Here is a 144,179-nt window from a genome sequence, read left to right as displayed (position 1 = left end):
CAATTTGGGCAATTAAATTTATTTCAAAATTTTATATGCATGGATTTAAAAAAAGAGAAAACGGGGCTAGGGTTGAGATTCATAGCCAAACCCATTAGATTAATTATTGAAAATTTTGGAGATCAAAGATCTATGGAGAAATTCTGAAAAATTGAAATTGTAATCATAAATTGTCAATTTTCTTATATGTGTGTGTGTGTGTGTGTGTGTGTGTGTGTGTGTTCATATATTGTGATATTTTTAATTTTTTATATATTTATATTTGTTAAAAAGAAACTGATTACATATCGTGGGCGAAAACGTTTAAGAAACGTTAAAACCAAATTGCAAAGTCTGTATGGAAATCACGTAAGCGATTGTTAAAAATATATATATATATATAAAATGTTGGGCGGGCGGGTACTTTGTACCCCACCCACCGTAGGCCTGCGTGATCATAGGGTACCTACGACCGCAGTGTACCTGCGGTGCGACACTTTAATAGCCGCGAGATTTTAAATCGCATTGTGTTATATGTGTCGGTTTTAAATTATATTTGCAACGATTATTTCATATACAATTTGGATATGAATTTCGATTTCATTTTTTTTATAAGTTGTAATGTTATTAATTATTAAATGTTATTATATATATATATATATATTTATGTATGTGCATATATATATATATGTGTGTGTATATAAGTATATATGTATATATTATTAATTATAAATGATTATTATAAAGTTCTCAATTAATGGATCACTCTTTTAACGATTAAAATATTGCTATTAAGCTTGTCAATTATGAAGAGATATTAACAATTAATTTAATTAAACTTAATTTTTAATTAAGATTAATTATTAGAATATATAATCAAAGTTTTTCATTGAGAATGTCAATTTTCAAACAATGTCATATAAATCAATTAGAAAATTGAGTCTGATGGAGAAACTTTTATCTATCAAACGAATACATGGGTTAGATAAAACATGAAATTTCTCCACTTGATGTTAATTTGGGAATACGTAAACTGAGACTTTTGAATTCAAATTTGAAAACTTAGCAAAACCAAAACATGTGTTTACATTGTGTATTCTTTATGCTATTATTTTGGATTTTGGGTTGACTAGTGTTGACCAGTATAAGACGTCTACCAGAGGCTTGGGGGTTATGTGATTGTGATGCCATGATGATGTTTTAATCTTGATCTTTATAACCCAACCATGGTGATGTGATGGAATGCTCTGTGTATTGGATGTGAATACTAATTTTTATAGTTGAGATTCTTATTTATGAGACACTTGACTTAACCATTATTTTTGGTCATCGATCAGTTATCCTTGGTTATTTTCTAGTCGCCATGATGGGACTAAAATGTGGATTTATTCTTGATGATGTCATGTTGTAACATGTTTGACTCAACCATTTTTGGAGTCTTCAATCAGTGTGTTTGAGATATATTTTGGTTATTGAGAACTATTGGATACTTTTGATTATCAGTGATGCTTCAGTTGCCAATAGAGAGCTGTTGTGGTCATGATTTTCTATGGATGTTTGCTCATGGAGATTTGATGCTTTTATGCATATTTGATGATTTTATCATGGATTATTTTTGTGATTTTGAGATTTATGATTCCATGAGCATTAGGATAGGATATCTGCATGTAGTGACGGGAAGTGGCTTGCAATGGGGGCCGAGGCCCTAAGAGGCTGCCCGGGTAACTCATTGTAAGTTGGATTAATAAGTGATAACATTCACACCTTATACTAACTAAATGAACCTAAAAAGATAAGAGTTTGGTTCTCGCCCATGCCTTGAGTGCTTGTATAGGCTAGGATGGGAGTAGTGAGAACGCATGGTTATGACCTTGCATTCCATAGTATGCCTTGTCAATATGAGAGGATACTAGTGGTCGCATGAGATCAGTATGGACTCGTGGATTTTAGCTAACTGCCAAGGTAACTTGTATGTGATAAATGCAATCACACTTTCCCGCTTGCATAGTAGGTTCCTACATGTCATTGTGTGCCTCTGGGAAGTAGATGTCAGTTTCGTGATAGGAACCTTTGAGTTAGTATACTTTTAAGATTCCTGGACTATAGATATTTATGCTATGTGTTATGGATAGCCTATTTGAGACTTGAGATTATCTCCTCAGCACGGTGGGAGTGGACCACTTAGGTACCACGCGGTCGGGTGGTAGTGTATTTTCCACTCTTATCATTTGAGATTCATTAAGACATCATGGCTGATACGTCCTCTGTGATGGTGGTTATGTATCCTTTCATTGATGATTAGCATATGTTAGATGATGTTATTTTATGCTTATATTTGCATGTTAGATTACTTTCTACATATGATGTTGTATATGTTAGGAGTGACATTCCTACTATGTTAATACTGATGATCTCTTCGATGATTTGGGATGTTACACACGGAGGGATGGCTAGGGCCCACGATGGTCTAATGATGCTATTAACGGTTGGGAGGAACCGTGCACTTAGTTTATTTTGTTTGATCTTTATGATGGATGTATATGTCTTCTATGATGATGTATCATGTGATTATCTCTACTTTGATGTATCATGGATTGGGATAGGATGATGTACCTTATTCTACATATGTATATTCTTTGAGATTGTCATACCCTGTGACATGTACAAAGGATGATTGAGCATTTGGAAATGTAATGTTTAAACATTGGACTTATCATTATTATTTCATGTGGATGTTGTACTAGATGGATTCATGTATGTAATTCAATGTTAAGGGATCTTAAAGAATGTAATCTGTTATGTATGTTATGTTTACTTTTCAGATGGACATTGTTATTGCTTCCGTTATTGTGAATAAGTTATGTATGGTATTTACTTTCATGTTAAAAAAAAAAATGTTACCAAACTCAGTGAAACTCTAGGTTAATTCTTTGGATCTCTTGGTGGAGCGTTACAAAGAGTTGATCAAATTTGACCACAGTTGACTTGAGTTGACTAGTTTTGAAAAGAATTTTAAAATAATTAAACAAAATTATTTAATTAAATGGAGTACTTACCTCTAATTAATTAAACAAAGTTATTTAATTAAATGAGAATCCATTCCTAATTAATTAAATGAAGTTATTTAATTAAATAATAAAAGTGTCTCTAATTAATTAAAGATTACTTAATTAAATAGAAAAAGTAATTATGAGAGCATATCTCATTTTATTAAATTAAATATCTCAACAAAATCTCTCTTCAGTTTAAAAAGGGAAATGTCCAGTTCACTATTGATCAAAAATGAGTTAAATCAGTTAACTCCTTTTTCTACTCAAATTGAATCAGTTAACTCCTTATTTTACTCAAATTAAATCTGTTAACTCCCTTTAATTTGGAAATCTCCCTTTATGACTGAACTTCACCTTTTAATACTAACCATTGATTGAAATCGATCTCAACCGTTGATGAATTCCAGGAAAGTCTATTTAAGAGACTCTCATCTCTTCATTTTGAAAGGTTGAATGAGAATTTGCAAATTGAATCAGTTAACTCCTTATTTTACTCAAATTAAATCTGTTAACTCCATTAATTTGGAAATCCCCCTTTATGACTGAACTTCACCTTTAATCTTGACCGTTGATTGAAATCGATCTCAACCGTTGATGAATTTTAGGAAAGTCTATTTAAGAGACGCTCATTTCTTCATTTTGAAAGGTTGAATGAGAATTTGCATCAAATTGTTGCTGGAATTCATACTCACAATTGCTCATATTCACATACACAAAGATCAAGTTTGACCAAAAGTTGACCAGATTTAACCATGGTTGACTTGAGTTGACTAGTTTCGAAAAGAATTTTGAAATAATTAATGAAATTATTTAATTAAATGGAGTACTTACTTCTAATTAATTAAACAAAGTTATTTAATTAAATGAAAAGCCATTCCTAATTAATTAAATGAAGTTATTTAATTAAATAAGAAAAGTGTCTCTAATTAATTAAAAATTATTTAATTAAATAGAAAAAGTAATTATGAGAGCATATCTCATTTTATTAAATTAAATATCTCAACAAAATCTCTCTTCAGTTTAAAAAGGGAAATTTCTAGTTCACTATTTATCAAAAATGAGTTAAATCAGTTAGCTCCTTTTTCTACTCAAATTGAATAAGTTAACTCCTTATTTTACTCAAATTAAATTTGTTAACTCCCTTTAATTTGAAAATCTCCCTTTATGATTGAACTTCACCTTTAATCCTGACCATTGATTGAAATCGATCTCAACCGTTGATGAATTCCAAGAAAGTCTATTTAAGAGACCCTCATCTCTTCATTTTGAAAGGTTGAATGAGAACTTGCATCAAATTTTTGCTGGAATTCATACTCACATTTGCTCATATTCACATATGCAAAGATCAAATTTGACCAAAAGTTGACTAGATTTAACAACGGTTGACTTGAGTAGACTAGTTTCAAAAAAAATTTGAAATAATTAAACAAAATTATTTAATTAAATGGAGTACTTACTTCTAATTAATTAAAAAAAGTTATTTAATTAAATGAGAAGCCATTGCTAATTTTTTTTATTTTTTTTTTTTTTTGAAAAGGAGGGGTAAAAATTTATTCAATCACAATCAAGATACAAGGCAAAGGCCAACCGGCCCATCACAGTACTATAAACATCTGTCGTCTAGGAGCAACTGATCAATAATCTCATGATACTCAGTGGGTAGCGCTTCCCTACTATTAATATCCCATTTACCCTCATTCTTAGACGCCCATTTAGCCAAACAATCCGCCACCCTATTCCATTCTCGAGGGATATGACGGAAGGCAACAGAGTTCAGCGACTGACAAAGATCCAAAATTTGTCTGGCTACAAAGGCAAGTTGCCAACTAACATCTTCCACTCTCTGGGTGTGCAACATATCCTCAACAATCTATGAGTCAGACTCACAGATGATCTTCTGCCACCCTAACGAGATGCCACACTCAATACCAATGTTAATAGCCAGGGCCTCCATCAAATTATTATAATGTTGACACTTGTAAGTAGAGAAAAGAAACACTGCACCACCATCATCGCCTCTACCAATAGCCCCAATATCGGCATGCCCAGGATTCCCCCTAGAAGACCCATCTGTATTGATCTTCAAGAAACCTATCGAGGGAGGGGACCATCTCCCATCTCTACACACTCGCTGCTTACCATGGATCGGATGCTTGCTCAGACTGCCTCCCCACCAGTAATCATTCAGATGCAAATTCCTCACAATACCTTGATCCCCAGAATCAATATTAACTACCATATCACACTTTGCATATATCGTCTCTTGGATCCTATTAAGAATCAACTTCCACAATTGGGAGTTGCCAGTTTTGACATCACAGGAAACTCTATGATTCCTTTCCAGCCAAAGATTCTATAGAATAAAGACTGGGCCAACCAACCAAGCCACCCGTAGGAAAGAAGTCTTCGCTGGAGGTCGGCCCAAGATCTCCCAAAAATTGATAAGAGAATTAGCATGAATACAACCATGACCCCAAGCCTCCCACCATCTATGTCATATCTCTCTCGAGAAGGGGCATAGAAAAAACAAGTGTGAGATACACTCCTCATCCTACAAACAAAGAACACAAATCGAGGGCCCCTGAAAACCTCGCTTGCACAAATTCTCCCAAATAAGGAATTTCCTATGAGCTAACAACCATAAGAAAAAGTTACATTTGGGCCACAAATAGCTGCTCCAAACTTTCTTCCACCAAAACACTTCAGCCAAACCATGAAGGTTCCTATCCAAAATAGCATAACTTTGAGCCACAGTAAATTTACCCCTTGGACTTGGACTCCAAGCTAGGTTGTCCCTCCCCTTGAGTCAGCTACACAACCTATCCTCCAAAACATGAGAAAGGAGAGCCCGATCCTCAACAGATCCACCCATCGGCCACTCTTGAGGATCCTTCCAACAAGTTAACTCAACATTACCCAAGCGTTTAACAGTCTTAAAATCCTCCACCTTAAGCCAACCAACATCAACAAAGGATTGGGAAAGAGGAAGAAGTTGGGGAAAGCTAGAAAGAATAGGAGGATGGCCATCCCATGAATCCTGCCAAAACAAAGAATCTGAACCACTATTACAAATCTAGAAGAGACCCTCCTTAACAAGTTGAGCTCCCCTCTTAAGAGTATTCCAAATGCAAGAGCCTTTCCCCATCAAAGGAAGTCATGGTACCTCAGAGAAGTTTGCACCAGGAAGGTAGTTATGGAACAAAATCTTGGCCCACTCTTGATCTTGGCTATTACACCAATGCCAATATAGTTTGGCAGCCAACGCAGTGACAACAAGAGTCATCAATCGAAGCCTGAGGCCACCTGCATGCTTTGGCCTACATACTGATTCCCACTTAACCAGACTCCACTTGGAGGAAAGAAGATTACCAGACTAGAGGAATTATCGAGAAAAAGCATCAAAATCTCTCACAAAACTAGACAGAGGAAACTGGACACAACACCTGTAAATGGGAAGGGACTGCACCACAGTCTTAAGCAGAATCAATCTCCCTATAGAAGATAACCATCTATATGTCCAATGGCTAACCTTACTTCTAAATTTATCCAAAATCCCCTACCAATAATCCTTTCGCTGAGCACCCAAGGCCAAAGGGATTCCAAGATACATCAAGGGGAGTGAGCTGATCTGGAATCTAAGAATTCTAGCAATCCTATTCTGAATAATCTGAGGAGTGTTAAAGAAATAAATAGAAGACTTATCCTCATTAATTTTCTGACCTAAGGCTTTCAGATAGATATCCAAAGCTTTCCTGAAATTAACTGCCTCACTAGTTGTAGCCATGCCCATAAGACCAATATCGTTAACAAACTGAAGATGAGAGCAAGAAGGAAGGTTATTACTCCAACTCCATCCATGGATAGTACCCTGCTGAACCTGAGCTTTTAAAAATCTGCCAAGCCCTTCTACCATAATAATGAATAAGTAGGGAGATAAAGGGTCACCTTGTCGAAGTCCCCGAGAGGCCCCAAACAACTTAGAAGGTTCTCCATTAATGAGTACAGAAAAAGAGGCCGAGGTCACAGAGCTAAGAACCCATTCCACCCATTCCACTGCAAACCCAAAAGTCAAAAGAATTTTTTGTAAAAATTCCCAACTCACCTGATCATAGGCCTTGGCCATGTCAATTTTTATAAACATAGCTTTCCTCCTAGAATTATCCATAGAGTGGAACGAATGTTGCTATCACAACTCCATCCAAAATTTGTCTTCCATCTACAAAGCCACCTTGTTCTGCAGAAATCAAAGAGCCAAGGAATGGCTTGAGCCTTTTTGCAATTAGCTTGGTGATGATCTTATATACCACATTACATAATGCTATGGATCTGAAGTGATCCAACCTATCAGCTCCTTCCTTCTTAGGTATGAGATCCAAGAAGGTGGAGCTCAGAGACTTCAACATCTATTTATTCCAGTATGATTCCTGGACCACATCTAGAAGATCATACTTTATTATCTCCCAAAATTCTTGGAAAAATTCAATCGGAAACCCATCTGGACTAGGGGCCTTACCTTTCTTCATATTAAACACAATTTTCTCCAATTCAAGAAGCAAGATAGGATTTAGAAGGGTTTCGTTCATATCCGCAGAAACAAGATGAGGGCTACACTCCAAGATGTCCTACTCCTCAGGCCTAGCTCTAGGCTCCTCCCTAGAAAAGAGAGGAGAGAAGTACTTGACTGCCTCCCTAGAGAAATCATCACGAGAAAAGATCTGGGATCCATCTGATAAGACAAGAGAGGATAGAGAATTCCCATGCTGTCGTGCCTTAACGGAGTTGTGGAAAAAAGCAGTATTCCTGTCCCCCTCCTGAAGCCAATCAATACAAGATTTTTGCTTCCAAAAAATCTCCTCTCGAAGTTCCCATTCATCCAGCTCCTTGAGGGCAAGACCCTCAGCTTCACTCCTCTCAAAACTCAACCCAAGGTCTCAGATCTGACGGGTGATGTTATCTAGCTTGGTTTGAGCAGCCTTCTTCTGAACATGTAGATAACCAAAAAATTGTTTGTTCCATCCCTTAAGCCTATATTTCACATGTTGAAGTCTCTTGCTGAAAGTATACATAGCCGCACCATGATTCGACATCCCCTCATGCCACCAATCGACCATTAGATCGGGTAACGACACGTCTCTTAGCCACATCAACTGAAATTTGAAAGAGGGATTCTTGGTGACCCGATATGAAGTGATGGAAAGCTTAATAGGCCAGTGATCTGATCCCCTCCAGTCAAGAATTTCAGAGCTAGTAATCCACCTGTTGTCCATCTAGTGGCAGGAAACTAGAAATCTATCAAGCCTTTCCGAGATAGCCTCACCACCACATCTCTGATTATTCCATGTAAAGATTCCATTATTTGGTTTCACATCAATGAGAAATAAAGAGCCAATCATTTCTCTGAGTAGATTAGACGATTGATCCAGCCTAGCCAACCCGCCTCTTTTTTCCTCAAGGCTAATGACCGCATTGAAATCTCCTACCATAATCCATGGAAGAAAAGGTTCCAGGGACCGAATGAATCTAATATGGGTCCATAATAGAACTGTACCCGCAAGGTCCATTGGAACATAAATGTTGGATAAGAAACACCTTTCTCCATTCTCACAGCTAGTGGCAATCAAAGAAATGGAAGACCGACTGGATAACCACCATAATGGGGAGACTTTCCTTGGGTCCCAGAAGCAAGCCACCCCTCCAGAACTATTCAGAGCACCCACCCCCTGCCAAGTGCCATGAGGCCAGATATACGCTGCACACTTGGCCAAACTATCCAAAGAAAGTTTAGTTTCTTGAATAAAAACCATATCAGGAGACTGAGATTCAATTAATCTATGAATAGCCTTTTGCCTGGGGATGTTGTTCAACCCCCTTACATTCCATGATATCACAATCATTTATGGAGGTGAGAGAAATGTGAATCAATGGGATGCACTGACCCAGACTCCACCAAATTTTCACCCATTATCTTCACTTTCTCTTGATCAGTCTTTCTACCACTTTTTATCGGCTTATCTAGAGGCCCCTTTTTGAGGGGCTTCTGATGGATGCCTAAAGCAAGAGGAGCCTTATTGCCTTTACTAGAGCCAGATGCCCCCTTAGGCTAATGAGAGTCCTTGGACACCCCTGCTGGTTCCTCTAATCCCTGTGCTCCACAAAGATCCCCAATAATCTAAGCAGAATGAGGCACCACCATATCTAACTTCTCGGCCTATAGGTCACCTATATTAAGATGTTGATCCTCTCTTTGCATTACATCTTCATGAATCTCCTGCTAAATATTGGCCTCAGAAGAGGGCTCAACTGGGATACCTTCCTCTTGGGCCATGCTACCGAGAGCATCAAACCTGTTAAAGGTGTCATCCATCCGCCTGTCCATCCAGCTCTCTTCTTACCTTTGCCCTTGTTTCGATATTTAACCTGTGTAAAACCCTCACTATTAACAGGTCCATTGGAAGCCCTAGCCTTTCCCTTGTCCTCCTTAGGGGGGGCTGGGGTATTCAAGGAAGGATTCTTCTAGCTGGGACAATGGCGTAGTAGATGACCATAGTCATGGCAGATTTTGCACCTAAATGGGACAGTCTTGTAATCCAACTGCTGAATCCAAGAAACTGAGCCCATACAAATCTCCATAGAATCTAGCAATGGGTTATTCAAATCAACTTCAACACAAATATGAGCAAAAGAAATTACCTTACGATCTTGCATCTGAGTAGCCGATCCCACAGGTTTTCCAAGAAGCAACGAAATTGAATGAAGAATATCCTCCCTCCAAAATTCCACAGGAAGTCTCGATAGGCAAACCCAGACAGGAACACGAGAGGGGATTTCCTTAGCAGAATTAAAGCTCGTGTGCCAGGGCTTGATAAATAACCCCACCTGGTTAAAGAAGTAAGGGCCACCCTCAAACACCCTATTTTTATCCGCCATGCAAGAGAATATAACCACAAAATAATTATTGGCTACAATCAGAATCTCCATATCTCCTTCTGGATTCCACACCCTACGGGCCCAGGAGTCCAAAACCAATAATGAGAGACGAAGGCCCAAAAATTTGCATATAAGAGCATGATTGCTCCAATACTCGACATTCTCCAAAATTTGTTCAGGTTGAACAACAAGAATAGGGCAAATCTCAGCTTTCTATAAACATCCATTAATTTTTTGAAGCCAAAAATTTCCATTCGAAGAGGGATCTCCTTCCATTGATTGGGAATTGCCCTTCAAACCCTTACCATTGACATGCACCCCTGAACCTAACTCACCCATTACCAAATCCTCACAAGAAGGCCGGGAAAAGGTGACCCCGAGATCCCCCATAAACCTTGAGCCCAAGCTTGGAAAAACAACAAAGGAAAGAAGGGAAAAAGGCCCCTCAATCCCGCATAGCCGTGGGCAACCACTCACATAGGCATAGCAAACCCTGACGCCCCGCAGCAGACCCAATCTCATGGTCAATAACCGCACAAACCCCCTGCACACCAATCTTGTCCCCTCAACTGCTGCACCAAAGCAGAACACACACCCAGCGCCAAAGACAGGCAGCGAGAGCCAGGTTGGGCTAGGGCACGTAGGCCCTAGCAGACCAAACTAGAGCATCCCTCGCAACCATCCGCCGTTTTCACCTACATGTCCCTGCTTCCTAAATTAATTTGTCTTGTGAATTCTTGTTTAGAAGCCATTCCTAATTAATTAAATGAAGTTATTTAATTAAATAAGAAAAGTGTCTCTAATTAATTAAAGATTATTTAATTAAATAGAAAAAGTAATTATGAGAGCATATCTCATTTTATTAAATTAATTATCTCAACAAAATCTCTCTTTAGTTCAAAAAGGGAAATTTCTAGTTCACTAATGATAAAAAATGAGTTAAATCTCCATTTTCTACTCAAATTGAATTAGTTAACTCCTTATTTTACTCAAATTAAATCTGTTAACTCGATTTAATTTGGAAATCCCCCTTTATGACTGAACTTCACCTTTAATCCTGACCGTTGATTGAAATCAATCTCAACCGTTGATGAATTTTAGAAAAGTCTATTTAAGAGACCCTCATCTCTTCATTTTGAAAGGTTGAATGAGAATTTGCACAAAATTGTTGCTGGAATTCATACTCACATTTGCTCATATTCACATACGCAAAGATCAAGTTTGACAAAAAGTTGATCAGTTTAAACCACGGTTGACTTGAGTTGACTAGTTTCGAAAAGAATTTTGAAATAATTAAACGAAATTATTTAATTAAATGGAGTACTTACTTCTAATTAATTAAATAAAGTTATTTAATTAAATGAGAAGCCATTCCTAATTAATTAAGAAACGTGTCTCTAATTAATTAAAGATTATTTAATTAAATAGAAAGAGTAATTATGAGAGCATATCTCATTTTATTAAATTAAATATCTCAACAAAATCTCTCTTTAGTTCAAAAAGGGAAATTTCTAGTTCACTATTGATAAAAAATGAGTTAAATCAGTTAACTCCTTTTTCTACTCAAATTGAATCAGTTAACAACTTATTTTACTCAAATTAAATCTGTTAACTCCCTTTAATTTGAAAATTTCCCTTTATGACTGAACTTCACCTTTAATCTTGACCATTGATTGAAATCGATCTCAACCGTTGATGAATTCTAGAAAAGTCTATTTAAGAGACCCTCATCTCTTCATTTTGAAAGGTTGAATGAGAATTTTCATCAAATTGTTGCTGGAATTTATACTCACATTTGCTCATATTCACATACGCAAAGATCAAGTTTGACCAAAAGTTGACCAGATTTAACCACGGTTGACTTGAGTTGACTAGTTTCAAAAAGAATTTTGAAATAATTAAACAAAATTATTTAATTAAATGGAGTACTTACTTCTAATTAATTAAACAAAGTTATTTAATTAAATGAGAAGCCATCCCTAATTAATTAAATGAAAATATTTAATTAAATAAGAAAAGTGTCTCTAATTAATTAAATATTATTTAATTAAATGGAAAAAGTAATTATGAGAGCATATCTCATTTTATTAAATTAAATATCTCAACAAAATCTCTTTTCAGTTCAAAAAGGTAAATTTCTGGTTCACTATTGATAAAAAATGAGTTAAATCAGTTAACTCCTTTTTCTACTCAAATTGAATCAGTTAACTCCTTATTTTACTCAAATTAAATCTATTAACTCCATTTAATTTGGAAATCTCCCTTTATAACTGAACTTCACCTTTAATCATGACCGTTGATTGAAATCGATCTCAACCGTTGATGAATTCCAGGAAAGTCTATTTAAGACACCCTCCTCTCTTCATTTTGAAAGGTTGAATGAGAATTTGCATCGAATTTTTGCTGGAATTCATACTCACATTTTCTCATATTCACATATGCAAAGATCAAGTTTGACCAAAAGTTGACTAGATTTAACCACGGTTGACTTGAGTTGACTAGTTTCAAAAAGAATTTTGAAATAATTAAATGAAATTATTCAATTAAATGGAGTACTTACTTCTAATTAATTAAACAAAGTTATTTAATTAAATGAGAAGCCATTCTTAATTAATTAAATGAAGTTATTTAATTAAATAAGAAAATTGTCTATAATTAATTAAAGATTATTTAATTAAATAGAAAAAGTAATTATGAGAGCATATCTTATTTTATTAAATTAAATATCTAAACAAAATCTCTTTTTAGTTCAAAAAGGAAAATTTCCAGTTCACTATTAATCAAAAATGAGTTAAATCAGTTAACTCCTCTTTCTACTCAAATTGAAACAGTTAACTCCTTATTTTACTAAAATTAAATCTGTTAACTCCCTTTAATTTGAAAATCTCCCTTTATGACTGAACTTCACCTTTAATCCTGACCATTGATTGAAATCGATCTCAACCGTTGATGAATTCAAGGAAAGTCTATTTAAGAGACCCTCGTCTCTTCATTTTGAAAGGTTGAATGAGAATTTGCATCGAATTGTTGCTGGAATTCTCAATCACATTTGCTCATATTCACATACGCAAAGATCAAGTTTGACCAAAAGTTGACCAAATTTGACCACCATTGTCTTGAGTTGACTATTTTTGAAAAAAAATTTGAACTAATTAAACGAAATTATTTAATTAAATGGAGTACTTACTTCTAATTAATTAAACAAAGTTATTTAATTAAATGAGAAGCAATTCATAATTAATTAAATGAAGTTATTTAATTAAATAAGAAAAGTGTCTCTAATTAATTAAAGATTATTTCGTTAAATAGAAAAAGTAATTATGAGAGCATATCTCATTTTATTAAATTAAATATCTCAACAAAATCTCTCTTTAGTTCAAAAAGGGAAATTTCCAATTCACTATTGATAAAAAATGAGCTAAATCAGTTAACTCCTTTTTCTACTCAAATTGAATCAGTTAACTCCTTATTTTACTTAAATTAAATCTGTTAACTCCCTTTAATTTGGAAATCTCCCTTTATGACTGAACTTCACATTTAATCCTAACCGTTGATTGAAATCGATCTCAACCGTTGATGAATTCTAGGAAAGTCTATTTAAGAGACCCTCGTCTCCTCATTTTGAAAGGTTGAATGAGAATTTGCATCAAATTGTTGCTGGAATTCACACTCACATTTGCTCATATTCACATACGCAAAGATCAAGTTTGACCAAAAGTTGACCAAATTTAACCACCATTGTCTTGAGTTGACTATTTTCGAAAAGAAATTTTAACAATTAAACAAAATTATTTAATTAAATGGAGTACTTACTTCTAATTAATTAAACAAAGTTATTTAATTAAATGAGAAGCAATTCATAATTAATTAAATGTAGTTATTTAATTAAATAAGAAAAGTGTCTCTAATTAATTAAAGATTATTTTATTAAATAGAAAAAGTAATTATGAGAGCATATCTAATTTTATTAAATTAAATATCTCAACAAAATCTCTCTTCAGTTCAAAAAGGGAAATTTCCAGTTCACTATTGATAAAAAATGAGCTAAATCAGTTAACTCCTTTTTCTACTTAAATTGAATCAGTTAACCCCTTATTTTACTCAAATTAAATCTGTTAACTCCCTTTAATTTGGAAATCTCCCTTTATGACTGAACTTCACCTTTAATCCTGACCGTTGATTGAGATCGATCTCAACCGTTGATGAATTCTAGGAAAGTCTATTTAAGAGACCCTGGTCTCTTCAGTTTAAAAGGTTGAATGAGAATTTGCATCGAATTGTTGCTGGAATTCACACTCACGTTTGCTCATATTCACATACGCAAAGATCAAGTTTGACCAAAAGTTGACCAAATTTAACCACCATTGTCTTGAGTTGACTATATTCAAAAAAAAAATTGAACTAATTAAACGAAATCATTTAATTAAATGAAGTACTTACTTCTAATTAATTAAACAAAGTTATTTAATTAAATGAGAAACCATTCCTAATGAAATAAATGAAGTTATTTAATTAAATAAGAAAATTGTCTCTAATTAATTAAAGATTATTTAATTAAATAAAAAAAGTAACTATAAGAGCATATCTTATTTTATTAAATTAAATATCTCAACAAAATCTCTCTTCAGTTCAAAAAGGGAAATTTCCAGTTCACTATTGATAAAAAATGAGTTAAATGAGTTAACTCCTTTTTCTACTCAAATTGAATCAGTTAACTCCTTATTTTACTCAAATTAAATCTCTTAACTCCCTTTAATTTGAAAATCTCCTTTTGTGATTTAACTTCACCTTTAATCCTGACCGTTGATTGAAATCGATCTCAACCGTTGAGGAATTCAAGGAAAGCCTATTTAAGAGACCCTCATCTCTTCATTTGTAAAGGTTGAATGAGAATTTGCATCGAATTGTTCCTGGAATCCGTACTCATATTTGCTCATATTCACATACGCAAAGATCAAGTTTGACGAAAAGTTGAACAGATTTAACCATGGCTAACTTGAGTTGACTAGTTTCGAAAAGAATTTTGAAATAAGTATCAAAATTATTTAATTAAATGGAGTACTTACTTCTAATTAATTAAACAAAGTTATTTAATTAAATGAGAAGCCATTCCTAATTAATTAAATGAATTTATTTAATTAAATAATAAAAGCGTCTCCAATTAATTAAAGATTATTTAATTAAAAAGAAAAAGTAATTATAAGAGTATATCTCATTTTATTAAATTAAATATCTCTTGACAAAATCTCTCTTTAGTTCAAAAAGGGTAATTTCCAGTTCACTATCGACCAAAAATGAGTTAAATCAGTTAACTCCTTTTTCTACTCAAATTGAATCAGTTAACTCCATAGTTTACTTAAATTAAATCTATTAACTCCCTTTAATTTGGAAATCTCCCTTTATGACTGAACTTCACCTTTAATCTTGACCATTGATGGAAATCGATCTCAACCGTTGATGAATTCCAAGAAAGTCTATTTAAGAGACACTCATCTCTTCATTTTGAAAGATTTAATGAGAATTTGCATAGAATTGTTGCTGGAATTCATACTCACATTTGCTCATATTCACAGATGCAAAGATCAAGTTTCACGAAAAGCTGACCAGATTTAACTATGGTTGACTAGAGTTCACTTGTTTGGAAAAGAATTTTGAAATAATTAAACTAAATTATTTAGTTAAATGGAGTACTTACTTCTAATTAATTAAACAAATTTATTTAATTAAATGAGAAGCCATTCCTAATTAATTAAATGAAGGTATTTATTTAAATAAGAAAAGTGTCTCGAATTAATTAAAGATTATTTAATTAAATGGAAAAAGTAATTATGAGAGCATATCTCATTTTATTAAATTAAATATCTCAAAAAAATGTCTTTTTAGTTCAAAAGGGGAAATTTTCAGTTCTCTATTGATCAAAAATGAATTAAATCAGTTAACTCATTTTTCTACTCAAATTGAATCAGTTAACTACTTATTTTACTAAAATTAAATCCGTTAACTCTCTTTAATTTGGAAATCTCCTTTTATGACTGAACTTCACATTTAATCCTGACCGTTGATTGAAATCAATCTCAACAGTTCATGAATTCCAGGAAAGCCTATTTAAGAGACCCTCATCTCTTAATTTTGAAAGGTTGAATGAGAATTTGCATCAAATTGTTGCTGGAATTCATACTCACATTAGCTCATATTCACATACGCAAAGATCAAGTTTGACCAAAAGTTGACCATATTTAACCATGGTTGACTTGAGTTGACTAGTTTGGAAAAGAATTTTGAAATTATGAAACGAAATTATTTAATTAAATGGAGTACTTACCTCTAATTAATTAAACAAAGTTATTTAATTAAATGAGAAGCCATTCATAATTAATTAAATGAAGTTATTTAATTAAATAAGAAAAGTGTCTCTAATTAATTAAAGATTATTTAATTAAATAGAAAAAGTAATTATGAGACCATATCTCATTTTATTAAATTAAATATCTTAACAAACTCTCTCTTCAGTTCAAAAAGGGAAATTTCCAGTTCACTATTGATAAAAAATGAGCTAAATGAGTTAACTCCTTCTTCTACTCAAATTGAATCAGTTAACTCCTTATTTTACTCAAATTGAATCTGTTAACTCCTTTTAATTTGGAAATCTCCCTTTATGACTGAACTTCACCTTTAATCCTGACCGTTGATTGAAATCGATCTCAATCGTTGATGAATTCCAGAAAAGTCTATTTAAGAGACCCTCATCTCTTTATTTTGATAGGTTGAATGAGAATTTGCATCGAATTGTTGCTGGAATTCATACTCACATTTGCTCATATTCACATACGTAAAGATCAAGTTTGATCAAAAGTTGACCAGATTTAACCATGGTTTACTTGAGTTGACTAGTTTCGAAAAGAATTTTGAAATAATTAAATGAAATTACTTAATTAAATGGAATACTTCTTATTAATTAAACAAAGTTATTTAATTAAATGAGAAACCATTTCTAATTAATTAAATGAAGTTATTTAATTAAAAAGAAAAGTGTCTCTAATTAATTAAAGATTATTTAATTAAATAGAAAAAATAATTATGAGAGCATATCTCATTTTATTAAATTAAATATCTCAACAAAATCTCTCTTCAATTCAAAAAGGGAAATTCCCACTTCACTAATGATAAAAAATGAGTTAAATGAGTTAACTCCTTTTTCTACTCAAATTGAATCAGTTAACTCCTTATTTTACACAAATTAAATCTGTTAACTCCTTCTAATTTGGAAATCTCCCTTTATGACCGAACTTCACCTTTAATCCTTACCGTTAATTGAAATTGATCTCAACCGTGTATGAATTCCAAGAAAGTCTATTTAAGAGACCCTCATCTCGTCATTGTGAAAGGTTAAAAGAGAATTTGCCTCAAATTTTTGCTGGAATTCATACTCACATTTGCTCATATTCACATACGCAAAGATCAAGTTTGACCAAAAGTTGACCAGATTTAACCACGGTTGACTTGAGTTGACTAGTTTTGAAAATTTTTTTGAAACAAATTTATTTAATTAAATGGAGTACTTACTTCTAATTAATTAAACAAAGTTATTTAATTAAATGGGAAGCCTTTCCTAAGTAATTAAATGAAGTTATTTAATTAAATAAGAAAAGTGCTTCTAATTCATTAAAGATTATTTAATTAAATAAAAAAAGTAATTAAGAGAGCATATCTAACTTTATTAAATCAAATATCTCAATAAAATCTCTCTTCGGTTTAAAAAGGGAAATTTCTAGTTCACTATTGATCAAAAATGAGTTAAATCAATTAACTCCTTTTTGTACTCAAATTGAATCAGTTAACTCCTTATTTTACTCAAATTAAATTTGTTAACTCCCTTTATGACTGAACTTCACCTTTAATCCTGACTGTTGAGTGAAATTGATCTCAATTGTTGATGAATTCAAGGAAAGTCTATTTAAGAGACCCTCATCTCTTCATTTTGAAAGGTTGAAAGAGAATTTGCATCGAATTGTTGCTGGAATTCATACTCACATTTGCTCATATTCACATACGCAAAGATTAAGTTTGACCAAAAGTTGACTAGATTTAACCACGGTTGACTTGAGTTGACTAGTTTCGAAGAGAATTTTGAAATAATTAAATAAAATTATTTAATTAAAGGGAGTACTTACTTCTAATTAATTAAACAAAGTTATTTAATTAAATGAGAAGCCATTCCTAATTAATTAAATGAAGTTATTTAATTAAATAAAAAAAGTGTCTCTAATTAATTAAAGATTGTTTAATTAAATAGGAAAAGTAATTATGAGAGCATATCTCATTTTATTAAATTAAATATCTCAACAAAATCTCTCTTCAGTTCAAAAAGGGAAATTTTCAGTTCACTATTGATCAAAAATGAGTTAAATCAGTTAAATCCTTTTTCTACTCAAATTGAATCAGTTAACTCCTTATTTTACTCAAATTAAATCTGTTAACTCCCTTTAATTTGGAAATCTCCCTTTATGACTGAACTTCACCTTTAATCCTGACTGTTGATTGAAATCGATCTCAACCGTTGATGAATTCCAAGAAAGTCTATTTAAGAGACCCTCATCTCTTCATTTTGAAAGGTTGAATGAGAATTTGCATCGAATTGTTGCTGGAATTCATACTCACATTTGCTCATATTCACATACGCAAAGATCAAGTTTGACCAAAAGTTGACCATATTTAACCACGGTTGACTTCAGTTAACTAGTTTCGAAAAGAATTTTGAAATAATTAAAGGAAATTATTTAATTAAATGGAGTACCTACTTCTAACTAATTAAACAAAGTTGTTTAATTAAATGAGAAGCCATTCCTAGTTAATTAAATGAAGTGATTTAAATAAATAAGAAAAGTGTCTCTAATTAATTAAAAATTATTTAATTAAATAGAAAAAGTAATTATGAGAGCATATCTCATTTGATTAAATTAAATATCTCAACAAAATCTCTCTTCAATTCAAAAAGGGAAATTTCTAGTTCACTATTGATAAAAAAATGAGTGAAATCAGGTAACTCCTTTTTCTACTCAAATTGAATCAGTTAACTCTTTATTTTACTCAAATGAAGTCTGTTAACTCCCTTTAATTTGGAAATCTCCCTTTCTGACTGAACTTCACTTTTAATCCTGACCGTTGATTGAAATCAATCTCAACCGTTGACGAATTTTAGGAAAGTCTATTTAAGAGACCGTCATCTCTTCATTTTGAAAGGTTGAATGAGAATTTGCATCGAATTGTTGCTAGAATTCATAGTCACATTTGCTCATATTCACATACGCAAAGATCAAGTTTGACCAAAAGTTGACCATATTTAACCACGGTTGACTTGAGTTGACTAGTTTCGAATTTTTTTTTGAAATAATTAAATGAAATTATTTAATTAAATGGAGTACTTACTTTTAATTAATTAAAGAAAGTTATTTAATTAAATGAGAAGCCATTCCTAATTAATTAAATGTAGTTATTTAATTAGATAAGAAAAGTGTCTCTAGTTAATTAAAGATTATTTAATTAAATACTAAAAGTAATTATGAGAGCATATCTCATTTTATTAAATTAAATATCTCAACAAAATCTCTCTTCAGTTCAAAAAGGGAAATTTCCAGTTCACTATTGATCAAAAATGAGTTAAATCAGTTAACTCCATTTTCTACTCAAATTGAATCTTTTAACTCCTTATTTTACTCAAATTAAATCTGTTAACTCCCTTTAATTTGGAAATCTCCCTTTATGACTGAACTTCACCTTTAATCTTGACCGTTGATTGAAATTGATCTCAACCGTTGATGAATTCTAGGAAAGTCTATTTAAGAGACCCTCATCTCTTCATTTCGAAAGGTTGAATGAGAATTTGCATCGAATTGTTGCTGGAATTCATACTCAAAAAATGAGAAACTAAAATTTTCTTCGGTTCCTCAGAACCAGATCTATTTAATTGATGATCATGTGCAATTGCGTAAAGATCTTCCCGAAAAAAAACAGATATAAAAAGAGTTGTTGCCAAGATCGATGTTTGTTTGAATTTCTTTGGAAGTCATCCATTTGTGTAAACCCCCGGACCCAAGAATAACCTGTTGTATTATTCAAGATAATACATGGTGTGATCTAGTTGGAACATAATAGAAAATGTCTATCAGATAGATCTTTTTCTTTGCATAGATCTTCATTCATCATGAGGAAGAATGAAAATTTCTTATTTTGGCAGTCCGATCACTCTCCTGACTCATTGAATAGAATTAACATGGTCAGTACACTATTTTTCTTACACATTTCATTTCAAGTACTTAGGACTCATGGTGAATGTAGAAAACCCTAATTTACTACAGGGAAAACTTCCTTTATCAGTTACTAAAAGGCTTTTAACTTCTTATTAGTAAAGGGAATTCCTCGTTGAAATGAGGAACAGAAGCTCGTTCTTCTGGTTTTACTTATGATTCAAGCCATCCAGCTTTATCCATTGACTCACTTGACTTAATCACTTGCACTCTCAAATTTATTTGATCTTATTTCAAAAGAAATTCATTTGTTTAAATTAAATTGTATACATATGTCTATAATTTTGATACATTATTATTTTTATATGCATTGAATTCCTTGATCCGCCACTTCTGCTGATCAAAAATGAAAGTTGAGATTCTTAGAATGACATGCTGCTTTTTCCATTTTTGTTTTTTCAGGATCAGTCATAGTCTTACTAATTTTACCGATGGTATAGATGAATTGAATAGTTCATCCGAACATGTAAAAGACCATAGTTGCACTTAAAAGCCAAGTACTCTACCATTGAGTTAGCAACCCTTATTTTTATAGATATAGCCGAAGTAGAGCAGTTACTTGATTCAATCGATTAGAAATAGAACCTTTACAATAAATCATCAAGGATATTAATAATCGAATTGAACTTTACCATTTCTTAATCAAATCAAGTGATCTTTCTGGATCAAAAAAAATCTGATCCGTTGAATGAATTCACCATAAAAAAATAAAAAAAAGAAATAGCGAATTTATTATATCCAAAAAATATGCTATTGTCAATCCCAAAATGTTGGGAAGGATTTTTGGATTGACATTATATTAAGATGAAAAATGATTAGGACTATAAAGAAAAGCTCTTTAGAAATGGCAGTAAAGTAAAAAAAAAGTACAAATTTATTATTTTATTTAATGAACAAAAAATGATAACAATTGTTTATCATTTTTAGTTTCATTCATTCAGTTCATTCTCACAATTCTAATCTTTTTCATTTCTTCTCCTTCTCTTGAAGAACCGCTTAACAAAAATCCTTATGTTCTTCCCTATAAAAGATCGCATAGGAATAAAATACATGAAATGAAGATATAATAAAATAAATATAAATGGATAATAATAACACAACCATGATACAAAACTTATATAATAAGTAAATTTTATATGATCTAAACCTAAACGTAGACGCATTATTTAGAATACCCCCTTTTTAATAAAAAAAAAATTGAAAACGCGTTTAAAATGATAAATTTTTGCAGAAAAGTACCATGACACAATTTCTGTAAATTGAGTTACTAATTTGATAAATTATAAAATAGCACTATAAATAAATAAAACTCATTTTATTCTTATTGATTGAACCCAAATTCCTGAAGAGCTCTTCGAGACTTAAGATCAAATTCGATAGGTAGCTCATTGATTTCACTTCAATTAACCCTAGATTCTGCCCCTAGCTGAAAAAAAAAGTTGATACCAAGCTCCTATATCTTTTTTTTTTATAAATGTTGAGCTAAGAGTATCTTCACGTCAAAATGGTGGATGTCATAATCCACAGAACTAATCATGTCGTTTAAATCACACGTTGCTTTTTACCACATTGTTTTAAGAAAAAATTTTATCATACAGATAAATCTCTTATCCAATCCTAAAATAGATATGTAATTATTAATAGTCATTCACTCAATTTCTAGAATACATTTTTTATAATTAATTGCTTTAGTTAGCTAGGTATTCAATGTTTCTTTAGCTGCATACATTACTTCGACAGTAATGGTTTCAATCCCCTTTTGTCGTGCAAATTTTTTAGTATTTCTTTCCACCTTTTCTTTGGCAAAACGAGGAATTTTACTTAATTCTAGTCAGCTTTTAGGATTCCAAATTAGGCCTATATCCGTAGATATAGATTTGGATATTATTTCTTTAGTATCATGACCACCAAAAATATCTAGAAGATGGTCCTCCATACCTAGAGCAAATGAGTTATAAATTAAATAAGCTATTTGATTAGTACCTTCGTAACCTAAAAAAGGTCGGTATCCCAAAGGAAAGTTCTGTATATGAACTGGTGCAGAAATAACTCCACATGAAATATCAAGACGTTTACCAATATGAGGTTCCATTTGAGTACCAAATATTGCAGATGGTTCCGTGTGAGCGATCATATCTCCTACCTTAGCATGATCATCTATGATCAGTATTTCATCGCAGAAACCTTGAATTTGCTCTTTGAACCATTCCTCATCGTGTTTGCAATAAGTACCTGCACAATTGACACGAATCCCCATTTCTCGAACAAGTATCTTAGTGATTGAAGCAGCATGAGTTATATCACCAAAAACAATTATTTCTTTACTTGTCAAATTCTAACAATCAATAGATCTTGAAAACCAAGCAGCTTGGGAAACAAATCGAGTTTGTCCGTCGATATAAGGTTCATAATCCACTCTTTTATTTGATGAACTACGAGCCAACATATTCACATTTTTTTGAATCTGGCGGATCCACTCTGCCATATCTACAGCTCCCATGGGAGCTATAGATATGTAAGGCATCCCATATTCTTTATTTAAATATACTGTTGTCATTAATCCCACTTCACGATAAGGAATTAAATTGAACCAAGCTTTTGGTAAATTTTTAAGATCTTCTACAGATCCTCCTTCAAGAATTATTTGATTAATTTCAATATCCAGATCTCGTAATAAACGTCTTAATTCACGACAATCATGTTGATTATGAAAACCCAATGTAAAAATTCCAATTATATTTACAGAAGGCACATCTGTGAGAAATTGATCCCATTTTTCTTTTCTATGACATCTATCTAAATAATATCGAACGACCTGTTCTAAAGTTTTATCCACTGCTTGAATTTCATTTACTTGATAATGATCAACATCTACAAAAATGACGTTGGAATCAAAAATTATGGATGCTCTATTCACAAAGTTCTGTAAATCTTCTTGCAAAATACTAGAGGTACATGTAGGTGTCAATATAATAAGATCAGGGTGTTCCTCTTTATCTTTTTGGAGAATATTATCCACAACTCTTTCTTGAGATCCATGTGCTAGTACATGACGATCTACTATGCTAACAGTTGCTGCAGTAAAATCTCTTTCACGTTCTAACATAGAACACATGACATTAAAATAATCATCTCCTAGAGGAGCGTGCATAATGGCATGCACATTTTTGAAAGAACTAGCTACTCGCAGGGTTCCAATATGAGCAGGACAAACATACATCCAATAGGCTAATTTCACTTTATCTCTATCTCAATTTGATTTGTATTCCAATTCTACACCGCAAAAATATCCCTTTCTCTATTTAGAATCTTATCGAAATCATCTTTTCCTTCTATAAGTCTTTTTTTTTTCAATTCAATAATATTGTTCGACCTGGGACGAAAGGATTCAAACCTTCGAAATAACAGGACCAAAACCTGCTACCTTACCACTTGGCCACGCCCCATTATTGTTTTATAATAATCCATTAAGATAAATTGATGCAATGTTTTGAATCTGAATTGCATTATTATAATTTGATTCATTATGCAATTATGCATAACCGGAGGGCATAGATTCTGGAGTTAATCAGATATCTAACTATAGGGGAACCTAAAAAGAAACAAGAATATACATTCATTGGTCATTCCCTATCAGAATAGGTAAAATATTGTATAAATAAATGATCCCTTCCAACTCGAAAACTAAAAGTCTAATCTTGTCGAACAATTCGATTGATTGGCCAAATACTTTTAGATCTTTACATTATTCATCGGAGAATCAAAATGTTAGTTATCCTCAACTTCCATATTTGTCTAGACGATGCCGCTTTTCATTTGAATAATCCCTTTTTTTCCAAATTGCCTGAAGCTTATGCAATTTTTTATCCAATTGTTAATGTAATTCCCATTATCCCTCTGTTCTTTCTTTTATTAACCTTTGCTTGGCAAGCTGCCGTAAGTTTTCGATAATGATAATCTAAGTTTTTATTCATTTTTGTTTGTATCACTTGATATGGAAAAAACATCTTTTTTTTTTCTACTTTTATGATTAGTTAGTTGTTATAATTTAACTATTTCTAATTGGATCATTTTCATTCACTAAATTGATGTAACACTCTTTTTCCTCGCTCTGATGTTTATTTTGTGATACATCTATTCTCGACAGATCAAAATAACTTGAGTCAATATCAATGGCATCACAATTGCAGTTTGGGTGATTAGCTAGTGATTATAATATGTTATTAGAAGATAACATATCTTTCAATATTCTATTTTAAAAATGAGTAAAGATGATAATTTATCTATTCCAAATTTTCTTGTATTTTACACATAGACTGTACTTGTTTCTATTGTTTTGTTGATTGTGATAATCTTAGACAAGTTTAGGATAGTTTAATTAGTATTCGAATTCCTATTTATCCTGTTCAATTTTGAGCAAAGAAGAAAAGAGAAACATAATAGATTCAATTTTGAATTTGCTTGTTTTCTTTGCTCAGCCAATGCCAATAGCCAATATATGATAAAAAAATTGATGATCTATTCCATTTTCTAATAAGAATAATTTTGGAGATTACATAATGCTTACTCTTAAGCTGTTCGTTTACACAGTAGTGATATTTTTTGTTTCTCTCTTTATCTTTGGATTCCTATCAAACGATCCAGGATGAAATCCTGGGCGTAAAGAATAGAAAAAAAGATTAGAAAGTAGATTTTGTCAAAATCCCTTATAGGTTTTGAGGAGTAATCTCAGACTGAATGGAGAGAGAGGGATTCAAACCCTTAGTACAAAATAGTTTGTACAACGGATTAGCAATCCACTACTTTAGTCCCCTTAGCCATCTCTCCTAGATGGCAGATCTAAAATGAATATAGCATTTCACTAAATAAAGACCAACATTTGTGAGAATCCAATTTTCTTTTTTTATTCCATTTCAAACAATTTTTCACTTTTTCTAGCCAAACCAGGCCATTGTCTTTCCTAGATAAGGAATTAATTGACTAAATTATGAAGAATACAGTGCTCTACCTAATCTGAAAGCTAAAATCATTATTATAAAAGTAACAACAATAAAAAGGGCTATCAAAATTTGACCTTGTGATATCATTTCTTATATTTCCTTTTATGTATTATATTTTTATCTCTTATTATAAGATTAATAGATAAGCACTTGCTATATATATATATATATATATATATATATATATATATATATATATAATCTATTTTTTTTATTCCAACTATTTCAGATTATAATCTAGATGAGATGTTCTAGATTGGATTGAAAATGTATAGATCATATTGAAGGGTAAAAAAGAGATTTCAAAGACTAAGAGTGGATCATTCTTATTTTCTATATCTGTCATAAAGAAAAACTAATTCCAAATTACTTGAATTATTCTAAAGAATGTGTTAATAATCATAACAACTATCTATAAATAGACTAGTTACTAAAGAAAATCATACTATTAGTCATGGAGTATTCCCTACAATATTGATTGAGGGTTTTTCTTTTTTCTTGTATGAGTAAAAACAAAACAATAAGGTAAGGGACGGAAGAAGTGAAAAGAAACTATCTCTTATTAAGTTTCCAGGAATAGAAAAATATGATGATCGAAACTTGCATTAGATTCTTATTAGAATCTAAAAATTACTTTTTTCTATTGGACAAAAAATCAATCTATATGATACAATGAAATTGTGGTAGGTATAGTTTAGTGGTAAAAGTGTGATTCGTTCTATCATTATATTCAATAGAGTTGAAGGATCTTTCCACTCTCATTTATATTTTTTTATATAAAAAACTCTATTTACTATATAGGTTCTAAACCTCTCCTATGAATACCCTGGGTCAGGAAAGGAATTGTGTGCATTCTCGTAATTTGAATTTGGAATGAATGATAAAATGACGATATTTTCCATTCAAGATGGCAAAACAGAATGTAGAATTTTTTAAAAGATTAGACCAATCTATCTAATCGGATCAATCAAAGATCCATGGATATCAAAATATTATTTTTCATCATAACCAAACTAAATGTTCAACTACTAGAATAAAGAAGTTGGAGTCAAATAGCCCAATATTAAGAATTTTTCAATCTTATCTTCCTATAGGGATCATCTATCAAGTGAATAGGTATTTTCTATTTAAGGTTCTTCACTTGAAGTTAAGAGGAAAGAACTACAAATACAACTAACATAGATGTTATGGAGCATAGCATAAATAATTTATGTATTATGTGAAAAAGCATTTTTATTTTATTTTATCAGACCTCCCTTTCTATCTCTCTCTCATGGAGGAGCCGAATGAAATTAAATTTTCATGTTTAGTTTTGAATTAGAGGCGTTAATCAACGTCGACTATAACCCCTAGCCTTCTAAGCTAATGATGCTGGTTTGATTCCCGCGACCCGCTCATTCATATTTCTTATTCTTATTTCATTTTTCATGCCCATGTTACCTACCTATTCTTTCTCTTTCATTCCTGAATCTCGTTGTGAATAGAGAAAAAATCATACTTTTTTATTCTCAATCGATAAAGTAAAGGAATAATGAAAATAAAGCGTCCATCATCTAATGGATAGGACAGAGGTCTTCTAAACCTTAAGTATAGGTTCAAATCCTATTGGACGTAATAATTCATCATTATGCTTTGTTAAATGTTGCAAAATGATTATTTAGCTCTTTTATACGATTTCAAGCATAATAAAAAGTTGCAGATTTTCTTGAATAGCTTCTTTTAAGAGATCTTCTGCTTGTTGCGTGAATGTCCTAGTAGAACGTATAATTTCTCCAAATTGGGGTTTCTTTTTTAGTAAATACTCGTGCAGCTTAAGAATAAATTTTTTAACTTGTATAATCTCTAATACATCTAGATATCCATTCGTTCCGGTATAAATCATAGCTATTTGTTCTTCCACTATCAAAGGATTTGATTGAGATTGCTTGAGCAACTCGCGTAATCATTGGCCTCTTGCCAATTGATCTTGCGTAGCTTTATCAAGATCAAAAGCGAATTGTGCAAAAGCTTCTAACTCTGCAAGTTGAGCTAATTCTAATTTTAATTTCCTAGCTACTTGTTTCATAGCTTTCATCTGAGCTGTGGATCCTACTCTAGATACGGAAAGACCCACATTAATGGCAGGTTGAATTCCTACATTGAAGAGATCAACTGACAAGAAGATTTGTCCATCGGTAATGTAAATGACGTTAGTGGGGATATAAGCTGAGACATCTCCAGCTTGAGTCTCAACTATTGGTAAAGTAGTCAAACTACCTCCACCTAACTGCAAATTTAATTTAGCTGCTCTTTCTAATAAGCAAGAATGTAAATAGAAAATATCTCATGGATAAGCTTCCCAGCCAGGTGGTCTTCTTAATAGAAGAGACATTTTTCGATAAGCTTGTGCTTGTTTGGAAACATCATCATAAATGATTAATGTATGTTGTCCTTTATACATAAAGTATTCGGCTAAAGCTGCTCTTGTATAAGGAGCAAGATATTGTAATGTAGCAGGAGAATCTGCAATTTCAGCTACCACAATGGTATACTCCATTGCGGCACGTTCTTGGAACATATTAACTACCTCAGCTACCAAAGAAGCTTTTTGACCAATAGCGACATAAACACATATTTAATTCTCATTTTTTTGATTTATAACCGTATTTGTAGCTACTGTCGTCTTACCGATCAGTTTATCCCCAATAATCAATTCTTGCTGACCACGTCCTATAGAAATCATAGAATCAATAGCAATAAGACCCGTTCGAAGAGGTTAATATATAGAACATCGTGAAAGATCAAGTTTGACCAATAGTTGACAAGATTTAACCACGGTTGACTTGAGTTGACTAGTTTCGAAAAGAATTCAGAAATAATTAAACAAAATTATTTAATTAAATGGAGTACTTCTAACTAATTAAACAAAGTTATTTAATTAAATGAGAAGCCATTCCTAATTAATTAAATGAAGTTATTTAATTAAATAAGAAAAGTGTCTCTAATTAATTAAAGATTATTTAATTAAATAGAAAAAGTAATTATGAGAGCATATCTAATTTTATTAAATTAAATATATAAACAAAATCTCTCTTCAATTCCCAAAGGAAAATTTCCAGTTCACTATTGATAAAAAATGAGTTAAATGAGTTAACTCCTTTTCCTACTCAAATTGAATTAGTTAACTCATTATTTTACTCAAATTAAATCTATTAACTCCCTTTAATTTGGAAATCTCCCTTTATGACTGAACTTCACGTCTAATCCTGACCGTTGATTGAAATCGATCTCAACCGTTGATGAATTAAAGAAAAGCCTATTTAAGAGACGCTCATCTCTTCATTTTGAAAGGCTGAATGAAAATTTGCATCGAATTGTTGCTGGAATTCATACTCACATTTGCTCATATTCACATACGCAAAGATCAACTTTGACCAAAAGTTGACCAGATTTAACCAAGGTTGACTTGAGTTGACTACTTTCGAAAAGAATTTTGAAATAATTAAACGAAATTATTTAATTAAATGGAGTACTTACTTCTAACTAATTAAACAAAGTTATTTAATTAAATGAGCAGCCATTCCTAATTAATTAAATAAAGTTATTTAATTAAATAAGAAAAGTGTCTCTAATTAATTAAAGATTATTTAATTAAATAGAAAAAGTAATTATGAGAGCATATCTCATTTTATTAAATTAAATATCTCAACAAAATCTCTCTTCAGTTCAAAAAGGGAAATTTTTTGTTTACTATTGATAAAAAATGAGTTAAATGAGTTAACTCCTTTTTCTACTCAAATTGAATCAGTTAACTCCTTATTTTACTCAAATTAAATCTGTTAACTCCCTTTAATTTGGAAATCTCCCTTTATGACTGAACTTCACCTTTAATTCTGACCGTTGATTGAAATCGATCTCAACCGTTGATGAATTCCAAGAAATTCTATTTAAGAGACCCTCATCTCTTCATTTTGAAAGGCTGAATGAGAATTTGCATCGAATTGTTGCTGGAATTCATACTCACATTTGCTCATATTCACATACGCAAAGATCAAGTTTGAAAAAAAGTTGACCAGATTTAACCACGATTGACTTGAGTTGACTAGTTTTGAATTTTTTTGAAATAATTAAACAAAATTATTTAATTAAATGGAGTACTTACTTCTAATTAATTAAACAAAGTTATTTAATTAAATAAGAAGCCATTCCTAATTAATTAAATGAAGTTATTTAATTAAATAAAAAAAGTGTCTCTAATTAATTAAAAAAAATTAAATTAAATAGAAAAAGTAATTATGAAAGCATATCTCATTTTATTAAATTAAATATCTAAACAAAATCTCTCTTCAATTCAAAAAGGGAAATTTTCAGTTCACTATTGATAAAAAATGAGTTAAATCAGTTAACTCCTTTTTCTACTCAAATTGAACCAGTTAACACCTTATTTTACTCAAATTAAATCTGTTAACTCCTTTTAAATTGGAAATCTGCCTTTATGACTGAACTTCACCTTTAATCCTGACCGTTGATTGAAATTGATCTCAACCGTTGATGAATTCCAGGAAAGTCTATTTAAGAGACCCTCATCTCTTCATTTTGAAAGGCTAAATGAGAATTTGCATCGAATTGTTGCTGGAATTCACACTCACATTTGCTCATATTCACATACGCAAAGATCAAGTTTGACCAAAAGTTGACCAGATTTAACCACGGTTGACTTGAGTTGACTAATTTCCAAGAGAATTTTGAAATAATTAAACAAAATTATTTAATTAAATGGAGTACTTACTTCTAACTAATTAAACAAATTTATTTAATTAAATGAGAAGCCATTCCTAATTAATTAAATCAAGTTATTTAATTAAATAAGAAAAGTGTCTCTAATTAATTAAACATCATTTAATTAAATATTAAAATTAATTATGAGAGAATATCTCATTTTATTAAATTAAATATCTCAATAAAATCTCTCTTCAGTTCAAAAAGGGAAATTTCCAATTCACTATTGATCAAAAATGAGTTAAATTAGTTAACTCCTTTTTCTACTCAAATTGAATCAGTTAACTCCTTATTTTACTCAAATTAAATCTGTTAAATTCCTTTAAGTTGGAAATCTCCCTTTATAACTGAACTTCACCTTTAATCTTGACCATTGATTGAAATCAATCTCAATAATTGATAAATTCCATGAAAGTCTATTTAAGAGATCCTCATCTCTTCATTTTGAAAGGTTGAATGAGAATTTGCATCGAATTGTTGCTGAAATTCATAGTCACATTTGCTCATATTCACATACGCAAAGGTGAAGTTTGACCAAAAGTTGACTAGATTTAACCACGGTTGAATTGAGTTGACTAATTTTCAAGAAAATTTTGAAATAATTAAACAAAATTATTTAATTAAATGGAGTACTTACGTCTAACTAATTAAAAAAAGTTATTTAATTAAATGAGAAGCCATTCCTAATTAATTAAATGAGGTTATTTAATTAAATAAGAAAAGTGTCTCTAATTAATTAAAGATCATTTAATTAAATAGAAAAAGTAATTATGAGAACATATCTCATTTTATTAAATTAAATATCTAAATAAAATCTCTCTTCAGTTCAAAAAGGGAAATTTCCAGTTCACTATTGATCAAAAATGAGTTAAATGAGTTAACTCCTTTTTCTACTCAAATTGAATCAGTTAACTCCTTATTTTACTCAAATTAAATTTGTTAACTCCCTTTAATTTGTAAATTTTTCTTTATGAGTGAACTTCACCTTTAATCCTGACCATTGATTGAAATCGATCTCAACCATTGATGAATTCCAGGTAAGTCTATTTAAGAGACCCTCATCTCTTCATTTTGAAAGGTTGAATGAGAATTTGCATTGAATTGTTGCCGAAATTCATACTCACATTTGCTCATATTCACATACACAAAAATCAAGTTTGACCAAAAGTTGATCAGATTTAACCACTGTTGACTTGAGTTGACTAGTTTTGAAAAGAATTTTCAAATAATTAAACGAAATTATTTAATTAAATATAGTACTTACTTATAATTAATTAAACAAAGTTATTTAACTAAATGAGAAGCCATTCCTAATTAATTAAATGAAGTTATTTAATTAAATAAGAAAAGTGTCTCTAATTAATTAAAGATTATTTAATTAAATAGAAAAAGTAATTATGAGAGCATATCTCATTTTATTAAATTAAATATCCCAACAAAATCTCTCTTCAGTTCAAAAAGGGAAATTTCCAATTCACTATTGATTAAAAAATGAGTTAAATTTGTTAACTCGTTTTTGTACTCAAATTGAATCAGTTAACTCCTTATTTTACTCAAATTAAATCTGTTAACTCCCTTTAATTTGGAAATCTCCCTTTATGACTAAACTTCATCTTTAATCCTGACCGTTGATTTAAATCGATCTCAACCGTTGATGAATTCTAAGAAAGTCTATTTAAGAGACCCTCATCTCTTCATTTTGAAAGGTTGAATGAGAATTTGCATCAAATTGTTGCTGGAATTCATACTCGCATTTGCTCATATTCACATACGCAAAAATCAAGTTTGTCCAAAAGTTGACCAGATTTAACCATGGTTGACTTGAGTTCACTAGTTTCGAAAAGAATTTTAAAATAATTAAACAAAATTATTTCGTTAAATGGAGTACTTACTTCTAACTAATTAAATAAAGTTATCTAATTAAATGAGAAGCCATTCCTAATTAATTAAATGAAGTTATTTAATTAAATAAGAAAAATGTCTCTAATTAATAAAAGATTATTTAATTAAATGGAAAATGTAATTATGAGAGCATATGTCATTTTATTAAATTAAATATCTGAAAAAAATCTCTCTTCAGTTCAAAAAGGGAAATTTCCAATTCACTATTGATCAAAAATGAGTTAAATCAGTTAACTCCTTTTTCTACTCAAATTTAATTAGTTAACTCCTTATTTTACTCAAATTTAATATGTTAACTCTCTTTAATTTGAAAATCTCACTTTATGACTGAACTTCACCTTTAGTCCTGACCGTTGATTGAAATCGATCTCAACTGTTATGAATTTCAGGAAAGTTTATTTAAGAGACTCTCATCTCTTCATTTTGAAAGTTTGAATGAGAATTTGCATCGAATTGTTGCTGGAATTTATACTCACATTTGGTCATATTCACATACGCAAAGATCAAGTTTGACAAAAATTTGACCAGATTCAAGCATGGTTGACTTGAGTTGACTAGTTTTGAAAAGAATTTTGAAATAATTAAACAAAATTATTTAATTAAATGGAGTACTTACTTCTAATTAATTAAACAACATTATTTAATTAAATGAGAAGCCATTCGTACTTAATTAAATGAAGTTATTTAATTAAATAAGAAAAGTGTCTATAATTAATTAAAGATTATTTAATTAAATAGAAAAAGTAATTATGAGAGCATATCTCATTTTATTAAATTAAATATCTCAACAAAATCTGTCTTCAGTTCAAAAAGGGAAATTTCCAGTTCACTATTGATCAAAAATGAGTTAAATGAGTTATCTCCTTTTTCTACTCAAATTGAATCAGTTAACTCCTTATTTTACTCAAATTAAATCTGTTAACTCTCTTTAATTTGGAAATCTCCCTTTATGACTGAACTTCACGTTTAATCCTGACCGTTGATTGAAATTGATCTCAACCGTTGATGAATTTTAGGAAAGTCTATTTAAGAGACACTCATCTATTCATTTCGAAAGGTTGAATGAGAATTTGCATCGAATTATTGCTGGAATTCATACTCACATTTGCTCATATTCACATACGCAAAGATCAAGTTTGACAAAATATTGTCCAGGTTTAACCACGGTTGACTTGAGTTGATTAGTTTTGAAAAGTATTTTGAAATAATTAAACGAAATTATTTAATTAAATGGAGTACTTACTTCTAATTAATTAAACAAAGTTATTTAATTAAATGAGAAGCCATTCCTAATTAATTAAATGAAGTTATTTAATTAAATAAGAAAAGTGTCTCTAATTAATTAAAGATTATTTAATTAAATAGAAAAATTAATTATGAGAGCATATCTCATTTTATTAAATTAAATATCTCAACAAAATCTCTTTTCAGTTCAGAAAGGGACATTTTCAGTTCACTATTGATAAAAAATGAGTTAAATCAGTTAACTCCTTTCTCTACTCAAATTGAATCAGTTAACTCCTTATTTTAATCAAATTAAATCTGTTAACTCCATTTTAATTTGGAAATCTCCCTTTATGACAGAACTTCACCTTTAATCCTGACCATTGATTGAAATTGATTTCAACCGTTGATGAATTCAAAGAAAGTCTATTTAAGAGACCCTCATCTCTTCATTTTGAAAGGTTCAATGAGAATTTGCATCGAATTGTTTCTGGAATTCATACTCACATTTGCTCATATTCACATACTCAAAGATCAAGTTTGACTAAAAGTTGACCAGATTTAATCACGGTTGACTTGACTTGACCAGTTTCAAATTTTTTTTTGAAATAATTAAACTAAATTATTTAATTAAATGGAGTACTTACTTCTAATTAATTAAAAAAATTTATTTAATTAAATGAGAATCCATTCCTAATTAATTAAATAAGAAAAGTGTCTCTAATTAATTAAATATTATTAATTAAATAGAAAAAGTAATTATGAGAGCATATCTCATTTGATTAAATTAAATATCTCAACAAAATCTCTCTTCAGTTCAAAAAGGGAAATTTCCAGTTCACTATTGATAAAAAATGAGTTAAATCAGTTAACTCCTTTTTCTACTCAAATTGAATCAGTTAACTCCTTATTTTACTCAAATTAAATCTCTTAACTCCCTTTAATTTGGAAATCTCCCTTTATGACTGAACTTCATCCTTAGTCCTGACCGCTGATTGAAATCGATCTCAACAGTTAATGAATTCTAGGAAATTCTATTGAAGAGACCCTCATCTCTTCATTTTGAAAGGTTGAATGAGAATTTGCATCGAATTGTTGCTGGAATTCATACTTACATTTTCTCATATTCACATATGCAAAGATCAAGTTTGACCAAAAGTTCACCAGATTTAGCCATGGTTGACTTGAGTGGACTAGTTTCGAAATTTTTTTAAAAATAATTAAACAAAATTATTTAATTAAATGGAGTTCTCACTTCTAATTAATTAAATAAAGTTATGTAATTAAATAAGAAAAGTGTCTCTAATTATTTAAAGATTATTTAATTAAATAGAAAAAGTAATTATGAGAGCATATCTCATTTTATTAAATTAAATATCTCAACAAAATCTCTCTTCAGTTCAAAAAGGGAAATTTCCAGTTCACTATTGATAAAAAATGAGATAAATCAGTTAACTCCTTTTTCTACTTAAATTGAATCAGTTAACTCCTTATTTTAGTCAAATTAAATCTGTTAACTCCATTTAATTTGGAAATCTCCCTTTATGACTCAACTTCACCTTTAATCCTGACCGTTGATTGAAATCGATCTCAACCGTTGATGAATTCCGGGAAAGTCTATTTAAGAGACCATCATCTCTTCATTTTGAAAGGTTGAATGAGAATTTGCATCGAATTGTTGCTGGAATTCATACTCACATTTGCTCATATTCACAAATGCAAAGATGAAGTTTGACGAAAAGTTGACCAGATTTAACGACGGTTGACAAGAGTTGACTAGTTTCGAAATTTTTTTTGAAATAATTAAATGAAATTGTTTAATTAAAAGAGAAGCCATTCCTAATTAATTAAATTAGTCATTTAATTAAATAAGAAAAGTGTCTCTAATTAATTAAAGATTATTTAATTAAATAGAAAAAGTAATTATGAGAGCATATTTCATTTTATTAAATTAAATATCTCAACAAAATCTCTCTTCAATTGAAAATGGGAAATTTTCAGTTCACTATTGATCAAAAATGAGTTAAATGAGTTAACTCCTTTTTCTACTCAAATTGAATCAGTTAACTCCTTATTTTACTCAAATTAAATTTGTTAACTCCCTTTAATTTTGAAATCTCCCTCTATGACTGAACTTCACCTTTAATCCTGACCGTTGATTGAAATCGATCTCAACCGTTGATGAATTCCAGGAAAGTCTATTTAAGAGACCATCATCTCTTCATTTTGAAAGGTTGAATGAGAATTTGCATCGAATTGTTGCTCGAATTCATACTCACATTTGCTCATATTCACATACGCAAAGATCAAGTTTGAAAAGAAGTTGCCCAGATTTAACCACGGTTGACTTGAGTTGACTAGTTTCAAAAAGAATTTTGAAATAATTAAACGAAATCATTTAATTAAATGGAGTACTTACTTCTAATTAATTAAACAAAGTTATTTAATTAAATGAGAAGCCATTCCCAATTAATTAAATGAAGTTATTTAATTAAATAAGAAAAGTGTCTCTAATTAATTAAAGATTATTTAATTAAATAGAAAAAGTAATTATGAGAGCATATCTCATTTTATTAAATTAAATATCTCAACAAAATCACTCTTCACTTCAAAAAGGAAAATTTTTAGTTCACTATTGATCAAAAATGAGTTAAATGAGTTAACTCCTTTTTCTACTAAAATTGAATCAGTTAAGTCATTATTTTACTCAAATTAAATCTGTTAACTCCCTTTAATTTGAAAATCTCCCTTTATGACTAAACTTCACCTGTAATCCTGACCGTTGATTGAAATCGATCTGAACTGTTGATGAGTTCCAAGAAAGTCTATTTAAGAGACCCTCATCTCTTCATTTTGAAAGGTTGAATGAGAATTTGCATTGAATTGTTGCTTGAATTCATACTCACATTTGCTCATATTCACATATGCAAAGATCAAGTTTGAACAAAAGTTGACCAGATTTAACCACGGTTGACTTGAGTTGACTAGTTTCGAAAAAAATTTGAAATAATTAAATGAAATTATTTAATTAAATGGAGTACTTACTTCTAATTAATTAAATGAAGTTATTTAATTAAATGAGAAGCCATTCCTAATTAATTAAATGAAGTTATTTATTTAAATAAGAAAAGTGTCTCTAGTTAATTAAAGATCATTTAATTAAATAGAAAAAGTAATTATGAGAGCATATTTCATTTTATTAAATTAAATATCTCAACAAAATCTCTCTTCAGTTCAAAAAGGGAAATTTCTAGTTCACTATTGATCAAGAATGAGTTAAATGAGTTAACTCCTTTTTCTACTCAAATTAAATCAGTTAACTCCTTATTTTACTCAAATTAAATCTATTAACTCTCTTTAATTTGGAAATATCCCTTTATGACTAAACCTCACCTTAAATCTTGACTGTTCATTGAAATCGATCTCAAGCGTTGATGAATTCCAAGAAAGTCTATTTAAGAGACCCTCATCTCTTCATTTTGAAAGGTTGAATGAGAATTTGCATCGAATCGTTGCTGGAATTCATACTCACATTTGCTCATATTCACATACGCAAAGATTAAGTTTGACCAAAAGTTGACCAGATTTAACCACAGTTGACTTGAGTTGACTAGTTTCGAAAAGAATTTTGAAATAATTAAATGAAATTATTTAATTAAATGGAGTACTTAATTCTAATTAATTAAACAAAGTTATTTAATTAAATGAGAAGCCATTCCTAATTAATTAGTTGAAGTTATTTAATTAAATAAGAAAAGTGTCTCTAATTAATTAAAGATTATTTAATTAAATAGAAAAAGTAATTATGAGAGCATATCTCATTTTGTTAAATTAAATATCTCAAGAAAATCTCTCTTCAGTTCAAAAAGGAAAATTTTCAGTTGACTATTGATCAAAAATGAGTTAAATGAGTTAACTCTTTTTTCTACTCAAATTGAATCAGTTAACTCCTTATTTTACTCAAATTAAATCTGTTAACTCCCTTTAATTTTAAAATCTTCCTTTATGACTGAACTTCACCTTTAATCCTAACCGTTGATTGAAATCGATCTCAACCATTGATGAATTTTAGGAAAGTCTATTTAAGAGACCCTCGTCTCTTCATTTTGAAAGGTTGAATGGGAATTTCCATCGAATTGTTGCTGGAATTCATACTCACATTTGCTCATATTTACATACGCAAAGATCAAGTTTGACCAAAAGTTGACCAAATTTAACCACAGTTGACTTGAGTTGACTAGTTTCAAAATTTTTTTTGAAATAATTAAACGAAATTATTTAATTAAATGGAGTACTTACTTCTAATTAATTAAACAAAGTTAGTTAGTTAAATGAGAATCTATTCCTAATTAATTAAATGAAGTTATTTAATTAAATAAGATAAGTGTGTCTAATTAATTAAAGATTATTTAATTAAATAGAAAAAGTAATTATGAGAACATATCTCTTTTTATTAAATTAAACATCTCAACAAAATCTCTCTTCAGTTCAAAAAGGGAAATTTTCAGTTCACTATTGATGTAATGCCCCGCGAAGGGATCCAAAGAATTTAACCTAGAATTTCAGTAAGTTTAATTGCATTTTTTTTTTCATAGAAGTAAACATCACTTATAACTTATGCACAAAAACGGAAGCAATAGCAATGTCCATCTGAAAGTAAACATAACATAAATAACAGATTACATTCTTTAAGATCCCATAACGTTGAATTACATACTTGAATCCATCTAGTACAACATCCACATGAAATAATAATGTTATGTCCAATGTATATACATTATATTTCAAATACTCAATCATCCACTGTACATGTTAGAGGGTTCCTCCCAACCATCAGTAGCATTATTAGACCATCGTGGATCCTAGCCATCCCTCTGTGTGTAACATTCCAAATCACCGAAGAGATCATCGGTATTACATAGTAGGAATGCCACTCCTAGTAAATACAACATCATATGTAGAAAGTAATCCAACATGATAATAAAAGCATAAGATAACATCATCTAACATAGCTAATCATCAATGAAAAAGGATACATATCCACCATCATGAAAGACGCATCAGCCATGATGTCTCAATGAATCTCAAAATGATAAGAGTGGAAAACACACTACCACCCGACTGCGTGGTACCTAAGTGGTCCACTCCCACCGTGCTAAGGAGATAATCTCAAGTCCTAAACAGGCTATGAAAATCACATAGCACATATCTCTATAAGTCCAAAAATCCTAAAAAGTATACTAACTCAAAGGTTCCAAACACAAAATCTGACATCTAATCTCCAGAGGCACACAATGACAAGCGGGAAAGTGTCATCGCAATTATCACATACAAGTTACCCTGGCAGTTAGCTAAACTCCATGGGTCCATACTGATTTCATGCGGCCACTAGTATCCTCTCATACTGACGAGGCATACTATGGAATGCAAGGTCGCAACCATGCATCTCACTACTCCCATCCTAGCCTGTACAAGTGCTCAAGGCATGGGCGAGAACAAAACACTTATATTTTTAGGTTCATTCTGTTAGTATTAGGTGTGAATGTTATCACTTATTAATCCAACTTACAATGTCATAACAAAATCATCAAATATGCATAAAAGCATCAAATCTCCATGAGCAACATCCTTAGAAAATCATGAACTCAATAGCTCTCTATTGGCAACTGAAGTATCACTGATAATCAAATATCCAATGGTTCTAAATAACCAAAATATATATATCTCAATCAAATTAATCGAAGTCTCCAAAAATGGTTGAGTCAAACATGTCACATCATGACATCATCAAAATAAATCCACATAATAGTCCCATCATAGCGACTAAAAAAATAACCAAGGATAATTGATTGATGACCAAAAATAATGGTTAAGTCAAGTGTCTCATACATAAGAATCTCAACTATAACAATCAGTAATCACAACCAATACATAGAGCATTCCATCACATAACCATGGTTGGGTTTATAAAGATCGAGATTAAAACATCATCATGTCACCACAATCACATAACCCCCAAACCTCTGGTAGACGTCCTATACTGGTCAATACTAGTCAACCTGGAACCCAAAACAATAGCATAAAGAATACACAATGCAAACACATATTTTGGTTTTACAACTTGAGTTTAAATGTAGATATCTCAGTTTATGTTTCCAAATTTGAAGAATGAATGGAGGAATACATATATTGTTTTGAATAAAAGTTTTCCTTATTAGAACTAAAAAATCCATTTTCCAATTAATAACATTTGTTTGATACAACCCCCACCCAACTATCAATTCCTTATTTAATAATTTAAAACATTTAAATTATTAAATAGTTGAAAATTATTAAAGAGTCACCTTATGAAAATAAACCTTCAATATAAGCCATTGATCAAATAATAACTTAAATTTATAAATAACATATTTAAATAATACATATACATACATACATATATATATATATATATATATATATATATATATATATATATATATATAGATATATATATATATATATATATATATATATATATATATATATATATATATATATATATATATATATATATATATATATAACATTTTTATTAAATCGAATTAACAATTTCGATTTACACCATATTAGAATCGAATTATATGTAAACATTTTAACATAAACGTTATTGTTATTTTTTTTTGCATATCATTAACATCAATTAAACCCCCCCCTCCCCCCCAACTCATGCTGCGGTACGTAGTACCTACGGTTACAGGCACTGCGCCGACAGCGGGTACGTGGTACCCCTGTCGTCGCAAACCTACGACGGCAAGCCTTTGCCTTTCGTTGGCGCGGGGTACGAAATGTTCCCATGACATTTAATATATATAAACTTTGTTCCATGTGATATAAATTGCGATGCGAATTGATAAATTTTCTACTGCAATTTTATTAATCATTCAATTCGATGCATTATATATAAATATACATAGGTATATATATATATATATATATATATATATATATCTACATATAGATATATATACATATATATATGTATATATATATGTGTATATATATATATGTGTATATATATATATGTATATATATATGTTCAAATTTTATATTAGATTCATAATATATGTATACATATGCATATATATAAATATATATTTATATATATGTATATGTATGCAGATCTGAATATATAACCATGTATGTTTTTCACAAAGATTATATCTACAATTAAGAATAAGATATTTGCAATATAGAATGCATATAAAGTTCTCCAATTAAACTAATCTACCCACATTGAGAATGCATATAAATATGAAACTTCTCAGAAGACATATGGAAGACACGAAGAAGACAGGGAATGCATGATGCAAAAATAGCATAAGTAAAATCATAAGAATCTACCCAGATTCTGATGCTAAATCATTCTTCCTCAGAAAATCCGCAGAGCAAGCTTCTCCCTTCTTCAAAATTTTTGAGTCCTCCAATGCTCCAATTGCACTCCAAACGCTATCTCTAAGCTTCTATGAATGCCTGAATATAAAGAGCTTTCAGGAAACATCTAGAATGCTTCTAGAAATAGCTGGAAGGTGTCACCAACTAAGCATGGGTCTTTTCCAACCTTCCAGATGAGCCTTAGGGTTGTAGACACCATGTATTTAATTGATGCACTAACCCCCATGTTGTTGACACTTAAGAAATAGAGAAGTGCGCTAACTCCCATGCAAGCTTATAACTCCAATTAACTTTTTTATATAATTTCTATTTAAATATTTATAACTTTCATTTTAACTTTTATAACTTTTATTATTATTATTTATTTATTACTTTATTATTATTTTATTATTATTATTATTATTAATTTTAATTTCTAATTTTCTTTTATTTAATTCATTTTTCCTCAATAATTCACATTTAATTAATTACAATCAAAATATCAAATAACATGATATTTTATATTAATCTTCTCAAATAATAAATTTATTAATTAAATCCATTTATTAAGACTTAATTAATAGAAAATTCACCATAGACCTCCAAGATAAAATATGAAAACCCATCATAGAGAAAATCACTCAAAATTAGTCTAAAGGGTTAAAAATCACGAATTACGTCATCCGACACATTCGGTGGGTAAAATATCCAGATACTTGTCCTACCTCACTAGGACAATTGGCTTAAAGGTTTGGGATTTGGACTTGAGAATTTATCTCCCTTCTCTTATCATTGAGATAGTATAATAGGGTACGCTCATCCTGGCAATTCAGGGAAGTCGATACTCGGTACCTGCAACCTACAGAAAAACCATCCATGTACATACAATATATATAATGCTAAGCTAAACATACAATGGCAGGAAGTGGTGCATCGTGTAGATCCTGACTAAGCAGGTGACTACGACTCCCTTCCTTAACCACATCAAAAATGCCATACAATAAGAAAACACGCACACCATACACATGCAAGTATGGGGTAAGTATCCATAATAAAACACATAAGATAATAAACCATCCATCTAATCATCAATAATAACTAAAAATAGTATAATGATCATCATATATGCATGAAATGTAAAATCTAAATGATCTCATCATATAACCACTGAATCCATAACATAATGTCTGATAGTGTCAAAACAATACCACTAATCCATCAACATGAGACTAGTCTATCATAGTCTGATAATAATAACAATGTCCAAAAAAGATGTGAACAAGGGTAGGCACTACATCCACCCCCCCTTTTGTTAGGCTCACTCCTGGAAGCCTACAAATAAGTAGGGATATAACTTCCTCAATCTAGTTGCATCCTCCCAAGTAGCTGAAGAATCATCAGTACGGTCCCATTGGACCCTTACCTGCTTGATGGGTAGACCCCTGAGGGTCAACTCCCACTGCTCCAGAATACGAACTGGCTCCAAAGCCAGCTGCCCGTCCTCTACCTGCAATGCATTCAAATCAAGAACATGTACAATATCAGGAATATACTGCCGAAGCACTGAAACATGGAAAATATCATGAATGCGAGCTAGGATTGGCAGTAGAGAAAGATGGTAAGCAACTGGGCCAATGCTCTCTAGAATCTTGAATGGTCCCATAAAGCAAGGTGCTAGCTTAGAACCCTTTCCATATCGGATCGGACTCTTTCACGGTCGCACTCTCAAGAAAATTGTATCACCCACAGCAAACTACTTATCAATCCTATGAGCATCGACATACTTCTTCTACCTATCATGTGCTATAGTCAAGTGCTCACGGATACACACTACCTATTGCTCCATATCACGAAGCATCTCAGGACCCAATAGGATGCGATCCTCAAGACTATCCCAACTCAATCATGTACGACGAGGACATTCATATAATGCCTGAAATGGTGCCATACCAATAGAACTATGATATCCATTGTTGTAAGCAAACTCCACTAGGTAGAGATAATCCTCCCAATGTGTCTGCCTATCCATCACATACATTCGTAATATATCCTCCAAAACCTGATTCACCCTCTCTGTTTGACCATCAGTCTCTGGATGATATGCCAAACTGAAGTTTAACTGCACTCCAAGCTCATGCAACAGCGATGTCCAGAATGCAGATATGAATACAAGATTCTCGTCAAAAATGATCTTTCTAGGAATACCATGTAATCTCATAATATCATGCATAAAGACATTAGCTACAGAAGCTATTGTGTAGGAAGACCTAATCGGTAAAAAATGTGCCACCTTAGTCAACCGATCAACAGTGACCATGATAGCATCATGACGTCGAACTGTCATAGGTAATCCCACAATAAAATCCATGGAGATGATATCCCATTTCCAAGAAGGAATGAGATTAGGCTACAAAAGTCCAGCCAGGTGCTGATGTTCTGCCTTAACTCTCTGACACTCAAGGCACCTAGCCACAAAATTAGCAATATCCCGCTTCATCCTAGACCAAAATAACGAATGTCTCAAATCAGTATGCATCTTCTTGACACTTGGATGTGTTGAGTAAGGTGTACGATGGGCTTCTGCCAGTATCGAGGTGCGAAGCTCATCCGAAAATGGCACATAAATCCTCCCCAAATGTCTCAAAAGACCATCTGACTCTCGAATGTAACCTGCAAACTTACCTTCCAAAGATCTTCCTGAATCAATCTCTCTGCACACTTCCTGATACCAGGAATCCGTAGGATGTGCCTGAAGAATCTGACTCCTCAAATCCACACTAAGAGTCATCGATAATACCACATGTCTCCTGCGACTCAAAGCATCTGCCACCACATTCTCCTTACCTTGAATGTACTTAACCTCAAAATAATACTTTCATAGAAACTTCGTCCATCGCCTCTAATGAGCATTCAAATTAGGTTCAGTAAAAATGTACTGAAGACTATGATGATCGCTATGTAGCTCAAACCTGTGCCCCAACAAGAAATGTCTCCACCTTGTCAAAGCATGAACTGTTGCTGCTAACTCAAGATCATGTGTAGGATAATTTAACTCATGATCCTTGAGTTTGCATGACTCATATGCAATCACTCATCCATTCTGCATCAAAACTACCCCAATCCCTTCAAGAGAAGCATCTGTACATTCCATGAAATCACCTTCTAGGTCTGGTACAGCAAGTATTGGTGCACTGGTCAAAAGCTCCTTGAGCTTCTGGAAAGTTTCCTCACATTTCTCTGTCCATACTAACTTCTTTCCTTTCCTTTGAAGAGAAGTGATAGGATGTGCTATCCTAGAGAAATTTTGGACAAATCTGTGATAATAACTAGCTAAACCCATGAAACTATGAATCTCTGACACATTAGTCGGTGTCGGTCAATCTATTATTGCCTAAATCTTTGTAGGATCCACTAAAATACCATCACCTGAAATAACATGCCCTAAATACTAAATCTCTGATTTGAAGAATTCACACTTAGCTGCATTAGCATAAAGCTGATTGTCCCTTAAACATTGCAATACCAACCACAGGTGTTCCTCATGCTCCTTCTGAGTCTTAGAATATATCAATATGTCATCAAGAAATACGAGTACAAACCTGTCCAAATAAGATCAGAACACACCATTCATCAAACTCATGAAAACTGATGGAGCATTAGTCAATCCAAAAGGTACCACTATGAACTCATAATGCCCATAACGAGTTTGAAAAGAAGTCTTGTGAATATCTGCTTCCTTAATGTGAAGCTAGTGGTATCCTGACTTAAGATAAATCTTGGAGAATACTGTAGCTCCCTTGATCTGATCGAATAAGTCATCAATCCTAGGAAAAGGATACATGTTGTTAATAGTCACCTTATTCAACTGTCTATAGTCAATACAAAGGCACAAAGAACCGTCTTTCTTCTTCACAAAGAGCATTGGAGCTCCCCATGGTGATACACTAAGTTGAATGCTCCCTTTGGCCAGAAGTTCCTCTAGCTGAAGACGTAGCTCACCTAGTTCCTAAGTAGTCATGCGATAAGGAGCTTTAGAAATAGGCTCCACTCCACAAATTAGATCAATAGTGAAATCAATGTCCCTCTTTGGAGGCATGCCTGGAATCTCACTTGGAAAAACATCTGCATACTCTTGCAAAATTGGGTGATCCAAAGTCTTCCTCATGGAATCTTCCTCATCAAGATCATTTACCATAACAGCAAATATCTGACATCCCTTACGAAAACTTCACTTCAATTGCATAGTAGAAATCATCCACAGAGATATAGGCCTTGGTATCCCAATTATCTGCACATCATTCCCTTCGTCGTCCTAGCACACAATAATCTTCTTCCTACAATCTATACTGGCTCTATGAGATCCAAGCCAGTCCATGCCTAGAACCACATCATAGGAACCAAGGGGTATGACTCGAAGATCTAATGCCATAAAAAAGCTTCCTAAGCTAAGCCCACTCTTATGAACTATAGAATCTGTGGAGACCTTAATGCCTAAGGCTAGTTCCACTTGCCAACCACAATCTTGCTTCACCGCATCCAGCTTACACTTAGAAACTATAGATGGTGAAATAAATGAATCTGTAGCTCCTGAATCAAACAATACTGAAAGAGATATACCTCTAATAGCACCTGTGGTCTCAACCACTATTCCTTGATGATCTGCCTCACGCTGATCAATTGCTGCAAAAACTCTATGAGCTCTACTTGCATCACCAACTGTAGGCTCCGAAACTGTAGGTTTAGGTCCTAAAAACTAAGGTTCTCATTGAGGACACTGAGCTGCATAATGTCCAATCTGACCACATGAAAATAATTCTATATTTCTGTTGGAACCTCTTCCCATAGGTGGTACATTTGATTGCGGGTGACTGTTCCTGCTCACAAAAGACTGGCTACTCTAAGCTGGCTGATTGGTCTAATTTTTTTTATTGCATTGAGCATTGTGGTTATTCTTGGTGTTAGAACCTTTGCCACTGCCTTGAGCTTGAGAATTTGAGCCCTTCTGTTGCTATGTCTGCTAAGACTGCTGCTGATACTGTTTCCCCTTAGAAAAAGAAAACTTCTTGTTACCACTTGAATTGTAGTTGCTTTTAGATCCTGATGCTGCTGACGCTCCTACAAAACCACCTTGACCAAGGTTGACACTTTGCTCAACAAGGATAGCTCGATGCACCACATCCTTGAGGGTTTTTGGCTCAAATACCTTAACTCCCCCAATAATACGGTTATTCAAACCCCTAATAAAATGTTGTGTCAACTGAGCTAAATTTTTACTAAACCCTGAAAAAGGCATAAGCTCATAAAACTTACGCTCATACTCGATCATTGACAAAGTGTACTGTCTGACATTATGAAATTCTTCAGCCCTTTGATGTTTCCATTCCTTTGGTAGGAATCATTCACGAAAACTCTCTAGGAATAACTCCCATGTAACACTGCTCATATCGATTCTCAACTTCTTCTCCTCTATCATCCACCAAGTGGCCCCAAAATTCTCTAGATTAGTGATTGCAAACCTTGCCTTAACATTGTTGTCGAACTCCTGCATGGAAAAAATTCTGTCGAGAGAGATAAGCCACTGTTCGGCCACATAACCAGAACCTTGCCCATTGAAAGGCTTGATCTTGGATCTTGAAAGATCCTTCATCTAAGCGGACACAATGGACCTCTGACGATCCTTCCGAGGACTTCTAGATCTGGGTCTATGCTCTTGTTCTGTCTGATGCACTTTAGGCTGTTCTTGAACAGGAGGTAGATGTTCTAGAATAGTCTTCATCATCTGCCTGAAACCAACCTCTTCAGACTCAGCTTGGTCCTCTCTACGGCTCTCTTCTTGCTACCTACTAGAGTGCTCTTCCCTGCTCTCTACATGAGCCGATCTGTCATGCGAAGACCCATGGACACTGATAGTTCTGCCATGTCCACAGCCTCTACCACGACCTCTACCATGACCTTTAACAGAAGACCTAGTCCCAGATACCATCCTACAACAATACAAGGTACTAAGTTCAGTTCTATGTTTAAGTTTAAGTAAAAATTCCCAGTTTTGAAACTAAGTGTTGAAGTATGAAAAATATCCAAGTAACATTTTGAGTCCTGTTTCAATTCACCTAGATCAAGTTGGAAAGTTACACTTAATAGTTCATAGTCCTAGTTGTTCCAAAATACCCAGAGCTCCCAATGTAGAAACTCGGGCTCTGATACCAAATGTAATGCCCCGCCAAGGGATCCAAAGAATTTAACCTAGAATTTTACTAAGTTTAATAGCATTTTTTTTTTCATAGAAGTAAACATCACTTATAACTTATGCACAAAAATGGAAGCAATAGCAATGTCCATCTGAAAGTAAACATAACATAAATAAAAAATTACGTTCTTTAAGATCCCTTAACGTTGAATTACATACCTGAATCCATCTAGTACAACATCCACATGAAATAATAATGTTAAGTCCAATGTATATACATTACATTTCAAATACTCAATCATCCACTATACATGTCACAGGGTATGACAAGCTCAAAAGAATATACATACATAGAATAAGGTACATTATCCTATTCTAATCAAAGTAAAGATAATCACATGATACAACATCATAGAGAACATATACATCCATCATAAAGATCAAACATAATAAACTAAGTGCACAGTTCCTCCCAACCGTCAATAGCATCATTAGACCATCGTGGATCCTAGCCATCCCTCCATGCGTAACATTCCAAATCACTAAAGAGATCATCGGTATTACATAGTAGGAATGTCACTCTTAATAAATACAACATCATATGTAGAAAGTAATCCAACATGCTAATAAAAGCATAATATAACATCATCTAACATACACTAATCATCAATGAAAAAGGATACATATCCACCATCATGAAGGACACATCAGCCACGATGTCTCAATGAATCTCAAAATGATAAGAGTGGAAAATACACTGCCACCCGACCGCGTGGTACCTAAGTGGTCCACTCCCATCGTGCTAAGGAGATAATCTCAAGTCCCAAATAGGCTATCAAAATCACATAGCACATATCTCTATAAGTCTAGGAATCCTAAAAAGTATACTAACTCAAAGGTTTCAAACAAAAAATCTGAAATCTAATCTCCAGAGGCACACAATGACATGTAGGAACTTACTATGCAAGCGAGAAAGTGTCATCGCAATTATTACGTACAAGTTACCTTGGCAGTTAGCTAAACTCCACGGGTCCATACTGATTTCATGCGGCCACTAGTATCGTCTCATACTGACGAGGCATACTACGGAATGCAAGGTCGCAGCCATGTGTCTCACTACTCCCATCCTAGCCTGTACAAGTGCTCAAAGCATGGGCGAGAACAAAACTCTTATCTTTTTATGTTCATTCTGTTAGTATTAGGTGTGAATGTTATCACTTCTTAATCCAACTTACAATAAGTTACCCTGGCAGCCTCTTAGGGCCACGACCCCCATTGCAAGCCACTTCCCGTCACTACATGCAGATATGCTACCCTAATGCTCATGGACTCATAAATCTCAAAATCAAAAAAGATAATTCATAACAAAATCATCAAATATGCATAAAAGCATCAAATCTCCATGAGCAACATCCATAGAAAATCATGAACACAACAACTCTCTATTGGCAACTGAAGTATCACTGATAATCAAATATCCAATGGTTTTCAATAACCAAAATATATATATCTCAATCAAATTGATTGAAGACTCCAAAAATGGTTGAGTCAAACATGTAACATCATGACATCATCAAAATAAATCTACATAATAGTCCCATCATAGCGACTAGAAAAATAACCAAGGATAACTAATTGATGACCAAAAATAATGGTTAAGTCAAGTGTCTCATACATGAGAATCTCAACTATAAAAATCAGTAATCACAACCAATACATAGAGCATTCCATCCAATAACCATGGTTGGGTTTATAAAGATCGAGATTAAAACATCATCATGTCACCACAATCACATAACCCCCAAGCCTCTGGTAGACATCCTATACTAGTCAACACTAGTCAACCCAAAACCCAAAACAATAGCATAAAGAATACATAATGCAAACACATGCTTTGGTTTTACAACTTGAGTTTAAATGTAGAGATCTTAGTTTATGTTTCCAAATTTGAAGAATGAATGGAGGAACACATATATTTTTTTGAATAAAAGTTTTCCTTATTAGAACTAAAAAATCCATTTTCAAATTAATAACATTTGTTTGATACAACCCCCACCCAACTATCAATTCCTTATTTAATAATTTAAAACATTTAAATTATTAAATAGTTAAAAATTATTAAAGAGTCACCTTATGAAAATAAACCTTCAATATAAGCCATTGATCAAATAATAACTTAAATTTATAAATAACATATTTAAATAATACATATATACATATATATATATATATACATATATATACATATATATATATACATATATATATATATGTATATATATATGTATATATATATATATGTATATATATATATATATGTATGTATATGTATTACGTTTTTATTAAATCGAATTAACAATTTCGATTTACACCATATTAGAATCAAATTGTATGTAAATGTTTTAACATAAACGTTATTGTTATTTTTTTTTGCGTATCATTAACATCAATTAAATCCCCCCCCCCTAACTCATGCTATGGTACGCAGTACCTGCGGTCGTAGGCACTATGCCGACAGCGGGTACGTGGTACCCCTGTCACCGCAGATCTGCGACGACAGGCCTCTGCCTTCCGCCGATGCGGGGTATGAAATGTGCCCACAGCATATAATATATATAAACTTTGTTCCATGTGATATAAATCGCGATGCGAATTGATAAATTTTCCACTGCGATTTTATTAATCGCTCAATTCGGTGCATTATATATAAATATACATAGGTATATATGTATATATATATATATCAGTATATATATATATATGTATGTATGTATGTATGTATGTATGTATGTATGTATGTATATGTATGTATGTATGTATATATATATTCAAATTTTATAATAGATTCATAATAAATGTATACATATGCATATTTATAAATATATATTTATATATAGGTATATGTATGCAGATCTGAATATATAACCATGTGTGTTTTTCACAAAGATTATATCTACAATTAAGAATAAGATATTTGCAATACATAATGCATATAAAGTTCTCCAATTAAACTAATCTACCCACATTGAGAATGCATATAAATATGAAACTTCTCAGAAGACATATGGAAGACACAAAGAAGACAGAGAATGCATGATGCAAAAATAGCATAAGTAAAATCACAAGAATCTACTCGGATTCTGATGCTAAATCGTTCTTCCTCAAAAAAATTGCAGAGCAAGCTTCTCCCTTCTTTAGAATTCTCGAGTCCTCCAATGCTCCAATTACACTCCAAACGCTATCTCTAAGCTTCTATGAATGCCTAAATATAAAGAGCTTTTAGGAAACATCTATAATGCTTCTAGAAACAGTTGGAAGGTGTCACCAACTAAGCATGGGTCTTTTCCAACCTTCCAGATGAGCCTTAGGGTTGTAGACATCATGTGCTTAATTGATGCACTAACTCCCGTGTTGTTGACACTTGAGAAATAGAGAAGTGTGCTAACTCCCATGCAAGCTTATAACTCCAATTCACTTTTTTATATAATTTCTATTTAAATATTTATAACTTTCATTTTAACTTTTATAACTTTGATTATTATTATTTATTTATTACTTTATTATTATTTTATTATTATAAATTTTAATTTTTAATTTTCTTTTATTTAATTCATTTTTTCTCAATAATTCACATTTAGTTAATTACAATCAAAATATCAAATAACATGATATTTTATATTAATCTTCTCAAATAATAAATTTATTAATTAAATCCATTTATTAAGACTTAATTAATAGAAAATTCACCATAGACCTCCAAGATAAAATATGAAAACCCATCATAGAGCAAATCACTCAAAATCAGTCTAAAGGGTTAAAAATCACGAATTATGTCATCCGACACATTTGGCGGGTAAAATATCTAGATACTTGTCCTACCTCAATAGGACAATCGGCTTAAAGGTTTGAGATTTTGACTTGAGAATTTATCTCCCTTCTCTTATCATTGAGATAGTATAATAGGGTATGCTCATCCTGGCAATTTAGGGAAGTCGATACCCGGTACTTGCAACCTGCAAAAAAATCATGCATGTACATACAATATATATAATGCTAAGCTAAACATACAATGGTAGGAAGTGGTGTATCGTGTAGATCCCGACTAAGCAGGTGACTTCGACTACTTTCCTCAACCACATCAGAAATGCCATACAATAAGAAAACATGCACACCATACACATGCAAGTATGCGGTAAGTATCCATAATAAAACACATAAGATATTAAACCATCCATATAATCATCAATAATAATTGAAAATAGTATAATGATCATCATATATGCATGAAATGTAAAATTTAAATGATCTCATCATATAACCACTAAATTCATAACATAATGTCTGATAGTGTCAAAACAATACCACTAATCCATCAACATAAGACTAGTCTATCATAGTCTGATACTAATAACAATGTCCAGAAAAGATGTGAACGAGGGTAGGCACTACAATTGATCAAAAATGAGTTAAATGAGTTAATTCTTTTTTCTACTCAAATTGAATCAGTTAACTCCTTATTTTAGTCAAATTAAATCTGTTAACTCCTTTTAATTTAGAAATCTTCTTTTATGACTGAACTTCACTTTTAATCCTGATCATTGATTGAAATCGATCTCAACCGTTGATGAGTTCCAAGAAAGTCTATTTAAGAGACCCTCATCTCTTCATTTTGAAACATTGAATGAGAATTTGCACCAAATTGTTGTTGGAATTCATACTCACATTTGCTCATATTCACATACGCAAAGATCAAGTTTGACCAAAAATTGACCAGATTTAACCACGGTTGACTTGAGTTGACTAGTTTCATAAAGAATTTTGAAATAATTAAACTAAATTATTTAATTAAATGGAGTACTTACTTCTAATTAATTAAACAAAGTTATTTAACTAAATGAGAAGCCATTCCTAATTAATTAAATGAAGTTATTTAATTAAATAATAAAAGTGTCTCTAATTGATTAAAAATTATTAAATTAAATAGAAAAAGTAATTATTAGAGCATATCTCATTTTATTAAATTAACTATCTCAAAAAAATCTCTCTTCAGTTCAAAAAGGAAAATTTTCAGTTCACTATTGATCAAAAATGAGTTAAATCAGTTAACTCCTTTTTCTACTAAAATTGAATAAGTTAACTCCTTATTTTAATCAAATTAAATCTGTTAACTCCTTTTAATTTGAAAATCTCCATTTATGACTGAACTTCACCTTTAATCCTAACCGTTGACTGAAATCGATCTCAATCGTTGATGAATTCCAGGAAAGTCTATTTAAGAGACCCTCATCTCATCATTTTGAAAGGTTGAATGAGAATTTGCATCGAATTGTTGCTAGAATTCATACTCACATTTTCTCATATTCACATACGCAAAGATCAAGTTTGACCAAAAGTTGACTAGATTTAACAACGGTTGAATTCAGTTGACCAGTTTCAAAATTTTTTTGAAATAATTAAATGAAATTATTTAATTAAATAGAGTACTTACTTCTAATTAATTAAACAAAGTTATTTAATTAAATGAAAAGCCATTCCTAATTAATTAAATGAAGTTATTTACTTAAATAAGAAAAGTGTCTCTAATTAATTAAAGATTATTTAATTAAATAGAAAAAGTAATTATGAGAGCATATCTCATTTTATTAAATTAAATATCCCAACAAAATCTCTCTTCAGTTCAAAAAGGGAAATTTCATGTTCACTATTGATCAAAAATGAGTTAAATCAGTTAACTCCCTTTTCTACTCAAATTGAATTAGTTGACTCTTTATTTTACTCAAATTTAATATGTTAACTTCCTTTAATTTGGAAATCTCCCTTTATGACAGAACTTCACCTTTGATCTTGACCGTTGATTGAAATTGATCTCAACCGTTGATGAATTCCAGGAAAGTCTATTTAAGAGACCTTCATTTCTTCATTTTTAAAGATTGAATGAGAATTTGTATCGAATTGTTGCTGAAATTTATACTCACATTTGCTCATTCACATACGCAAAGATCAAGTTTGACCAAAAGTTGACAAGATTTAACCACAGTTAACATGAGTTGACTAGTTTCGAAAAGAATTTTGAAATAATTAAATGAAATTATTTAATTAAATGGAGTAATTACTTCTAATTAATTAAACAAAGTTATTTAATTAAATGAGAAGCCATTCCTAATTAATTAAATAAAGTTATTTAATTAAATAAGAAAATTGTCTCTAATTAATTAAAGATTATTTAATTAAATAGAAAAATTAACTATGAGAGCATATCTCATTTTATTAAATTAAATATCTCAACAAAATCTCTCTTCAGTTCAAAAAGAGAAATTTTCAGTTCACTATTGATCAAAAATGAGTTAAATCAGTTAACTCCTTATTGTACTCAAATTGAATCAGTTAACTCCCTATTGTACTCAAATTAAATCTGTTAATTCTCTCTAATTTGGAAATCTCCCTTTATGACTAAATTTCACCTTTAATCCTGACCGTTGATTGAAATCGATCTCAACCGTTTATGAGTTTCAAGAAAGTCTATTTAAGAGACCTTCATCTCTTCATTTTGAAAGATTGAGTGAGAATTTGCATCGAATTGTTGCTGGAATTCATACTCACATTTGCTCATATTCACATACGCAAAGATCAAGTTTGACCAAAAGTTGACCATATTTAACCCAAGTTGACTTGAGATGATTAGTTTCGAAAAGAATTTTGAAATAATTAAACGAACTTATTTAATTAAATGGAGTACTTACTTCTAATTAATTAAACAAAGTTATTTAATTAAATGAGAAGCCATTCCTAATTAATTAAATGAAGTTATTTAATTAAATAAGAAAAGTGTCTCTAATTAATTAAAGATTATTTAATTAAATAGAAAAAGTAATTATGAGAGCATATCTCATTTTATTAAATTAAATATCTGAAAAAAATCTCTCTTCAGTTCAAAAAGGGAAATTTCTAGTGCACTATTGATAAAAAATGAGTTAAATCAGTTAACTCCTTTTTCTACTCAAATTGAATCAGTTAACTCCTTATTTTAGTCAAATTAAATCTATTAACTCCCTTTAATTTGGAAATCTCCCTTTATGACTGAACTTCACATTTAATCCTGACTGTTGATTGAAATCAATCTCAACCGTTGATGAATTCCACGAAAGTCTATTTAAGATACCCTCATTTCTTAATTTTAAAAGGTTGAATGAGACTTTGCATCGAATTGTTGCTGGAATTCATACTCACCTTTGCTCATATTCACATACGCAAAGATCAAGTTTGACCAAAAGTTGACCAAATTTGACCATGGTTGACTTGAGTTGACCAGTTTCGAAAAAAATTTGAAATATTTAAATGAAATTATTTAATTAAATGGATTACTTACTTCTAATTAATTAAACAAAGTTATTTAATTAAATGAGAATCCATTCCGAATTAATTAAATGAAGTTATTTAATTAAATAGGAAAATGTCTCTAATTAATTAAAGATTATTAAATTAAATAGAAAAAGTAATTATGAGAACATATCTCATTTTATTTAATTAAATATCTCAACAAAATCTCTCTTCAGTTCAAAAAGGGAAATTTCCAGTTCATTATTGATAAAAAATGAGTTAAATCAGTTAACTCCTTTTTCTAGTAAAATTGAATCAAATAACTCCTTATTTTACTCAAATTAAATATGTTAACTCTCTTTAATTTTGAAATCTCCCTTTATGACTAAACCTCACCTTTAATCCTGACCGTTGATTGAAATCGATCTGAACCGTTGATGAATTCCAGGAAAGTTTATTTAAGAGACCCTCATCTCTTCATTTTGAAAAGTTGAATGAGAATTTGCATCGAATTGTTGCTAGAATTCATACTCACATTTGCTCATATTCACATACGCAAAGATCAAGTTTGGCCAAAAGTTGACCAGATTTAACCACGGTTGACTTGAGTTGACTAGTTTCGAAAAGAATTTTAAAATAATTAAAAGGAGTACTTACTTCTAATTAATTAATCAAAGTTATTTAATTAAATAAAAATTCATTCCTAATTAATTAAATGAAGTTATTTAATTAAATAAGAAAAGTGTCTCTAATTAATTAAAGATTATTTAATTAAATAGAAAAATTAATTATGAGAGCATATTTCATTTTATTAAATTAAATATCTCAACAAAATCTCTCATCAATTCAAAAAGTAAAATTTCAAATTCATTATTGATCAAAAATGAGTTAAATCAATTAACTCCTTTTTCCACTCAAATTGAATCAGTTGACTCCTTATTTTACTTAAATTTAATCTGTTAACACCCTTTAATTTAGAAATCTCCCTTTATGACTGAGCTTCAACTTTAATCTTGACCGTTGATTGAAATCGATTTCAACCGTTGATGAATTCTAGGAAAGTCAATTTAAGAGACCCTCATTTCTTCATTTTGAAAGGTTGAATGTGAATTTGCATCAAATTGTTTTTGAAATTCATACTCATATTATCACAGATTCACATACGCAAAGACCAAGTTTGACACAAAGTTGACCAGATTTAACCACAGTTGACTTGAGTTGACTAGTTTCGAAAAGAATTTTGAAATAATTAAACAAAATTATTTAATTAAATGCAGTACTTAATTGTAATTAATTAAACAAAGTTATTTAATTAAATGAGAAGCCATTCCTAATTAATTAGATGAAAATATTTAATTAAATAAGAAAAGTGTCTCTAATTAATTAAAGATTATTAAATTACATAGAAAAAGTAATTATGAGAGCATATCTCATTTTATTAAATTAAATATCTCAACAAAATCTCTCTTCAGTTAAAAAAGGGAAATTTTCAGTTCACTATTGATCAAAAATGAGTTAAATCCGTTAAGTCCTTTTTCTATTCAAATTGAATCAGTTAACTCCTTATTTTACTCAAATTAAATCTGTTAACTCCCTTTAATTTTGAAATCTTCGTTTATGACTGAACTTCACCTTTAATCCTGACCGTTGATTGAAATCGATCTCAACTGTTGATGAATTTCGGGAAAGTCTATTTAAGAGACCATCGTCTATTGATTTTGAAAGGTAGAATTAGAATTTGCATCGAATTGTTGTTGGAATTCATACTCACATTTGCTCATATTCACATACGCAAAGATCAAGTTTGACCAAAAGTTGACCAGATTTAACTACAGTTGACTTGAGTTGACTAGTTTCGAAAATAATTTTAAAATAATTAAACAAAATTATTTAATTAAATGGATTACTTACGTATAATTAATTAAACAAAGTTATTTAATTAAATGAGAAGCCATTCCTAATTAATTAAATGAAGTTATTTAATTAAATAAGAAAAGTGTCTCGAATTATTTAAAGATTATTTAATTAAATAGAAAAAGTTATTATGAGAGCATATCTCATTTTATTAAATTAAATATCTCAACAAAATATCTCTTTAGTTCAAAAAGAGAAATTTTTAGTTCACTATTGATAAAAAATGAGCTAAATCAGTTAACACCTTTTTCTACTCAAATTGAATCAGTTAACTCCTTATTTTACTCAAATTAAATCTGTTAACTCCTTTTAATTTCCAAATCTCCCTTTATGACTGAACTTCACCTTTAATCCTGACGGTTGATTGAAATCGATCTCAACAGTTCATGAGTTCCAGGAAAGTCTATTTAAGAGACCCTCATCTCTTCATTTTGAAAGGTTGAATCAGAATTTGCATCGAATTGTTGCTGGAATTCATACTCACATTTGCTCATATTCACATACGCAAAGATCAAGTTTGACCAAAAGTTGACCAGATTTAACAACGGTTTACTTGAATTGACTAGTGTCGAAAAGAATTTTAAAATAATTAAATGAAATTATTTAATTAAATGGAGTACTTATTTCTAATTAATTAAATAAAGTTATTTAATTAAATAAGAAGCCATTACTAGTTAATTAAATGAAGTTATTTAATTAAATAAGAAAAGTGTCTTTAATTAATTAAAGATTATTTAACTAAATAGAAAAAGTAATTATGAGAGCATATCTCATTTCATTAAATTAAATATCTCAACAAAATCTCTATTCAGTTCAAAAAGGGAAATTTCCAATTCACTATTGATAAAAAATTAGTTAAATCAGTTAACTCCTTTTTCTACTCAAATTGAATTAGTTAACCCTTTATTTTACTCAAATTAAATCTGTTAACTCCCTTTCATTTGGAATTCTCCTTTTATGACTGAACTTCACCTTTAATCCTGACGATTGATTGAAATCAATCTCAACCATTGATGAGTTTCATGAAAGTCTATTTGAGAGACCGTCATCTCTTCATTTTGAATGGTTGAATGAGAATTTGCATCGAATTGTTGCTGAAATTCATACTTACATTTGTTCATATTCACATACGCAAAGATCAAATTTGACCAAAAGTTGACCAGATTTAACCACGGTTGACTTGAGTTGACTAGTTTTGAAAAGAATTTTGAATTAATTAAATGAAATTATTTAATTAAATGGAGTACTTACTTCTAATTAATTAAAAAAAGTTATTTAATTAAATAAGAACCTATTCCTAATTGATTAAATGAAGTTATTTAATTAAATAAGAAAATTGTCTCTAATTAATTAAAGATTATTTAATTAAATAGAAAAAGTAATTATGAGAACATATCTCATTTTATTAAATTAAATATCTCAACAAAATCTCTCTTTAGTTCAAAAAGGGAAATTTCCAGTTCACTATTGATCAAAAATGAGTTAAGTGAGTTAATTCCTTTTTCTACTCAAATTGAATCAGTTAACTCCTTATTTTACTCAAATTAAATTTGTTAATTCTCTTTAATTTGAAAATCTCCCTTTATGATTGCACTTCACCTTTAATCCTGACCGTTGATTGAAATCGATCTCAACCGTTGATGAGTTCCAGAAAAGTCTATTTAAGAGACCCTCATCTCTTCATTTTGAAAGGTTGAATGAGAATTTGCATCAAATTGTTGTTGAAATTCATAATCACATTTGCTCATATTCACATACACAAAAATCAAGTTTGACCAATAGTTGACCAGATTTAACCACGGTTGACTTGAGTTGACTAGTTTCTAAAAGAATTTTGAAATAATTAAACGAAATTATTTAATTAAATGGAGTACTTACTTCTAATTAATTAAACAAAGTTATTTAATTAAATGAGAAGCCATTCCTAATTAATTAAATGAAGTTATTTAATTAAATAAGAAAAGTGTCTGTAATTAATAAAAGATTATTAAATTAAATAGAAAAAGTAATTATGAGAGCATATCTCATTCTATTAAATCAAATATCTCAACAAAATCTCTCTCCAGTTCAAAAAGGAAAATTTCTAGTTCACTATTGATCAAAAATGAGTTAAATGAGTTAACTCATTTTTCTACTCAAATTGAATCAATTAACTCCTTATTTTACTCAAATTAAATCTGCTAACTCCTTTTAATTTGGAAATTTCTCTTTATGACTGAACTTCACCTTTAATCCTGACTGTTGATTGAAATCGATCTCGACCGTTGATGAGTTCCAGGAAAGTCTATTTAAGAGACCCTCATCTCTTCATTTTGAAAGGTTGAATGAGAATTTGCATCGAATTGTTGCTTGAATTCATATTCACATTTTCTCATATTCACATACGCAAAGATCAAGTTTGACCAAAAGTTGACCAGATTTAACCACGGTTGACTTGAGTTGACAAGTTTCAAAAATAATTTTGAAATAATTAAAAAAAATTATTTAATTAAATGGAGTACTTACTTCTAATTAATTAAACAAAGTTATTTAATTAAATGAGAAGCCATTCCTAATTAATTAAATGAAGTTATTTAATTAAATAAGAAAAGTGTCTCTAATTAATTAAAGACTCTTTAACTGAATAGAAAAAGCAATTACGAGAGCATATCTCATTTTATTAAATTAAATATCTCAACAAAATCTCTCTTTAGTACAAAAATGGAAATTTCCAGTTCGCTATTGATCAAAAATTAGTTAAATCAGTCAACTCCTTTTTCTACTCAAATTGAATCAGTTAACTCCTTATTTTACTCAAATTAAATCTGTTTACGCCATTTAATTTGGAAATGTCCCTTTATGACTGAACTTCACTTTTAATCCTGACCGTTGATTGAAATCGATCTCAACCGTTGATGAATTCTAAGAAAGTCTATTTAATTGACCCGCATCTCTTCATTTTAAAACGTTGAATGAGAATTTGCATCAAATTGTTGCTAAAATTCATACTCACATTTGCTCATATTCACATACGCAAAGATCAAGTTTGACCAAAGGTTGACCAGATTTAACCATGGTTGACTTGAGTTGACTAGTTTTGAAAAGAATTTTGAAATAATTAAAAGAAATTATTTAATTAAATGGTGTACTTACTTCTAATTAATTAAACAAAATTATTTAATTAAATTAGAAGCCATTCCTAATTAATTAAATGAAGTTATTTAATTCAATAAAAAAAGTGTCTTTAATTAATTAAAGATTATTTAATTTAATAGAAAAAGTAATTATGAGAGCATATCTCATTTTATGAAGATAAATATCTCAACAAAATCTCTCTTCAGTTCAAAAAGGGAAATTTACAGTTCACTATTGATTAAAAATGAGTTAAATCAGGTAACTTCTTTTTCTACTCAAATTGAATCAGTTAACTCCTTATTTTACTCAAATTAAATCTGTTAACTCTTTTTAATTTGGAAATCTCTCTTTATGACTGAATTTCACCTTTAATCTTGACCGTTGATTGAAATTGATCTTAACCCTTGATGAATTCTAGGAAAGTCTATTTAAGCGACCCTCATCTCTTCATTTTGAAAGGTTGAATGAGAATTTGCATCGAATTATTGCTGGAATTCATACTCACATTTCCTCATATTCACATATGCAAAGATCAATTTTGACCAAAAGTTGACCATATTTAACCACGGTTGACTTGAGTTGACTAGTTTTGAAAAAATTTTTGAAATAATTAAACAAAATTATTTAATTAAATGGATTACTTTCTTCTAATTAATTAAACAAAGTTATTTAATTAAATGAGAAGCATTCCTAATTAATTAAATGAAGTTATTTAATTAAATAAGAAAAGTGTCTCTAATTAACTAAAGATTATTTAATTAAATAGAAAAAATAGTTATGAGAGCATATCTCATTTTATTAAATTAAATATCTCAAGAAAATCTCTCTTCAGATCAAAAAGGGAAATTTCCAATTCACTATTGATCAAAAATTAGTTAAATCAGTTAACTCTTTTTTTTACTCAAATTGAGTCAGTTAACTCCTTATTTTACTCAAATTAAATCTGTTAACTCCCTTTAATTTGGAAATTTCCTTTTATGACTGAACTTGACCTTTAATGATGACCATTGATTGAAATCGATCTCAACCATTGATGAATTCAAGAAATATCTATTTAAGAGACCCTCATCTTTTCATTTTGAAAGGTTGAATGAGAATTTGCATCGAATTGTTGCTGAAATTCATACTCACATTTGCTCATATTCACATACGCAAAGATCAAGTTTGACCAAATGTTGACCAGATTTAACCACGGTTGACTTGAGTTGATTAGTTTCGAAAAGAATTTTGATGTAATGCCCCACTAAGGGATCCAAAAAAAATTTCACTAAGTTTGCTAAACAATTTTTTTTTTAAACATAAAAGCAAAACCATTCATAACATTTGCGAAAGCAATAGTAACATTCAATTGAAAATAAAATAACAGATTACATTCTTTAAAGATCTCTTAATATTGAATCACATCTAAATTAACTATTCATCTAACATCACATCCTTATGAAATAACAATGATACATCCAATATTCTTAAACAATATTACAAGTGTCCTTTTTAGTAATCCCATTTTAGATTGCTCAATCATCCACTATAGATGTTACAGCGTATGAAAAGCTTAAAAGAATAAACATCCATGTAAGTAAAGTACATCATCATTCAATATTAATCTATGATGCAATTAAAGTAAATGATACCACATATCATACATGTTACATCATCACAAAAGATATAAACATCCATCATAAAAGATAACCATATATCACAAACATAATAACTAAGTGCACGGTTCCTCCCAACCGTTAATAGCATCATTAGACCATCATGGATCCTAGCCATCCCTCCGTGCGTAACATTTCAAAGCACCGAAGAGATCATCGATATTAACATAGTAGGAATGTCACTCCTAAAAATATCCTATTAACATGCAAAGTAAAGCATAAGATAACATCATCTGACATATGCAAATCATCAATATAAGAAACATACCAATAAATACATCCATCATAAGGTATATCATCTATCATAATGATCCAAGAACATAATGAAGATAAATACCAACCAAGAAAGCATTAGCCACAGTGTCTCCAATGGATCTCAAATGATAAGAGTGATAAAACACTACCACCCGACTGCGTGGAACCTAAGTGGTCCACTCCCACCGTGCTGAGTAGACAATCTCAAATCCCAAATAGGCTATTAAAATCATAAAGTATAAATCTCTATAAGTCTAGGAATCTTAAAAGTATACTAACTCAAAGATTCCAAGCACAAAATCGACATCTAATCTCAGAGGCACACAAAAACATGTAAGAAACCCACTATGCAAGCAGGAAAGTGTCATCGCAATTATCACATACAAGTTACTTTGGAAATTAGCTAAACTCCACGGATCTATATTGATCTCATGCGGCCACTAGTATCCTCTCATACTGATGAGGCATACTACAAAATGCAAGGTCGCAACCATGCGTTCTCACTACTCCCATGCTAGCCTGTACAAGCACACAAGGCATGAGTGAGAACATAAAAACAATTATCTTTTTAGGTTTATTTAATTTTTATTTAGTGTGTAAATGTTATCACTTATTAACCAAACTTACAATGAGTTACCTTGGCAGCCACTTAGGGCCCTGTCCCCCATTGCAAGCCACTTCCCAACACTACAAGTAGATTACCTACCCTAAGCTCATGGAATCATAAAATCACCACAGTCCTGTACAAGCGACTGTAAAGAAAATCCAAAAGATAATATAAAAAGAAGCATCAAATATCCACAATATAAGCATCAAATATCCATAATAAGAATCATCAAATCTCCAAGATAAAAATCATCAAATCTCCATGAGCATCTGAAAGCATCCATAAAAAATCATGACCACAACAGTTCTCTATTGGCAACTGAAGGCATCACTGATAATCATAATAATCATTGGTTCTTAATAACCAAAATATATCTCAAGATAAATCACAATATCCATTGGTTCTCAACCAGCAACCAAGAATATCTCAAAATCATACTGATCGAAGACTCCAAAATGGTTAAGTCAAAACATTCACAACATAACATAATCAAGAAATAAATTCACATTTTAGTCCCATCATGGTGACTAGAAAATAATCCAAGGATAACTGATCGATGACTCAAAAATAATTAGCTTAGGTGTCTCATACACATACATCTCAGCTTCACACATGAAGACTGATGAACAATAACAATCAGTAAATACAAACATTTCATAGAGCATATGATCACATTACCATGGTTGGGCTTATAAAGATCGAGACCAATTAAGATCAACATGCCAACACATCTCATAACCCCCGAGCCTCTGGTCACAACCTAGGACTGGTCAACACTAGTCAACCCAAAACCCAAAACAAGAAGCATATAGAATACACGATGCAAACACATGTTTTGATTTACTAAATTCACATAGTTGAATAATGTGTAGGGGTTTCCAATTTTTTTTTTACAAGTATACTTTCTAGTGTCTTAAGTTTCATCATTTGACCTACAAGTCAACCCAATTGTTCCTCGATAGCATTATCCTTCCATTATTAAGAATTACATTTTAAGAATAACTTAAGGATAAATATTCACTAAACTGATCATCATTGACTTTTAATTAAATTACCCTCTATATTTAACTATGATCCATATTCTAATTGATTAACTCTTCTTTAATGTTACTTCAACTTTTCAACATAATCAAGGATCATTATTTGTTATATTATAAGAGGACCAATTATCATTCTTCGAATAAAAAATTATAACTTTATTAGAATGATCAATTAATATTGGTTCACAATCCTTGACCTTTTATCATCCTAATAATTCTCAATTATATATTACTAAGTCTACACCATTAAAATATCTAAAGTCATTATTCAAGTCATCGGAATAAGACCTATCAACTTTGATATCAGTATTTCTACAATCTTATTAAAAGAATTATATCAATTAAATCTCTATTACATAACTTAATTATTAATTAAAATCCAATTAGCTCTAGTTAATTGATTTAATTAATAATTTCACAACCAAACCATCAACCCAATGAGTATTAGTTGACTAACAATAGTTTGTACGTCAAAGTCAACTTCAATCCAATACACAAATATTAATATTTTAATAATAATAATATTAATAAGTTATTTTGGAAATCTTATCCATAATGACTACATTCATCTTTCTTAACGATTTTGTATTAATGATAATCATTTCAAGTTAAAACTCTATCGCATAATATAATTATATTGACAACTCAATGAATATCAATTGATTAAAATCAATTATAATCCAACTCTAAAAATTATTCTCTTTTACAAAACTTCAATCAATAAATAATCTCCACTAGATTAATTCTAATCAAATTTGTTGATATCTATTTAAACTATTATTTATTAATAGTTTGCTAGTCCTTACAAACATTAATAAATATTAAACTCCTCAAACTATAAATACTCGATCTATAAAATCCTTCCATAAACTCACTAGTTAATATTTGACTAACTGTTAACTTCATTAAGGTATTCAAATGTATTAACCAATAACATAATAATTCAGTCTTAATCTAATATCATTTAGAGTTCTTAAATTTAAATCAACATAATATAAATTATCATCTTACAATTATTTAATCAATATTAAAATCAACCATTAGACTCCATTTTCTAATTGTTCTAATAATATTTTGTCTATATAAACGTTGTTTGAAAAAGATCTCTATCACAAACCAATAAGACTCATTGTAAATTTTAACATGAATAATTTCCAAATTCTTAACATTATCATCTTCATTAAACAACTCTAAAATTGTTTAATATATATTAACTAGTATTCAATATACATCATAAAAAGTTCACTATATAAACTATATTAAAATATCTTTTCTTTTAATTTTCTCTCATTTAAAAATCTATTTACTTAGATTGACTAATAATTAATTACACTTCTTCTACTATTAACTAATCCTAATTAAATTTGATTTAATTAGATTAGATAATAAATCATATAAAACTAATGCATAGTAATAAGATTCTAATAAGGGAAGATTGCAATAATATCTTAATTCATTCTATGCTTTGATATATTATTTTTGTGAAGTTTAAGCATAAAGAATTCTTGGTTATGAGAAATAGAGAAATATCTATCTTTGAATAAAATAGTCTCAGTACGACGGCCATATCTCTCTAATGAACTATTGGATAGGGCTGAAATTGAAATATGTTGGAGAGGGTCAAGTTGCACCACTTCTGACTGGAGCGATCAAATAAATTTGATCACGATAAAAAGTTATGAATGACTAAGTTTGGGCCTATTCAAAGGGCAGCGACAAGACAATTTGTGATGAAATAAGAATTTTTTCTTAAAATAATTGTTCATTGATTTTTAAATAGGTTTGACTATAGATTAAGAAATCTTTTTTTCAAATCTATTTATCAATTTAATTCTAATTCGAACCCAAACCCGTTTAGATCTAATTTCTTCTTTAATTGGATCTAGGGTTTTCTAATGTTTTCTTTGCAACTCTACATATCTAGATTCCAATTTAATTGTAGATTCATTCACAAGAGTATACAGATACATATAACAAATATGATGAAGATAGAAAGAAAAATAGTGCAAAGAGAATATGTGAATATCACGAGTGCACCCGAATACTGATGCTAATTCGCCATGCCTCAGAAGTCCATAAAAAATTCTTTCCTTCTCCATCATTTGTAATTCCTCCAAGATCCAAGCCAACTAAATTCTCCAAGTGACTAGAAGTGCTAGAAGAAGCATAGAAGCATGTATAAAATATATGAGCATGTAGAAGCATATGATCTTCTCAATGAATGTAAGTTTTGAAGCTTCCATTTTAGTTTGAAGCTTGTAGCTTGTAGCTTCCATTTAGCTTGTCCAAACACACTAGGAGAGCCTCTATTTAAAAGCCTCTAAGATGCATCTAGAGTATCTCTAGAAACAATTAGAAGATAAGCATGACAACCAAGCATGAATCTTCTCCAACCTTCTAAATGAGTCATAAGGTTGTAGACACCATGTGCTCAAATAAAATGCTAAATCCTAAGTGTAGACAACTTATGCATTCTTAGAGTGCAAACTCCTATGTTATCTATATGACATCTTTCAAGAATTTGCCAACTCCTATGTGAGCAAATATTAATAGAATGCACATTAATTAATTTAATATTTACTTTTAATCTTTCCAATTTAATTTATTTATATATTAAATCTCATGCACTTACTTTAATAATTCCACTTTTCAATCTTAATATATATATATTTTAATCACATGAAATCTAGAACCTTTTAATAATTTTAAATATATTTTTCATTTTTAAATTTCATTTTCAAAAGTTAATTGCTAAAATATTTGTTAGCTTTAATAATAATATTATTTAGTCATTTATTTAAAAATGAACTCCAAATATATTATTATTAAAATAAATATTGTCACATTCCAAATTTAAACTTTTTAACTTTTTATTTTCAAATTTAATTATTTTATTTAATTAATTTTTCAATGAATTAAATAAAATAAATATAAAATATCATTTTAATTTTTCATTTAATTAAACCATCAATTAAATCTTTTTAATTAGGCTTAATTAATAGAAAATACATCAAAGACTAATAAGGTAAAAATATAAAAACCCATCATAGCCAAAATACATACAAAATCAAACCAAGGGTTTAAATCACGAATTATGTCATCCAACATATTCGGAGGGTACTCAACTTAGATACTTGTCTTAATTTTCCAATTAGAACAAATAGCTTAAAAGGTTGGGATTTGGATTTGAGAATTTATCTCCCATCTCTTATCATTGAGATAGTGTGATAGGGTACGCTCATCCTAGCAATTCAAAAAATTTGATACCTGGTACCTGCAATCTGCATAAAAACTATGCATGCACAAATATAATATACTAAACTAAACAGGCAATGGCAGGAAGCGGTGCATCATGTAGATCCCAACAAGCAGGTGACTACGACTCTCTTCCTTAACCACATCAGACACGCCATACAAAAGCAAACACTCACACCATACACATGCAAGTATGAGGTATGAATCCATAAGACAACACATATGATAATAAATTATCTTACTAATCATCATTAATAACTGCAAATACTGAAAATAATCATCATGTATACATGAAATGCAAAATCTAAGTAATCTCATCACATATCAACTGAATCCATAGCACAATATCTGATAGTATCAAAACAATGCTACTAATCAACAACATAAAACTAGCTCTAAAAGAGTTCAGCAACGAATACAAAATGCAAACTAGAGGCAAGCACTATATTTGAAATTATTAAACAAAATTATTTAATTAAATGGAGTACTTACTTGTAATTAATTAAACAAAGTTATTTAATTAAATGAGAAGCCATTCCTAATTAATTAAATGAAGTTATTTAATTAAATAAGAAAAATATCTCTAATTAATTAAAGATTACTTAATTAAATAGAAAAAATAACTATGAGAGCATATCTCATTTTATTAAATTAAATATCTCAACAAAATCTCTCTTCAGTTCAAAAAGAGAAATTTTCAGTTCACTATTGATAAAAAATGAGTTAAATCAGTTAACTCTTTTTTCTACTCAAATTGAATCAGTTAACTCCTTATTTTACTCAAATTAAATCTGTTAACTTCCTTTAATTTGGAAATATCCTTTTATGACTGAACTTCACTTTTAATTCTAACCGTTGATTGAAATCGATCTCAACTGTTGATGAATTTCAAGAAAGTCTATTTAAGAGACCCTCAACCCTTCATTTTGAAAGGTTGAATGAAAATTTGCATCAAATTGTTGTTGAAAATTCTTACTCACATTTGCTCATATTCACATACGCAAAGATCAAGTTTGACCAAAAGTTGACCAAATTTAACTACGGTTGACTTGAGTTGACTACTTTTGAAAAGAATTTTGAAATAATTAAACAAAATTATTTAATTAAATGGAGTACTTACTTCTAATTAATTAAACAAAGTTATTTAATTAAATGAGAAACCATTCCTAATTAATTAAATCAAGTTATTTAATTAAACAAGAAAAGTGTCTCTAATTAATTAAAGATTATTTAATTAAATAGAAAAAGTAATTATGAAAGCATATCTCATTTTACTAAATTAAATATCTCAACAAAATCTCTCTCCAGTTCAAAAAGGGAAATTTTCAGTTCACTATTGATCAAAAATGAGTTAAATCAGTTAACTCTTTTTTCTACTCAAATTAAATCAGTTAACTCCTTATTTTACTCAAATTAAATCTATTAACTCCCTTTAATTTGAAAATCTTCCTTTAAGACTGAACTTCACATTTAATCCTGACCGCTGATTGAAATCGAGCTCAACCGTTGATGAATTCTAAGAAAGTCTATTTAAGAGACCCTTATCTCTTCATTTTGAATGGTTGAATGAGAATTTGCATCGAATTGTTGCTGGAATTCATACTCACATTTGCTCATATTCACATACGCAAAGATCAAGTTTGACCAAAAGTTGACCAGATTTAACCACAGTTGACTTGAGTTGCCTACTTTCGAAAAGAATTTTGAAATAATTAAATGAAATTATTTAATTAAATGAAGTACTTCTAATTAATTAAATAAAGTTATTTAATTAAATAAGAAGCCATTCCTAATTAATTAAATGAAGTTATTTAATTAAATAAGAAAAGTGTATCTATTTAAATAAAGATTATTTAATTAAATAGAAAAAGTAATTATGAGAGCATATCTCATTTTATTAAATTAAATACCTCAACAAAATCACTCTTCAGTTCAAAAAGAAAAATTTTCAGTTCATTATTGATAAAAAATGAGTTAAATGAATTAACTCTTTTTTCTACTCAAATTCAATCACTTAACTCCTTATTTTACTCAAATTAAATCTATTAACTCCCTTTAATTTGGAAATCTCTCTTTATGACTGAATTTCACCTTTAATCCTGACCGTTGATTGAAATCGATCTCAACCATTGATCAATTTCAGGAAAGTATATTTAAGAGACTCTCATCTCTTCATTTTGAAAGGTTGAATGACAATTTGCATCGAATTGTTGCTAGAATTCACTCACATTTGCTCATATTCACATACGCAAAGATCAAATTTGACGAAAAGTTGACCAGATTTAACCACGATTGACTTGAGTTGACTAGATTCGAAAAGAATTTTAAAATAATTAAACAAAATTATTTAATTAAATAGAGTATTTACTTCTAGTTAATTAAACAAAGTTATTTAATTAAATGAGAAGCCATTCCAAATTAATTAAATAAAGTTATTTAATTAAATAAAAAAAGCGTCTCCAATTAATTAAAGATTATTTAATTAAATAAAAAAAGTAATTATGAGAGCATATCTCATTTTATTAAATAAAATATCTCAACGAAATCTCTCTTCAGTTCAAAAAGGAAAATTTCTAGTTCACTATTGATAAAAAATGAGTTAAATCAGTTAACTCTTTTCTCTACTCAAATTGAATCAGTTAACTCCTTATTTTACTCAAATTAAATCTGTTAACTCCCTTTAATTTGAAAATCTCCCTTTATGACTGAACCTCACCTTTAATCCTGACCGTTGATTGAAATCGATCTCAACCATTGATGAATTTTAGGAAAGTCTATTTAAGAGACCCTGATCTCTTCATTTTGAAAAGTTGAATTAGAATTTGCATTGAATTGTTGCTGGAATTCATAGTCACATTTGCTCATATTCACATACGCAAAGATCAAGTTTGACCAAAAGTTGACTAGATTTAACTACGGTTGACTTGAGTTGACTAGTTTCGAAAAGAATTTTGAAATAATTAAACGAAATTATTTAATTAAATAGAGTACTTACTTCTAATTATTTAAACAAAGTTATTTAATTAAATGAGAAGCCATTTCTAATTAATTAAATGAAGTTATTTAATTTAATAAGAAAAGTGTCTCTAATTAATTAAAAATTATTTAATTAAATAAAAAAGGTAATTATGCAAGCATATCTCATTTTATTAAATTAAATATCTCAACAAAATCTCTCTTCAATACAAAAAGGGAAATTTCCAGTTCACTATTGTTCAAAAATGAGTTAAATGAGTTAACTACTTTTTCTAGTCAAATTGAATTCGTTAACTCGTTATTTTACTCAAATTAAATCTGTTAACTCCCTTTAATTTGGAAATCTCCCTTTATGACTGAACTTGACCTTTAACCCTAACCGTTGATTGAAATCGATCTCAACCGTTGATGAATTCTAGGAAAGTCTATTTAAGAGACCCTGATCTCTTCATTTTGAAAGGTTGAATGAGAATTTGCATCAAATTGTTGCTGAAATTCATAAGCAGACTTGCTCATATTCACATACGCAAAGATCAAGTTTGACCAAAAGTTGTCTAGATTTAACAACGATTGACTTGAGTTGACCTGTTTCGAAAAGAATTTTGAAATAATTAAATGAAATTATTTGATTAAATGGATTACTTACTTCTAATTAATTAAACAAAGTTATTTAATTAAATGAGAAGTCATTCCTAATTAATTAAATGAAGTTATTTAATTAAATAAGAAAAGTGTCTCTAATTAATAAAAGATTATTTAATTAAATAGAAAATGTAATTATGAGAGCATATCTCATTTTATTAAATTAAATATCTCAACAAAATCTCTCTTCAGTTCAAAAAGGGAAATTTCCAGTTCACTATTGATAAAAAATGAGTTAAATCAGTTAACTCCTTTTTATAATCAAATTGAATTAGTTAACTCCTTATTTTACTCAAATTAAATATGTTAACTCCCTTTAATTTGGAAATCTCCCTTTATGAATGAACTTCACCTTTAATCCTGACCGTTGATTGAAATCGATCTCAAATGTCGATGAGTTCCAAAAAAGTCTATTTAACAGACCCTCATCTCTTCATTTTGAAAGGTTGAATGAGAATTTGCATCGAATTGTTGCTGGAATTCATACTCACATTTGCTCATATTCAAATACGCAAAGATCAAGTTTGACCAAGAGTTGACCAGATTTAACCACGGTTGACTTGAGTTGACTAGTTTCGAAAAGAATTTTGAAATAATTAAAAGAAATTATTTAATTAAATGGAGTACTTACTTTTAATTAATTAAACAAAGTTAATTAATTAAATGAGAAGCCATTCGTAATTTATTAAATGAAGTTATTTAATTAAATAATAAAAGTGTCTCTAATTAATTAAAGATTAAATTAATTAAATAGAAAAAGTAATTATGAAAGCATATCTCATTTTATTAAATTAAATATCTCAACAAAATCTCTCTTCAGTTCAAAAAAAAAAAATTTCAGTTCACTATTGGTCAAAAATGAGTTAAATCAGTTAACTCCTTTTTCTATTCAAATTAAATCAGTTAACTCCTTATTTTACTCAAATTAAATCTGTTAACTCGCTTTAATTTGGAAATCTCCCTTTATGAATGAACTTCACATTTAATCTTGACCGTTGATTGAAATCGATGTCAACCATTGATGAATTCTATGAAAGTGCATTTAAGAGACCCTCATATCTTCATTTTGAAAGGTTGAATGAGAATTTGCATCGAATTATTGCTGGAATTCATACTCACATTTGCTCATATTCACATACGCAAAGATCAAGTTTGACCAAAAGTTGACCAGATTTAACCACGATTGACTTGAGTTGACTAGTTTCGAAAAGAATTTTTAAATAATTAAACAAAATTATTTAGTTAGATGGAGTACTTACTTCTAATTAATTAAACAAAGTTATTTAATTAAAGTAGAAGCCATTCCTAATTAATTAAATGAAGTTATTTAATTAAATAAGAAAAGTGTCTGTAATTAATTAAAGATTATTTAATTAAATAAAATAAGTAATTATGAGAGCATATCTCATTTTATTAAATTAAATATCTCAACAAAATCTCTCTTCAGTTAAAAAAGAGAAATTTTCAGTTCACTATTGATTCAAAATGAGTTAAATGAGTTAACCCCTTTTTCTACTCAAATTGAATCGGTTACCTCCTTTTTTTATTCAAATTAAATCTGTTAATTCCCTTTAATTTCGACATCTCTTTTTATGACTGAACTTCACGTTTAATCCTGACCATTGATTGAAATCGATCTCAACCGCTGATGAATTCTAGGAAAGTCTATTTAAGAGACCCTCATCTCTTCATTTTGAAAGGTTGAATGAGAATTTGCATCAAATTTTTGCTTGAATTCATACTCACATTTGCTCATATTCATATACGCAAAGATTAAGTTTGACCAAAAGTTGACCAGATTGAACCACAGTTGACTTGAGTTGACTAGTTTTGAAAAGAATTTTGAAATAATTAAACGAAATTATTTAATTAAATGGAGTACTTACTTCTAATTAATTAAACAAAGTTATTTAATTAAATGAGAAGATATTCCTAGCTAATTAAATGAATTTATTTAATTAAATAAGAAAAGTGTCTCTAATTAATAAAAGATTATTTAATTAAATAGAAAAAGTAATTATGAGAGCATATCTCATTTTATTAAATTAAATATCTCAACAAAATCTCTCTTCAGTTCAAAAAGTGAAATTTCCAGTTCACTATTGATCAAAAATGAGATAAATCAATTAACTCCTTTTTCTACTCAAATTGAATCACTTGACTCCTTATTTTACCCAAATTAAATCTGTTAACTCCCTTTAATTTTAAAATCTCCCTTTATGACTGAACTTCACATTTTATCCTGATCGTTGATTGAAATTGATCTAAACCGTTGATGAATTTTAGGAACGTCTATTTAAGAGACCCTCATATGTTCATTTTCAAAGGTTGAATGAGAATTTGCATCGAATTGTTGTTGGAATTTATATTCACATTTGCTCATATTCACATACGCAAAGATCAAGTTTGACCAAAAGTTGACCAGATTTAATTACGGTTGACTTGAGTGGACTTGTTTCGAAAAAAAAATGAAATAATTAAACAAAATTGTTTAATTAAATGAAGTACTTACTTCAAATTAATTAAACAAAGTTATTTAATTAAATGAGAAGCCATTCCTAATTAATTAAATGAAGTTATTTAATTAAATAAGAAAAGTGTTTGTAATTAATTAAAAATTATTTAATTAAATAGAAAAAGTAATTATGAGAGAATATCTCATTTTATTAAATTAAATATCTCAACAAAATCTCTTTTCAGTTCAAAAAGGAAAATTTCCAGTTCACTATTGATCAAAAATGAGTTAAATGAGTTAACTCTTTTTTCTACTCAAATTGAACCAGTTAACTCCTTATATTACTCAAATTAAATCTGTTAACTCCATTTAATTTAAAAATCTCCCTTTATGACTGAACTTCACATTTAATCCTAATCGTTGATTGAAATTGATCTCAACCGTTGATGAATTCTAAGAAAGTCTATTTAAAAGATCATCATATCTTCATTTTGAAAGGTTGAATGAGAATTTGCATCGAATTGTTGCCGGAATTTATACTCACATTTGCTCATATTCACATACGCAAGGATTAAGTTTGACCAAAAGTTGACCATTTAACTACGATTGACTTGAGTGGACTAGTTTCGAATTTTTTTTGAAATAATTAAATGAAATTATTTATTTAAATGAAGTAATTACTTCTAATTAATTAAACAAAGTTATTTAATTAAATGAGAAGTCATTCCTAATTAATTAAAGATTATTTAATTAAATAGAAAAAGTAATTATGAGAGCATATCTCATTTTGTTAAATTAAATATTTCAACAAAATCTCTCTTCAGTTCAAAAAGGGAAATTTCCAATTCACTATGAAAGGTTGGCTGAGTATTTGCATCAAATTGTTGTTCGAATTCATACTCACATTTGCTACTATTCACATACGCAAATATCAAGTTTGATCAAAAGTTGACCAGATTTAACTACGGTTGACTTGAGTGGACTAGTTTCAAATTTTTTTTTGAAATAATTAAACGAAATTATTTAATTAAATGGAATACTTACTTTTAATTAATTAAACAAAGTTATTTAATTAAATGAGAAGCCATTCCTAATAAATTAAATGAAGTTATTTAATTAAATTAAAAAAGTGTCTCTAATTAATTAAAGATTATTTAATTCAATAGAAAAAGTAATTATGAGAGCATATCTCATTTTATTTAATTAAATATCTCCACAAAATCTCTTTTTAGTTCAAAAAGGGAAATTTCGAGTTCACTATTGATCAAAAATGAGGTAAATCAGTTAACTCATTTTTTTACTCAAATTGAATCAGTTAACTCCTTATTTTACTCAAATTAAATTTGTTAACTCCCTTTAATTTGGAAATCTCCCTTTATGACTGAATTTCACCTTTAATCCTGACCGTTGATTGAAATCAATCTCAACCGTTGATGAATTCAAAGAAAGTCTATTTAAGAGACTCTCATTTCTTCATTTTGAAAGGTTGAATGAGAATTTGCATCGAATTGTTGTTGGAATTCATACTCACATATGCTCATATTCACATATGCAAAGATCAAGTTTGACCAAAAGCTGACCAGATATAACCACGGTTGACTTCAGTTGACTAGTTTCGAAATGAATTTTGAAATAATTAAACGAAATTATTTAATTAAATAGAGTACTTACTTCTAATTAATTAAACAAAGTTATTTAGTTAAAATAGGAAGCCATTCCTAATTAATTAAATAAGACAATTGTTTCTAATTAATTAAAGATTATTTAATTAAATAGAAAAAGTAATTATAGAGCATATCTCATTTTATTAAATTAAATATGTGAACAAAATCTGTCTTCAGTTCAAAAAGAGAAATTTTCAGTTCACTATTGATAAAAAATGAGTTAAACCAGTTGACTCCTTTTTCTACTCAAATTGAATCAATTAACTCCTTATTTTACTCAAATTAAATCTGTTAACTCCTTTTAATTTGAAAATCTCCCTTTTTCACTGAACTTCACCTTTAATCTTGACCGTTATTTGGAATCAATCTCAACCGTTGATGAATTTCAGGAAAGCCTATTTAAAAGACCCTCATCTCTTCATTTTGAAAGGTTGAATGAGAATTTGCATTAAATTTTTTACTAGAATTCATACTCACATTTGCTCATATTCACATATGCAAAGATTAATTTTGACCAAAAGTTGACCAGATTTGACCATGGTTTACTTGAGTTTCTTAGTTTCGAAAAGAGTTTTGAAATAATTAAATGAAATTATTTAATTAAATGGAGTTATTACTTCTAATTAATTAAACAAAGTTATTTAATTAAATAAGAAGCCATTCCTAATTAATTAAATGAAGTTATTTAATTAAATAAGAAAAGTGTCTTTAATTAATTAAAGATTACTTAATTAAATAGAAAAAGTAATTGTGAGAGCATATCTCATTTTATTAAATTAAATATCTCAACAAAATCTATCTTCAGTTCAAAAAGAGAAATTTCCAGATCACTATTGGTCAAAAATGAGTTAAATCGGTTAACTCCTTTTTTTACTCAAATTGAATCAGTTAACTCCTTATTTTACTCAAATTAAATTTGTTAACTCCCTTTAATTTGGAAATCTCCCTTTATGAATGAACTTCACCTTTAATCCTAATCGTTGATTGAAATCGATCTCAACTGTTGATGAATTCTAGGAAAATCTATTTAAGACACGCTCATCTCTTCATTTTGAAAGGTTGAATGAAAATTTGCATCGAATTGTTGCTAGAATTCATACTCACATTTGCTCATATTCACATACACAAAGATCAAATTTGAGAAAAAGTTGACCAGATTTAACCACGGTTGGCTTGAGCTGGCTAGTTTCGAAAAGAATTTTAAAATAATTAGACGAAATTATTTAATTAAATGGAGTACTTACTTTTAATTAATTAAACAAAGTTATTTAATTAAATGAGAAGCCATTCCTAATTAATTAAATAAAGTTATTTAATTAAATAAGAAGAGTGTCTCTAATTAATTAAAGATTATTTAATTAAATAGAAAAAACAATTATGAGAGCATGTCTCATTTTATTAAATTAAATATCTCAACAAAATCTCTCTTCATTTCAAAAAGGGAAATTTCTAGTTCACTATTGGTCAAAAATGAGTTAAATCAGTTAACTCTTTTTTCTACTCAAATTGAATTAGTTAACTCCTTATTTTACTCAAATTAAATCTGTTCACTCCATTTAATTTGGAAATCTCCTTTTGTAACTGAACTTCACCTTTAATCCTGACCATTGATTGAAATCGATCTCAACCATTGATGAATTCTAGGAAAGTCTATTTAAGAGACCCTCATCTCTTCATTTTGAAATGTTGAATGAGAATTTGCATCAAATTTTTGCTAGAATTCATACTCACGTTTGCTCATATTCACATATGCACAGATCAAGTTTGACCAAAAGTTGACCAAATTTGACCACGGTTGACTTGAGTTGACTAGTTTTGAACAGAATTTTGAAATAATTAAACGAAATTATTTAATTAAATGGAGAACTTACTTCTAATTAATTAAACAAAGTTATTTAATTAAATGAGAGGCCCTTCCTAATTAATTAAATGAAGTTATTTAATTAAATAAGAAAAGATTCTCAAATTAATTAAAGATTATTTAATTAAATAGAAAAAGTAATTATGAGAGCATATCTCATTTTATTAAATTAAATATCTCAACAAAATCTCTCTTCAGTTCAAAAAGGAAAATTTCTAGTTCACTATTGATCAAAAATGAGTTAAATTAGTTAACTCCCTTTTCTACTCAAATTGAATCAGTTAACTCTTTATTTTACTTAAATTAAATCTGTTAACTCCCTTTAATTTGAAAAACTCCCTTTATGACTGAACTTCACCTTTAATCCTAACCGTTGATTGAAATCGACCTCAACCGTTGATGAATTCCAGAAAAGTCTATTTAAGAGAACCTCATCTCTTCATTTTGAAATGTTGAATGAGAATTTGCATTGAATTGTTGCTGGAATTAATACTCACATTTGCTCATATTCACATACGCAAACATCAAGTTTGACTAAAAGTTGATCAAATTTAACCACGGTTTACTTGAGTTGACTAGTTTCGAAAATAATTTTGAAATAATTAAACAAAATTATTTAATTAAATGGAGTACTTACTGTAGACACCTAAATTTGATTACACCGCTTTGGTAATCTAATTTAGCCATCTCTAAAAGCATCATTAATTAAATTCCTATTTAATTAATTCTTTGCCATCCCCTAACTGATTAATTTAATTAATCATCTATAGTCCTAATTAATAAATCAAATATCCTATTATTTATTAATTAAATCCTATTCTTCTATCTTATTTCAAAAATTCCCATTTATTAAATAAATCTATTTGATAAATAAAATCTTCAAATCTAGAAACCCCTAACCTATCCCTAAACCTCCATTTAGCCTAATCCACCCCATCCACCCATATTAACCAAGCTTAGCCACTAACTCACCCACCCTCATTAATGCCATCGCCTTGCACATCTCTAACATTCCTAATCTAATCTTAAACCCAAGCCTAATCCACCCCTTAATGTTGTCACATTCCTTAAACAAGTTTAAGACTTTCCTAAACCAAACCAAAGTCCCCCCTCAAAAATCTCAACCACCAAGTCATGAGTGCTCTTACAAACCATAAAAGACTCTTACAAGCTCACTCATTCCTTCTACATCTCTCTTACATACTCAACCCCACTCATCATTCCTTTAACCAACCCTTTACCCTACCCTCTCACACTCATTCTCCTTGTGACAAGTGTCACCTTCCCATTGGTGCTAAACAAGAACAATCCATGTTCTCCCCTTTCAGTGCATCTTAGCCCTCCTTAACCATCTCCCCATCCTTGCATCTAAGCCCTCCATCCCTCTACCCCTTGGCCTATAAATTCAATCCCATCCCAAGCCATTTTATCAATAATCTTTAAGCTAAAGTTACCATGCTATTTTGAGAACCAAAGTCATCAATCTTACCCTTATAATGCCAAATTGAGAGCTCACAAAGCTACCAATTTGCCATTACCCATCTCCACCATTGAAGCAATTGGGCAAGAAATTGAGTATACATCCACATCAAAGGACACATCTACAAAATCAAGGAAGCATGGAGTGTTTTCTCTTTTGAGGTTTACATTTCTTGTTCGCTTTCTTTGTCTAAGCATATATGTAAATTTAGTTTTAGTTTGTGAATGTTTCTCTTATTGTTAATATTCTTTGCATACTAGATCTTGTTCTACATTTAGGCACGCCCGATGGGACCCCACTATGGGTCATTTAATCATCAATTTCTATCTATATGTTATTTTTCTAACAATCTAATGTTTCTTGTTGTTTGAGTGAGTTGTAGGGTGTTTTTCTTATTTTTGGAGGTTAAAGAACACACTTAGGAAGAATACATACCCTAAAAAAATCTGAAAATAATAAAGAAATTTTTTTTAAAAAATTCTGGAAAAAAATTCGTATTTTTCAGCTTTTTTTTTTCGCGCAGTGTCATCTCTGCAGTTTGGCATCTGCGCCTGCAAACTATCGTCTCCACCAGCTACTCTGTCATCTTCACAACCAAATTGTTTTTTGCGTAGTTTGGCATCTCTGACTATCGTTTACGCATCCTGGACTATCGTCTCTGTAGATTAGTGCCTCCGTCGGCTACTCTGTCATCTCCGCAACTTGAATTGTCATCTCCACTGCCGCCATCGTCTCAGCAGATTAGCATCTCTGCAGTTTGGTGTCTGCGCCTGATGAATTGTCGTCTTCGCCTGTCTTTGTTGCACTTCTGTTTTAAAATCTTTATTTTTTCACTTTGTAGTTGAAAAAAAAAAGAGTATAAATCAAATTTTGACTTTTAGTGGTTCTATAGGATTTAGACCATTTTAAGCATTTTTACGCGTAGGAAAAACAACAAAAAAAGTTTTAAAAAAATTTCCTATAGTTAAGCTCTCATTTTTGAAGATTTTGGCTAACTAACTAAATTGCTTTTTTTTGTCTCATTGTAGGTTGGAGTACATATGGAACCACTAACCATGTTTCTTGTAGGTTCTCATGTTGCTAAAAAATGAACTTGAATGTTTAACCATTTGTCTTTGAATGCATATTGCTAAAAAATGAACTTGAATGGTTAAACACATTTTCCATTGAATGAATGTTTCTCAAAACACACTCTTGAATGCCATGGATTAAAATCAATTTTTCTTCGAATGCATGCTTAAAACAACAAATCCAATCTTGAATGCCAAGGATCAATTAACCATTGCAATATCAAACACTTCATTTGGAGCTTCTAAAATTGAACAAAACCAATCTCTTTTTCACATGCAACTTAGGTAAAGTTTGATTTTTGGACAATAAAGAAACTTTGTTAAGTTAAATGCAAATTTGCAAAAATCAATTTGAGTAGTTCCTTGGACTCACCTCTTTTCTAATCACCCGTCAATTCAACCATTGGTTGCAATCTCAATGCCATTTATGGGGATGGGTCTACTTGAAAAAGGTGTTAAATGTTCCACAATCTAACTAACTCACTTGGTCTTTGAACGTTTGCTTTAACTTTATCAAAAAATTTAAATGACCAAAAATCTAGATTAAATTGATCACACTTCAAGTTTGGGCACTAAAATTGAACAACAACTGATGTGGAGAGCCTCCGGGCACACGCTTGAAATCGAATCTCACACACTTTTGTTTTGGGCTTAAAACAAACTCACACTCAATCTTGAATGCCTTAAAGAAAATTAATCGATACTTGACATGGAGGGGGCCACGCTTTTGTTGACTCTAACTCTTCTTATTGTTTGCATTCTTCGATCGATTTACTTTTGTTGGCACCTCAAGTTGGAATTGAACATTGTCTCTTAAACATGAGTGCTTGCAAAGTCTAGATTAGCACACATAAGAGTCAGTTGGTAAAAGAACAAGCGTTTCTTTTAGCCCAAGGTCATCCAAGTCTTCTCTCCCCTTGTCGTCTTTTGAGGCCATCTTGGGTGCATAAGATTAGGATCCAAAACTTTGTTTCTTTTTAGGAGGCCTGCTTGGAAATTTCATCACCCCTTAGACGACCTCAACTCCAGCGTTCTGGTAGAGTATAAAAATTGGGAGGTGAATTGAAAGACACCTCTTTTGGGATCAAAATTTTGTCACTCGGGCTAAGCCTCAAGGAACTTTATACCCTTGAGAAGTGAAAGAGGAGAAGTGGGTTACTACTCCTCTCGGCTGTGTGACATCTTTTTTGTCTCATCTATGGATTTGGGCCTCATGTACCTTGCGTATATTGAGGACTCCCTAGCTAAACCAACTGTCAGCCTTGCAGACAACCATCTAGGATGTTAATGTGTTTGAAGTGACTGATCGAAAAATTTGTAGAACATACAAACTCCTCGGCACAAGTATCACATTCTGAGAACCACAAACTTCTATCTGGGTGTTCGTATCTATTGCTTGATTTTATTTTATTTATTGAATGAATATTTTCCAGACTTGGTCAATCCTAGCTTAGGGCACACTTAGCGTAGTCACTGCCTATTTTAGAAGTTGAACGAGTCGAAGCAAAACAACTGAGATCTCCCAAAGCCAAGCAAATTCAGGAATTTATGTCGGAACAACCCAAACCCAAACAGAAGTTTCACAAAGTCAAAATCAAGCCATCTCTAGCATACTAAGAAGTTTTAGCCAAGAGAAAAGAAATAACACCAAGCCCACAAATTTCCAAACTCCACAAAGCAGAAGGCAAAGCTACCGACAAAGCACTTCAAGAGGCCTGGTTAGAGCGCACCATCAAATTTAGCCAACATCTAGGAGTTAGTCCTGCTTATGCCTTACCAACTAGGCATGATTTCTATGATTAGACACCCTTGTTTCTCCACATCTTCTTGGATAAGCTTCACTTTAGAGTCATCTTTGTAGAAAAGCCAGCCATCTTAGGTTATCCTCGTAAGCATTATTAGCTCATCCATCTCATTTAGAATCAAACCATCTAGCTAGCAATCCAAAATCTTCACATCCAAGCCTTCAAAATTTGTTGTCACCTTGCCAAAAGTTTTACCATTCCTAAAATCTTCCAAATCCAACAATCTCACCAAGGTTATCCCTTTGACAGAGCTTTGTCTAGGGTAATCTAGCTTTGTCACTTGTTATCCCTAATCACCTTGAGCTAAAGGTTGGGATCCACAAGTGGTCAATCTCGTGTTCTTCCTAAGGGATCATCAGTCTATCCCTAAGTTGACACAATCACCACCAAGCTTGCACATAGGAAAGCAGACCTTTCGTGCCTTGGAAACATATCTTTGAAGTTAGAATCCCCAACCCAATCCTCCTTAGGTTTTGTCATATAGCTTTGCCTCAACCTAGGAAATCATTTTCATAGAAAAGCCTTCCCCCCTTTTGCATCCACCAGCATTTGTTGCATCTCATCCCTAGGAGCATTTTTCATGCCACCCATCACTCGCTTAGCCAAGAAGAAAGAAACAATGGAGCCCTATCATTTGGATCGAACAACATCACCCCCCTTGAGCACTCAGCCATCCTTCAGCCTAGAGAAAGCTATGCCGTCACCTACTGAAATTGAAGCTTTCATGAACCAACCAAGAAATGTAGTATTGGTAAATGCCATTATAGACAAGAACAAAGAGACAATCATGGCTAATTTTCGAAGGGACAAGGTAGGAACCTTTGACTTTGGAAGACCCCCTCCATTATCAGATCCATCTCACCCATTGTTTGGGCAGCTGCCACCACCCATAGCCTCTTATGATCCAAATTATCCTCAATATATGCCAAAAGAAGAGCCTACAACCAATCCATATGATCTAACAGACCCAAACATACCATCATCCACCCAAGTTGAAATCTCCATGCCGCAAGCCAACCCAGCCTTCCAAATCCACCCATCTCCCAAATCAGTGCTAGCATCTTTGGCCAACATACAACAGGGATGCCACCCATGGGGCCAAGTAATCAACCTTTCATCACCCCAGCTTGTTCACCACAGCCCAAAGCACAATCCCATCATTTCCATTAGGTCTTGGGAGCTCAATACCATCAGCCACAAATCCACAAGCTACTACCCTCACTCCACAAAGCTATCAAATTCTACAAGCTACTGCCAATTTTCTACCAAGCTCGCAAGTGACCCCAACTTCCACCACCACTCTACCAAGCTTCCAAATCCAACCACAAAGCTATCAAACCCCATCAGTTCCATTCCCAAGCTTTCAATTCCGACCACCTCCACCACCAACTAATCCATTATCCCCTATTACAAACTACTTTTCAATGCCACTCCTGGGAGATAATCCACCACCTCAGCCAACCACCAATTATTTGCAAATACCATCCCAAATGAGGGCACAACCCACATATATTGGTCAAACCCCACAAGCCCCTCGATCCTTTCCCCAAGCCTCACAACCATCTTATACCTTACCCCCACAAAGCAATCCATTTATCCCATAGCCAGCTTATGTTCCTCAATCCCAAGCTCAAATCCCATATCAACAGCAAGCCTCACAGCACATACAACAATATGCGCCACCTCCCCCTTAGCAACCCGTCATCCACCATGCAACTACCCAAACAATGTACAATCCCTATCAGCAAATCCCTCACAGCCATCCATATTCAATGGCCCCATCTAGCGCATACCTACCTCAAGGCACTCCTACATTAGGGGCACCCCAGCCATCACCTATCAATTCAGAATGGGAGCAAATGAAGACAGCTCTGAAAGCCATCCAAGAAGGGAATGATCCGAAGACATTCAAGTTTGAGAATGTGTGTCCTTACCCTTTTGACACAGCCATTACCATGACACCATTTCCCAAACACTTTGAGGTACCCAAATTTGACAAATTCAGAGGAAAAGGAGACCCTGTCACATATATCAAAGAATTTTACATGTACTGCTAGGACGTGGCATACAATGATGTCTTCCTCTTGTGCCTTTTTCCCAAAATCTTGGCTGGACCAGCTCTTGAATGGTTTTACAAAATCCCCTATGGCACAATTAAAAACTTTGCTGAATTATTTGAGGCATTCGTAGCCCAATATGCCCATCTTGTTGAAACAGAGCTATCAATAGTTGATCTTGTCCACACCAAGAAAAAAGGTGGAGAAAGCCTTGTCAAATACCTACAAAGATGGAAAACCCTTACCACCCGCATATCCTGCACCTTGCCAGAACGCCATGTGGTGAAAATTTTTATTGATAATGCCCATCCCAGTTTGGCTTACCACATGACCATGAACTATTTGCAGACCTATAAGGATATCAAAGAGAAAGGAATGATCCTTGAGCAAGGACTCATTAAAGATGGTGTGGTCAAGATTTACAAGGAGGCCAACCAAAATCAATCACATTCCAATGACAAGTCTAGGTATTGGAACAAAAATAAGCATGTTGGAACAGATGGGGTTACTGACACCAGACATGTGAATATTGTTGGTCCTTCTCAAAACCAGTCTAACCCACCATATCAAACAAACAACCAACAAGCTATCAATTACCAACAATGAAATAACCAAAGCTATCAAAACCACAATACAAGACCCAACTTTCAATGGTCTAACAATCAAGCTAATGCCATCAATGTAGTTGTAGGGAAAAAACCCAGATTCCAACCTACACCTAAAAACTATACGCCCCTTGGTGAGCCATTGGATGTCATTTTTGAGAAATTGGCCAAGGAAAACCTCATCAAATTTCCTCCTACCCAGCAAATTGATCCAAGCCAATCCAAAGCTGCATGGTACAAAGACAATGAGTATTGCAAGTTCCATAGGGTAAATGGTCACACCACCCTCAGATGCATGAAACTGAAAGATTATGTGCAGGACCTCATTGATCGGAAAGAAATCACTGTTGGTGCCCAAACTTCTCCCAATGCAGGCTTACAAATTTATCAAAATGCTTTTCCTCCACACAACAACCAAAATCTTGGAAAAGCACCTATCCAAAACAACACCAACAACTGCCAACCAAACCAACAGCATGGGAAGAACAATGACCACACTTCATCCTATATAGACTATGGTAGCCTTATAGGTTGTATATCCGAGAAAGAGCCTTATGTCAATGTTATCAATATTCGAGGACCAAACAATGAGTGTGCAGTCACCACTCGAAGAGCATGATTTAACATCATAGGCCCACCAGTTTCATCAACACCATCAGCTCCATCAAAAATCCGGTACAATATCTTAGAACACCTTGGGAACATGCTAGCCCAAATCTCCATTTTAGACCTTCTCTACTCTAGTCCTGTGTACAAAGACATCTTTGACAGTGCTCTCATAGAATCTTGTGTCCCTTCTGATATCAATGCTACTAATTTTTGTCATCTTGTTGGACACCTTTCATCCTCATGTGCCCTATCTTTCAAACCCATCGACATACCCATGGTTGAGCCAGATCACACCCTTCCACTTAGCATAGCCATCATGGTATCCAATTTTGCTGTGAAAAGAGTAATGATAGATAATGGATCAGCCTTGAACATTTGCACCCTAAAATTCATAAAACAAGCTGGTTATACCGAGGCAAATATGATCAGTGAGGTTATCACCATCAAAGCTTATGACAACTTGGAAAGAACCACAGAAGGGACTATTTTGCTACCAATCAAGGTTGGGCCGGTCATCCAAGAGATAGTTTTCCATGTTGTTGATCTAAACCTACCATTTAACATCCTCCTCAGCTACCCATGGATTCATGCCATGAACGCCGTTCCATCCACGTACCATCAGTGCATCAAATTTTTGCATCAGGGCACTGAGGTGACCATCCATGCCAATCCAAAACCCTTTGCTTATTACAATGCAGTTGAAGCTTCATATACAAACCATTGCCCTAGAATAGACATCGGCACATCCATTGCCAGCTCATCGCACACTTGTAATGACGTAGAAACCATCCTCGCCTCCACCTTATCTACCATAAAGATCAACAACAAAGGCTGCGGAGAGTATAGTCTATCAGATGCATTTGCTGTCAGAGCAATCCCACTTGATCCACATACCCATGGGCAGCCGACATATCACAAAGCTAAGGAGATTCCACCTCCTCGATACAAACAGTTTGGCCCAACAATCTTTGTATCCTCAAAAACCCCTCTTCATGAGGACCTCACTCTAGATATCAACAATTGGTTACATAAGGATGCACCTCAAGAAATCAAGCACGCCTTGATCACTTCAGCCAGAAGTACCCCCAAGAATGTAAGCTCATCACTAAAAATGGAACTATCAATTTGGTGGACTAGGACCAGAAGAAAGGGGCATGCAATGTCCCATCGAAACACATAAGTAGAAAATGAAGTCAGGTCTTGGCTTTGGCATACCCACAACTGGGGGCACCAACGAGAACGGTCACGCTTTTTCGAACATCCACTACGACCTTGTCGAAATCGAAGACATTCCTGAGGAAGTTGAAAAGAGAGCCTACGACGATATCCCAGACCAAATCTTCCTAGGAGACTTTGTTCTCTGAGAACTATCCATCCATCTCATTGACCTACCACTTGCTCATCCACAACTCATAGGTTGGGACCAACCAAGCGTCATACACATTGATGAGTTCATATCAGAGGAAGTTCTTCTAAGATTCATGGGAGATGAAACACCTCACAAGCAGACAAAGCCAAATTCTGCCTATATCTATAAGCTAGATCCCAAGGGGTATTTTGGAGAAAACCCCCAACCTAGTTCCGATGCACCCAAAACTGGAACTAAGGTGAAACCAGGACTAGCTAAGGCAGTGAAGAGAATCCCTTAGTAAGAAAATCTAGAGCCACAAGCAGAACATGAGGATTTAGTATTGCCTCCTCAAGATAATCGACTAGAGGTGTCATCTATTCTAATAGAGGATACTAGAGAAGTCAACATCGGTTCTTTAGAGATCGCCAGACTTGTTCACATTGTTGCATCCCTATCACAAGACTAAGCCGATCTCCTCTTTGAGGTCTTAAGAGAGAATATTGGTCGATTTGCATGGTCATATCAGGACATGCCAGGATTGGATCCAAAGCTTGTAGTGCACCATCTTGCAGTCGACCCAAAGATCAAGCCCATCAGACAAAAGCTTAGAAAAATGCACCCCAAGGTGGCATTATTGGTCAAAGATGAATTAGAAAGAATGTTAGCTGCTAAGGTTATCCGACCTATCGACTACTTAGAGTGGATCTCCAACATGGTCCCTGTCACTTAGCCTTCCGGTGACATCAGAATCTGCATTGATTTCAGATATCTTAACAAAGCTTGTCCAAAGGATGTTTTTCCCTTGCCCAACATAGATATGATTGTACATCTTATAGTTGGACATGAAATTATGTCCCTTATGGATGGATTTTCTGAGTATAATCAGATCAAGATTGCAGAAGAGGATCAACATAAGACAGCATTCACTACCCCCTGGGGAACCTTTTGCTACACCATGACGCCTTTTGGCCTAAAGAATGCTGGGGCTACCTATCAAAGAGCTATGAAAACCATTTTCCATGATCTTATCCATAGCATTTTGGAAGATTATGTGGACGATATCCTAGTCAAATCTCACACCTTCACGGATCATCTCGCTGACTTGGAGAAAGTCTTTGATAGGTTAGCCCAATATCATCTCATGCTAAATCCCAAGAAGTGTGTCTTTGGGGTCACATCTGGCAAGCTTCTAGGCTTCATAGTTTCTAAACAAGGTATAAAAATCGACCCCAAAAAGGTCAAGGCTATCTTAGACATGCCTCCTCCCCAGACACTACAACAGCTTCACTCTCTTCAGGGAAAGCTTCAATCTGTCCGGCACTTCATCTCCCAGCTTGCAGATAAGTGTACACCATTTTCACATTTGCTAAAGAAGAATGAGAACTTCAACTGGGATCCTTTATGTCAACGCAGCTTCGATCAGCTCAAGCAGTATCTAGCCAATCCCCCTATCTTGGTTCCACTAGTTCCTGGTCATCCCTTGATTTTGTACATATCAGCAACACCTACTACTCTAGGGGTGCTTCTAGCACAACATGATGATTATAGTAGAGAAAGAGCCATCTACTATATCAGTAGAACCCTAGTTGGTTATGAACTCAATTATACTCCTATGGAAAAAGCGTGTTTGGTAGTTGTTTTCTCAACTCAAAAGCTTTGCCACTACATGCTAAGTCATACCATCCAACTAGTCTCCAAGATTGATCCTCTCAAGTATATGTTCTCTAGAACAACACTCACAGGTTGGCTAGCAAAGTGGGTTATGCTATTTAGTAAGTTTGACATCCAGTATGTGGACAGAAAGGCAATCAAAGGGCAAGTTATAGCAGATCAGGTAGCTAATGCACCTCTAGTAGATGCATATCCTTTGCTCACAAAATTCCCAAACGAGCATATCTGCCTAATTGAAGAACAACCCCCATGGAAGCTTTATTTTGATGGCTCATACACATCTCATGGATCAAGGGCAGGAATATTATTAGTTACACCTTAGGGAGATTATATTCGAAAAGCCTTTAAGCTACAATTCCCTAGCACCAAAAATATACCAGAATATGAAGCTCTTGTAGCAGGATTAAAGATAGCTACAGAATGGAATATCACTGAGTTAGAAATATTTGGTGATTCCCAGCTCATCATCAAACAAGTTTTAAATGAATATCGAACCAAAGATGAAAAGCTATTACCCTACAAAGAGCTAGTTGATCAGCTGACCCAACATTTTACAAAGCTTCAGTTTACACAATTGCCACGAATGCAGAACAAGGCAGCAGATGCCATGGCCACTATCGGCTCACTCTTGGAAATTCCCAAAGAAGCTACGCAGTATGAGTTTTTAGTCGAGGAGCTCCTCACACCCACCTATGCGAATGAGGATTCAAACCGTGTTTGTATCTTGGTTGGTCCCTAATCCCCTTGGTACCATGAAATTCATGCTTACCTTAACGATGATATCATATCCCCTCACCTCACACGCACCCAATGCCAGAACCTTATTCGAAAATCATCCCGCTATGTCATCATAGCCAATACCCTATATTGTCGAGGTTATCACGATACCCTCTCTCGATGTTTAGATGAAAATGAGGCTGCGATGGCATTAAAAGAAGTACATTCTGAACTTTGCGGTGCCCACACGAGTGGTATTGTCCTAGCATGACAAATCCTTAGAGTAGGCTACTATTGGCCTACCATTGAAGAAGACTCCTGTGACTTTTCCAAACAGTGTCTCCTATGTCAGTAGCAAGCAAATCTTGTGCACACTCCAGCACAGGATCTACAACCTATTGCACCACCTTCGCCTTTTTCTTGTTGGGGTCTTGATCTAGTTGGAACTATCACACCTCTCTCATCTGATGCACATAAATGGATAATAACAGCTACAAACTATTTCAATAAGTAGGTGGAAGCAATCTCCCTAGTCTCAGCTACAGGAGTTCAGGTCTCCAAGTTCATCTTGTACCACATTGTTTGCCGCTTCAGCATCCCATCCACCATCTTCACTGACCACGGAGGTAACTTTGAAAATCTCAACATGGAAGAATTATGCACTTCCCTCTACATCCATCACTGCTTTTCTAGCCCATATTTCCCACAAGGTAATGGCCAGGCAAAGGCAACTAATAAATCCCTCCTCAAAATCCTAAAGAAATTTGTCAATGATTCTGGCCATGATTGACACCTTCAAATAAATCCGGCTCTATTCTGCCTATCGAATTCCTTTTGTACATCCATAGGAACAACTCCATACTCCTTAGCCTATGGTGCCAAAGCGGTATTACCTATAGAAGTTGAACTTCCCTCACTATGCATATCTTTGCCAGAGCAAATCTCAAATGAGGAATACAAAGTAGCTCGGCTCACCCAGCTAGATCTCTTAGACAAGAAGAGACAACAAGCCTATGACCATCTCACAGTCTACCAAACTCGTCTCAAAAGGAATTTCAACAAGAAGGTGCTCCAAAAACACTTTCAGCCAAGTGACATGGTCCTCAAAGAAAATATGAAAGTCCAAGCAGATCAAGAAAAGAAAGGCAAGTTTGAACCTACATGGCTTGGTCCCTATGTGGTTACCGCCTCTTTTGGCTCCGGAGCCTATCAGTTATCTACATCAGAAGGAAAACTCTTGAATGATCCCATTAACATCATTCATCTCAATAAGTTCTATGCTTGAAGATCCTTGGTATACCCAGCTTTTGTAAAATACAAAAAAAAAATAGTAAAGAGAAATAAGCATCCAATGGTGAAAACTTGGCAATTCAAGCGCCTCGGATAGGTACCTTGGTGAAAACCTGGTAATTCAGGTGCCTTGTGTACTAAAGACTAAATCCATTATCTATCACTATCCTATCCCTCATCCATCCACCCACCATCCCATAAGCAACCTACTTGTTCCCTTGGTGTTCCAACCAAATATCCAAAATCTAATGGAGCTTGTAAATACCTCCTGTATAGCTTGTAAATCTTGTACCTCAGCTTGTAAATCTTGAACCTTAGCTTGTAAATCTTGTACCAAAGCTTGTATTATACCTTATAAATCCCTTGTATCATAGCTTGTATATTCGAATCTTTTCCAAAGCTTGTACCATATTACAGCTTGTAAATAATCTTGTATCCTAGCTTGTATCCCATCACATGCACACAAAAAACCCCATTTTCACTTAAAGCTTTTCAAAAACCATCTACCTATCCACCTATCAACTATTATAGACATCCCAACCTTCACAAACATTTCCATCTCACAAACCCCAAATATGAAAAACCTTGTACATTTATAACATATCTTGGTTCGTCAGCTTATACATCCTCTTTAGCTTAGTACCATTGTATCTATCCATCTTTTGTGTCAGTTCCTCCTTGATCAGCATCTTGCACACATCGTACAACCCTTCGTTAGCTATTCCAATGCATCCTTTAGCTAGATTTCCTATCACCAAAGTGTTATCCTTCTTAGTTTAGCTTGCCAAACGCATCACTCATCCAAATCCACCAGCTTAGGTGCTCTCCGATAGGTCCTTGCAGGATATAGCTTTCCTCATGTCTGATCTTGGTCCGTTAGTACCTCATCCTACCCATCTTGTTGGCAAACGGTTCTCTTTTAGATTTTTACTTTCTTTTGATTTGAAATCTTTTGTTTTGGGTCTTGACATATCTTTTCCAAGCAATCTCCTTGTTCCCTCCTCAAGGTTGCCACGATCTTCCATATCATGGTATGCTGCAAATGGAGCAATTAGAGTGTAAGGTCTTGATCAGGTCTTTTGCTTGTTTTCTTTTTCTGCTTGTGGGTTACCTAGTGTCGTTTCCATGCTGCTTCCTCTGGGATTCATGTGTGATACTGGGGAAATCCTTGCGTGTTTGTTTTGAGTTAGTTCGTCAGTCCTCTGGACGGTTGGTGAAAAGGCCTTGATGTTCTTGGTAACCTTCGCAATTAACCAACAATCCTATAGCAATTCTAGTGCTCAACTACATGCTGGTACTTCTCTTTGAAGTATCCCCCCGCTCAAAAAGATTCAATCGATTCCCTTCATCTCCATTATCCCCCATCCATATCCAGCACCTATCCCAGCTTATGCATCAATATCTCTTTGGATCAATACTCACGCTTAGCTTTAGGGATCCACAATCCTAGTCTTAGGGATCGACCAATCAAATCAATCCACCAAGCCTCATCTTTTGAGATCCACAATCCTTGTCCTAGGGATCTCCGAAACCCATCTTCTACCAATCTGACTCTTTGAATCCTGTTGCATCAGCTTTATCATCCTCATCATCCATCCCCCTATCTTGGATTCTTTTTTTTTTAGCGCTTTGCTCCTTCATCCCCCCCCAATCCTGGAAAGTCTTAAGCTTGTGCATCTGATTTCTCTTTATCATTCTCCCGTAGTGAGAGTTTGAGCTAATTCAGCCCCTCCTCTTGGCCAATCTATGTCTCTGCTTGTCTCGATTTCTTGTGCTTTTCAAGAAGCCGTCAAGCCTAATTTCTCTCTCTTCCACCATCTTGAGGGGGCATCATCTAAGTCTAGTCTCTCCTCTTCTTATCCGAGACTGGGGCAACCTTGTTGCTAAAACATCTTCCTCATGTCGTCTTCATTTGAACTTCTTTGAAATAGTGTTGTCTCAACACTATGTCAAAGAGGGGCAAAATGTAGACACCTAAATTTGATTACACCACTTTGATAATCTAATTTAGCCATCTCTAAAGGCATAATTAATTAAATTCCTATTTAATTAATCCTTTGTCATCCCCTAATCGATTAATTTAATTAATCATCTATAGTCCTAATTGATAAATCAAATATCTTATTATTTATCAATTAAATCTTATTTTTCTATCTAATTCCAAAAATCCCCATTTATTAAATAAATCTAGTTGATAAATAAAATCCTCAAATCTAAAAACCCCTAACATATCCCTAAACCTCCATTTAGCCTAATCCACCCCATCCACCCATACTAACCAAGCTTAGCCACTAACTCACCCACCCTCATTAATGCCATCCACTTGCACGTCTCTAACATTCCTAATCTAATCTTAAATCCAAGCCTAATCCACCCCTTAATGTTGTCACATTCCCTAAACAAGTTTAAGACTTTCCTAAACCAAACCAAAGTCCCCCTTCAAAAATCCCAACCACCAAGTCATGAGTGCTCTTACAAACCATAAAAGACTCTTAAAGGCCACTCATTCCTCTTACATCTCTCTTACATACTCAACCCCACTCATCATGCCTTTAAACAACCCTTTACCCTACCCTCTCACACTCATCCTCCTTGTGACAAGTGTCACCTTCCCATTGGTGCTAAACAAGAACAATCCATCTGCTCCCCTTTAAGTGCATCTTAGCCCTCCTTAACCATCTCCCCATCCTTGCATCTAAGCTCTCCATCCCTCTACCCCTTGGCCCATAAATTGAATCCCATCCTAAGCCATTTCATCAATAATCTTTGAGCTAAAGATACCATGCTATTTTGAGAACAAAAGTCATCAATCTTACCCTTATAATGCCAAATTGAGAGCTCACAAAGCTACCAATTTGCCATTACCCATCTCCACCATTGAAGCAATTGGGCAAGCAATTGAGCATACATCCACATCAAAGCACACATCTAAAAAATAAGGAAGCATGGAGTGTTTTCTCTTTTGAGGTTTGCATTTCTTGTTCGCTTTCTTTGTCTAAGCATATATGTGAATTTAGTTTTAGTTTGTGAATGTTTCTCTTATTGTTAATGTTCTTTGCATACTAGATCTTGTTCTACACTTACTTCTATTTAATTAAAAAAAGTTATTTAATTAAATGAGAAGCCATTCCTAATTAATTAAATGAAGTTATTTAATTAAATAAGAAGAATTTCTCTAATTAATTAAAGATTATTTAATAAAATAGAAAAATTAATTATGAGAGCATATCTCATTTTATTAAATTAAATATCTCAACAAAATCTCTCTTCAGTTCAAAAAGGGAAATTTCCAGTTCACTATTGATTAAAAATGAGTTAAATCAGTTAACTCCTTTTCCTAATAAAATTTAATCAGTTAACTCCTTATTTTACTCAAATTAAATCTGTTAACTCCCTTATATTTGGAAATCTCCCTTTATGACTGAACTTCACCTTTAATCATGATCGTTGATTGAAATCGATCTCAACCGTTGATGAATAAAAGGAAAATCTATTTAAGAGACCCTCATCTCTTCATTTTGAAAGGTTGAATGAGAATTTGCATCGAATTGTTGCTGAAATTCATACTCACATTTGCTCATATTCACATACGCAAAGATCGAGTTTGACCAAAACTAGACAAGATTTAACCACGGTTGACTTGAGTTGACTAGTTTGGAAAATAATTTTGAAATAATTAAACGAAATTATTTAATTAAATGGAGTACTTACTTCTAATTAATTAAACAAAGTTATTTAATTAAATGAGAAGCCATTCTTGATTAATTAAATGAAGTTATTTAAATAAATAAGAAAAGTGCCTATAATTAATTAAAGATTATTTAATTAAACAAAAAAAGTAATTATGAGAGCATATCTCATTTTATTAAATTAAATATCTCAACAAAATCTTTCTTCAGTTCAAAAAGGAAAATTTTCAATTCACTATTGATAAAAAATGAGTTAAATGAGTTAACTCCTTTTTCTACTCAAATTGAATCAGTTAACTCCTTATTTTACTCAAATTAAATCTGTTAACTCCCTTTACTTTCGAAATCTCCCTTTATGACTAAACTTGACCTTTAATCCTAACCGTTGATTGAAATCGATCTCAACCGTTGATGAATTCTAGGAAAGTCTATTTAAGAGACCCTCATTTCTTCATTTTGAAAGGTTGAATGAGAATTTGGATCGAATTTTTGTTGGAATTCATACTCACATTTGCTCATATTCACATATGCAAAGATCAAGTTTGACCAAAAGTTGACCAAATTTAACAATGGTTGACTTCAGTTGACTAGTTCCGAAAAGAATTTTGAAATAATTAAACAAAATTATTTAATTAAATGGAGTACTTACTTATAATTAATTAAACAAAGTTATTTAATTAAATGAGAAACCATTCCTAATTAATTAAATGAAGTTATTTAATTAAATAAGAAGAGTGTCTCTAATTAATTAATGATTATTTAATTACATAAAAAAATCAATTATTAGTGCATATCTCATTTTATTAAATTAAATATCTCAACAAAATCTTTCTTAAGTTCAAATAGGAAAATTTCCAGTTCACTATTGATCAAAAATGAGTTAAATCAGTTAACTCTTTTTTCTACTCAAATTGAATCAGTTAACTCCTTATTTTACTCAAATTAAATCTGTTAACTCCGTTGAATTTGGCAATCTGCCTTATGACTGAACTTCACCTTTAATCTTGACCTTTGATTGAAATCAATCTCAACCGTTGATGACTTTCGGGAAAGTCTATTTAAGAGACCCTCATCTGTTTATTTGGAAAGGTTGAATGAGAATTTGCATCGAATTGTTCTTGGAATTCATACTCACATTTGCTCATATTCACATACGCAAAGATCAACTTTGACAACAAGTTGACCAGATTTGACCACGGTTGACTTGAGTTGACTAGTTTCGAAAAGAATTTTAAAATAATTAAACGAAATTATTTAATTAAATAGAGTACTTACTTCTAATTAATTAAACAAAGTTATTTAATTAAATGAGAAGCCGTTCCTAATTAATTAAATAAGAAGAGTGTCTCTAATTAATTAAAGATTATTTAATTAAATAGAAAAAGCAATTATTAGAGCATATCTCATTTTATTAAATTAAATATCTCAACAAAATCTCTCTTCAGTTGAAAACGGGAAATTTCTAGTTCACTATTGATAAAAAATGAGTTAAATCAATTAACTCCTTTTTGTACTCAAATTGAATCAGTTAACTCCTTATTTTACTCAAATTAAATATGTTAACTCCCTTTAATTTGGAAATCTCCTTTTATGACTGAACTTCACCTTTAATCTTGACCATTGATTGAAATCGATCTCAGCCGTTGATGAATTCTAGAAAAGTCTATTTAAGAGACCCTCATCTCTTCATTTTGAAAGGTTGAATGAAAATATGCATGGAACTGTTGAGGGAATTCATACTCACATTTGCTCATATTCACATACGCAAAGATCAAGTTTGACCAAAAGTTGACCAGATTTAACCACGGTTGACTTGAGTTGACTAGTTTCAAATTTTTCTTGAAATAATTAAACAAAATTATTTAATTAAATGGAGTACTTGCTTCTAATTAATTAAACGAAGTTATTTAATTAAATGTGACGCCATTCCTAATTAATTAAATGAAGTTATTTAATTAAATAAGAAAAGTGTCTCTAATTAATTAAATATTATTTAATTAAATAGAAAAAGTAATTATGAGAGTATATCTCATTTTATTAAATTAAATATCTCAACAAAATCTCTCTTCAGTTCAAAAAGAGAAATTTCAAGTTCACTATTGATCAAAAATGAGTTAAATCAGTTAACTCCTTTTTATACTCAAATTAAATTAGTTAACTCCTTATTTTACTCAAATTAAATCTGTTAACTCCCTTTAATTGGTAAATCTCCCTTTCTGACTGAACTTCACCTTTAATCTTGACTGTTGATTGAAATCGATCTCAACCGTTGATGAATTCCAGGAAAGTCTATTTAAGAGACCCTCATCTCTTCATTTTGAAAGGTTCAATGAGAACTTGCATCGAATTGTTACTGGAATTCATACTCACATTTTCTCATATTCACATACGCAAAGATCAAGGTTGACCAAAAGTTGACCAAATTTAACCACGATTCACTTGAGTTGACTAGTTTCAAAAAGAATTTTGAAATAACTAAACGAAATTATTTAATTAAATGGAGTACTTACTTCTAATAAATTAAACAAAGTTATTTAATTAAATGAGAAGCCATTCCTAATTAATTAAATGAAGTTATTTAATTATATAAGAAAAGTGTATCTAATTAATTAAAAATTATTTAATTAAATGAAAAAACTAATTATGAGAGCATATCTCATTTTATTCAATTAAATATCTCAACAAAATCTCTCTTCAGTTCAAAAAGGGAAATTTTCAGTTCACTATTTATCAAAAATGAGTTAAATTAGTTAACTCCTTTTTCTACTCAAATTGAATCAGTTAACTCCTTATTTTACTCAAATTAAATCTGTTAACTCCCTTTAATTTGAAAATCTCTCTTTATGACTGAACTTCACCTTTAATCCTGACCATTGATGAATTCCAAGAAAGTCTATTTAAGAGACCCTCATCTCTTCATTTTGAAAGGTTGAATGACAATTTGCATCGAATTGTTGCTAGAATTCATACTCACATTTGCTCATATTCACATACGCAAAGATCAAGTTTGACTAAAAGTTGACCAAATTTAACCACGGTTTACTTGAGTTGACTAGTTTCGAAAATAATTTTGAAATAATTAAACAAAATTATTTAATTAAATGGAGTACTTACTTCTAATTAATTAAACAACGTTATTTAATTAAATGAGAAGTCATTTCTAATTAATTAAATGAAGTTATTTAATTAAATAAGAAGAGAGTCTCTAATTAGTTAAAGATTATTTAATTAAATAGAAAAAGCAATTATGAGAGCATATCTCATTTTATTAAATTAAATATCTCAACAAAATCTCTCTTCAGTTTAAAAAAAGAAATTTCCAGTTCACTATTGATAAAAAATGAGATAAATTAGTTAACTCCTTTTTCTACTCAAATTGAATCAGTTAACTCCTTATTTTACTCAAATAAAATCTGTTAACTCCCTTTAATTTGGAAATCTCCCTTTAAGACTGACCTTCACCTTTAATCCTAACCATTGATTGAAATCAATCACAATCGTTGATGAATTCCAGGAATGTCTATGTAAGAGACCCTCAACTCTTCATTTTGAAAGGTTGAATGAGAATTTGCATCGAATTGTTGCTAGAATTCATACTCACATTTGCTCATATTCACATATGCAAAGATCAAGTTTGACCAAAAGTTGACCATATTTAACCACGGTTGACTTGAGTTGACTAGTTTAGAAAAGAATTTTGAAATAATTAAATAAAATTATTTAATTAAATGGAGTAATTACTTCTAATTAATTAAAAAAAGTTATTTAATTAAATGAGAAGTCATTCCTAATTAATTAAATGAAGTTATTTAATTAAATAAGAAAAGTGTCTCTAATTAATTAAAGATTATTTAATTAAATAGAAAAATTAATTATGAGAGCGTATCTCATTTTATTAAATTAAATATCTCAACAAAATCTATCTTCAGTTCAAAAAGAGAAATTTCCAGTTCACTATTGATAAAAAATGAGTTAAATCAGTTAACTCCTTTTTGTACTCAAATTGAATCAGTTAACTCCTTATTTTACTCAAATTAAATCTGTTAACTCCCTTTAATGTGGAAATCTCCCTTTATGACTGAACTTCACCTTTAATCCTGACCGTTGATTGAAATCGATCTCAACCATTGATAAATTATAGGAAAGTCTATTTAAGAGACGCTTATCTGTTCATTTTGAAAGGTTGATTGAGAATTTGCATCAAATTGTTGCTAGAATTCATACTCACATTTGCTCATATTCACATACACAAATATCAAGTTTGACCAAAAGTAGACCAGATTTAACCACGGTTGACTAGTTTCGAAAAGAATTTTAAAATAATTAAACAAAATTATTTAATTAATTGGAATACTTACTTCTAATTAATTAAGCAAAATTATTTAATTAAATGAGAAGCCATTCCTAATTAATTAAATGAAGTTATTTAATTAAATAAGAAAAGTGTCTCTAATTAATTAAAGATTATTTAATTAAATAGAAAAAGTAATTATGAGAGCATATCTCATTTTATTAAATTAAATATCTCAACAAAATCTCTCTTCAGTTCAAAAAAGGAAATTGTCATTTCACTATTATTAAAAAATGAGTTAAATCACTAAACTCCTTTTTCTACTCAAATTGAATCAGTTAACTCCTTATTTTACTCAAATTAAATCTGTTAACTCCATTTAATTTGTAAATCTCCCTTTATGACTGACCTTCACCTTTAATCCTAACCATTGATTGAAATCGATCACAACCGTTGATGAATTCCAGGAAAGTCTATGTAAGAGACCCTCATCTCTTCATTTTGAAAGGTTGAATGAGAATTTGCATCGAATTGTTGCTAGAATTCATACTCACATTTGCTCATATTCACATATGCAAAGATCAAGTTTGACCAAAAGTTGACCATATTTAACCACGATTGACTTGAGTTGACTAGTTTAGAAAAGAATTTTGAAATAATTAAATGAAATTATTTAATTAAATGGAGTACTTACTTCTAATTAATTAAACAAAGTTATTCAATTAAATGAGAAGTCATTCCTAATTAATTAAATGAAGTTATTTAATTAAATAAGAAAAGTGTCTCTAATTAATTAAAGATTATTTAATTAAATAGAAAAAGTAATTATGAGAGCATATCTCATTTTATTAAATTAAATATCTCGACAAAATCTCTATTCAGTTCAAAAATAGAAATTTTTTTGTTCACTATTGATCAAAAATGAGTTAAATCAGTTAACTCCTTTTTCTACTCAAATTGAATAAGTTAAATCCTTATTTTACTCAAATTAAATCTATTAACTCTTTTTAATTTGTAAATCTCCCTTTATGACTGATCTTCACCTTTAATCCTGACGGTTGATTGAAATCGATCTCAACCATTGATGAATTCTAGGAAAGTCTATTTAAGAGACCCTTATCTCTTTATTTTGAAAGGTTGATTGAGAATTTGCATCGAATTGTTGCTAGAATTCATACTCACATTTGCTCATATTCACATACACAAAGATCAAGTTTGACCAAAAGTAGACCAGATTTAACCACGGTTGACTAGTTTTGAAAAGAATTTTAAAATAATTAAACAAAATTATTTAATTAAATGGAGTACTTACTTCTAATTAATTAAGCAAAGTTATTTAATTAAATGAGAAGCCATTCCCAATTAATTAAATGAAGTTATTTAATTAAATAAAAAAATTGTCTCTAATTAATTAATAATTATTTAATTAAATAGAAAAAGTAATTATGAGAGCATATCTCATTTTATTGAATTAAATATCTCAACAAAATCTCTCTTCAGTTCAAAAAAGGAAATTGCCATTTCACTATTAATAAAAAATGAGTTAAATCACTTAACTCCTTTTTCTACTCAAATTGAATTTATTAACTCCTTATTTTACTCAAATTAAATCTGCTAACTCCATTTAATTTGTAAATCTCACTTTATGACTGACCTTCACCTTTAATCCTAACCATTGATTGAAATCGATCACAACCGTTGATGAATTCCAGGAAAGTCTATGTAAGAGACCCTCATCTCTTCATTTTGAAAGGTTGAATGAGAATTTGCATCAAATTGTTACTAGAATTCATACTCACATTTGCTCATATTCACATATGCAAAGATCAAGTTTGACCAAAAGTTGACCATATTTAACCACGGTTGACTTGAGTTGACTAGTTTAGAAAAGAATTTTGAAATAATTAAATGAAATTATTTAATTAAATGGAGTACTTACTTCTAATTAATTAAACAAAGTTATTTAATTAAATGAGAAGTCATTCCTAATTAATTAAATGAAGTTATTTAATTAAATAAGAAAAGTGTCTCTAATTAATTAAAGATTATTTAATTAAATAGAAAAAGTAATTATGAGAGCATATCTCATTTTATTAAATTAAATATCTCGATAAAATCTCTATTCAGTTCAAAAAGAGAAATTTTCAGTTCACTATTGATCAAAAATGAGTTAAATCAGTTAACTCATTTTTCTACTCAAATTGAATCAGTTAATTCCTTATTTTACTGAAATTAAATCTGTTAACTCCATTTAATTTGTAAATCTCCTTTTATGACTGAACTTCACCTTTAATCTTGACCGTTGATTGAAATCGATCTCAAACCGTTGATGAATTCCAGGAAAGTCTATTTAAGATACCCTCATCTCTTCATTTTGAAAGGTTGAATGACAATTTGAATCGAATTGTTGCTAGAATTCATACTCACGTTTGCTCATATTCACATATGCAAAGATCAAGTTTGACCAAAAGTTGACCAGATTTGAACATGTTTGACTTGAGTTGACCATTTTTGAAAAGAATTTTGAAATAATTACATGAAATTAGTTAATTAAATGGAGTACTTACTTCTAATTAATTAAACAAAGTTATTTAATTAAACGAGAAGCCATTCCTAATTAATTAAATGAAGTTATTTAATTAAATAAGAAAAGTGTCTCTAATTAATTAAAGATTACTTAATTAAATAGAAAATGTAATTATAAGAGCATATCTCATTTTATTAAATTAAATATCTCAACAAAATTTCTCTTCAGTTCAAAAAGGGAAATTTAAATTTCACTATTGATAAAAAATGAGTTAAATCAGTTAATTCCTTTTTCTACTCAAATTGAATCAATTAACTCCTTATTTTACTCAAATTAAATCTGTTAACTCTCTTAAATTTTGAAATCTCCCTTTATGACTGAACTTCGCCTTTAATCCTAACCGTTGATTGATATCGATCTCAACTGTTGATGAATTCGAAGAAAAGTCTATTTAAGAGACCCTCATCTCTTCATTTTGAAAGGTTGAATAAGAATTTGCATCGAATTGTTACTGGAATTCATACTCACATTTGCTCATATTCACATACGTAAAGATCAAGTTTGACCAAAAGTTGACTAGATTTAACCTCAGTTAACTTGAGTTGACAAATTTTGAAAAGAATTTTAAAATAATTAAATAAAATTATTTAATTAAATGAAGTACTTACTTCTAATTAATTAAACAAAGTTATTTAATTAAATGAGAAGCCATTCCTAATTAATTAAATGAAGTTATTTAATTAAATAAGAAAAGTGCCTCTAAATAATTAAAGATTATTTAATTAAATAGAAAAAGTAATTATGAGAGCATGTCTCATTTTATTGAATTAAATATCTCAACAAAATCTCTCTTCAGTTCAAAAAGGGAAATTTTCAGTTCACTATTGGTCAAAAATAAGTTAAATCAGGTAACGCCTTTTTCTACTCAAATTGAATAAGTTAACTCCTTATTTTACTCAAATTAAATCTGTTAACTCCCTTTAATTTGGAAATCTCCCTTTATGACTAAACTTCACCTTTATTCCTGACCGTTGATTGAAATCGATCTTAACCGTTGATGAATTCCAGGAAAGTCTATTTAAGAGACCCTCATCTCTTCATTTTGAAAGGTTGAAAGAGAATTTGCATCGAATTGTTGCTGGAATTCATACTCACATTTGCTCATATTCACATACATAGAGATCAAGTTTGACCAAAAGTTAAACAGGTTTAACCACGGTTGACTTGAGTTAACTAGTTTCGAAAAGAATTTTAAAATAATTTATAAAATTGTTGAATTAAATGGAGTACTTGCTTCTAATTAATTAAACAAAGTTATTTAATTAAATGAGAAGCCATTCCTAATTAATTAAATGAAGTTATTTAATTAAATAAGAAAAGTGTCTCTAATTAATTAAAGATTATTTAATTAAATAGAAAAAGTAATTATGAGAGTGTATCTCATTTTATTAAATTAAATATCTCAACAAAATCTATCTTCAGTTCAAAAAGAGAAATTTCTAATTCACTATTGATAAAAAATGAGTTAAATCAGTTAACTCTTTTTTCTACTCAAATTGAATCAGTTAACTCTTTATTTTACTCTAATAAAGTATGTTAACTCCTTTTAATTTGGAAATCTCCCTTTACGACTGAACTTCACCTTTAATCCTGACCATTGATTGAAATTGATCTCAGTCATTGATGAATTCCAGGAAAGTCTATTTAAGATACCCTCATCTCTTCATTTTGAAAGGTTGAATGAGAATTTGCATCAAATTGTTGCTGGAATTCATACTGACATTTGCTCGTATTCACATACGCAAAGATCAAGTTTGACCAATAGTTGACCAGATTCAACCACGATTGACTTGAGTTGACTAGTTTCAAAAACAATTTTGAAATAATTAAACCAAATTATTTAGTTAAATGGAGTACTTATATCTAATTAATTAAACTAACTTATTTAATTAAATGAGAATCCATTCCTAATTAATTAAATGAAGTTATTTAATTAAATAAGAAAAGTTTCTCGAATTAATTAAAGATTATTTAATTAAATAGAAAAAGTAATTATGAGAGCATATCTCATTTTATTAAATTAAATATCTCAACAAAATCTCTCTTAAGTTCAAAAAGAGAAATTTCCTGTTCACTATTGATAAAAAATGAGTTAAAAGAGTTAACTCCTTTTTCTACTCAAATTGAATCAGTTAACTCCTTATTTTACTCAAATTAAATCTGTTAACTCCCTTTAATTTGGAAATCTCCCTTTTATGAAAGAACTTCACCTTTAATCCTGACCGTTGATTGAAATCAATCTCAATCGTTGATGAATTTCAGGAAAGTCTAATTAAGAGACCCTCATCTCTTCATTTTGAAAGGTTGAATGAGAATTTGCATCGAATTGTTGCTTGAATTCATACTCACATTTGTTCATATTCACATACACAAAGATCAAGTTTGACCAAAAGTTTAGCAGAATTAACCACGATTGACCTGAGTTGACTAGTTTTGAAAAGAATTTTGAAATAATTAAATGAAATTATTTAATTAAATGGAGTACTTATTTCTAATTAATTAAACAAAGTTATTTAATTAAATGAGAAGCCATTCCTAATTAATTAAATGAAGTTATTTAATTAAATAAAAAAAAAATTTCTAATTAATTAAAGATGATTTAATTAAATAGAAAAATTAAGTATGAGAGCATATCTCATTTTATTAAAATTAAATATCTCAACAAAATCTCTCTTCAGTTCAAAAAGGGAAATTTTCAGTTCACTATTGATCAAAAATGAGTTAAATCAGTTAACTCCTTTTTCTACTCAAATTGAATCAGTTAACTCCTTATTTTTCTGAAATTAAATCTGTTAACTCCCTTTAATTTGGAAATCTCCTTTTATGACCAAACTTCAGCTTTAATCCTAACCGTTGATTGAAATCGATCTCAACCGTTGATGAATTCTAGGAAAGTCTATTTAAGAGACCCTCGTCTCTTCATTTTGAAAGGTTGAATGAGAATTTGCATCGAATTGTTGCTAGAATTCATACTCACATTTGCTCATATTCACATACGCAAACATCAAGTTTGACAAAAAGTTGACCAGATTTAACCACAGTTGACTTGAGTTTACTAGTTTCGAAAAGAATTTTGAAATAATTAAAATAAATTATTTAATTAAATAGAGTACTTGCTTCTAATTAATTAAACAAAGTTATTTAATTAAATGAGAAGCCATTCATAATTAATTAAATGAATTTATTTAATTAAATAAGAAAAGTGTCTCTAATTAATTAAAGATTATTTAATTAAATAGAAAACGTAATTATGAGAGCATATCTCATTATATTAAATTAAATATCTCAACAAAATCTCTCTTCAGTTCAAAAAAGGAAATTTCCAGTTCACTATTGTTAAAAAATGAGTGAAATCAATTAACTCATTTTTCTACTCAAATTGAATCAGTTAACTCCTTATTGTACTCAAATTAAATCTATTAACTCCCTTTAATTTGGAAATCTCCCTTTATGACTGAACTTCACCTGTAATCCTGACCGTTGATTGAAATAGATCTCAACCATTAATGAATTCTAAGAAAGTCTATTTAAGAGACCCTCGTCTCTTCATTTTGAAAGGTTAAATGAGAATTTGCATCGAATTGTTGCTGGAATTCATACTCACATTTGCTCATATTCACATACGCAAAGATCAAGTTTGACCAATAGTTGACCAGATTTAACCACGGTTCAGTTGAGTTGACTAGTTTCGAAAAGAATTTTGAAATAATTTAACAAAATTATTTAATTAAATAGAGTAGTTACTTCTAATTAATTAAACAAAGTTATTTACTTAAATGAGAAGCCATTCCTAATAAATTAAATGAATTTATTTAATTAAATAAGAAAAGTGTCTATAATTAATTAAAGATTATTTAATTAAATAGAAAACGTAATTATGAGAGCATATCTCATTATATTAAATTAAATATCTCAACAAAATCTCTCTTCAGTTCAAAAAAGCAAATTTCCAGTTCACTATTCTTAAAAAATGAGTGAAATCAATTAACTCATTTTTCTACTCAAATTGAATCAGTTAACTCCTTATTTTACTCAAATTAAATCTGTTAACTCCCTTTAATTTGGAAATCTCCCTTTATGACTAAACTTCACCTTTAATCCTAACCGTTGATTGAAATCGATCTCAACCATTGATGAATTCTCAGAAAGTCTATTTAAGAGACCCTCATCTCTTCATTTTGAAAGGTTAAATGAGAATTTGCATCAAATTATTGTTTGAATTCATACTCACATTTGCTCATATTCACATACGCAAAGATCAAGTTTGACCAATAGTTGCCTAGATTTAACCACGATTGACTTGAGTTGACTAGTTTCAAAAAGAATTTTGAAATAATTAAATGAAATTATTTAATTAAAAAGACTACTTACTTTTAATTAATTAAACAAAGTTATTTAATTAAATGAGAAGCCATTCCTAATTAATTAAATGAAGTTATTTAATTAAATAAGAAAAGTGTCTCTAATTAATTAAAGATTATTTAATTAAATAGAAAAATTAATTATGAGAGCATATCTCATTTTATTAAATTAAATATCTCAACAAAATCTCTCTTCAGTTGAAAAAGGGAAATTTTCAGTTCACTATTGATAAAAAATGAGTTAAATGAGTTAAATCCTTTTTCTACTCAAATTGAATCAGTTAACTCCTTATTTTACTCAAATTAAATCTATTAACTCCCTTTAATTTGGAAATCTCCTTTTATGACTGAACTTCACCTTTAATCCTGACCGTTGATTGAAATCGATCACAACCATTGATGAATTCTAGGAAAGTCTATTTAAGAGATCCTCATCTCTTCATTTTGAAAGGTTAAATGAGAATTTGCATCGAATTGTTGCTGGAATTCATACTCACATTTGCTCATATTCACATACGCAAAGATCAAGTTTGACCAATAGTTGACCAAATTTAACCACGGTTGAGTTGAGTTGACTAGTTTCGAAAAAAAATTGAAATAATTAAACGAAATTATTTAATTAAATAGATTACTTACTTCTAATTAATTAAACAAAGTTATTTAATTAAATGAAAAGCCATTCCTAATTAATTAAATGAAGTTATTTAATTAAATAAGAAAAGTATCACTAATTAATTGAAGATTATTTAATTAAATAGAAAATGTAATTATGAGAGCATATCTCATTTTATTCAATTAAAAATCTCAACAAAATCTCCCTTCAGTTCAAAAAGAGAAATTTCCACTTCACTATTGATAAAAAATGAGTTAAATTAGTTAACTCCTTTTTCTACTCAAATTGAATCAGTTAACTCCTTATTTTACTCAAATTAAATCTGTTAACTCCCTTTAATTTGGAAATTTCTCTTTATGACTGAACTTCACCTTTAACCCTGACCCTTGATTGAAATCGATTTCAACCGTTGATGAATTCCAGAAATGTCTACTTAAGAGACCCTCATCTCTTCATTTTCAAAGGTTGATTGAGAATTTGCATTGAATTGTTGCTGGAATTCGTACTCACATTTGCTCATATTCACATACGCAAAGATCAAATTTGACCAAAAGTTGACTAGGTTTAACCGCGGTTCACTTGAGTTGACTAGTTTTGAAAAGAATTTTAAATAATTAAGTAAAATTATTTAATTAAATTGAGTACTTATTTCTAATTAATTAAACAAAGTTATTTAATTAACTAAGAAGCCATTCCTAATTAATTAAATAAAGTTATTTAATTAAATAAGAAAAGTGTCTCTAATTAATTAAAGATTATTTAATTAAATAGAAAAAGTAATTATGAGAGCATATCTCATTTTATTAAATTAAATATCTCAACAAAATCTCTCTTCAGTTCAAAAGGGGAAATTTCCAGTTCAATATTGATCAAAAATGAGTTAAATCAATTAACTCCATTTTCTACTCAAATTGAATCAGTTAACTCCTTATTTTACTCAAATTATATCTATTAATTCTCTTTAATTTGGAAATCTCCCTTTATGACTGAACTTCACCTTTAATCCTGACCGTTGATTGAAATCGATCTCAACCGTTGATGAATTCTAGGAATGTCTATTTAAGAGACCCTCATCTCTTCATTTTGAAAGGTTGAAGGAGAATTTGCATGGAATTGTTGTTGGAATTCATACTCACATTTGCTCATATTCACATATGCAAAGATCAAGTTTGACCAAAAGTTGATCAGATTTAACCACGGTTGACTTGAGTTGACTTGTTTCGAAAAGAATTTTGAAATAATTAAATGAAATTACTTAATTAAATGGAGTACTTACTTCTAATTAATTAAACTAAGTTATTTAATTAAATGAGAAGCCATTCCTAATTAATTAAATGAAGTTATTTAGTTAAATAAGAAAAGTGTCTCTAATTAATTAAAGATTATTTAATTAAATAGAAAAAGCAATTATGAGAGCATATCTCATTTTATTAACTTGAATATCTCAACAAAATCTCTCTTCAGTTCAAAAAAGGAAATTTCTAGTTCACTATTGATAAAAAATGAGTTAAATCAGTTAACTCCTTTTTCTACTCAAATTGAATCAGTTAACTCCTTATTTTACTCAAATTAAATCTGTTAACTCCCTTTAATTTGGAAATCTTCCTTTATGACTGAACTTCACCTTTTATCCTGACCGTTGATTGAAATCGATCTCAACCATTGATGAATTCTAGGAAAGTCTATTTAAGAGACCCTCATCTCTTCATTTTGAAAGGTTGAATGAGAATTTGCATCGAATTGTTGCTGGAATTCATACTCACATTTGCTCATATTCACATATGCAAAGATCAAGTGTGACCAAAAGTTGACTAGATTTAACCACAGTTGACTTGAGTTGATTAGTTTCGAAAAGAATTTTTAAATAATTAAACAAAATTATTTAAATAAATGGAGTACTTCTAATTAATTAAAGAAAGTTATTTAATTAAATGAGAAGCCATTCCTAATTAATTAAATGAAGTTATTTAATTAAATAAGAAAAGTGTCTCTAATTAATTAAAGATTATTTAATTAAATAGAAAAAGTAATTATGAGAGCATATCTCATTTTATTAAATTAAATATCTCAACAAAATCTCTCTTCAGTTCAAAAAGGAAAATTTCCAGTTCACTATTGATCAAAAATGAGTTAAATCAGTTGACTCCTTTGTCTACTCAAATTGAATCAGTTAACTCCTTATTTTACTAAATTAAATCTGTTAACTCCCTTTAATTTGTAAATCTCCCTTTATGACTGAACTTCACCTTTAATCCTGACCGTTGATTGTAATCAATCTCAACCATTGATGAATTTTAGAAAAGTCTATTTAAGAGACCCTCATCTCTTCATTTTGAAAGTTTGAATTAGAATTTGCATCGAATTGTTGTTGGAATTCGTACTCACATTTGCTCATATTCATATACGAAAAGATCATGTTTGACCCAAAGTTGGCCAGATTTAACCACGGTTGACTTGAGTTGACTAGTTTCGAAAAGAATTTTGAAATAATTAAACGAAATTATTTAATTAAATGAAGTACTTACCTCTAATTAATTAAACAAAGTTATTTAATTAAATGAGAAGCCATTCCTAATTAATTAAATGAAGTTATTTAATTAAATAAGAAAACTGTCTCTAATTAATTAAAGATTATTTAATTAAATAGAAAAAATAATTATAAGAGCATATCTCATTTTATTAAATTAAATGTCTCAACAAAATCTCTCTTCAGTTCAAAAAGGGAAAGTTCCAGTTCACTATTGATCAAAAATGAGTTAAATCAGTTAACTCCTTTCTCTACTCAAATTGAATCAATTAACACCTTATATTACTCAAATTAAATCTATTAACTCCGTTTAATTTGAAAATCTCCCTTTATGACTAAACTTCACCTTTAATCCTAACCGTTGATTGAAATCAATCTCAACTGTTGATGAATTCAAGGAAAGTCTCTTTAAGAGACCCTCATCTCTTCATTTTGAAAGGTTGAATGAGAATTTGCATCGAATTGTTGCTGGAATTCATACTCACATTTGTTCATATTCACATATGCAAATATCAAGTATCAGAGCCCGCATTTCTACATTGGGAGCTCTGGGTATTTTGGAACAACTAGAACTATGAACTATTAAGTGTAACTTTCCAAACTTGATCTAGGTGAATTGGAACATGACTCAAACAATTACTTGAATATTTTTCATACTTCAACGCTTAGTTTCAAAACTGGAAATTTTACTTAAACCTAGACATAGAACTGAACTTAGTACCTTGTTCTCTTGTAGGATGGTATCTGGGACTAGGTCTTCTGTTAGAGGTCATGGTAGAGGCCGTGGTAGAGGCCATGGTCGTGGTAGAGCTATCAGTGCCCATGAGTCTGCCCATGAGGGATCGGCTCATGTAGAGAGCAGGGAAGAGCACTCTAGTAGGCAGTAGGAAGAGAGCCGTAAAGAGGACCAAGCTGAGTCTGACGAGGTCAGTTTGAGGCAGATGATGCAAACTATTCTAGAACATCTACCTCCTGTTCAAGAACAGCCTAAAGTGCATTAGACAGAACAAGAGCATTGACCCAGATCTAGAAGTCCTCGAAAGGAACGTCAGAGGTCCATTGTGTCCACTCAGATGAAGGATCTTTCAAGATCCAAGGTTAAGCCTTTCAATGGGCAAGGTTCTAGTTATGTGGTCGAGCAGTGGCTTATTTCCCTCAATAGGATTTTTGCCATGCAGGAGTTCGACAACAATGTTAAGGCAAGATTTGCGATCACTAATTTAGAGAATTTTTGGGCCACTTGGTAGAGGATAGAGGAGAAGAAGTTAGGAATTGATATGAGCAGTGTTACATGGGAGTTATTCCTAGAGAGTCTCCATGAATGATTCCTACCAAAGAAATGGAAACAACAAAGGGCTGATGAATTTCATAATCTTAGACAGTACACTTTGTCAGTGATCGAGTATGAGCATAAGTTTTATGAGCTTATGCCTTTTTCAGGGTTCAGTGAAAATTTCACTCAGTTGACACAACATTTTATTAGGGGTTTGAATAACAGTATTATTCGGGGAGTTAAGGTATTTGAGCCAAAAATCCTCAAGGATGCGGTAGATCAAGCTATCCTTGTTGAGCAAAGTGTTAACCTTGGTCAAGGTGGTTTTGTAGGAGCGCTAGTGACATCAGGATCTAAAAGAAACTACAATTCAGGTGGTAACAAGAAGTTTTCTTTCTCTAAGGGGAAACAATATTAGCAGCAGTCTCAATAGACACAGCAACAGAAGGGATCAAATTCTCAAGCTCAAGGCGGTGGCAAAGGTGCTAACACCAAGAACAACAGCAATGCTCAACATAATAAACAGAATCACTCCAATCAGCCAGCTCAGAGTAGCCAGTCTTTTGTGAGCAGGAACAGTCGCCAGCAATCAAATGTACCACCTATGGGAAGAGGTTCTGGCAAAAATACGAAATGCTTTTCATGTGGTCAGATTGGATATTATCTAGCTCAGTGTCCTCAGTGAGCACCTCAGTTTTCAAGACCTAGACCTACCGTTTCAGAGCCTACAGTTGATGATGCAAGTAGAGCTCATAGTGTTTTTGCAGCAGTTGATCAGCGTCAGGAGGATCGTCAGGGAACAGTGGTTGAGACCATAGGTGCTATTAGAGGTATATCTCTTTCAGTATTTTTTGACTCAAGAGCTACAGATTCATTTATTTCAACATCTATAGTTTCTAAGTGTAAGCTGGATGCGGTGAAGCAAGATCGTGGTTGGCAAGTAGAACTAGCCTCAGACATTAAGGTCTCCACAGATTCTATAGTTCATAAGTGTGGGCTTAGCTTAGGAAGCTTTGATACTGTAGTGGATCTTCGAATCATACCCCTTGGTTCCTATGATGTGGTTTTAGGCATGGACTGGCTTGGATCTCATAGAGCCAGTATAGATTGCAGGAAGAAGATTATTACATGCCAAGATGACCAAGGGAATGATGTGCAGATAGCTGGGATATTGAGGCCTCTATCTCTACGGATGAATTCTACTATGCAATTGAAGTGAAGTTTCTAGAAGGGATGTCAGATACTTGTTATGGTAAATGATCTTGATGAAGAAGATCCTATGAGGGAGACTTTCGATCACCCAATTTTGTAGGAGTATGCAGATGTTTTTTCCAAGTGAGATTCTAGGCATACCTCCGAAGAGGGACTTTGACTTTAGTATTGATTTGATTCCTGGAGCGGAGCCTATCTCTAAAGCTCCTTATCGCATGACGACATAGGAATTGGGTGAGCTACATCTTCAGCTAGAGAAACTTCTAGCCAAAGGGAGCATTCGACCTAGTGTATCACCATGGGGAGCTCCAGTGCTCTTTGTGAAGAAGAAAGATGGTTCTTTGCACATTTGTATTGATTATAGACAGTTGAATAAGGTGACTATTAAGAACATGTATCCTTTACCTAGGATAGATGACTTATTCGATCAGATCAAGGGAGCTACAATATTCTCCAAGATTGATCTTAAGTCAAGATACCACCAGCTTCGCATTAAGGAAGCAGATATTCACAAGACTGCTTTTCGAACTCATTATGGGCATTATGAGTTCACAGTGGTACCCTTTTGGATTGACTAATGCTCCATCGATTTTTATGAGTTTGATGAATGGTGTGTTCCAATCTTATCTGGACAGGTTTGTACTCATGTTTCTTGATGACATATTAATATATTCTAAGACTCAGAAGGAGCATGAGGAACACCTGCGGTTGGTTTTGTAGTGTTTTAGGGACAATCAACTTTATGCCAATGTAGCTAAGTGTGAATTCTTCAAAATGGAGATTCGATATTTAGGGCATGTTATTTCAGGTGATGGTATTTTAGTGGATCCTGCAAAGATTCAGGTGATAATAGATTGGCCAACACCGACTAATGTGTTAGAGATTCATAGTTTCATGAGTTTAGCTGGTTATTATCGTAGATTTGTCCAAAACTTCTCTCAGATATCACATCCTATCACTTATCTTCAAAGGAAAGGAAAGAAGTTTGTATGGATAGAGAAATGTGAGGAAGCTTTCCAGAAGCTCAAGGAGCTTTTGACCAGTGCACCGATTCTAGCTGTACCTGATCCAAAAGGTGATTTCCTGGTATGTACAGATGATTCTCTTGAAGGGATTGGGGCATTGTTGATGCAGAATGGACGGGTGATTGCATATGAATCATGCAAGCTCAAAGATCATGAGTTAAATTATCCTACACATGATCTTGAGTTAGCGATAGTAGTTCATGCTTTGACAAGGTGGAGACATTTCTTGTTGGGGCACAGATTTGAGCTACATAGCGATCATCATAGTCTTTAGTACATTTTTACTCAGCCTAATTTGAATGCTCGCCAGAGGCGATGGATGGAGTTTCTATGCGAATATGATTTTGACGTTAAGTACATTCAAGGTAAGGAGAATGTGGTGGCAGATGCTTTGAGTCACAGGAGACATGTGGCATCATCGATGACTCTTAGTGTGGATTTGAGGAGTTGGATTCTTCAGGTACTTTCTACGAATTCATGGTATCAGGAAGTGTGTAGAGAGATTGATTCAGGAAGATCTTTGGAAGGTAAATTTGCAGGTTACGTTCGAGAATTAGATGGTCTTTTAAGACATTTGGGGGGGATTTATGTGCCATTTTCGGATGAGCTTCGCGGATGAGCTTCACACCTTGATTCTGGCAGAAGCCCATCGTACACCTTACTTAGCACATCCAGGTGTCAAGAAGACGCATGTTGATTTGAGACATTTGTTCTTTTGGTCTGGGATGAAGCAAGATATTGCTGATTTTGTGGCTAGGTGCCTTGAGTGTCAGAGAATTAAGGCAGAACATCAGCACCCGGCTGGACTTTTGTAGCCTAATCTTATTCCTTCTTGGAAGTGGGATATCATCTCCATGGATTTCATAGTAGGATTACCTATGACAGTTCGACGTCATGATGCTATCATGGTCAGCGTTGATTAGTTGACTAAGGTGGTGCATTTTTCACCGATTAGGTCTTCCTACATAGCAACTTCTATAGCTAATATCTTTATGCGTGATATTGTGAGATTACATGGTATTCCTAGAAAGATCATTTCTGACAAGGATCCTGTATTCACATCTACATTCTGGACATCGCTGCAGCATGAGCTTGGAGCACAGTTAAACTTTAGTTTGGCATATCATCCAGAGACTGATGGTCAGATAGAGAGGGCGAATCAGGTTTTGGAGGATATGTTACGGATGTATGTGATGGATAGGTGGACACATTGGGAGGATTACCTCTACTTAGTGGAGTTTGCTTACAACAACAGATATCATAGTTCTATTGGTATGGCACCATTTCAGGCATTATATGGGCATCCTTGTCATACACCATTGAGTTGGGATAGTCTTAAGGATTGCATCCTATTGGGACCTAAGATGCTTTGTGATATGGAGCAACAGGTAGTGGGTATCCGTGAGCATTTGACTACGGCACATGATAGGAAAAAGAAGTATGCCGATGCTCATAGGATTGATAAGCAATTTTCTGTGGGTGATAAGGTTTTCTTGAGAGTGTGACCACGAAAGAGTCTGATCCGATATGGAAAGGGTTCTAAGCTAGCACCTCGCTTTGTGGGACCGTTCGAGATTTTGGAGAGGATTGGCTCGGTTGCTTACAACCTTGCTCTACTGCCTAGCCTAGCTCACATTCATGATGTTTTCCATGTTTCAGTGCTTTGGCAGTATATTCCTGATATTGTACATGTTCTTAATTGGAATGCATTGCAGGTAGAGGATGGGCAGCTAGCTTTGGAGCTAGTTCATATTCTGGAGCAGCGGAGGTTGACCCTTAGGGGTCGAACCATCGAGCAGGTAAGGGTCCAATGGGACCCTACTGATGATTCTTCAGCTACTTGGGAGGATGCAGCTAGATTGAGGGAGTTATATCCCTAATTGTTTGTAGGCTTCTAGGAGTAAGCCTAACCCAAGGGGGGGTGGATGTAGTGCCTACCCTCATTCACATCTTTTCTAGACATTGTTAATATTATCAGACTATGATAGACTAGTTTTATGTTGATAGATTAGTGGTATTGTTTTGACATTATCAGACATTATGTTATGGATTCAGTGGTTATAAGATGAGATCATTTAGACTTTACATTTCATGCATACATGATGATCATTATATTGTTTTCAGTTATTATTGATGATTAGATGGATGGTTTATTATCTTATGTGTTTTATTAATGATACTTACCCCATACTTGCATGTGTATGGTGTGTGTGTTTTCTTATTGTATGGCATTTTTGATGTGGTTAAGGAAGGGAGTCATAGTCACCTACTTAGTCGGGATCTACACGATGCACTGCTTCCTGCCATTGTCTGTTTAGCTTAGCATTATAAATATTGTATTTACATGAATGGTTTTTCTGCAAGTTGCAAGTATCGGGTATCGACTTCCCTGAATTGCCAGGATGAGCGTACCCTATTATACTATCTCAATGATAAGAGAAGGGAGATAAATTCTCAAATCCAAATCCCAAACCCTTAAACCAATTGTCTTAGTGAGGTAGGACAAGTATCTAGATATTTTACCCACCGAATGTGTCAGATGACATAATTCGTGATCTTTAACCCTTTAGACTGATTTTGAGTGATTTGCTCTATGATGAGTTTTCATATTCTATCTTGGAGGTCTATGGTGAATTATCTATTAATTAAGTCTTAATAAATAGATTTAATTAATAAATTAATGATTTGAGGAAATTAATATAAAATATCATGTTATTTGATATTTTGATTATAATTAATTGAATGGGAATTAATTGAGGGAAAAGAATTAAAAGAAAATTAGAAATTAAAATTAAAAATAATAATAATATAGTAATAAAGTAACAAATAAATAATAATAATAAAAGTTATAAAGTTAAAATGAAAGTTATAAATATTTAAATAGAAATTATATAAAAATTAAATTGGAGTTATAAGCTTGCATGAGAATTAACACACTTCTCTATTTCTCATGTGTCAACAACACAGAGGTTAGTGCATCAATTAAGCACATGGTGTCTACAACCCTATGGCTCATCTTCAAGGTTGGAAAAGCCCCATGCTTAGTTGGTGACACCTTCCAGCTGTTTCTAGAAGCATTCTAGATGTTTCCTGAAAGCTCTTTGAATAGAAGCTTAGACACAATGTTGGGAGAGCAATTGGAGCATTGGAGGACTCGAGAATTCTGAAGAAGGTGATGCATGATGCTCCTGCATTCGACTCCCATGGTAGGAAAAATTTTGTGAATTTTCTGAGGAAGAGCGATTTAGCATCAGAATCTGTGTAGGTTCTTGTGATTTTACTTATGCTATTTTCGCATCACATATTTCCTATTTTCTTCATGTCTTCCATATGTCTCCTGAGAAGTTTCATATTTATATGCATTCTCAATATGGGTAGATTAATTTTATTGGAGAATTTTATATGCATTCATAAGTGTAGATATAATCTTTGTGAAAAAAAAAAAAAAAAAAAAAAACATATATGGTTATATATTCAGATCTGCATACATATACATATATATATGCATATGTATATATTTATTATGGATCTATTATAAAATTTGATTTTATATATATATATATATACACACATACATATATATATATATATACTGATATATATATATATATACATACATATATATACTACTGATATATATATATATATACATACATATATATATTACTGATATATATATATATATATATATACTTATGTATATTTATATATAATGCACCGAATTGAGCGATTGATAAATCACAATGGGAAATTTAATAAATCGCATCGCGATTCATATCGCATGAAATAAGTGTATATTATAATGCCGTGGGCACGATTCATACCCTGCACCTGCGGAAGGCAGAGACCTACCGTCACAGGTCTGCGGCGACAGGGGTACTACGTACCCGCTGTCAGTGCAATGCCTGCGACCGCAGGTACTGCGTACCACAGCAAGAGCTTTGGGGAGGTTTAATTGATGTTAATGTTATGCAAAAAAAAATGTTATGTTAAAACGTTTATAAACAATCAATTCACATTGCTATATAATATGGTGTCAATCAAAATTGTTAAATCGATTTTATGAAAACGTATTAATATATTTACATATGTATGTATGTATATATATATATTTAAATATATATATATATATATATATATGTATGTATGTATGTATGTATGTATGTATGTATGTATGTATGTAATATGTAAATAATTTATTTATAAATTTAAGTTATTATTATTTGATCAATGATTTATATTGAAGATTTATTTTCATAAAGGTGACTCTTTAATAACTTTCAACTATTTAATAATTTAATTGTTTTAAATTATTAAATAAGGAATTTATAGTTTGGTGGGGATGTATCAAACAAATATTATAAATTGGAAAATGGATTTTTAATTCTAATAAAGAAAACTTTTATTTATCCAAAACAATATGAGTGTTTCCCCATTCATTCTTCAAACTTGGAAACTTAAACTGAGATCTCTACATTTAAATTCAAGTTGTAAACCCAAAACATATGTTTACATTGTGTATTCTTTATGCTATTATTTTGGGTTTTGGGTTGACTAGTGTTGACTAGTATAGGACGTCTACCAGAGGCTTGGGGGTTATGTGATTGTGGTGACATGATGATATTTTAATCTCGATCTTTATAAACCCAACCATGGTTATGTGATGGAAAGCTCTATGTATTAGTTGTGATTACTGATTGTTATAGTTGAGATTCTTATGTATGAGACACTTGATGTAATGCCCCGCCAAGGGATCCAAAGACTTAACCTAGAATTTCATTAAGTTTGGTAACATTTTTTTTTTAAAATTACATACATGTTTCCATCTAGTACAAAATCCACATGAAATAATAATGATAAGTCCATTGTACAAATGTCCTTTCTAAATTACATTCCAGATTGCACAATCATCCACTATTCATGTCGCAGGGTATGAAGGCTTAAAAGAATATACATATGTGAAATATAGTACATCACTCTATTCTAATCCATGATATATCAAAGTAAAGATAATCACCAAAGAGATCATCGACATTAACATAGTAGGAATGTCACTCCTAATAAATACAACATCATATGTAGAAGTAATCTAACATGCAAATATAAGCATAAGATAACACCATCTAACATATGCTAATCATCAATGAAAGGATACATATCCACCATCACGAAGGACGCTTCATCCACGATGTCTCAATGAATCTCAAATGATAAAAGTGGAAAATACACTACCACCCGACCGCGTGGTACCTAAGTGGTCCACTCCCACCGTGCTGAGGAGATAATCTCAAGTCCCAAATAGGCTATCAAAATCACATAGAACAAGTCTCTAAAGTCCAAGAATCCTAAAAGTATACTAACTCAAAGGTTCCAATCACAAAATAGACATCTACTTCCCAGAGGCACACAATGACATGTAGGAACCTACTATGCAAGAGGGAAAGTGTCATCGCATTTATCTCGTACAAATTATTCTGGAAGTTAGCTAAACTCCACGGGTCCATACAGATCTCATGCGGCCACTAGTATCCTCTCATACTGACAAGGCATACTATGGAATGCAAGGTCGCAACCATGTGTTCTCACTACTCCCATCCTAGCCTATACAAGCACTCAAGGCATGGGCGAGAACCAAAACTCTTATCTTTTTAGGTTCATTTAGTTAGTATTAAGTGTGAATGTTATCACTTATTAAACCAACTTACAATGAGTTACCCTAGCAGCCTCTTAGGGCCCCGGCCCCCATTGCAAGCCACTTCCCGACACTACATGTAGATATCCTACCCTAATGCTCATGGTATCATAAATCATCAAAATCACCAAAGAAAATCCATAATAAAATAATCAAATATCCACAATAAGAATCATCAAATATCCATGATAAAATCATCAAATATGCATAAAAGCATCAAATCTCCATGAGCAACATCCATAGAAAATCATGACCACAACAGCTCTTTATTGGCAACTGAAGTATCACTGATAATCAAAGTATCCATTGGTTCTCAATAACCAAAATATGTCTCAATCATACTGATCGAAGACTCCAAAAATGGTTAAGTCAAACATGTCACAACATGACATCATTAAGAATAAATCCACATTTCAGTCCCATCATGGCGACTAGAATATAACCAAGGATAACTGATCGATGACCCAAAATAATGGTTAAGTCAAGGGTCTCAAACATAAGAATAACAATCAGTAATCACAACCAATACATAGAGCATTCCATCACATAATCATGGTTAGGTTTATAAAGATCAAGAATAAAACATCATCATGACATTACAATCACATAACCCCCAAGCCTCTGGTAGACATCCTATACTGGTCAACACTAGTCAACACAAGACCCAAAACATTAGCATAAGGAATACACAATGTAAACACATGTTTTGGTTTTGCTAAGTTTTCAAATTTGAATGTAAGAGTCTCAGTTTACGTTTTTCCAAATTAATATCAAGTGGAGAAATATCACATTTTACCTAACCCATGTATTTGCTTGATAAAAGTTCCTCCATTAGATTCAATTTTCTAATTGATTCAATAATATTTTATAAAAACTTTGTTTGAAAAATAACATTTCCAATAATAAAAACTTTGATTATATATTCTAATAATTAATCTTAATTAAAACTAATGTTTAATTAAATTAATTATTAATATCTCTTCATAACCTTAATAACAATACTTTAAATCATTAAAAGAGTGATCCATCAATTTAGAACTTTATAATAATTATTTATAATTAATTATATATACTTATATACTTATATACATATATATATATATATATATACATACATAAATATATATATATATATATACATACATAAATATATATATATATATACATACATAAGTATATATATATATATATATATATATAATTAATATCAATGCAACCGAAATCAAAATTCATACCAAATCATATATGAGATGATGTTGCAAGTCATTTAAACCAAACAAAAAATCGCAATGCGATTTATTAAATCGTGCGGCCATATAAGGTACCGCACCGCAGGTATACTGCGGATCGCAAGTACACTGCGGTCGCAAGTACCCTGCGAACTCGCAGGCCTGCGGTGGGTGGGGTATTAAATACCCGCCCGCCCAACATTTGCATATCTATAAAACGTTTTCAAAACGCTTCCACTGCGTGATGCGATTCAAATTTTTGATTAAAATTTAAAGTTTTTTCAAAAACATTTTTCGATTAATGATATTCAGTTTTTAAACAAATACATATATATTATATACATACATATGTATGTATACATATATATATAAAGGCTTATGTATATATATATATATATATATATATATATATATATATATGTATGTGTATATATATATATATATGTATATATATATATATAGAATTAAAAATATTACAGTATATGAACATATATATAATTACATATACATATATTTATGTATAAGTAGATTTACGAATACAATTTTCAATTTTCAAAATTTCTCTATGAAACTTGATTTTCAAAATTTCTAATAATTAACCTAATGGGTTTAACTATGAATTTTCAACCCTAGCCCCGTCTCATTTTTAGATCTAAGCATATAGAATCTTCAAATAAATTTTAATTGCCCAAATTGAAAATGCATAATGAAATATAAGATTCCTCAAAAGACATATGGAAGACACGAAGAAAACAGGGAAAGCAAGATGCAGAAATAGCATAAGTGAAATAACAAAAATCTACCCGAATTTTGATGCTATATCGCTCTTCCTCAGAAAACCCATAGAACAAGCTCCCTTCTTCAGAATTCTCGAGTCCTCCAATGCTCCAATTGCTCTCCCATGTTGTCTATCCTATCCATGGTATCCACGCTATCCACGCTATCCATGCTATGTCTAAGCTTCTAAGAATGCTTGAATATAAAGAGCTCTCAGGAAACCTCTAGAATGCTTCTAGAAACAGCTGGAAGGTGTCACCAACTAAGCATGGGTCTTTTCCAACCTTTTTGATGAGCCATAGGGTTGTAGACACCATGTGCTTAATTAATGCACTAACCTTCGTGTTGTTGACACATGAGAAATAGAGAAATGCATTAATTTCCATGCAAGCTTATAACTCCAATTTACTTTTTAAATAATTTTCATTTAAATATTTATAACTTTCATTTTAATTTTTATAACTTTTATTTTAATTTTTATAACTTTTATTATTATTATTTGTTTATTAATTTATTAGTATTTTATAATTATTATTTATTTTAATTTCTAATTTTCTTTTATTTAATTCTTTTCTCTCAATTAATTCTCCTTTAATTAATTATAATCAAAATATCAAAGATCATGATACTTAATTTTCTCAAATAATTAATTTATTAATTAAATCTATTTGTTGAGACTTAATTAATAGAAAATTCACCATAGACCTCCAAGATAAAATATGAAAACCCATCATAGGAAAATTCATACAAAATTAGTCTAAAGGATTAAAAATCATGAAATATGTCATCTGACACATTCAGTGGGTACTCAACTCTGATACTTGTCCTAACTCACTAGGACAAATGGTTTTAGGGTTTGGGATTTGTACTTGAGAATTTATCTCCCCTCTCTTATCATTGAGATAGTATAATAGGGTACGCTCATCCTGGCAATTCAGGGAAGTTGATACCCGGTACCTGCAACCTACAGAAAAACCATGCATGTACATACAATATATATAGTGCTAAGCTAAACATGCGATGGCAGGAAGTGGTGCATCGTGTAGATCCCGACTAAGCAGGTGACTACGACTCCCTTCCTTAACCACATCAAAAATGCCATACAATAAGAAAACACACACACCATACACATTCAAGTATGGGGTAAGTATCCATAATAAAACACATGAGATAATAAACCATCTAACTAATCATCAACAATAACTAAAAATAATATAATGATCATTATACATACACGAAATGTAAAGTCTAAATGATCTCATCATATAACAACTGAATCCATAACATAATGTCTGATAGTGTCAAAACAATACCACTAATCCATTAACATAAAGCTAGTCTATCATAGTATGATAATAATAGCAATAATATGTCCAGAAAAGATGTGAACAAGGGTAGGCACTACACTTGACTTAACCATTATTTTGGTCATCGATCAGTTATCTTTGGTTTATTTTTTAGTCACCATGATGGGACTAAAATGTGGATTTATTCTTGGTGATGTCATGTTGTGACATATTTGACTCAATCATTTTTGGAGTCTTTGATTAGTATGATTGAGATATATATTTTGGTTATTGAGAACCATTGGATATTTGATTAGCAGTGATACTTCAGTTGCCAATAGAGAGTTGTTGTGTTCATGATTTTCTATGGATGTTAGCTCATGGAGATTTGATGCTTTTATGCATATTTGATGGTTTTATGGTTTATCTTTTGTGATTTTTAGATTTATGAGTCCATGAGCATTAGGGTAGGATATCTACATGTAGTGACGGGAAGTGGCTTGCAATGGGGGTCGGGAGCCCTAAGAGGCTGCCAGGGTAACTCATTGTAAGTTGGATTAATAAGTGATAACATTCACACCTAATACTAACTAAATGAACCTAAAAAGATAAGTGTTTTGTTCTCGCCCATGCCTTGAGTGCTTGTACAGGCTAGGATGGGAGTAGTGAGATGCATGGTTGCGACCTTGCATTCCGTAGTATGCCTCATCAGTATGAGAGGAAACTAGTGGCCGCATGAAATCAATATGGACCCGTGGAGTTTAGCTAACTTCCAGGATAACTTGTACGTGATAATTGTGATGACACTTTCCCACTTGTATGGTAGATTCCTACATGTCATTGTGTGCCTCTGGGATTAGATGTCAAATTTTGTGTTTGAAACCTTTGAGTTAGTATACTTTTAGGATTCTTAGACTTATAGAGATACGTGTTATGTGATTTTGATAGCCTGTTTGGGACTTGAGATTATCTCCTTAGCACGGTGGGAGTGGACCACTTAGGTACCATGCGGTCAGGTGATAGTGTATTTTCCACTCTTATCATTTTGAGATTCATTGAGACATCATGGTTGATGCATCCCTCATGATGGTGGATATGTATCTTTTTTCATTGATGATTAGCATATGTTAGATGGTGTTATCTTATGCTTTTATTTGCATGTTAGATTACTTTCTACATATGATGTTGTATATATTAAGAGTGACATTCCTACTATGTAACACCGATGATCTCTTCGGTGATTTGGAATGTTATGCATGAAAGGATGGCTAGGATCCACGATGGTCTAATGATGCTATTGACGGTTGGGAGGAACAGAGAACTTAGTTTATTATGTTTGATCTTTATGATGGATGTATATGTTTTTGTATCATGTGATTATCTCTACTTTGATGTATCATGGATTAGAATAGGATGATGTACCTTATTCTATGTATGTATATTTTTTTGAGCTTGTCATACCCTGTGACATGTACAGTGGATGATTGAGTATTTGAAATGTAATGTATAAACATTGGACTTATCATTATTATTTCATGTGGATGTTGTACTAGATGGATTCATGTATGTAATTCAATGTTAATGGATCTTAAAGAATGTAATCTGTTATGTATGTTATGATGGGCAATGCTATTGCTTCCGTTATTGTGCATGAGTTATATATATGGTATTTATTTTCAAAAAAAAAAAATGCTACTAAACTTAGTGAAATTCTAGGTTAATTCTTCGAAACCCTTGGCGGGGCATTACATCAAGCTTGACCAAAATTTGACCAGATTTAACTACGGTTGACTTGACTTGACTAGTTTCAAAAAGAATTATAAAATAATTAAATGAAATTATTTAACTAAATGGAGTAATTACTTCTAATTAATTAAACAAAGTTATTTAATTAAATGAGAACACATTCCTAATTAATTAAATGAAGTTATTTAATTAAATAAGAAAAGTGTCTCTAAGTAATTAAAGATTATTTAATTAAATAGAAAAAGTAAATATGAGAGCATATCTCATTTTATTATATCAAATATCTCAACAAAATCTCTCTTCAGTTCAAAAAGGGAAATTTCCTATTCATTATTGATAAAAAATGAGTTAAATTAGTTAACTCCTTTCTCTACTCAAATTGAATCAGTTAACTCCATATTTTACTCAAATTAAATCTGTTAACTCCCTTTAATTTGGAAATCTCCCTTTATGACTGAACTTCACTTTTAATCCTGACCGTTGATTAAAATTGATCTCAACCGTTGATGAATTCCAAGAAAGTCTATTTAAGAGACCCTCATCTCTTCATTTTGAAAGGTTGAATGAGAATTTGCATCGAATTGTTGCTAGAATTCATACTCACATTTGCTCATATTCACATACGCAAAGATAAAGTTTGACCAAGAGTTGACCAGATTTAACCACGGTTGACTTGAGTTGACTAGTTTTGAAAAGAATTTTGAAATAATTATATGAAATTATTTAATTAAATGGAGTACTTACTTCTAATTAATTAAACAAAGTTATTTAATTAAATGAGAAGCCATTCCTAATTAATTAAATGAAGTTATTTAATTAAATAAGAAAAGTGTCTCTAATTAATTAAAGGTTATTTAATTAAATAGAAAAAGTAATTATGAGAGCATATCTCATTTTATTAAATTAAATATCTCAACAAAATATCTCTTCAGTTCAAAATGGGAAATTTTCAGTTCACTATTGATCAAATATGAGTTAAATCAATTAAATCCTTTCTCTACTCAAATTGAATCATGTAACTCCTTATTTTACTCAAATTAAATCTGTTAACTCCCTTTAATTTGAAAATCTCCCTTTATGACTGAATTTCACCTTTAATCATGACCGTTGATTGAAATTGATCTCAACCGTTGATGAATTCCAGGAAAGTCTATTTAAGAGACCCTCATCTCTTCATTTTGAAAGGTTGAATAAGAATTTGCATCAAATTGTTGTTGGAATTCATACTCACATTTGCTCATACTCACATACACAAAGATCAAGTTTGACCAAAAGTTGACTAGATTTAACCACGATTGACTTGAGTTGACTAGTTTTGAAAAAAAATTTGAAATAATTAAACGAAATTATTTAATTAAATAGAGTACTTACTTCTAATTAATTAAACAAAGTTATTTAATTAAATGAGAAGCCATACCTAATTAATTAAATGAAGTTATTTAATTAAATAAAAAAAGTGTCTCTAATTAATTAAAGATTATTTAATTAAATAGAAAAAGCAATTATGAGAGCATATCTCATTTTCTTAAATTAAATATCTCAACAAAATCCCTCTTCAGTTCAAAAAGAGAAATTTCCAATTCACTATTGGTAAAAAATGAGTTAAATCAGTTAACTTCTTTCTCTACTCAAATTGAATCAGTTAACTCCTTATTTTACTCAAATTAAATCCATTAAGTCCCTTTAATTTGGAAATATTCCTTTATGATTGAACTTCACCTTTAATCTTGACCGTTGATTGAAATCAATTTCAACAGTTGATGAATTCCAGAAAAGTCTATTTAAGAGACCCTCATCTCTTCATTTTGAAAGGTTGAATGAGAATTTGCATCAAATTGTTGTTGGAATTCATACTCACATTTTCTCATATTCACATATGCAACGATCAAGTTTGACCAAAAGTTGCCCAGATTTAACCAAGGTTGACTTGAGTTGACTAGTTTCAAAAAGAATTTTGAAATAATTAAATGAAATTATTTAATTAAATAGAGTACTTACTTCTAATTAATTAAATAAAAATATTTAATTAAATGAGAAGCCATTCCTAATTAATTAAATGAAGTCATTTAATTAAATAATAAAAGTGTCTCTAATTAATTAAATAGAAAAAGTAATTATGAGAGCATATCTCATTTTATTAAATTAAATATCTCAACAAAATCTCTCTTCAGTTCAAAAAGGAAAATCTCCAGTTCACTATTGATTATAAATGAGTTAAATCAGTTAACTCCTTTCTCTACTCAAATTGAATCAGTTAAATCCTTATTTTACTCAAATTAAATTTGTTAACTCCTTTTAATTTGAAAATCTCCTTTTATGATTGTACTTCACCATTAATTCTGATCGTTGATTGAAATTGATCTCAACCATTGATGAATTCCAGGAAAGTCTATTTAAGAGACCCTCATCTATTCATTTTGAAAGGTTGAATGAGAATTTGCATCGAATTGTTGCTGGAATTCATACTCACATTTGCTCATATTCACATATGCAAAGATCAAGTTTGACCAAAAGTTGACTAGATTTAACCATGATTGACTTGAGTTGACTAGTTTCAAAAAGAATTTTGAAATAATTAAACGAAATTATTTAATTAAATGGAGTACTTACTTCTAATTAATTAAACAAAGTTATATAATTAAATGAGAAGCCATTCCTAATTAATTAAATGAAGTTATTTAATTAAATAAGAAAAGTGCTCTAATTAATTAAAGATTATTTAATTAAATAGAAAAAGTAATTATGAGAGCGTATCTCATTTTATTAAATTAAATATCTCAACAAAATCACTCTTTAGTTCAAAAATGGAAATTTCTAGTTCACTATTGATAAAAAATGATTTAAATCAGTTAACTCCTTTCTCTACTCAAATTGAATCATTTAACTCCTTATTTTACTCAAATTAAATCTGTTAACTCCCTTTAATCTGAAAATCTCCCTTTATGACTAAACTTCACCTTTAATCCTGACCGTTGATTGAAATCAATCTGAACTGTTGATGAATTCAGGGAAAGTCTATTTAAGAGACCCTCATCTCTTCATTTTGAAAGGTTGAATGAGAATTTGCGTCCAATTGTTGCTGGAATTCATACTCACATTTGCTCATATTCACATATGCAAAGATCAAGTTTGACCAAAAGTTGACCACATTTAACCACGGTTGACTTGAGTTGACTAGTTTTGAAAAGAATTTTGAGACAATTAAATGAAATTATTTAATTAAATGCAGTACTTCTAATTAATTAAACAAAGTTATTTAATGAAATGAGAAGCCATTCCTAATTAATTAAATGAAGTTATTTAATTAAATAAGAAAAGTGTCACTAATTAATTAAAGATTATTTAATTAAATAGAAAAAGTAATTATGAGAGGATATCTCATTTTATTAAATTAAATATCTCAACAAAATCTCTCTTCAGTTCAAAAAGGGAAAATTTTAGTTCACCATTGAACAAAAATGAGTTAAATCAGTTAACTCCTTTCTCTACTCAAATTGAATCCGTTAACTCCTTATTTTACTCAAATTAAATCTGTTAACTCCCTTTAATTTGGAAACCTCATTTTATGACTGAACTTCACCTTTAATCTTGACCGTTGATTGAAATCGATCTCAACCGTTGGTGAATTCCAGGAAAGTCTATTTAAGAGACTCTCATCTCTTCATTTTTAAATGTTGACTGAGCATTTGCATCGAATTGTTGCTGAAATACTCACATTTGCTCATATTCACATATGTAGAGATCAAGTTTTACCAAAAGTTGACCAGATTTAAGCACGGTTGACTTAAGTTGACTAATTTTGAAAGGAATTTTAAAATAATTAAATGAAATTATATAATTAAATGGAGTACTTACTTCTAATTAATTAAACAAATTTATTTAATTAAGTGAGAAGTCATTCCTAATTAATTAAATGAAGTTATTTAATTAAATAAGAAAAGTGTCTCTAATTAATTAGAGATTATTTAATTAAATTGAAAAAGTAATTATGAGAGAATATATCATTTTATTAAATTAAATATCTCAACAAAATCTCTCTTCAGTTCAAAAAGGGAAATTTTCAGTTCACTATTGATAAAAAATGAGTTAAATGAGTTAAGTCCTTTCTCTACTCAAATTGAATCAGTTAACTCTTTATTTTACTCAAATTAAATCTGTTAACTCCCTTTAATTTGGAAGTCTCCCTTGATGTCTGAACTTCACCTTTAATCCTGATCGTTGATTAAAATCGATCTCAACCGTTAATAAATTTCAGAAAAGTCTATTTAAGAGACCCTCATCTCTTCATTTTGAAAGGTTGAATGAGAATTTGCATCGAATTGTTGCTGGAATTCATACTCACATTTGCTCATATTCACATACGCAAAGATCAAGTTTGACCAAAAGTTGACCAGATTTAACCACGGTTTATTTGAGTTGACTAGTTTCAAAAATAATTTTGAAATAATTAAATGAAATTATTTAATTAAATGGAGTACTTACTTCTACTTCATTAAACAAAGTTATTTAATTAAATGAGAAGCCATTCCTAATTAATTAAATGAAGTTATTTAATTAAATAAGAAAAGTGTCTCTAATTAATTAAACATTATTTAATTAAATAGAAAAAGTAATTATGAGAGCATATCTCATTTTATTAAATTAAATATCTCAACAAAATCTCTCTTCAGTTCAAAAAGAAAAATTTTCAGTTCACTATTGATAAAAAATGAGTTAAATCAGTTAACTCCTTTCTCTACTCAAATTGAATTAGTTAACTCCTTATTTAACTCAAATTAAATCTGTTAACTCCCTTTAATTTGGAAACCTCATTTTATGACAAAACTTCACCTTTAATCTTTACTGTGTATTGAAATCGATCTCAACTGTTGCTGAATTCTAGGAAAGTCTATTTAAGAGACCCTCATCTCTTCATTTTGAAATGTTGAATGAGAATTTGCATCGAATCGTTGCTGGAATTCATACTCACATTTGCTCATATTCACATACGTAAAGATCAAGTTTTTCCAAAAGTTGACCAGATTTAACCACGGTTGACTTAAGTTGACTAGTTTTGAAAAGAATTTTAAAATAATTAAATGAAATTATATAATTAAATGGAGTACTTACTTCTAATTAATTAAACAAAGTTATTTAATTAAGTGAGAAGGCATTCCTAATTAATTAAATGAAGTTATTTAATTAAATAAGAAAAGTGTCTCTAATTAATTAAAGATTATTTAATTAAATTGGAAAAGTAATTATGAGAGAATATTTCATTTTATTTAATTAAATATCTCAACAAAATCTCTCTTCAGTTCAAAAAGGGAAATTTCCAGTTCACTATTGATCAAAAATGAGTTAAATCAGTTAACTCCTTCTTCTACTCAAATTGAATCAGTTAACTCTTTATTTTACTCAAATTAAATCCGTTAACTCCCTTTAATTTGGAAATCTCCCTTTATGACTAAAATTCACCTTTAATCCTGACCGTTGATTGAAATCGATCTCAACCGTTGATGAATTCCAAGAAAGTCTATTTAAGAGACCCTCATCTCTTCATTTTGAAAGGTTGAATGAGAATTTGCATCGAATTGTTGCTGGAATTTATACTCACATTTGCTCATATTCACATATGCAAAGATCAAGTTTGACCAAAAGTTGATCAGATTTAACAAGGGTTGACTTGAGTTGACTAGTGTCGAAAAGAATTTTGAAATAATTAAACAAAATTATTTAATTAAATAGATTACTTACTTCTAATTAATTAAAAAAAGTTATTTAATTAAATGAGAAGCTATTCCTAATTAATTAAATGAATGTGAGGCCTCGCCCTGACCCTGCATAGCCTTAGTTATTACTTTATCATTTTGATACTCACGAGTCGAGATGTCGAGACATTATCTGATGCTTAGAATATACTTTATTATTTAATGTTGTGTGATGTTACTTTCAAATATATTTGATGATTTTCATTTAATGTTTCATGTATATGTATGTTGATGAAATCAGTAAATGTAGGATTGAGACTTTGATTTAAGAGATTTTAATTGATTAAGAATTAAGCAGGATGAAGAAACCCTTATTGATGTATGTTTTAATTTATGAAAATTTCTGATACGTATACATTTATGTACATGTGATTTTACGGGACTACTGATGTGTGCAATGAGTGAGCAGATATTTAGCTGAGAAACCCTACAGAGGAACATAACTAATCTCCTTGTGCTAATTTTGGAGACCTTGTTGTTCGTAATTCACGTATTGTCTTGTGAGATATATGTATGTATCTTCTTTGTTCAGTGAATGTTAATGTTCGTAATTATGTTCTTTTAGTGTCGCTTGACACTCATAAAGTGTTTATGTGCTTCAGTGTGCTGATTAGGTTTAGTTGTGTAAACTTTGGACCCAAGTTGGGTTAAGTTAGTGTCAGTTTGCTTATTGGGTTCTTAATCAAAGTTAGTCATCCCTAATCTAGATTAGTTCTTAATCTATTTTTTTTACAGTTGTTAGTGGGTCTTAATTATTTCCTAGCCTTTGTGTGGCTCTAAACCTATTCGTAAGGCTTTAAAACATGAAATAATTATACCCAAGGGGTATGGGTATGGGTTGGGGGTCTTTTCCAACCCCTAAGCCCCTTTTGTTGACTTTGGAGATCACTCAAAAAGTCTAATTTTACCTTTGTGCGAAAATTGCAAGTGGCTACCATGAGTTTCTTTACCCCACCTCCACTTAGGGTTTAACCATAGTGTGGGTTGAGTTAGGAGTTTCTAGACTTGTTAGTGGGTGTGTGTAGTTATTGATCCTTTTGGGTGGTTGAGCTTGAGGCTTATTTAGAGGCCCTTCTTGGTCTAGTTGAGGTTGTTACCAAATCTCTACATTTAGAGAGGAGTTCTTAAAGATTGAAGTAAGGAAAGGGAAACTCTACTCAAACTGGTTCATTGCCATTACCTCTTTGTGAAGGTTGGATTTCTCATCTCCCTTGTTCAAATTTTATTCTTGTTTCATGCTCATGCTACCTTGTTGTTGTTTCAATGTTTGTATGTTTGTGGGTATGTTGGGAAGCTTTGAAAATCATGTTATTTTTGGATGATTTTTTTTCATGTTTATGTTTGCAATTTTGAGTCTTTCTTGCATGGGTGTTTTGGTATTACTCACCCTTGAAGAGGGCAGAAGTGACCAATTTTGGGAAAGGTCTGTTTAGTCAGACTCCAACCAGTGTAGAGTCTCTTCTCAGGATGAGAAGAGGGAGAAAGGGTAGGGTGTTATGGGCCCCTACCTGTCAGCACAAGCCTTGTATGATTCTGGTATGTTGAAATGGAAGAATGGAAGTTCTTGGTATATAGCTTCGATTGGCATCTGTTTGGTGTTGTGCTTGACTTCTCCTAGTTTCTCTAGTTTTGATTCATTGTGAATCCTATTGTGTAAACCATGTATGATTATGCATGTTTGATTGTCTCTTGGTTATGCATAATTGTCACCTGATTAGATTTTGTTCCCTCCATGGTTCTAGAAATGTGTTGCAGAATTAGATATGGAACCCTTGTTGAGGGTCATGAAGGAAATTTCATTTAACTATTGTAATTTAGGATTGAAATCCTATGTAAATTATATCTCAAAACTTTGTTGGATTGGCAACGAAGCCAAATTTTCTTCCTGATTCTTTCCCGATTGAGCCTTTGAATCAGGTTTGCCAATAAAATTGGTGTTTTGAGTATAATTGGTTATCATGTGATTTATTCATGATTTAAATTTAGATGGATGAATCTCAAAAATAGGATGGAAATTATGATGTTCAAGTTGGTAAAATTTCAAGTTTTTCGTTATGTTGAAAATGAAAATTATAATCATGGATGTAGATTCAAGTTGCATGATTATTTGAATCAAACAATTCTTGCATTATCGATTTCAAACGGATGATCCATACTCTTGGTATATTAAGTTGTAATAAGTCCTTGCAGATTTGCTTTGAAAAGAAAAATTTTATTCCCCTTTGGTTATCAATCAACTGAAAATGTTATACTTAGAAAATTTAGTCCAAGAAAAATATTACATTTGCTTTGTAAATCCACTTTAAAAAAAAATTATATCCAAGAGCAAATAAGTCTCTAGATTTTGTATGGGAAAGAGATTAATTATTCCCTTGAACAGAGACTATTCTCTGAGGGATCCTTTATTTCAAATTTCTTTTTTTAAAAATTAAACTATAATAATAATCAATAAAATAACTATTACCATTTAAAGAAATAAAATCTAAGCATTCTAAATATCCTAAATCTTACCTAATAATCTTTATCACTTAATGTTTTACCCCACCCTAGTCCTTATCTACTCTTACATTCTCCTAGGCATGGGCAAGGGTGTTGTCACCTTTATGCCACTTATGACACGTCACACCATGGAAAGCAAGTTAAGTTTAAATTTCTTTTTAAAAAAAAGGGGGTTTAAACCTTGCTCATAGTCTTGATAGCATTTAAATTATTATTTTTCCCCTACCCCACCTTGCTCCAACCACACCTTGCGCTCACGTCAGGTCTGTTTGGCATGCAAGGGGAGGAGAAGGGTGGCAGGTCTACGGTTGCAGACTTGGGGCAGCACACCACTCTTGGGAAGTCGCCCAAGCATGTGGGTTTTAGGCTAGGTAGGTGGGATGGTAGGGTGTTGGGGGGGGAAGTTTAGGTGGAGGGTTCGAGTTTAGGGGTTTGGGTATTTATTTTATGCATGGTTAGTTTATGTGTGTGTTAAATTTTATATTAATTTAAGTTTATCAAATTGTTTTAGTTATATTTAGTTGTTAGTAGATGTTAGTAGTAGTTTTAGTGTTAGTTTGTGTTTGTTTTAAAAATGTTTTAATTTAGTAGTGTTAGGGAAAGTTAGTTAGATTGTTTTATATTAGTTAAATTAGCTTAGTCTAGATTTAATTTAGCTAGTGTTTTAATATATAGTTAGTTTAGTTTTGTATCAAAAAAAGAAATTAAATAGAATTAAATTGGAGTTAGTTTAGTTTTAATTCAATTTAGTTGTTTTACTATTTTATAAAGTTTTAAATTAATGATTGGTTAATTAATGGATTTTATTAAAATGATAATCAGTATGATTGCTTTAAAATTATAGCTAATAATGTTTTAGTTTTGTTAAAGTATTGTTAAAATTTGTAGATAACGTTTCATGAAATATTCTTATTATCTTAATTTAAATTCATATGGTCATTATATTAGAAATGTTTTATTTGAATTATATAAAATTATGATTGGAATAAAATTAAATATAGTTTATATAGGTGTATGGGTAGATGTGATATGTCTTTTAATGAGTTCTTGTTTTGATAATTCAAATGAATTTAAGAGAAATCGGTTTTAATGTATTTAAGTATAGATATTAGATTTAGATAGTTTAGGTTTTTAGATTTGTTTTAATTGTTTAATTATTTTTAGGAAGCTTTAATTTCATAATTAGTTAGAATTTATTTAGTTGTTAGTGGATTAAATTTAAAATTAGTAAGTTTATGATAGTTGATTATTATGTTAAAATAGTCGGGATGTTTAAATTAATAAATTTTAGATATATATATGTATTCAATTTTTATTCTAGTTAAATTGTTTTTCCTTAAAAGTGACTTTTTAATATCGATTAATTTGTAAATTGATAATTGTCTAAGATTTTTATAGTTGGTTTTGATTATATACTTTCAATGAATCTAAACTCGAATATATTTACATTGTCATTTAAATAATTGTTTCTTATTGTTGAAAGTTAATGTAAGAACATAAGTCTAACGATATCAATCTTATAACAAAAGTTTCAAATCTTAATAATGTAATCGTCCTCATGTTATAATCTTAAGACGTAATGTAGAGAACCTGTACTAAAACTATTATTAATCATTTCAACTTAGAGCATGTTTAATTATTAATTATTATTCAAAAAAAAAAAAAATTGTGTGTTTTTTCCCTCATAGTTTGGGTATGACATTTTGGTATCAGAGCCCATGTTTCAGCACTAGGAACCTTAAACCCTTACGCTTCTGAAACTTAAAACTAAACATTAAATTGTGTAGGATGCCTCCTGTTACTCGAAGCAACCTACGAGGCAGAGGTCGTAGGGCGAGAGGTGGTAGAGTGGGATAGGGGGATGGACCACCTCCACCACCACCTCCTCCACCTCCACCACCACTGAACCCGAACCAGGACATTATTGATGCACTCTAGACTTTGATCGGTGTAGTTCAGCAGAGAGTAGTACCTATAGTTCAGCCAGTTCAGCAGATTCTAGTAGTGGAAGCAAAAAGACCCAAAGGAGGCAGGCCCAAAGGCAGAGAGAGGACTAGGAGTCCCCTACTGAGACAGTTAGAGGGGCAAGATGAGCATGAAGGTGAGTCAATACACTAGAGAGGACCCCCACTAGTTAGACCTCCTAGACATATAGGAGATGATATCAGGGAATTGATTCAACTTGGACCACCATTATTTACAGGTTCCACTAAGGCGATAGTAGCAGAGGCATGGTTGCAGAGCCTACAGCAGTGCTTTGGGTTACGCTCTTATGGGAGTAATCTAAAAGCACGCCTAGCAGTTCATCAATTGAGAGGGGATGCCTCCAATTGGTGGCATTAGGAGGAGATCATAGGTGGAGTGAGGATGGATACCCTCACATGGGAGTCTTTCCTAGAAAGATTTTGACAGAGGTACTTGTCAGAGCATTTTCGACAGAAACAGATAGAGGAGTTCCATTCTCTTTATCAGAGAGGTCTTATAGTGGCACAGTATGAGAGCGGGTTTCTCGAGCTCCTTCCTTATGTGAAATACATGAAAGACGAGAAACTACAGATACATCATTTTATCATGGGTTTGAATTTCTCACTTCATGGTGCTGTTCGGATGGCCTCCCCTACCACCTTTAGATAGGTAGTGGAGATAGCACTAGTGGTAGAGGATACTCAGGGTAGACAAGAATCACGAGATCGATCTTAGAACCAAAACTATACTCGATAGAAACCCCCTTGCAAAGGGAATCAGAACTATACACCAGGGTCCTCTAAGGGCCAACAGTCTCAGCAGCAGCAAGTACTCTCATAGGTTTACTAGGGCTCCGAGCCAAAGTAGTGGCAGTCACAGCAGGATCAGAAAGTACATACCCCACAGCTACAGTTAGTGCAGACTCAGCAGTCTTCCAGGGGTGGATACAGTGGGTCTAGTAGGTCAAGGGGCCCATAGCAGTCAGGATCACAGGATACACGATCTTATACCCGAGGGCCATGCTATGCTTGTGGTGGCATGGGTCATATAGCTAGAGAGTGTCCACAGGGATAGTCATCCAGTGGTTAGAGAGGGGCTTTTTCAGAGCCAATAGTTGGAGACATGGGTAGGTCCCACAGAGTTTTTATAGCGATTGAAAATCGCCAGGTTGAGCATCAGGCTACAGATATTGGGACTACAGGTGGAGTTGGTCAGCCAGTTAGATCTAGAGACAATCCATATTATTGCCCGACAAACCCTAGCTCCTCGAGGTCGAGAGCTGGACCAAGTAAGGGTCTAGTGGGAATGTTGTGATGAGGTCATGATTTCTTGGGAGGATGCAGTACGGATGCAATCCCAATACCCTTGTCTTTTGATGAACTCCAGGAGGAAGTTCATGCCTAGTGGGGGAGGATGTGAGGCCTCGCCCCGAACCTGCATAGCCTTAGTTATTACTTTATCATTTTGATACTCACGACTCCAGATGTCGAGACATTATCTGATGCTTAGAACATACTTTATTATTTCATGTTCTATGATGTTACTTTTCGATATATTTGATGATTGTTATTTAATGTTTCATGTATATGTATATTGATGAAATCAGTAAATGTAAGATTGAGACTTTAATTTAAGAGATTTTAACTGATTAAGAATTAAGCAGGATGAAGAAACCCTTATTGATGTATGTTTTAATTTATGAAAATTTCTGATACGTATACATTTATGTACATGTGATTTTATGGGACTACCGATGTGTGCAATGAGTGTGCAAATATTTAGCCGAGAAACCCTACGGACGAACATAACTGATCTCCTTGTGCTAATTTTGGAGACCTTGTTGTTCGTAATTCACGTATTGTCTTGTGAGATATATGTATGTATCTTCTTTGTTCAGTGAATGTTAATGTTCATAATTATGTTCTTTTAGTGTCACTTGACACTCGTAAAGTGTTTATTAAATTATTTAATTTAATGAGAATCAATTCCTAATTAATTAAATAAAGTTATTTAATTACATAAGAAAAGTGTCTCTAATTAATTAAAGATTATTTAATTAAATAGAAAAAGTAATTATGAGAGCATATCTCATTTTATTAAATTAAATATCTCAACAAAATCTCTCTTCAGTTCAAAAAGGAAAATTTCCAATTCACTATTGATCAAAAATGAGTTAAATCAATTAACTCCTTTTTCTACTCAAATTCAATCAGTTAATTCATTATTTTACTCAAATTAAATTCGTTAACTCCCTTTAATTTGGAAATCTCCCTTTATGACTGAACTTCACCGTTAATCCTGACCGTTGATTGAAATCGATCTCAACCATTGATCAATTCGAAAAAACTCTATTTAAGAGACCCTCATCTCTTCATTTTGAAAGGTTGAATGAGAATTTGCATCGAATTGTTGCTGTAATTCATACTCACATTTGCTCATATTCACATACGCAAAGATCAAGTTTGACCAAAAGTTGACCACATTTAACCACGGTTGCCTTGAGTTGACTAGTTTCGAAAAGAAATTTCAAATAATTAAACGAAATTATTTAATTAAATGAAGTACTTACTTTTAAATAATTAAACAAAGTTATTTAATTAAATGAGAAGCCATTTCTAATTAATTAAATGAAGTTATTTAATTAAATAAGAAAAGTGTCTCTAATAAATTAAAGATTATTTAATTAATTAGAAAAAGTAATTATGAGAGCATATCTCATTTTATTAAATTAAATATCTCAACAAAATCTCTCTTCAGTTCAAAAACAAAAATTTCCAGTTCACTATTGATAAAAAATGAGTTAAATCAGTTAACTCCTTTTTCTACTCAAATTGAATCAATTAACTCCTTATTTTACTCAAATTAAATCCGTTAACTCCCCTTAATTTGGAAATCTCTCTTTATGACTGAACTTCACCTTTAATCCTGACCGTTGATTGAAATCGATCTCAACCATTGATGAATTCTAGAAAAGTCTATTTAAGAGACCCTCATCTCTTAATTTTGAAAGGTTCAATGAGAATTTGCATCGAATTGTTGCTGGAATTCATACTCACATTTGCTCATATTCACATACGCAAAGATCATGTTTGACCCAAAGTTGACCAAATTTAACCGCGACTGACTTGAGTTGACTAGTTTCAAAAAAAAATTGAAATAATTAAACGAAATTATTTAATTAAATAGAGTACTTACTTCTAATTAATTATACAAAGTTATTTAATTAAATGAGAAGCCATTCCAAATTAATAAAATGAAGTTATTTAATTAAATAAGAAAAGTGTCTCTAATTAATTAAAGATTATTTAATTAAATAGAAAAAGTAATTATGAGAGCATATCTAATTTTATTAAATTAAATATCTCAACAAAATCTCCCTTCAGTTCAAAAAGGGAAATTTTCAGTTCACTATTAATAAAAATTGAGTTAAATCAGTTAACTCTTTTTTCTACTCAAATTGAATCAGTTAACTCCTTATTTTACTCAAATTAAATCCGTTAACTCCCTTTAATTTAGAAATCTCCGTTTATGACTGAACTTCACCTTTAATCCTGACCATTATTCGAAACAGATCTCAACTATTGACAAATTCCAAGAAAGTCTATTTAAGAGACCCTCATCTCTTCATTTTGAAAAGTTGAATGAGAATTTGCATCGAATTGTTGCTGGAATTCATACTCACATTTGCTCATATTCACATACACAATGATCAAGTTTGACCAAAAGTTGACAAGATTTAACCACAGATGACTTTAGTTGACTAGTTTCGAAAAGAATTTTAAAATAATTAAATGAAATTATTTAATTAAATGGAGTACTTACTTCTAATTAATTAAACAAAGTTATTTAATTAAATGAGAAGCCATTCCTAATTAATTAAATGAAGTTATTTAATTAAATAAGAAAAGTGTCTCTAATTAATTAAAGATTATTTAATTAAATAAAAAAAGCAATTATGAGAGCATATCTCATTTTATTAAATTAAATATCTCAACAAAATCTCTCTTCAATTCAAAAAGGGAAATTTCCAGTTCACTATTGATCAAAAATGAGTTAAATGAGTTAACTCGGGGTTTTCTACTCAAATTGAATAAGTTAACTACTTATTTTACTCAAATTAAATCCGTTAACTCCCTATAATTTGGAAATCTCCTTTGATGACTGAACTTCACCATTAATCTTGACCGTTGATTGAAATCGATCTCAACCGTTGATGAATTTTAGAAAAGTCTATTTAAGAGACCCTCATCTCTTCATTTTGAAAGGTTGAATGAGAATTTGCATCGAATTGTTGCTAGAATTCATACTCACATTTGCTAATATTCACATACGCAAAAATTAAGTTTGACCAAAGGTTGACCAGATTTAACCACGGTTGACTTGAGTTGACTAGTTTTGAATTTTTTTTGAAATAATTAAAAAAAATTATTTAATTAAACGGAGTACTTCTAATTAATTAAACAAAGTTATTTAATTAAATGAGAAGCCATTCCTAATTAATTAAATAAAGTTATTTAATTAAATAAAAAAAGTGTCTCTAATTAATTAAAAATTATTTAATTAAATAGAAAAAGTAATTATGAGAGCTTATCCAATTTTATTAAATTAAATATATAAACAAAATCTCTCTTCAGTTCAAAAAGGGAAATTTCCAGTTCACTATTGATCAAAAATGAGTTAAATTAGTTAACTCCTTTTTCTACTCAAATTGAATTAGTTAACTCCTTATTTTACTCAAATTAAATCCGTTAACTCCCTTTAATTTGGAAATCTCCCTTTATGACTGAACTTCACCCTTAATTCTGACCATTGATTGAAATCGATCTCAACCTTTGATGAATTCCAGGAAAGTCTATTTAAGACACCCTCATCAATTCATTTTGAAAGATTGGATGAGAATTTGCATCGAACTGTTGCTGAAATTCATACTCACATTTGCTCATATTCACATACGCAAAGATCAAGTTTGACAAAAAGTCGACCAGATTTAACAACGGTTGACTTGAGTTGACTACTTTCAAAAAAATTTATGAAATAATTAAACGAAATTATTTAATTAAATAGAGTACTTACTTCTAATTAATTAAATAAAGTTATTTAATTAAATGGGAAGCCATTCCTAATTAATTAAATAAAGTTATTTAATTAAATAAGAAAAGTGTCTCTAATTATTTAAAGATTATTTAATTAAATAGAAACAATAATTATGAGAGCATATCTCATTTTATTAAATTAAATATCTTAACAAAATGTCTCTTGAATTCAAAAATGGAAATTTCCAGTTCAGTATTGATAAAAAATGAATTAAATGAGTTAACTCCTTTTTCTACTCAAATTGAATCAGTTAACTCCTTATTTTACTCAAATTAAATCTGTTAACTCCCTTTAATTTGGAAATCTCCTGTTATGACTGAACTTCACCTTTAATCCTGACCGTTGATTGAAATCGATCTCAACCGTTGATGAATTCTAGGAAAGTCTATTTAAGAGACCCTCATCTCTTCATTTTGAAAGGTTGAATGAGAATTTGCATTGAATTGTTTTTGGAATTCACACTCACATTTGCTCATATTCACATATGCAACTATCATGTTTGACCAAAAGTTGACTAGATTTAACCACGACTGAATTGAGTTGACTAGTTTCAAAAAAAAAATTTAAATAATTAAACAAAATTATTTAATTAAATAGAGTACTTAGTACTAATTAATTATACAAAGTTATTTAATTAAATGAGAAGCCATTCCAAATTAATAAAATAAAGTTATTTAAATAAATAAGAAAAGTGTCTCTAATTAATTAACGATTATTTAATTAAATAGAAAAAGTAATCAGGAAAGCATATCTAATTTTATTAAATTAAATATGTCAACAAAATCTCTCTTCAGTTCAAAAAGGGAAATTTCCAGTTCACTAGTGATAAAAAATGAGTTAAATTAGTTAACTCCTTTTTCTACTCAAATTTAATCAGTTAACTCCTTATTTTACTCAAATTAAATCCGTTAACTCCCTTTAATTAGAAAATCTCCATTTACGACTGAACTTCACCTTTAATTCTGACCGTTGATTGAAATCGATCTCAACCATTGCTGAATTTAAGGAAAGTGTATTTAAGAGGCCCTCATCTCTTCATTTTGAAAGGTTGAATGAGAATTTGCATCGAATTATTGCTGGAATTCATACTCACATTGGCTCATATTCCCATACGCAAAGATTAAGTTTGACCAAAAGTTGACAACATATAACTACAGTTGACTTGAGTTGACTAGTTTCGAAAAGAATTTTGAAATAATTCAATGAAATTATTTAATTAAATGGAGTACTTACTTCTAATTAATTAAACAAAGTTATTTAATTAAATGATAAGTCATTCCTAATTAATTAAATGAAGTTATTTAATTAAATAAGAAAAGTGTCTCTAATTAATTAAATATTATTTAATTAAATAGAAAAAGTAATTATGAGAGCGTATCACATTTTATCAAATTAAATATCTCAACAAAATCTCTCTTCAATTCAAATAGGGAAATTTCCAGTTCACTATTGATCAAAAATGAGTTAAATCAGTTAACTCCTTCTTCTACTCAAATTGAATCAGTTAACTCTTTATTTTACTCAAATTAAATCCATTAACTCCCTTTAATTTGGAAATGTCCCTTTATGACTGATCTTCACCTTTAGTACTGACCGTTGATTGAAATTGATCTCAACCGTTGATGACTTTTAGGAAAGTCTATTTAAGAGACCCTCATCTCTTCATTTTGAAAGATTGAATGAGAATTTGCATCGAATTGTTGTTGGAATTCATACTCACATTTGCTCATATTCACATATGCAAAGATCAAGTTTGACCAAAAGCTGGCAAGATTTAACTACTATTGACTTGAGTTGACTAGTTTCGAAAAAAAATTTGAAATAATTAAATGAAATTATTTAATTAAATGGAGTACTTACTTCTAATTAATTAAACAAAGTTATTTAATTAAATGAGAAGCCATTCCTAATTAATTAAAAGAAGTTATTTAATTAAATAAGAAAAGTGTCTCTAATGAATTAAAAATTATTTAATTAAATAGAAAAAGTAACTACGAGAGCATATCTCATTTTATTAAATTAAATATCTCAACAAAATCTCTCTTCAGTTCAAAAAGGGAAATTTTTAGTTCACTATTGACGAAAAATGAGTTAAATCAATTAACTCCTTTTTCTACTCAAATTGAATCAGATAACTCCTTATTTTACTCAAATTAAATTTGTTAACTCCTTTTAATTTGGAAATGTCCCTTTATGATTGCACTTCACCTTTAATCTTGACCATTGATTGATATCGACCTCAACTGTTGATGAATTCCAGGAAAGTCTATTTAAGAGACCCTCATCTGTTCATTTTAACAAGTTGAATGAGAATTTGCATCGAATTGTTGCTGGAATTCTGCTACTCATTTGCTCATATTCACATATGCAAAGATCAAGTTTGACCAAAAGTTGACCAAATTTAACCACGGTTGACTTGAGTTGACTAGTTTCGAAAAGAATTTTGAAATAATTAAATGAAATAATTTAATTAAATGGAGTACTTACTTCTAATTAATTAAACAAAGTTATTTAATTGAATGATAAGCCATTCCTAATTAATTAAATGAAGTTATTTAATTAAATAAAAAAAGTGTCTCTAATTAATTAAAGATTATTTAATTCTATAGAAAAAGTAATTATGAGAGCATATCTAATTTTATTAACTTAAATATCTCAACAAAATTTCTCTTCAGTACAAAAAGAGAAATTTCCAGTTCAGTATTGATAAAAAATGAGTTAACTACTTTTTCTACTCAAATTGAATCAGTTAACTCCTTATTTTACTCAAATTAAATCCGTTAACTTCCTTCAATTTGGAAATCTTCTTTTATAACTAAATTTCACCTTTAATCCTGACCGTTCATTAAAATCAATCTCAACCGTTGATGAATTCCAAAAAAGTCTATTTAAGAGACCCTCATCTCTTCATTTTGAAAGGTTGAATGAGAATTTGCACCGAATTGTTGCTGGAATTCATACTTACATTTGCTCGTATTCACATACGCAAAGATCAAGTTTGACGAAAAGTTAACCAGATTTAACCATGGTTGACTTGAGTTGACTAATTTCAATTTTTTTTTGAAATAATTAAACAAAATTATTTAATTAAATGGAGTACTTACCTTTAATTAATTAAACAAAGTTATTTTATTAAATGAAAAGCCATTTCTAATTAATTAAATGAGGTTATTTAATTAAATAAGAAAAGTGTCTCTAATTAATTAAAGATTATTTAATTAAATAGAAAAAGTAATTACGAGAGCGTTACTCATTTTACTAAATTAAATATCTCAACAAAATCTCTCTTCAGTTCAAAAAGGGAAATTTCCAGTTGACTATTGATCAAAAATGAGTTAAATGAGTTAACTCCTTTTTCTACACAAATTCAATTAGTTAACTCTTTATTTTAATCAAATTAAATCCGTTAACTCCCTTTAATTTGGAAATTTTCCTTGATGACTGAACTTGAACTTTAATCCTGACCATTGATTGAAATCGATCTCAATCGTTGATGAATTCCAGGAAAGTATTTTTAAGAGACCCTCATCTCTTCATTTTGAAAGGTTGAATGAGAATTTGCATCGAATTGTTGTTGGAATTCATACTCACATTTGCTCATATTCACATACGCAAATATCAAGTTTGACCAAAAGTTGACCAGATTTAACCACGATGGACTTGAGTTGACTAGTTTCGAAAAGAATTTTGAAATAGTTAAACAATTTTTTTTAATTTAACAGAGTACTTACTTCTAATTAATTAAACAAAGTTATTTAATTAAATGAGAAGCCATTCCTAATTAATTAAATGAAGTTATTTAATTAAATAAGAAAAGTGTCTCTAATTAATTAAAGATTATTTAATTAAATAGAAAAAGTAATTATGAGAGCATATCTAATTTTATTAACTTAAATATCTCAACAAAATTTCTCTTCAGTTCAAAAAGGGAAATTTCCAGGTCAGTATTGATAAAAAATGAGTTAACTCCTTTTTCTACTCAAATTGAATCAGTTAACTCCTTATTTTACTCAAATTAAATCCGTTAACTCCCTTTAATTTGGAAATCTCCTTTTATGACTAAACTTCACTTTTAATTCTGACCGTTCATTGAAATCAATCTCAACCGTTGATGTATTTAAGGAAAGTCTATTTAAGAGACCCTCATCTATTCATTTTGAAAGGTTGAATTAGAATTTGCATCGAATTGTTGCTGAAATTCATACTCACATTTGCTCGTATTCACATACGCAAAGATCAAGTTTGACCAAAAGTTAACCAGATTTAACCACGGTTGACTTGAGTTGACTAATTTCAAATTTTTTTAAAAATAATTAAACAAATTTATTTAATTAAATGGAGTACTTACTTCTAATTAATTAAACAAAGTTATTTTATTAAATGAGAAGCCATTCCTAATTAATTAAATGAAATTGTTTAGTTAAATAAGAAAAGTGTTTCTAGTTAACTAAAGATTGTTTAATTAAATAGAAAAAGTAATTATGAGAGTGTATCTCATTTTATTAAATTAAATATCTCAACAAAATCTCCTTTCAGTTCAAAAAGGGAAATTCTCAGTTCACTATTGATCAAAAATGAGTTGAATCAGTTAACGTCTTTTTCTACTCAAATTGAATCAGTTAACTCCTTATTTTACTAAAATTAAATCTGTTAACTCTTTTTAATTTGGAAATCTCCGTTTATGACTGAACTTCACCTTTAATCCTGACTGTTGATTGAAATCGATCTCAACCGTTGATGAATTTCAAGAAAGTCTATTTAAGAGACCCTCATCTCTTCACTTTGAAAGGTTGAAGTAGAATTTGCATCGAATTGTTGTTGAAATTCATACTCACATTTGCTCATATTCACATATGCAAAGAACAAGTTTGACCAAAAGTTAACCAGATTTAACCACGATTAACTTGAGTTGACTAGTTTCGAAAAGAATTTTGAAATAATTAATCCAAGTTATTTAATTAAATGCAGTACTTACTTCTAATTAATTAAACAAAGTTATTTAATTAAATAAGAAGTGATTCCTAATTAATTAAATGAAGTTATTTAATTAAATAAGAAAAGAGTCTCTAATTAATTAAAGAATATTTAATTAAATAGAAAAGTTAATTATGAGAGCATATCTCATTTTATTAAATTAAATATGTCAACAAAATCTCTCTTCACTTCAAAAAGGAAAATTTCCAGTTCAGTATTGATCAAAAATGACTTAAATGAGTTAACTCCTTTTTCTACTTAAATTGAATCAGTTAACTCTTTATTTTACTCAAATTAAATCTGTTAACTCCCTTTAATTTGAAAATCTCCCTTTATAACTGAACTTCACTTTTAATCTTGACTGTTGATTGAAATCGATCTCAACCGTTGATGAATACCAAGAAAGTCTATTTCAGAGACCCTCATCTCTTCATTTTGAAAGGTTGAATGAGAATTTGCATCGAATTATTGCTGGAATTCATAGTCACATTTTCTCGTATTCACATACGCAACGATCAAGTTTGACCAATAGTTGACCAGATTTAACCACGGTTGAGTTGAGTTGACTAGTTTCGAAAAGAATTTTGAAATAATTAAATGAAATTATTTAGTTGAATGGAGGACTTACTTCTAATTAATTAAAAAAAGTTATTTAATTAAATGAGAAACCATTCCTAATTAATTAAATGAAGCTATTTAATTAAATAAGAAAAATGTCTCTAATTAATTAAAGATTATTTAATTAACAAGAAAAACTAATTACGAGAGCATATCTAATTTTATTAAATTAAATATCTCAACAAAATCTCTCTTCAGTTCAAAAAGGGAAATTTCCAGTTCACTATTGATAAAAAATGAGTTAAATTAGTTAACTCCTTTTTCTAATCAAATTGAATCAGTTAACTGCTTATTTTAGTCAAATTAAATCTGTCAATTCCCTTTAATTTGGAAATCTTCTTTTATGACTGAACTTCACCTTTAATCTTGACCGTTAATTGAAATCGATCTCAATAGTTGATAAATTTCAGGAAAGTCTATTTAAGAGACACTCATCTCATCATTTTGAAAGGTTGAATGAAAATTTGCATTGAATTGTCATTGGAATTCATACTCATATTTTTTCATATTCACATATGCATAGATCAAGTTTGACCAAACCTTGACCAGATTTAAACACGGTTTACTTGAGTTGACTAGTTTCAAAAAGAATTTTGAAATAATTAAACAAAATTCTTTTATTAAATGGGGTACTTCTAATTAATTAAACAAAGTTATTTAATTAAATGAGAAGCCATTCCTAATTAATTAAATAAAGTTATTTAATTAAATAAGAAAAGTGTCTCTAATTAATTAAAGATTATTTAATTAAATAGAAAAAGTAATTATGAGAGCATATCTCATTTTATTAAATTAAATATCTCAACAAAATCTCTCTTCAGTTCAAAAAGAGAAATTTCCAATTCACTATTGATCAAAAATTAATTAAATCAATTAACTCCTTTTTCTACTCAAATTGAATTAGTTAACTCCTTATTTTACTTAAATTAAATCTGTTTACTCCCTTTAATTTGGAAATGTCCCTTTATGACTGAATTCCACATTTAATACTGACCGTTAATTGAAATTGATCTCAACCGTTGTCGAATTCTAGGAAAGTCTATTTAAGAGACCCTCATCTCTTCATTTTGAAAGATTCAATGAGAATTTGCATCAAATTGTTGCTAGAATTCATACTCACATTTGCTCATATTTACATACGCAAAGATCAAGTTTAACCAAAGGTTGACCAGACTTAACTACAGTTGACTTGAGTTGACTAATTTGAAAAAGAATTTTGAAATAATTAAATGAAATTATTTAATTAAATGTAGTACTTACTTCTAATTAATTCAACAAAGTTATTTAATTAAATGAGAAGCCATTCTTAATTAATTAAATGAATTTATTTAATTAAATAAGAAAAGTGTCTCTAATTATCTAAAGATTATTTAATTAAATAGAAAAAGTAATTATGAGAGCATATCTCATTTTATTAAATTAAATATCTCAACAAAATCTCTCTTCAGTTCAAAAAGGGAAATTTTCAGTTCACTATTGATAAAAAATGAGTTAAATCAGTTAACTCCTTTTTATACTCAAATTGAATCAGTTAACACCTTATTTTACTCAAATTAAATCTGTTAACTCCCTTTAATTTGGAAATCTCCCTTTATGATTGAACTTCACCTTTAAACCTGACCATTGATTGATATCGATCTCAACCGTTGATGAATTTCAGGAAAGTCTATTTAAGAGACCCTCATCTCTTCATTTTGAAAGGTTGAATGAGAATTTGCATCGAATTGTTGCTGGAATTCATACCCACATTTGCTCATATTCACATACGTAAAGATCAAGTTTGACCAAAAGTTGACTAGATTTAACCACGATTGACTTGAGTTGACTAGTTTCGAGAAGAATTTTGAAATAATTAAACGAAATTATTTAATTAAATAGAGTACTTACTTCTAAATAATTAAATAAAGTTATTTTATTAAATGAGAAGCCATTTCTAATTAATTTAATGAGGTTATTTAATTAAATAAGAAAGGTGTCTCTAATTAATTAAAGATTATTTAATTAAATAGAAAAAGTAATTACGAGAGCGTATCTCATTTTATTAAATTAAATATCTCAACAAAATCTCTCTTTAGTTCAAAAAGGGAAATTTTCAATTCACTATTGATAAAAAATGAGTTAAATCAATTAACTCATTTTTTTACTCAAATTGAATCAGTTAACTCATTATTTTACTCAAATTAAATCTGTTAACTCCCTTTTATTTAGAAATCTCCATTTATGACTGAACTTCACTTTTAATTCTGACCGTTGATTGAAATCAATCTCAACAGTTGATGAATTTTAACAAAGTCTATTTAAGTGACCCCAATCTCTTCATTTAGAAATGTTGAATGAGATTTTGCATCGAATTGTTGCTGCAATTCATACTCACATTTGCTCATATTCACATACGCAAAGATCAAGTTTGACCAAAATATAATCAGATTTAACCACGATTGACTTAAGTTGACTAGTTTCAAAAAAAAATTGAAATAATTAAACGAAATTATTTAATTAAATGGAGTACTTACTTCGAATTAATTAGAAAAAGTTATTTAATTAAATGAGAAGCCATTCCAAATTAATTAAATGAAGTTATTTAATTAAATAAGAAAAGTGTCTCTAATTAATTAAAGATTATTTAATTAAATAGAAAAGGTAATTATGATAGCATATCTCATTTTATTAAATTAAATATCTCAAAAAAATCTCTCTTTAGTTCAAAAAGGGAAATTTCCAGTTCACTATTGATAAAAAATGAGTTAAATCAATTAACTCCTTTTTCTACTCAAATTGAATCAGTTAACTCCTTATTTTACTCAAATTAAATTAGTT

The sequence above is a fragment of the Cupressus sempervirens genome, chromosome 1 (genome assembly GCF_028749045.1).
Source record: "Cupressus sempervirens isolate cs-2001-9-10 chromosome 1, ASM2874904v1, whole genome shotgun sequence".
NCBI classification, from domain to species: domain Eukaryota; kingdom Viridiplantae; phylum Streptophyta; class Pinopsida; order Cupressales; family Cupressaceae; genus Cupressus; species Cupressus sempervirens.
This window is presented reverse-complemented; position numbering follows the sequence as displayed.